At 43.2% G+C, this 144,179-nt stretch overlaps 1 protein-coding gene across 2 annotated transcripts; it reads right to left on the bottom strand.

Moving 5' to 3' along the window:
- Positions 1–67,186: 67,186 nt before the first annotated feature.
- Positions 67,187–128,533, bottom strand: pomgnt1 (protein O-linked mannose N-acetylglucosaminyltransferase 1 (beta 1,2-)). Of its 2 annotated transcripts, XM_041208855.1 has the most exons (21): positions 128,160–128,533; positions 124,771–124,873; positions 118,587–118,702; positions 116,020–116,085; positions 106,290–106,403; positions 102,512–102,629; positions 102,128–102,226; positions 100,680–100,807; positions 99,285–99,355; positions 94,842–94,917; positions 94,183–94,266; positions 93,552–93,593; positions 86,938–86,996; positions 86,515–86,587; positions 81,374–81,502; positions 74,090–74,215; positions 73,375–73,439; positions 73,082–73,126; positions 72,589–72,724; positions 68,105–68,214; positions 67,187–67,822 (listed from the first exon to the last, which is right to left on the bottom strand). In XM_041208855.1, the coding sequence occupies exons 1-21, from the start codon at positions 128,277–128,279 to the stop codon at positions 67,750–67,752; spliced, it is 1,953 nt and encodes a 650-aa protein (XP_041064789.1). In that variant the 5' UTR covers positions 128,280–128,533; the 3' UTR covers positions 67,187–67,749. The 2 variants fall into 2 exon arrangements, with proteins under 2 accessions (XP_041064789.1, XP_041064790.1); XM_041208856.1 differs by lacking the exons at positions 116,020–116,085; positions 118,587–118,702; positions 124,771–124,873; positions 128,160–128,533 and adding an exon at positions 107,475–107,493.
- Between the last annotated feature and the right edge of the window lie 15,646 nt (positions 128,534–144,179).

Genomic DNA, 144,179 nt, shown 5'->3' with positions numbered 1-144,179 from the left:
AACAGCTTCCATTGCAGCAAAAGCAGCTTCCACCAGAACTCTGTGATCTATTGTGGATGCTCAGACTGAAGTCATGTAATCTCAGCTTGTTGCCACACAGGTTCAGACTGTTGGCCTCATGGTCACAAATATCAGTACAAATATCATGGACTACAAATGCAGAATCTCACAGCAGTTTAACGGTCAGATGCCCAATAAATTTCTAGGATTTCTAAGGCATCTCCTGTGAGTGCATAGAGAGGGAAGCTGCTGTCCTCTCTCAGGATAGCAGCATTCATCCTCCCACTACAACCAATCCACCCGTGTCCTTGCTGTTGACGGTCAGTCAGCCAGCCCAAACTGCTGCCATCCATGTCTAGATGGTGCAGTCAGACACCAGGCCTTCAAGAGCCAGAGCTGCTCAACTTCACTCTGCAAGACCGTCTGCAATTTCCCCCGCTGAAAGTCCACAGTCTTCCACCAGCCACGCTGCAGCTATTGGATAACACTGGGTAGAAGCACTAGGATAGGCAAAGGCACATGGAAGACAGGCACTCAGTGGATGTACGAGGATGACTTGTTGACTTTTGTATGCAACACAAATGATTGCATTTATAAATTGGGTTTGGAATGTTTATTTTGTTGTGGCCCTTATGTTTGCATTGTGACCAAGTTGATGATGTGATTGTTAGGGACGGAGGAAAGGTATAAGGTGTAGGATTGTTGGTGAATGGGAATTGGGGTTGCAGTTACTGGTATCACACTCAGATGGGTTCTTCACACACAGTGCAGCCAGAAAGGGGCTGTCTAGGTTGCCTCTTCTATTCTTCCTCTTCCTCCTCATGGTCCTGCTCCTCAGCTTCTCACATTATAACCGATGAGGAGGACTATCACCTCATGATCATGATCATGAGGTTGTGCAACATGCAACAGGTCATCATGAATCATGACTCCTGTTCTGCTGAGTTTCTTCAGAGCAGTCCAGGGAGCAGAAGTGTTGTTTCAGGATGCCGATGATCTGCTCTTTCACATTTTGCGTGGGGACATGAGCAGAATGCATGTACAACATTTCCCTCTGTGGAGCTGGCACTTGTGCTATCGTTGCTCTGGATTTAGGACACTCATGCCCAGTGTCTTTCATTTTACGCGTGATCAACTTGTGTGCATGGGTTGTACAGCAAAGTCATCCATCATGCTGTCAGCAGATAATCCTTGTTGGCCAGTAGCTACCCTTTGGTTTGTGATGGTGTAGTTGGCACAGCGATTGCCGCAGAATGAAGACATCATGACAGCTGCCAAGATATCAGGCATTGATATCTCTACTTATGGTCACCACCAACTGGACTTTGATGGGGTGTAACCCCTTTCAGCTGCATTATCCAGCATGGTTGACAGGTGGTGTTGCAAAGTGGGGCGTATGCAATCAATAGCACCCTGTACCATAGGGAAAATTGCAATTCTAGTGAACACTCATGTTCACACTGCCTGCTTCTCTCCAGCAAGAAAGGATGAAATGTATTTTGCTCTCTTTGACCTCCCTCACACAACAATGACAAACTAAAATGTTGCAAATATCTCTAGCTTTTTAAATTATTCTTTTATGGGATGTGGGCATTGCTGGCAAGGCCAGCATTTTTTGCCCATCACTGGCCTAGCCAGTGTCGCCCACACCTCATTAATGAATAAAAAGAAAAAAAAATTGTTGCTGGACTAGTAACCCAGAGACCCAGGGTAATGCTCTGTGGACCCGGGTTTGAGTCCCGCCATGGCAGGTAGTGGAATTTGAATTCAATAAAAGTCTGGAATCTGGTTTAATGATGACCATGAAACTGTTGTCAATTGTTGTAAAAACCCATCTGGTCCACTAATGTCCTTTAGGGAAGGAAAGCTGTTGTCCTTACCTGGTCTGGCCTACATGTAACTCCAGACCCACAGCAATGTGGTTGACTCTTAACTACGCTCTGAATGAGGGCAATTAGGGATGGACAATAAATGCTGGCCTAGCCAGTGATGCCCAGATCCATTACTGAATTTTTAAAAATGCTACAAACTGAATGACTTGCTAGGCTATTTCAGAGGGCAGTTAAGAGTCAACCACATTGCTGTGGGTCTGGAGTAACATGTAGGCCAGTGAGGCTAAGGATGGCAAATTTCCTTCCCTAAAGGAGACTGGTGGGCCATGTGGGTTTTTACAACAATCGATGATAGTTCATGGTCACTGTTACAGAGCTTTCAATTCTAGTTTTTATTAATTAATTGAACTTATTTATGAATGAATTTAAATTCCACCAGCTGCAGTATTGGGATTTGAACCCCTTTCCCCAAAGCATAAGCCTGGCTTCTGGATTATCATTACGTCACAACCTCCCCTGCCAGCATGGAAGAAGCCATAGGTGCATAAAAGTTCATTACCTTGGCCACCATCAGAGCCACTGGCATTGCCATCCTTGACCTACTCTTAGATTGCAATTTTGGCTGAAGAAGACGGTACGTTTCAGTGAGGATGTTCTTACTGAAAAGCAGGAATCGTACACATTCTTCCTCACTGATGTCAGGGAGGAGAATTCCTCCTTTCAAACTTGGTGAATATATCCTGCTGCTGACAGCCCTTCTCTGTCTCCTCCTCCTCTGTCTTCCAGTAGCTTGTTGTGCTTTGTATGACTTCTATTCATCTCCCAGCCATGCAATTTTCCAAGGGGAATGCCTACTAGTGCATCATGTCTGCAAGCAACTGATTTGTGTAGAAGTCTTGAAGTCAGCAAAATTTCCTTCAGTGCCTGCCCTATCATTCCCTGCAGACTTTGGAACTGTAAACAATGATAGAAGGTAGAATCAAAGCAACAACCAGAATAAATCAACCTGTAATGAACCTGCAAGTGGTTGATGAAACATTTAAATAACACTGATGGCCAGGGATGGGGTTGGATCCTTGCTGTTGCTGAACTCCTCTTCAGATGTGTGAGGCTAAGGGAGGGTGTTAATTGGAGTGCTGGGCTTCAATATGACGCCGCTAGCATTAAATCAATGGGTGGAATTTACCGTGTCCGCTAGCGTCAGGCCTGTTCAGTGGCATGCGTGGACAATATGGTGAGAAGGCCAAAAATCGGTTTCACAACGTCATGGAACCAGTTTGCGGTCATTCACACGTTTCCCGCCATCAGGGAATCTCAGACATCAGGAATCTCATTGTAATGCATCAGCATATCATTATAAGGCCACCCCGCCGGAATCGCTCCTGTCCCCGCCCCCCTGCTGGATCGTCTGTCCACAATCATGCCAACGTGTTTCACAACAGCATATAAAAGGTGTGCACTTGGTGAACTGCACTTTGAGGGAAATTAGGAAGTAAGTGCACAGTAACATTGCAGAGTGCTCATGAGGGACGCCTGTTGGACTTCAGGGTTGAGGCACATTGGGGATGGGGGCAAGGGCTGTCCTGCAGTTGAAGGTAGCACACAAACACATGCAGGGTAGCGTTTGGTGAGCAATAGAAGTGGCCACGTATTAGAGACACCTTGTATAAAGTGACCATTCCTCTCCAGCTGAGACAGTTCAGGCGCAGCCACATTGATATAATTGGAGTCGGGCTTCTAGCTTCTCTGTCCACTCAAGCAACATAGAGGCATCACAGTGCCACCAAGTTTTTCACCCCTTGGGCACAGACTGCAAACTAATGAGCATTTTAGTGGACTGCAGAACACTTAGACGACTGTACACGTTGTACAATCTCCTTGCTCAAGCTGGCCATGGAGTGGTCACTGGTGGAAGTGCTCACAGCCCCTTGTAATGTCATCATCCCAGTATGGACCAGTCTTCCCCAAGGTTCAAGCTAACAGTGCAGCCTTGCAGGGTGGGTTGGGAGAATACCTGTGCCTGAGCTGAGAACACAACTTGCAGTCCAGTGGGCAAAGCCTCCGCCAATCGATCAGCTGGAGTGGAGCGGAGGTGGGTGGGGTTTTGGGCAGCCGTGCAGAACACTAAACTCTGGCCATCCAAGTGGTGGCCAGCACTCTCTTGGATGCATTAAAGGGCCTTCAGACTTAACCAAGAGAGGTTCTTAGTACACCCATGCTAACCCACATGTCTATCTCTTTCATCCTGCAAGAGGAATACATCAAGATCATAGAGCCTGGTGAACTAGCTGTATGCCTCGTGGCATACAGAGAATGAAGACGATGGAGAAGAGAGCGACTGAGGTGCCTGGCTGCACAGAGGAAGGAGCAGAAGCGTCTGGGAGAAGGGGCGGCTCTCCCTTACGTGCCGCCGAAAAGCCACAGTGAGCCGTCAGTGGTTGGTGCCTAGCTAAGCCCAGGATCTATAGATGCCGTCTTTCATTCCTGCAGATGACCAAGAACCAGTGTCGCCGAAGCGTGCGCATGTCTGGGGAACTGGTCGCTCACATCTTCCAGCTACTGCAGGATTTGGCACCAGGTGGACATGGAGAACATCCACAACAATGAAAGTGACAGCAGCGCTCAATTTCTATGCCAGTGCCTCCTTTCAGGGCTCCACTGGTGACCTCTGTGGGATACCACAAGCCTCCACCCTGAAGAGCATCCATGACGTCATGGATGCTATCTTCATGAGGGCACACAACTTTGTGCACTTAGCCTAGGACCAGGACAGCCGGGATGCAACAGCAATATGATTTGCCCAGATCTCGGGTTTCCCAAAGGTGCAGGATGCCAACGACTGCACTCGGATGGCACTCAGATCTCAGTCGCAACACGTGGTCAAACATGTCAACCGCAAGGGATTCCATTCGCTGAATGTGTAGCTGCTGTGCGACCACCGCAAACACATCCTGCAGGTCTGTACACGGTACTCCTACATTCTCAGCTGGTCACAGATCCATGACGTCTTCCAGGGTCCACAGAGGCTGCAGGGATGACTCCTCAGGGACAAGGGCTACCTGCAGAGGACGTGGCTGATGACACCCGTGCGGTGGCCTCAGGCTACAGCAGAGCGAAGGTACAATGAGGCTCATGCTGCAACTCGCAGCTTCGTGGAGCAAACCATCGGGATGATGAAAATGAGGTTCTGGTGCCTGGCACCAACCCCACAAGGGCCATCTTTCACTTGTTCATGTTGTTCTTTTCAGAGTGCTTACTCTTGTCTTGCCATTATTACACCCTGCTTTCTTACCTTAATGCCAGTATCAGTACCTATTTTGGCCCTTACCACCACCATTAACAATCCCTTTGTCTTTTTGTTCATGACATCTTTGTCAACCTGTCCTTTGCCCCCGCCTATTGCTGGCCTTCTATCCAGCTTCACCTGTTCCACCCCACTTAAATAGTATAAATTTCTACTTCTCTGTAGCTCTGAAGAAGAGTCATATGGACTCGAAATGTCAACTCTGTTCCTCTCTCAGCAGATGCTGTCAGACCTGCTGAGTTTTTCCAGCATTTCCTGTTTTTCTTTCAGATTTCTAGCGTCCACGATATTTTGCTTTTATATTCTGGTTCCTGGACCGGTCTGGTGGAGCCCTGCGGTACAGTGCACAGAGGGTGTCACGCATTGTTCTCGTCTGCTGCACCCTTTACAACCTGGCACTGCAATGGGAAGAGGAGCTGGCTGAGGGGGAGATGCTGGAGCTGGATGAGGAGGACATCGATGGGGATGAGGGTGAGGAGATATTCGAAGGTGAGGATGATGGCGGTGAGGCCATTGCACTGGCCAAATGAGGCAGGTGCGCTTGGGAGGCCCTCATAGCTGCTAAATTTGTAGAGGATGATGACAACATGTAGTGAGGAGACATCATAACATCCTTACATTGCATCAAGGAATGTTTGACTCCAGTCTGGCTTATGGCAGCGCACGTACCCTCTGTGATAATTCCCCTGTCATAGAGACGCAGTGGAGGCCCTAATAGTTCCTCGATTGCAGAAGGATGATGCTGACATGCAGTGAGGACACTCCATAGATCTTCACATAGCCCCTGAGAATGTCTGACTCCTGTCTGGCTGAGGGCAGCTTGCTTGCGCTCCATGATCAGGGCCATCTCAGAGATGCAGCCAAGAAAGCTTAAAGGCATCTGATCCTTTGTCTGCCTTCAGCACCTGACCCCTTCAGGAGCACAGCATCACTGGTCACAGATGCTGAAGAGATGGGGGCCAGGCCCACCTTAAAGGTGCTGAGAACACACAGAGAGAATGAGAGAACTCTGTGGCACTTGCCCATTACATTCTGGCAGCAATGGCAAGCACTGTCGAGGTACAGGTATCAGTAATGTTTCCAGGGAGTGTGAGGCCGGACCAGCGCTTTGGTCTGAAGGCTGCATAAAGCACAGGGAAGAGGCCCTGGACTGAGACAACTACCTTTACCTTGTGCAGAAAGTTTCACATCTGAGTGACATGAACACTGCTCATCAGAACAAGGAGCCACAGGCAGGGAGGCATTCTTGGGAATTTATTGACAATAGTGAACAAGTGATTAACACCCATGCCCAGGCTGTGCAAACACATCTTTTTAACCTTACTAATCCTGTCGCTATGTTTTGGTGCTTCCCGGACATCCACAACCTGCTGACAGCGACGCCCTGCTGGTGATGACTTTGGCAAGAGTCCTCTGGAGGGCCCCAGCCTGCTTTCAGGGTCCTGCTGTGTGGCTTTGGCACCCTCGTCAGGCTGTGAAGCTGGAGCTGCTGAGGTCACAGTAAGAGGGAATTCAAATGGGCCAGACACTCCCAGAATCACCTGGATGGATGGCCCCAGGGGTTACACCTGCTGATCCTCTTCCCTATAGGTGCTGAAGGCCTCTGGCTGACTCCTTGAAGAGAAGGGGTAGCAGGAGTGAGATCAAGCTGCTCTGCACCCCTCTTGCCTATATACTGTTGGAAGCCAACTATGGCATCAGTGATGAAGTTCAGCCCATGCAGCAGTGCAGGAGTGATGTCCGGGACTAAGGTCTCCATGGCGGCCACCATCCTACCAGTGTTGACCTTGGTGCGTTGGCATGCCGGCGCTATCACCTCAGCTTGAAGATGGACAGACTCCTCCATAGTGCCTTGTAATCTGTGGAGTGCAGCAGACATCCCTTCCTGATGTTCCCTAGCTTGTCTTTGCAGCTCCAGCAACTGCTACATTACCAAGTCCAGAGGCTCATCATCTGACTTGGACTCAACAAATTTCTGGCCTCTAGCAGTCCTCCAAGTGCTGGACACCTGGGAAGTCTCTTGCACCGCCTGCTGTGGATCAGACAGTGTGATGTGCTCACCAGGTTGTGATCCCAAGGTTACTCTAAAGCTAGGTCCCAATGAGGTGTGCGTCTCTGCACTGGAGGGGGGTGTGGGTTAGCACTGTGACAGGTCTTCAGAGAACATTTCAGCACGTTCCTCTTCTAAGCTTTCCCCGAGGTTTGATTGGAGGCCTGGGTCGTGGACTCCGTCGGCTGTTTCTCACATGTATCTGTGAAAGCAAAGAGAGATAATTAGTGCATAGCAGTGGCCTGTGAAACAGGACACATCACTAACAGCATAGCTGTCTGATGGATGTTGCACTGCTGGATCCTCACTTGGTAAAGCACTGCTAACCTTACCATCAATACTGAGATGGTCCAAATACTAGCTTGCCAGCTGGATAACTCTGTCTTCAAAGCCCATGAGGACCTTGATTTCAAGCATTCCTCCACCAGTCTGTGACCTCTCCCTCTTATTGTGTGCCAGCTTATCCTGGATGAATAGAAATGGAGAGAGTGTAAGCAGGACACCTGCCAGGCCAGACGATAAGTCTGCCGGATGTGTGGATGGTGAGTGGTCCCATGAACAGGATGAGGACAATGAAGGTGTGTGGTGAAGTAGATGAGGACAATGAAGATGATGCATGATGATGTCCCTTGAACTGGAAGTGAGTGAGGGCCTTGTGGATGTGTGATGGATTTGTGAGTGTGTGAGTTAAGAGGAGTGACTTATCACGGCAGAACAGAGGAGATCATCCTCCTGCGGCAATGTGTGGATGTCCCCTTTTGCAGGGTGTTGGACTTTAAATATGGTGCCTGGCATGATGAAGCGGCAAGGTGATGGTGTGGTGGGCGAATAAGAGCCCGCCAACCATCGAAACAGTGTGTTTCCTGGGAAGGCCTAATTAATCCGGCGGGTTCAGGATGATATGGCGTGAAAATCCGCCATTGCGGACAACGGGTAAAACATAGTTTTACATGCCCGTTGCCACACTTAGTGCAAATCTGGGATAATTCTGCCCATTGTTGCATGCGGATTATGTCATCAGGGCCCAGGAAAGGGATGTGTACATGGTGCCAAACACCAGGACCCATCACAAGGTGGGGGCCTGGGCTCACTGCTCTAAACAGAGTTTCTTGTTGCCTCCCAGCCTGAACAGCCACAGCTGAAAGACCAACTTTGTAAAAATCAGAAGCGTCAGCCTGAGAGTTCCAATTTTTTTAATGCCGGTCTGTTGGTGTCACTTTAACTGATTACCTGCGCTGCTGCTTCCGACCTTCAGGCAGCTTCGTGATTCTGAATTTTTTAAAAGCCTGCCAGAAAGCCATGAAGCTGCCCGGAGGCCAGCAGCAGTAGCACAGCATTGAGAGTATTCCAGCTTGAAAAGTGGTAAGTGAAATCACTATTTTAGGGTCAATTGGATGCTGGGGTTGAGGTTGGGGTGGGGTGCTGAATGGGGTGGAAGATGGTCAGAGGCAGTTGGAGGGGTGGGGGATGTTTGGGGGATGCTGGGGTGGTGGGAGCATTGGAGGGGTGGGGGGCTGGAGGCAGTTTGGGAGCTTTTGAGGTGTAAGGGTTTGGAGAGAATTTGGGGGTGTTAGAGGGGTGGGATAGCTTTCCAGGGAATTTGGGGGTTGGGGGAGTTTGTGGTTGTGTTGGAGGGGTGGGAGAGTTCAGGTGTGTTGGAGGGATGTGGAGAATTTGGGGGGTGTTGAAGAGTTGGGGGTGGGGTGGAGAGAGTTTGAGGGGTGTTGGAGGGGTGGCTGGGTGGAGGATGTTGGGGTTGTTGAAGGGATAGGGAGGTTGGGGGGGCTTGGGTAGATGGGTTGGAAGGAGGTTGGAGGCTTGGGAGGGTTTGGGAAGTAGGGTAGCATGGTGGGAGATTGGAGGGGTGTCATGGGTGGGGTGTCACTCTTTTGTTGCTGTTGGAGTTTCTTACTTATATGTTACATTTTTCCATTTTAGGCTCTAAATTCATAATGTACAACAATTAGTATGACAGATTTTGGGGGAAGAGGAGCAATCCGGTTCTTGAGTTAAGGCCGTGCTGAATTTTTGTAGCATGTATCATTCTTCTCTGAAAAATCAGATCGACAATTCAATTTACATTTTTCCTAAGATGCTGGTGAATGCCTGATTGACAAACCCTTGAGAGAAAGTCATTGGCGTAAAAGGAGAAGGTGCTATTTATGATATGTTGTGGGTTGGTAGCAGCGAAGTCAAAATGGTAAGGTTGTATTAGCTACAGAGTTGAATTGTTTTGTAAATGTAGTGATTTATTTGTAGCCACTTTCCTAACATCAGTTGATTGCTCTGTGATTCGTTATCCTTAGAGAATCAGCATTGGGCCTCCAATTTCACCATTGCTACAGTCACTCTGCCTGATGTAATGAAAGAAAGATAAAACCTACATTTAGACAACAATTTTCATAATGCCTCAAATAACTTTTTAGCCAATTAAATACTTTTGAGTTGTAGACAATGTTATCAAATGGTGGAGCAGGCTCGAGGGGCCTAATGGCTTACTCCTGCTCCTAATATATATGTTCATATGTCATTCATGATGGATGAGATGAGCTGAGCTAGGTGACCTTTGTCATCCATAATTACCTTGCAAATAGAGGGTATAAGCAAGGCTGGAGTTCTGTTTATTTTGTTGCTAATGAAAGTTTACTAAGCAGACTTCGTGGGGTGAAATTGCTAGGACAGGGGTATATAATGGGTTCATAGTGAATCAGTGACTTGTCTTATCCTGCATATGATTCGCAAGAGTCTTTTCCACTGACTTCAATCTTGTCTTTTGGTCTACTTACCTATTATCCCACTCTATCTTGGTGCTTTTATGAGGTTTTTTAAAGAATGAAATGTGGTAAAGTTGTGTTGTACAGTAGAATTGAAAATATATTGTAGTGAGAAGCAACAATCAGCAGAGTCTTCAGACTTGCTGATCAAGGAAACACAGATACAATTGCGAACCATTCAGTCTTGGTCCTCTGGCCTCTTAAAAGTTGTGTTGCACAGAAATACCTTAGGACTCCAACGCTTCTCACTGACAGTGAAGATCTATGTTGTTCAATCATTCTACTTTGTTGCTGAGAAGTAATTTGACCTTTCTACCTTTTAAGATTATTGATAAAATAGAATCCAATACACCCCTTCTATGAAATGATTATATTGAACAATATCATATGCCCAGCCAGAAGAAAGTCTTCTAATTCTTCTACAGAATGGGAAATATCCTGTGCAGTTTATCTAAGTTGCAAGTATTGAATCTTTCCTCCAACTATGAATTTACTGTCACCGTATTCATATGGTGTAATGTCAGAATGTGTCAATGAGGACTGAGGCAGTCAGTGCTATTATCTACACAGTGTTATAAATAACTAGCAGGATATTTTCCTATCAAATTAATGATATTGCACATGCTGATCAAGTAAAATTTGCACTCTCTGGTTTAATAGTCATGGTGGGTTCATCTATAGGGATCACACAAATTAACACTGCATTATTTCATTGTGGCTCTTAATATAGTATCTTTCTATGATTGGTGAATCTTGAAAGAGGGAAAAATACCATGAATGATTGAGGGGTGGGTTAAGTGGTGGAGAGATGGGGGGTGGGAATAAGAGTCCCAGAAAGGTCCCACCAGAGTACATAGTTTCTCTCCCTGGCCATGGATGTCATTATCTGTTTACTCTACATAATGCTGGTGGCCATTCACCCTGCACTTACACTAAAGCTCTCACTAATGTGGCATCTAGTGCATTACGATCCAAAAGTGTGCGTGCATGACAGGGATGTCATTTTGGACTCCAAATGGTACCCATAGCACCCAACTACCATTCTAAATTAGACAGCATAAAAATAAGGGAGTTAAGTTAAACCTTCATAAAATACTCCTTAGGCCCCTGTTGGAGAATGATGACCATTTTGGCAAGTACATGAAAGGAAGGATGTCAAGGATCTTAGAGAGGGTGCAAAATAAATATACTCAAATGGTACCAGGATGAACAACTTCAGTTATGCGGACAGATGAGAGAAGCTGTGGTTGTTATCCTTGGAGCAGAGAAGATTAATGGGAGATTTTGGTGTCCAAACTCTTGAAGGGTTTTAGTAGAACAAACAGGGAGAATGTTTCTTTTTCATTGACAGAAGTGTCAGTAACCAGAGGACACAGACTTAAGGTAATTGACAAGAGAACTAGAGTCTACATGAGGACAACAAGTGTTATGCAGTGAATTGTTATAATCAGGAATCCTCTGCCTGAAAGTGTGGTGGAAGTTGATTCAGTAATAACTTTCAAAAGGGAAATGTGTAAATATTTGAAAAAGAAAATTTGCCAGGCCGGGGGAAAAGCAAGGGAGTAGGAATAAGTGGGTAGCTCTTCCAAAAAGCCAGCAAAGTCAAGGGGCCAAATGACCTTCTGTACTGTATCATTTTGTGATTATATCCTGGATTCATCAGTCAGACTGCCTTATTTAAAGGCTGCATTCTAATTTCCATATATCCCAGCAGGCTGATCCCATTTCCATGGGTTTTATACCATTGCTATAGTTTTCAAAATGCAAACAAGCTGATCAAGGAAATTCTTATGTAACTATCTCTCTTCAGTAGGCACAACCTATGCTATTGCATAAAAAACAATGAAACTCACTACTTGAAAATCTTGTTCATTTCTATCAGTGAGCCAGTCATAAAAAAGTGCAGAGAGTCTGTGTTGCAGCAGATGTTCCATTCTCACTGATCAACACAGTGGTATTTGAATAGCTTCCAAAAAAATAGTAGGCCCCTGTCTAAATAAAAAGAAACATAGGTTTGATGCCGAGTGTGTCAATTAAATATTCAGCAATCGTACCATGCATTTCTGCTGCAGTCTTGCTATACTGCAGAGCCTGCACTTCGCTGTAAATTGTTAAATCCCCAGTTATTACCATCCAATCTTTGATAAACTCATAGCTATTTCATAAGAACATCATTGGCTGATGCACATGTTTCCGAAGAAATACTGTATGGAGTCAGAGGTATAAAAACTGCTCATGTGTTTCAGCAGCAAGGAAAACAGAGGCCTGTGTGGTATTTTAAGCTAATGTTTAACGTGCACCATCCATCAATATCATGAAAGTAAGTCAAATATTTACATAAATTATCGTGTGCTTATAATGCTATTTGGAGTTCAATCCTAGCAACATGTTTGTTGTGTGTTACAAACTGCAACTAATGTTTTGATTTCAAAATCCTGTGTGAATAAAAGAAATAGATGTGAACAAAAGTTAATTTTTTACATTGTACAATAAGATTGCTGGAACTACTTTTTCATTTCTAATAATATTAGTAATATGGTTGAGTTCAATAACATTGACAAATGTATATAAATGTGTGCTCTTTATGAAAGACTTGTATTAAGGACTCCCCTACACTTGTTCTGCCATTGCAGCTGAAAATCTCCAGGACTGAAGCTCTGTTGAGAGGCTGAATGAGAAAAATGGTACTTGCCAGCTGGATCAGCCCTGGGAAGGACAGACTAGAACGCATCCCTGCATCACCAAGGCACAGGCATAAATCAATTAACAGTGAGGAGGTTTCATAAGTGGTGGGAACTTTCTTTGGTAATACTTCTGAGCAGTGGTCTTTTGAACGTTGCTTGGTGAAAATGTAGCTAAATCACAGCAGCTCTGGGAATCTGGTACACCACTGCATAACTGTTACAGAGGAAGAGTCATGCCCCAGATATTCTTTCAGGTACAGCAGTGCTGGTCTCTCCAGGTGAGCGCCTCATGTTTAAGGGTTTGTCTATGCTGTGCAATGTTCAGCTATATAAATATTGTATAATCCTGGGGTCAACATTTAAATGTAGTTCTTTTCCAAACTCTGTAGGAAAATTATCAGGAAGTCCTCAAATGTGACATAATTTTGTGAACTGTCATCAACTATATTGGTTTTGCTTCTGGGTGCATCTGATGATGAATGTTGGTGAACATGTTCAACATGGTGGAGTAGCACTGAGAAGCTAGCATACCACTACTCTCACAAAACCAATGTTGTAGCATGAAAGCTCCTGATGAGACAGTTGAATATTGTGATAGAAGATTGGTGTCATGCCCAGTGAAGGTATGCCTTATTCATAACTTCAAACAGGGATTGTGTTCCTGTAGAAGCTTCTGGAACAGTCTTTTTATATTTTAAAATGGACCCCTAAAAGACGATTATGATATCGGTCAAAAGTCAGATGACCATTGCATACTCAACAGGTTATCTCAAGCTTACAGAAAGTTCTAAATGAATCAGTCTGGGTTGAGGCCTCCCCCCTGGAAAGGATATACCAAGACAAATGTTATCTGTGGGATTGACATATGCTATTGTCTGTGATTTACCAAAAGCTTAAAGTCAATAAACCTTTAGACTTCTCGTCTCTAAGATTAATGCTTCATAAGAGAGACCTGAAGGGACCAGTTATCCACAAAATAAATGTGAAAGACTACCATTTATCTTCTATTATCTTCCATTGTATATCAATGCTCTTTTAGATTTAAGCTATTCTGGGTGGACAATGGATGTTGATTATTTGATGGAAACTAGCCTCTGGTACTGAAATTCTTTATTATCCCAAGACCTAGAAAAAAACCTGGGCAGGCTCCAGAAGACACCCAAAACAACAGCAGATGCAGAAAGTGGCTGTGCAATATTTGCCTTTTAAGAACCTGAAAGCAGTAAAGTCTTTTAAAACCTCCCAGACTAATTCCTAAATCTAAATCAACCTTCTGAAATGAAAGCCACATGTACCTAACTGCAAGATCTACTGAACATTCACCTTTTCAAGGAAATCCTACAATAATCCTAAGAGCCAACTCTAGCTATCTGAACTCATCTAAACTATAATTCAAGAGTGGAAAAAACTTACTTCTTCACCAGGCCTACAAAGACTGTTTCCCTTCTATGAGTTAGACACGTGAATATGAAACAATCTTTTGTTTACAACTCATAAAAGTGCTGTATTCTCTTTAACTGTATTTTCCCTCGAGTGTGTGTGTGTGTCTGTGCATGAGTGCTGAGTGATTGACGTAGCATTTAGACTTGGGGTGAGTGTGTGAATAAATAATCTTTATTCTTAAACCCACAAAAGTCTACTGCTGGTTCTTTAAGCTTACCACATGCACTGCAGAGGCGCAGATAGTTTGCAGCCATCTCGATCTCCATCTACCTGAATCCCACCAGAGGTTAAAGCCGACCTCTCATCACCCATAATAATTTCTTGATTTTGTGATATTGTGAAGTTTTCCTCCAAATCATGGCTCAGCTAAATGAAACCTCTTTCCGCTGAATACTCTTGAAACAACTTCTGATGTGGCTAAAATTCTGATTTATTTTATGCTTGATACTTCCTTGTGTTCCACTCCATTGTGATTTGGTTGACTACTCATAAACTTAGGCAGTATATAACGAAATGTAAGGGCTAAATAGTGACTTTTTGGTAATGCGCTCCAAATTACTGGAATATGTCATATGCTGTCAAGAGAACTTGTCATCTCAGTAGGCAAAAGACTGAATATTCTATCTGACCATGGCTCACAATAGAAATCACTAAACAAATTTATTTAGCATTAATGCAAGTAAACCAAGAGAATTAAGTACAAACAGTCCATTTACAGGAATTAGACTTCAATGTTCTGCTTGGATTCAAAGTCAACCAGGATACCTCTACTCTGTGAACTTTCAATATAATTGTTGTCCCAGTTGCATGTTATTTTAAAAGTATTTACATGGCAGTACAGTAAGAAAGAGAAAGTTTATAGAATCCTAGAATCATGATTACAGCATGGAAGAAGGTCATTCAATCCATCATGTTGTGTTGGTTCTCTGCAAGAGCAACTCATCTTGCACCGCTCCCTGCCTTCTCCAGCCCTGCAAATTTTTTCTCCTCAGATGATTATCCAGTTCTTTTTTGAAAGCTTCAATTGAAACTACCTCCACCACACTTTTATGTTGAAAGTTGAAAATAAACAAATCTAAACAAGGTTAACAGCATAAGGGGGACATGGCCAATGGAGGGGTACCAAAGCCAAGAAGTTCCTCTTCCCCAGCCTGAAAATCAATAACAGGCCCTTGTACATTGAGCGATGGCACGTGTACCAGTGCACTGAAGGACATAGTTGGGGCCCATCCATGAAAGCTCAGGCTTAACAACAACAGCTTATTTTTAGATAACACCTTAAACATAATTAAGCATCCCAAGGCTTCGGGTGGACTTCGAACACCAAAAGTTAAAAAAAATTGTTAAAGGATGCTGATGGGAATATTTACTGCGAACAGGCACAGATGCCTTGAGCACCTGCTCTCCACCCTGAGAAGAAACCCCTTGCCAGGTGCCCGAGATACAAAGCTGGTGGCATGACTACCCACATTCTGGAGATTAAGTGCGGTGGCAGGCAGCAGTGTTGGCATGATTCCTGATTCTCTTTCCAACTTATTAATTATTCACCTGCAAGGAACTCATCAAATCTCATGGCGGGACGGGCAGTGATTTGCCCGCCCCACCATTACCTCATGGGGTCAAATGTCCAGTAGCCATATTTAAATGCTACCTACACCACAGGCCAGGTGTTGTGTCTGACAGGCCTACCATGGTGCCTAAAAGATCAAGACCCTCAGCTCCACGGTTCAGTGAGGCCTCCCTGGGGGTTCGCCTGCAGGCCATCCAGGAAAGGCGGGATGTCCTGGTTCCTCAAGATGGGAGTTGGAGCTCTACCCATCTGACCATGCCAGCCTGAGAGGAGGTCGCCAGGGAGGGGGGTTTATATTCAGTTATTGGATGTGGGTATCGCTGGCTAGGCCAACATTTATTGCCTATCCCTAACTGCCCTTGAGGAGGTGATGGTGAGCTGACTTCTTGAACGATGCAGTCCATGTGGTGTAGGTACATCCAGAGTGCTGTTAGGAAGGGAGTTCCTGAATTTTGTCCCAGCAACAGTGAAGGAACAGCGATATATTTCCAAGTCAGGATGGTGAGTGGCTTGGAGGAGAACTTCCAAGTGGTGCTGTTCCCATATATCTGCTAATGCCCTTGCCCTTCTAAATGGTAGTGCTCGTGGGTTTGGAAGGTACTGTCTAAGGAGCCTTGGTGAGTTGCTGCAGTGCATCTTGTAGATGGTACACACTGCTACTACTGTGCGTCAGTGACAGAGGGGGGTGAATGTTTGTGGATGGGGTGCTAATAAAGCGGATTGCTTTGTCCTGGATACTGAAACAATTAGTAGCTTATCACTTTTCACATTCAAGGGATTGAGACTTTTGAATGAATGGCGTTTATACCAAGCAATATACAATAGATCCAGCTGGAGTGCATGTTTAAAACCTTTAGGAAAAAAACTGTAGAACACAAACTGTTGAAAGTTCACGTTACTGCACAACATGTCACTGAAGAAACAAAGGAAGACACCCTTGGAAAAATTTGTGACAACCTGAATGTATTTCAACTAAAGGCTACTTATGCCATTTTCCACTCTGCAAACTATCCCACTCAAAACAACAGACCTTACTTTGACCACTTTAGCTTGCTGGAACTTCAATATGCAAATGATGTTGACACGGGAATTGGGTTGCATTCCCGCTAAAGTACTGCAGAAATTATTGACCATGTAGCTACTCAGCTGAGGAAGAAAACTTGCCAGCATATCAAAGTAATCAAGAGCAAAATTTTGATTCTTATTGAATGTACAAGCCTAAGTACCAAAACCTCTCTAGGACTTTACCTGAAATGTGCAAGTGATAAGAAGCATGATCCAAAATTCATGTTTTTAGATCTGATTGAACTTCCAGATCAAAAAACTGATACAATAGTTAAGTGTTTTCTTAAAGATCTTGTAAAACATGGGGCAGAATTTTACATCCAGTGGGCAGGTGGGTGGGTGGGCACCCAACCCGATCGGGCATAAAATCGCACGAGAATACATTGAGAGAGAGTCCTGATGTCATCGCGCACTCACACGATATTTCACTCGGCGAGCATGCACAGAAGTCAGAAATGTGCCGGCTGACAATTAAGAGGGCAATTAAGCCCATTAATTGACTCCGATTTTTTGTAGCCCATTCAACCTTACAGTTGGTAGATGGGCGAATCAGCCGGGTGGCCTTCACATTTTTCATCAAACCGCATCCAGGGACAGGATGAAATTTCTGTGGTGAAATAAAATAAAAATAAATTTCTTTGGACAGCATTTTGATTAGCTTTATTTTCAGGTGATTGATTATGATGCATGGACACTTTTTTTAGGTTTTAAAATCTTTATTTCAGCTTTTTCAGGTCTCTAGCTCATCAGTGCAAAAGGTAAATTAAGCTGTCTGCCTTCAGGGAGTTTTACTCGCAGTGCTCACCCATGCCCATGGAAACATCATTGCCCGTCCTCTTTCCGCCCCCACCCCAGCAGGGCTGAGTATTTCAGTGTGAGTTTCACGCTGCGGGCCGTTAATTGACCAGCCAGCTTGAAATTGCTGTCAGGGGCTGATCATGGTCGATGATCCATTTCCTGACCGCTCCCAGGCCTGCCGATCAGGCACACCTGCCAAAACCACACCATGGTTTTGATGACTCATACCTGAAGGAGCATCTTGTAGCATTTGCTAGTGATGGAGCGTGTGCTAGGCTGGGCACCAAATCAGGTGTAGCGAACAGACTTATGAGCAAGACCCAGATAGTATTATTTGGTATTGCCTGAACTATAGATGAGAACTTGCTGTTTAGGAGGGAGTTCCAGGAATTTGATCCAGCGACAGTGAAGGCACGGCGATATATTTCCAAGTCAGGATGATGAGTGGCTTGGAGGGAACCTCCAAGTATGGTGCTCCCATGTATCTGCTGCCCTTGATCTCCTGGATGGTAGTGGTCATGGGTTTGGAAGGTGCTGTCTAAGGAGCCTTGGTGAGTTGCTGAAGTGTATCTTATAGGTGGTACGCACTGCTGCTACTGTGCATCAGTGGTGTAGGAATTGAATGTTTGTCGATGGGGTGCCAGTCAAGTGGACTGTTTTGTCCTGGACAGTTTCAAGCTTCTTGAGTGTTGTGGGAACTGCACTAATCCACACTCCTGACTTGCACATTGTAGATGGTGGACAGGCTTTGGAGAGTCAGAATGTGGGTTACTCACCGCAGGATTCCTGCTCTCGTAGCCACAATATTGGTATGGCTTGTCCAGTTCAGTTCCTGGTGAATGGTAACCCTCAGGATTTTGATAATGGGGGATTCAACTATGGTAATGCCATTGAATGGCATCAAGAGGCAATGGTTAGATTCTGTCTTGTTGGAGGTGGTCATTGCCTGCCACTTGTGTGGCATGAATGTTACTTGCCACTTGTCAGCCCAAGCCTGGGCGTTGTCCAGGTCTTGCTGCATTTGGACGTGGAATGCTTCAGTAGCTAATGAATCGAGAATGGTGCTGAACATTGCACAATCATCAGTGAACATCCCCACTTCTGACCATATGATTGAAGGAAAGTCATTGATGAAGCAGCTGAACATGGTTGGGTCTAGGACACTACCCTGAGGAACTCCTGCAGTATGACCTGGAACTGAGATGTTTGACCTCCAACAACCACAACCATCTTCCTTTGTGCTAGCTTTGATTCCAATCAGCAGAGAGGTTTCCTCTTGATTCCCATTGACTCCAGTTTTTGCTCGAACTCCTTGATGCCACACCTGGTTAACTGCGGCCTTGATGTCAAGGGCAGTCACTCTCACCTCACCTCTAGAGTTCAGCTCTTTTGTCCATGTTTGAACCAAGGCCATAATGAAGTCAGGAGCTGAGTGACCCTGGCGGAACCCAAGCTGGGCATCAATGAGCAGGTTATTGCTAAGCAAGTGCTGCTTGATAGTACTGTTGTTTTGACCCCCTCAATCACTTTACTGATGATTTGAAAGTAGATTGTTGTAGATGCTTCGGCCTTATCTTTTGCACTGCTGTGCTGGGCTCCCCCATCATTGGGGATGAGAATATTTGTGAAGCCTCCTCCTCCAGTGAGTTGTTTAATTGTCCATCACCATTCATTACTGGATGAGGCAGGACTGCAGAGCTTAGGTCTGATCCAGCTTAAGCTATTTGGTACGCAAGTAGTCCTGTGTTTTGGCTTCAGCAGGTTGACACCTCATTTTCATGTATTCCTGCTGCTAGCCCTGGCATGCCCTCCTACACTCTTGTTTGAACCAGGGTTGGCCCCCTGGCTTGGTGTTAATGGTAGAATGGGGGATATGCTGGACCATGAGGTTACAGATTGTGGTTGAGTACAATTCTGCCGCTGCTGATGGCCCATACCATTTCATGGTTGCCTAACCTTGAGCTGTTAGATCTGTTTGAAAACTATCCTTTTTAGCAAAGTGGTAGTGCCACATAACACGATGGAGGGTATCCTCAATGTGAAGACGGGAATTCCTCTCCACAAGGATTGTGTGGTAGTCATTCCTACCACTACTGTCATGAACAGATGAATCTGTGGCAGGCAGGTGAGTGAGTATGAGGTCAAGTATTTTTTCCCTTTTGTTGGTTCACTCACCAACTTCCGCAGACCCAGTCTAACAGCTAAGTCTTTTAGGAATCAGCCAGCTCGGCCTATAGTGGTGCTACCGAGCCTCTCTCGGTGATGTCCCCCACCCAAAGTACATTCTGCACCCTTGCCACCCTCAGTGCTTCTTCCAAGTGGTGTTCAACATGGAGGAGCACTGATTCATCAGCTGAGGGAGGGCACTACGTGGTAATCAGCAAGAGGTTTCCTTGCCGACATTTGATCTGATGCCATGAGACTTCATGGGGTCCGGAGTCAATGTTGAGGATTCCCAGGCAACTCCACCCTACTGTATACAACTGTGCTGGCACCTCTGGTGGTCTCTCCTGCCGGTGGAACAGGACATACCCAGGGATGGTGATGGTGGTGTCTGGGACATTATCTGTAAGATATGATTCCATGAGTATGACCATGTCAGGCTGTCGCTTGACTAGTCTGTGAGACAACTCTCCCAATTTGGCACAAGCCCCCAGATGTTAGTTAGAAGTTAGTTTGCGTGGATGACAGCCCTGAGTTTGCCATTGTCATTTCCGGTGCCTTGGTCAATGCCAGCTGGTCTGTGCAGTTCATTCTTTATCCAATTTTCTGTTGTGGTTTGATACAACAGAGTGACTTGCTAGGCCATTTCAGAGGGCATTTACGAGTCAACCACATTGCTGTGAATTTGAGGATTTACCACAAAGGTTTCACGGTCATCATTAGACTTTTAATTCCAGATGTTTATTGAATTCAAATTACCTGTTCTAGCCTCCCATTATGGGATTCGAACCAGGGTCCCCAAAGCATTGCCCTGGGTCCCTGGATTACTGGATGCCTTTACGTCACTGTTGTGATAGTATATTTGTTCATTTGTTAAGATATATTGTATAAAAGAAGTATAATCTTTTGGGGAGATGATTGCATGGTGATAATGTTACTGGACTAATTATCCAGAGGCCCAGGTTAATGCTCTGGGGATAAAAGCAAAATACCCTGGATCCTGGAAATCTAAAATAAAAACAGAAAATGCTGGAAAAGCTCAGCAAGTCTGACAACATCTGTGGAGAGAGAAACAGAGCTAACATTTTGAGTCTGTGTGACTCTTCAGGCTCAAAACGTTAAGTCTGTTCCTCTCTTCACAGATACTGCTAGACCTGCTGCATTTTTCCAGCATTTTCTGTTTTTATTTTATATTATTATCATTGCTCTGGGGATATGGATTCAAATCCCACCAATGGCAGCAGGTGGAATTTGAATTCAATGAATAAATCTGGAATTTGAAAGCTAGTCTCAGTAATTGTGACCATGAAACTGTCATCAATTGTTGTAAAAAGCCAATGGTTCATTAATGTCCTTACCTATTCTGGCCAACATGTGACTCCAGACCCACAGTAATGCCCTTTGAAATGGCCCAGATACCATTCAATTCAAGGGCAGTTAGGGATGAGCAACAAGTGCTGGCCTTGGCAGTGACACCCACATCCCATGAAAGAATGAAGAAGAAAAATTGAATACGTTTTTTTTTAATTCATTCACGGGATGTGGGCTTTGTTGGCTGGGCCAGCATTTATTGCCCATCCCTAGTTGCTTGTGAGAAGGTGGTGGTGAGCTGCCTTCTTGAACCAAGTCCATGTGGTGTAGGTACTCCCACAGTGCTGTTAGGAAGGGAGTTCCAGGATTTTGACCCAGCGACAGTGAAGGAACAGAGATATATTTCCAAGTCAGGATGGTGAGTGACTTGGAGGAGAACTTTATGTATATGTGATCACAGGAAATGATGTTATATCACCTGCCGATTGTCTTGCACAGTCAGTAACATGTGTAAACAGAAGTCGCTCATCCCAGAACCGGTCTCGTAAATAATTTCTGCACCTTCTCCGATACCTTCACATCCTTCCGAATTGGGCATAAGTTGAGGCTGAAACAGTGTTTTGTAAAGCTTCATCATAACTTAAATAAAAACAAAAAAACTGCGGATGCTGGAAATCCAAAACAAAAACAGAATTACCTGGAAAAACTCAGCAGGTCTGGCAGCATCGGCGGAGAAGAAAAGAGTTGACGTTTCGAGTCCTCATGACCCTTCGACAGAACTTGAGTTCGAGTCCAAGAAAGAGCTGAAATATAAGCTGATTTAAGGTATGTGTGTGGGGGGCGGAGAGATAGAGAGACAGAGAGGTGGAGGGGGGCGGTGTGGTTGTAGGGACAAACAAGCTGTGATAGAAGCAGATCATCAAAAGATGTCAACGACAATAGTACAATAGAACACATAGGTGTTAAAGTTAAAGTTGGTGATATTATCTAAACGAATGTGCTAATTAAGAATGGATGGTAGGGCACTCAAGGTGTAGCTCTAGTGGGGTTTTTTTTTATAATGGAAATAGGTGGGAAAAGGAAAATCTTTATAATTTATTGGAAAAAAAAGGAAGGGGGAAACAGAAAGGGGGTGGGGATGGGGGAGGGAGCTCACGACCTAAAGTTGTTGAATTCAATATTCAGTCCGGAAGGCTGTAAAGTCCCTAGTCGGAAGATGAGGTGTTGTTCCTCCAGTTTGCGTTGGGCTTCACTGGAACAATGCAGCAAGCCAAGGACAGACATGTGGGCAAGAGAGCAGGGTGGAGTGTTAAAATGGCGAGCGACAGGGAGGTTTGGGTCATTCTTGCGGACAGACCGCAGGTGTTCTGCAAAGCGGTCGCCCAGTTTACGTTTGGTCTCTCCAATGTAGAGGAGACCACATTGGGAGCAACGAATGCAGTAGACTAAGTTGGGGGAAATGCAAGTGAAATGCTGCTTCACTTGAAAGGAGTGTTTGGGTCCTTGGACGGTGAGGAGAGAGGAAGTGAAGGGGCAGGTGTTGCATCTTTCGCGTGGGCATGGGGTTGTGCCACAGGAGGGGGTTGAGGAGCAGGGGGTGATGGAGGAGTGGACCAGGGTGTCCCGGAGGGAGCGATCCCTACGGAATGCCGATAAGGGGGGTGAAGGGAAGATGTGTTTGGTGGTGGCATCATGCTGGAGTTGGCGGAAATGGCGGAGGATGATCCTTTGAATGCGGAGGCTGGTGGGGTGATAAGTGAGGACAAGGGGGACCCTATCATGTTTCTGGGAGGGAGGAGAAGGCGTGAGGGCGGATGCGCGGGAGATGGGCCGGACACGGTTGAGGGCCCTGTCAACGACCGTGGGTGGAAAACCTCGGTTAAGGAAGAAGGAGGACATGTCAGAGGAACTGTTTTTGAATGTAGCATCATCGGAACAGATGCGACGGAGGCGAAGGAACTGAGAGAATGGGATGGAGTCCTTACAGGAAGCGGGGTGTGAGGAGCTGTAGTCGATATAGCTGTGGGAGTCGGTGGGTTTGTAATGGATATTGGTGGACAGTCTATCACCAGAGATTGAGACAGAGAGGTCAAGGAAGGGAAGGGAAGTGTCAGAGATGGACCACGTGAAAATGATGGAGGGGTGGAGATTGGAAGCAAAATTAATAAATTTTTCCAAGTCCTGACGAGAGCATGAAGCGGCACCGAAGTAATCATCAATGTACCGGAGAAAGAGTTGTGGAAGGGGGCCAGAGTAGGACTGCAGCAAGGAATGTTCCACATACCCCATAAAGAGACAGGCATAGCTGGGGCCCATGCGGGTACCCATAGCCACACCTTTTATTTGGAGGAAGTGAGAGGAGTTGAAGGAGAAATTGTTCAGCGTGAGAACAAGTTCAGCCAGACGGAGGAGAGTAGTGGTGGATGGGGATTGTTCGGGCCTCTGTTCGAGGAAGAAGCTAAGGGCCCTCAGACCATCCTGGTGGGGGATGGAGGTGTAGAGGGATTGGACGTCCATGGTGAAGAGGAAGCGGTAGGGGCCAGGGAACTGGAAATTGTTGATGTGACGTAAGGTGTCAGAGGAATCACGGATGTAGGTGGGAAGGGACTGGACAAGGGGAGAGAGAAGGGAGTCAAGATAACGAGAAATGAGTTCTGTGGGGCAGGAGCAAGCTGAGACGATCGGTCTACCGGGGCAGTTCTGTTTGTGGATTTTGGGTAGGAGATAGAAGCGGGCCGTCCGAGGTTGGGCGACTATCAGGTTGGAAGCTGTGGGAGGGAGATCCCCAGAGGAGATGAGGTCAGTGACAGTCCTGGAAACAGTGGCTTGATGTTCAGTGGTGGGGTCATGGTCCAGGGAGAGGTAGGAGGAAGTGTCTGCGAGTTGACGCTCAGCCTCCACGAGGTAGAGGTCAGTGCGCCAGACAACAACAGCACCACCCTTGTCAGCGGGTTTGATGACAATGTCAGGGTTGGACCTGAGAGAATGGAGTGCAGTAAGTTCAGAGAGAGACAGGTTAGAATGGGTGAGAGGAGCAGAGAAATTGAGACGACTAATGTCGCGCCGACAGTTCTCAATGAAAAGATCGAGAGAAGGTAAGAATCCAGAGGGAGGGGTCCAGGTGGAGGGAGAATATTGGAGATGGGTAAAAGGATCCGTTGAACTGGGAGAGGACTCCTGCCCAAAGAAGTGAGCCCGGAGACGAAGGCGGCGGAAGAAGAGTTCAGTATCATGCCGAGCCCGAAATTCATTGAGGTGAGGGCGTAAGGGTATGAAACTAAGTCCTTTGCTGAGCACTGAACGTTCAGCATCTGAGAGGGGAAGGTCAGGGGGTATAGTGAATACACGGTCGGGGCTGGGATTGGAAGATGGGGTGGGGACGGAGGGACAGGCAGGGGTGGAGGGTCCTAGATGGGTGTTGGTGTCGATGAGTTGTTGGAGCTTGCGTTCCTTAGCACTTGAGAGAAAGAGAAAAAGTTTCTTGTTGAGGCGTCGGATGAGCCGAAGGATAAAATGAAACTGGGGGCACGCGCAGCTTTGAAAAAGGGTATGGCGGTGCTGCTGGAGGGAGAGGTCAAGTGTGTTCATATGGCGGTGCATGGCACTGAGTGTGGATTTCAGAATGTGACAGGAACAGCAGTCCGAGAAATGTTTTATGTCCCGGAGATACCAGTAATCCTGGGTGGTTTCGAAACATGAGGGGTGGAATTTCAGTTGAAATCCACGTGGGGTAAGTCGGAGACGGAGACAGTCACTGAGAAAGGAGATATGGCTGTGAAAGTGGGTTTTAGTAAACACCTTGTCAAACACTAGGAGGGAAATGGAAAGCAATGAAGGTGAACAAGGCAACAGAGAGATACGGAAATCTTTTCGCAGAGAGGAACAGAACTTCTTCAAGGAGGTAGGCATTTCTTGAAGAGCAGTAGCAGTCAATTAAATACAGAGATAAAAACAAAAAAACTGCGGATGCTGGAAATCCAAAACAAAAACAGAATTACCTGGAAAAACTCAGCAGGTCTGGCAGCATCGGCGGAGAAGAAAAGAGTTGACGTTTCGAGTCCTCATGACCCTTCGACAGAACTTGAGTTCGAGTCCAAGAAAGAGCTGAAATATAAGCTGGTTTAAGGTGTGTGTGTGGGGGGGCGGAGAGATAGAGAGACAGAGAGGTGGAGGGGGGCGGTGTGGTTGTAGGGACAAACAAGCTGTGATAGAAGCAGATCATCAAAAGATGTCAACGACAATAGTACAATAGAACACATAGGTGTTAAAGTTAAAGTTGGTGATATTATCTAAACGAATGTGCTAATTAAGAATGGATGGTAGGGCACTCAAGGTATAGCTCTAGTGGGGTTTTTGTTTTATTTTTTTTTATAATGGAAATAGGTGGGAAAAGGAAAATCTTTATAATTTATTGGAAAAAAAAGGAAGGGGGAAACAGAAAGGGGGTGGGGATGGGGGAGGGAGCTCACGACCTAAAGTTGTTGAATTCGATATTCAGTCCGGAAGGCTGTAAAGTCCCTAGTCAGAAGATGAGGTGTTGTTCCTCCAGTTTGCGTTGGGCTTCACTGGAACAATGCAGCAAGCCAAAGACAGACATGTGGGCAAGAGAGCAGGGTGGAGTGTTAAAATGGCAAGTGACAGGGAGGTTTGGGTCATTCTTGCAGACAGACCGCAGGTGTTCTGCAAAGCGGTCGCCCAGTTTACGTTTGGTCTCTCCAATGTAGAGGAGACCACATTGGGAGCAACGAATGCAGTAGACTAAGTTGGGGGAAATGCAAGTGAAATGCTGCTTCACTTGAAAGGAGTGTTTGGGTCCTTGGACGGTGAGGAGAGAGGAAGTGAAGGGGCAGGTGTTGCATCTTTTGTGTGGGCATGGGGTTGTGCCATAGGAGGGGGTTGAGGAGTAGGGGGTGATGGAGGAGTGGACCAGGGTGTCCCGGAGGGAGCGATCCCTACGGAATGCCGATAAGGGGGGTGAAGGGAAGATGTGTTTGGTGGTGGCATCATGCTGGAGTTGGCGGAAATGGCGGAGGATGATCCTTTGAATGCGGAGGCTGGTGGGGTGATAAGTGAGGACAAGGGGGACCCTATCATGTTTCTGGGAGGGAGGATAAGGCGTGAGGGCGGATGCGCAGGAGATGGGCCGGACACGGTTGAGGGCCCTGTCAACGACCGTGGGTGGAAAACCTCGGTTAAGGAAGAAGGAGGACATGTCAGAGGATCTGTTTTTGAATGTAGCATCATCGGAACAGATGAGATGGAGGCGAAGGAACTGAGAGAATGGGATGGAGTCCTTACAGGAAGCGGGGTGTGAGGAGCTGTAGTCGAGATAGCTGTGGGAGTCGGTGGGTTTGTAATGGATATTGGTGGACAGTCTATCACCAGAGATTGAGACAGAGAGGTCAAGGAAGGGAAGGGAAGTGTCAGAGATGGACCACGTGAAAATGATGTAGACCGATCGTCTCAGCTTGCTCCTGCCCCACAGAACTCATTTCTCGTTATCTTGACTCCCTTCTCTCTCCCCTTGTCCAGTCCCTTCCCACCTACATCCGTGATTCCTCTGACACCTTACGTCACATCAACAATTTCCAGTTCCCTGGCCCCTACCGCTTCCTCTTCACCATGGACGTCCAATCCCTCTACACCTCCATCCCCCACCAGGATGGTCTGAGGGCCCTTAGCTTCTTCCTCGAACAGAGGCCCGAACAATCCCCATCCACCACTACTCTCCTCCGTCTGGCTGAACTTGTTCTCACGCTGAACAATTTCTCCTTCAACTCCTCTCACTTCCTCCAAATAAAAGGTGTGGCTATGGGTACCCGCATGGGCCCCAGCTATGCCTGTCTCTTTATGGGATATGTGGAACATTCCTTGTTGCAGTCCTATTCCGGCCCCCCTCCACAACTCTTTCTCCGGTACATCGATGATTACTTCGGTGCCGCTTCATGCTCTCGTCAGGACTTGGAAAAATTTATTAATTTTGCTTCCAATCTCCACCCCTCCATCATTTTCACGTGGTCCATCTCTGACACTTCCCTTCCCTTCCTTGACCTCTCTGTCTCAATCTCTGGTGATAGACTGTCCACCAATATCCATTACAAACCCACCGACTCCCACAGCTATATCGACTACAGCTCCTCACACCCCGCTTCCTGTAAGGACTCCATCCCATTCTCTCAGTTCCTTCGCCTCCGTCGCATCTGTTCCGATGATGCTACATTCAAAAACAGTTCCTCTGACATGTCCTCCTTCTTCCTTAACCGAGGTTTTCCACCCACGGTCGTTGACAGGGCCCTCAACCGTGTCCGGCCCATCTCCCGCGCATCCGCCCTCACGCCTTCTCCTCCCTCCCAGAAACATGATAGGGTCCCCCTTGTCCTCACTTATCACCCCACCAGCCTCCGCATTCAAAGGATCATCCTCCGCCATTTCCGTCAACTCCAGCATGATGCCACCACCAAACACATCTTCCCTTCACCCCCCTTATCGGCATTCCGTAGGGATCGCTCCCTCCGGGACACCCTGGTCCACTCCTCCATCACCCCCTGCTCCTCAACCCCCTCCTGTGGCACAACCCCATGCCCACGCGAAAGATGCAACACCTGCCCCTTCACTTCCTCTCTCCTCACCGTCCAAGGACCCAAACACTCCTTTCAAGTGAAGCAGCATTTCACTTGCATTTCCCCCAACTTAGTCTACTGCATTCGTTGCTCCCAATGTGGTCTCCTCTACATTGGAGAGACCAAACGTAAACTGGGCGACCGCTTTGCAGAACACCTGCGGTCTGTCCGCAAGAATGACCCAAACCTCTCTGTCGCTCGCCATTTTAACACTCCACCCTGCTCTCTTGCCCACATGTCTGTCCTTGGCTTGCTGCATTGTTCCAGTGAAGCCCAACGCAAACTGGAGGAACAACACCTCATCTTCCGACTAGGGACTTTACAGCCTTCCGGACTGAATATTGAATTCAACAACTTTAGGTCGTGAGCTCCCTCCCCCATCCCCACCCCCTTTCTGTTTCCCCCTTTCTTTTTTTTCCAATAAATTATAAAGATTTTCCTTTTCCCACCTATTTCCATTATATAAAAAAAAACCCCACTAGAGCTATACCTTGAGTGCCCTACCATCCATTCTTAATTAGCACATTCGTTTAGATAATATCACCAACTTTTAACTTTAACACCTATGTGTTCTATTGTACTATTGTCGTTGACATCTTTTGATGATCTGCTTCTATCACAGCTTGTTTGTCCCTACAACCACACCCCCTCCCTCCACCTCTCTGTCTCTCTATCTCTCCGCCCCCCCACACACACACCTTAAACCAGCTTATATTTCAGCTCTTTCTTGGACTCGAACTCAAGTTCTGTCGAAGGGTCATGAGGACTCGAAACGTCAATTCTTTTCTTCTCTGCCGATGCTGCCAGACCTGCTGAGTTTTTCCAGGTAATTCTGTTTTTGTTTTTCATCATAACTTCCTTGTTTTTCAATGCCTCTATTTATAATGCTGGTGTACTTTATTGACCGCTCTTTCCACCTGCCTTGTCACCTTCAATGATTGTGCACATATATTCCCAGGTCACTCTCTTCCTGAATCTTCTTTCGAATTGTAACAGCATAAACAGTTTAAACAATCATTAAACAAACATGTTACAGTGGGAGGTTGGGAGAATCATGTGGACGTTCTCCTTAACTTAATTTGGTGCAATGAAGGGTTAAATCTTGTCACTATGCCTATTATTTAATTTTTTTTAAACGCTCTATGTCTTAAATAATCACAGGGTTTTCATTTCCTTGTTCTGTAAAATGATAGTACTAAGATTTTTACATAAACTCTTCCTCAATCTGAAGTACACATGCAATCCCATTCAAATATACAGGTTTTGCAAGGTCTTGTATGGACACGAGTAGTTTAGACTACGTAAGAGGAGTGACTCATGGTGATATTGCTGTCTGATATAATCATTTATTTATACGATTGGACCCAACAAGAACTCAGAAACTGGGGGCTGAATTTCTCCTTATTAATTCATGGGATGTGGGCTGCGCTGGCTGGGCCAGCATTTATTGCCCATCCTTAATTGCCCTTGAGAGGTGGTAGTGAGCTGCCTTCTTGAATCGCTGCAGTACATGAATTTTTAGCCCTTCTGCCCTGTTGAGAAAAAGGGAGATAGAGCCCTGTGAATGGTGGCTAATGACCTATCAATAAGCTCAATTCATCATGCTCTCTGTCCTCTGAATTTATTGCCCTCTTAGCTTCCCTTAATCTTTCCCTCCATTAAACCCCCAATCGATATTCACTGCCATCCGCTTGACCTTAATCTCACCAAGTCTCATTACTCTCATCATATTAATCACAAATAGGACCATCTCTGCACACTTGTATCACTCTCTACTGACATCTCCCTTCCGCATCCCAACCTTACCTCCTTCTAAATCATCCTTGATAATATACCATCCCCAAAATCACATACAATTACACATTTCCAATCCCAACTATCTAGCTGTTGGCCTTCTAGTCACCACAACATTTTTGCAGTAACTGATTTGCTTAACCATACCCTCACCTCCGCCTTTGGTGCCTATAGTTCCCATAAAACCATTGGTCTCTCTTACCCAGCCATACCACTGCTACAGCCCTCATTCCTATACCTTAAGTCCTAGAGGTGCAGACTTGAACAGATATGGTGGATAACTGTTTTAGTGTTCCTCTGCAGATCTGGCTGGACCACATGTGCCTGCTCTTATTTGCTAAAACTGCTTAATATTTCAGGATCATCCTGGAATGCAAAGATAACCCCTGGCTTCTTTAGTCTACTGGAAACCCTTTTCTTAAACCCCCCTCCCCTGTCCCCACCAACCTCTCTTCCAAGGAGTTCATAGACTTCTTTGTCACTGAGAGCAAAATTATCTATTCAACTGTCTCTGCCACTTCCCTCCCTTCAACGAACCCACTGGACCAAACTTCCTCTAAGCTGGCCTCTGTCCTTGACCTAAATTCACATTTTTCTCTAATTTCTCTCTTATCTCCCCTCATACCTCCATGAACTCATCTTGTTTATGACATCCACGTCAATCCTATTCCCACTAAACCCAAATTCTCCTCCTGGCCCCCATGTTGGCTGATATTGTAAATGATTCTCTCTTTTCGGATACTTCCCCTCCCTCTTTTAAACCTGTTGTCTTCGCCTCTCTCCTCAATAGAACAGACCTTGATTTCACTATCCTTGCAATCTACCATTCCATCTCTAACCTCCCTTTTCTCTACAAAGTCCTTGAACATGATGTCATCTCCCAAATAGTTTGCTTTTGTTCCTAGAATTTTATATTTGAATCTCTTCAATCAAGTTTCCATCCCTCCCTCAGTACTGAAACAACTCTTACCAAAGTCACAAATGACATCCTATGTGACTATAAGGAAGCTAAACTTTTCTTCCTTGTCCTTCTTTAACTTTGACACAATTGACCACACCATCCTCCTCCAACACCTCTCCACTATTGTCCAACTGGGTAGGACTGCTCTCAACTGGCTCTGTTCTTATCTGTTGAATCATAACCAGAGTGTCACTTGCAATGGCTGCTATTCCTGCTCCAACACTGAATCCTCTGGTATCTTTCGAGGATCTATATTTGGCCTCCTCCTATTTCTCATCTGCATGCTTCCCCCAGCAACATCGCCTGAAAACACAGTGTTATTTTTCAGACGTACACTGCTGAAACCCAGCTCTACCTCACCAACATCATCTTTCTCTACTTCTCCACTGTCTCTAGATTATCAGACTGCTTATCCAACATGCAGTACTGGATCAGCAGAAATTCCATCTAATTAAGTATTTGGAAGAATGAAGCAATTATCTTCAGTTCTCGATATAAACTCAACTCTCTGACTCCATTCATCCATTCATCTCCCTGGCAAATGTCTGAGGCTGAACCAGACTGTTTACAATATTGGTGTCACATTTGTTCCTGAGATGAGTTCCAACCATATATTCATGTCACCATTAATATCATTTATTTCCACCATTACATTGCCTACTTTAGCTTATTTACCGTAGAAGGCCTCATCTATGTTCACTTTTACCTCTACTTGCCTCCCATATTCTACCTTCTGTAAACTTGATGTTGTCCAGAACTCTGATATGTGTCCTTACTCAGGTCTATCATCCATGTGCTTGTTGACCTATATTGATTTTTGGTTAAGCAAGTCATTGACTTTAAAATTCTCATCCTTGTTTTCAAATCTCTCCATGGCCTTGCCCCTCCCCATCTCTAAAATTTTCTCCAGTCCCACAACCCTCCGAGATATTTATGCTCTATTAATCCTGGCCTCTTGAATATCCCCAATTTTAACTTCTCCACCATTGATGATCATGCTTTTAGTTGCCTAGGCCCTAAGTTGCTAAATTAAACCTCTCCACCTCTCTACCTCACTTTCCTCCTTTAAGACATTCCTTGAAACCGATCTCTTTCACCAGGTTTTGGGCTATCTGTATAATATTGGCTCAGTGTCAAATTTTGCTTTACAACACTCCTGTAAAATGCCTTGGGACATTTTATTATCTTAAAGGTGCTATATAATTACAAGTTACTGTAGTTTTTGTTCTACCATCCAGTTGCTGTCACCCCCGGACTGTGCCTCCTACCGGGATGAAGGTCTCTATGCTGAATCAATCAGCTGCTGGAAACCTGCACCTGTGGTCCCTTAGAAGTTGAAACTAAAGAATTGATCATGGAAAACTTGGAAATGGCAGAGATTTTGAACAAGTATTTTGTATTTAACTTCACAGTAGAAGACACAAAAAACACCCCAAGCATAATAGAAGAGCATTGGCCAAAAGGGAGGGAAGAACTTAAAACAATTCTCTGCTAGAGAAAATGTATTAGGAAAACTAATGGCACTAAAGGTTGCCAAGTCCATGGGCCTGCATTGTAGGATCTTAAAGAAGTGGCGGCAGAGATGATAGCTTTAATTCAAAATTCCCTAGATTCTGGAAAGGGGCCAGTGGATTGGAAAACTGTAAATATAATTCAAGAAAGGAGGGAGGCAGAAAGCAAGAAACTATAGGCCAGTTAATCTAACACATGTCATTGGGAAAATGATAGAATCTATTATTAAGGATGTTATAGCAGGATTCTTACAAAATCATAGTACATTCAAGCAGAGTCAACATAGTTTTGTGAAAAGGAAATTGAATTTTCCAAATTTATTAGAGTTCTTTGAGGATGTAACAAGCAGGGTGGATAAAGGTGAACCAATAGATGTAGTGTATTTGGATTTCCAAAAGGCATTCGATAAGATGCTGCGTAAAAGGCCACTGTACAGGATAAGAGCTCACAGTGTTAGGGAGATATATTAGCATGGATAGAGGATTGGCTAACTAACAGGAAGCAGAGAATAGGGATAAATGGGTAATTTTCAGGTTGAAAAACTGTAATTAGTGGAGTGTCACAGGGATCAGTGCTGTGGTCTCAACTATTTGCTATTTATATTAATGACTTGGATGAAGGGACCAACTGTGGTGTAGCCAAATTTGCTGTTGAAACAAAGATAGGCAGGAAAGCAAGTTGTCAGGAGGATGCAAAGAGTCTGCAATGGGATATATATCTAGATTAAGTGAGTGGGCAAAAATTTGGCAGATGGAGTATAATGTGGGAAAGTATGAGATTCTCCATTTTGACAGGAAGAATAGAAAAGCAGAATATTATTTAAATGGAGAGAGAATGCCAGAATGCTACAGTGTAACGGAATCAAGGTGTCCTCGTACGTGAATCCCAAAAAGCCAGCATGGTGGTACAGCAAGTGATTAGGAAGGCAAATGGAATTTTGGTCTTTATTGCAAGGTGAATGGAATATAAAAGTAGAGAAGTCTTGCTCCAACTGTACAGCACATTATGCAGCATGTTTCCCCCATTGGGGGGGGGTTGTGCAGGAGCAGGTGTGAGCGGGCGTGTTCCCAACCAGCACCCCCTGTTGGGGGCGCGCCGCCATTTTAAATGGGCAGGCCAATTAAGGCCCGCCCAGCTTGATGTCCTCCCGGAAGCGCTGTGCGCTCCCTGTGCAGGCGGGGGGAGAGGAATTCCCTGAGCAGGTCTGTGTGCTTTTTCGTGCATGCATGCAGAAGAGCGCACAGGTCTCCCTGAGGCAAAATGTTGCCTCACGGAGATCAGCTCAAACGTGAAAAACACTGTCACGTGAGCTAGGACATGCCCATAACTTTTATTTGAAGAGTATGTTAAGATTTTAAAACCCTCATGAAACATCATCCCGCCGGTGGATGAGGTTTCATGTTTTTTCTGAAGGCTGCCCGGGCTCTTCACCTGCCTGCCAACCTTAAGGTTGGAGGTTGGATGGGCAGGTCCATTAAGTGTTTTAAGTACCTCACTAATGACCTTAAGTGGCCGTTGACAGATCGGAGGGCGCACAGCTGACTCGGCTGCCGAACCGAAAATGTAAATGACACGGGATGATGTCGGGACACCCGCCCAACGTCACCCCGCACCCACTTGCCGACCTAAAAATTCACCCCATTGGTGAAACACCTAGAGTACTGTGTACTGCAGTTTGGTTCTCCTTTCTTAAGGAGTAATATACTTGCACTGGAAGCAGCTCAGAGAAGGGTCATTATATTGGATTACTAGAATTAAGGTGTTGTCTTATGAGGAATGGTTGAGGTTAGAAGAATTGGAGTTTAGAAGAATGAGGCGTGATTATATTGAAATATATAAAATTCTGATGGGGCTTGGTAGGATAGATGCCGAGGGAATGTTTCCCCTACGGCAGAGGGAGCGGGGATAAACTAGAACTGCAGGCACAGTGTAAAAATTGGGACTCTCCCATTTAAGTTAAAGATGATGAGGAATTTCTTCTCTCAGATGGTCATTAGTCTTTGGAATTTTCATCCACAGAGGGTGGCGGAAGCTGGGTCATTGAACACATTCGAGGCTGAACTGGACAGGTTTTTCATCTACAAAGGAGTCAAGGGTTAAGGAGGCAGGAAAGTGGAGTTAAGGCCACAATCATATCAGCCATGATCTTATTTAATAGTGGAGCAGGACCAATGGGCCAAATGTCCTACCCAGGCTCATATTTCCCATGATCCTGTGATCTTAGTTGTGAGGGGCAGTGATAGGAGCATTGTCCCCTCAATATTTAGTGATCATGTTCCAGACCAGATGTTCAGAAGGTACCAGATGAAGTGTAAGCACTTCCCCTGCAGGCAAAGAGAAAGAAATGCAAGGAGTGAGTCTTGTCGTTGCAAAACAGTGTTAAAATTTTAGGCCAGGTAGCATCTGTGGAGATAAAAAGAGTTAATGTTTCAGATCAAGATGGCCTTTCATCAGAATGGCCTCAACTATTTATGAATTCAGCATCATGGCTGACAATCTATTCACTCTTTTATCCCATGTTGCATATAATTCCTGGGACTGAAATGTGCTCCCAGTGTTAAAATGTTAACACAAAAATAAAATGCAGCATTTGCTGTAATCTGAAATGAAAAAAAAATACTGGAAATATTCAGCAGGTCAGGCATCATCTGTGGGGAGAAACAGAGTTAATTGAATACTTGGATGAAGGAGCTGATTGTTTTGAGTTCTGATGAAAGGTCAGCTTGATTGAAACATTGGGCTGAATTTTACGTGCTCCCAGCAGGTGTGTTTCCCACAAGGGAGGACCCACCCCCAAGCTCACCTCCATAACATGAAATTGGCAGCCTGCAAGCCATAGTTAAATGAATACTCAAGGGTCAAATTGGCTTGTTATCAAACCAATTGACCTTGATAATATGCTGCCTACGTCATAAAACGTTTGGCATGGGCAGCCAGGAAGAATCAGTAAGCCCGATTTTTAAACTTAAAAGTTTAGCTACCGGAACTGATGGAGCTGCCAGCCATTCCGATTGGCCGGCAGCTCCAGGGGGCGGGGCTTCCACCCCAATGAAGGGCAGAAGTCCCACTTGGCCCTCGTTAATCAGCCCTGCAGCATTTTATGGTTGTGGGGGTGGGTCACCATTGAGCATGTTGGCTCCATGCTGATGTGGTTTCCAGGGTAAGGTGGGGACGGGCATGCCATTTGCACCACACCCTCCCCATCACCTGGAGTTCCATTCAGCCAATTATCTCTGCTTCTCTCCACAGATGTTGTCTGACCTGTTGAGTATTTCCAGTATTTTTTTTCATTTCAGATTCCAGCAACCGCTGTATTTCATTTTTGTGTTAACATTTTAACACTGGGAGCACATTTCAGTCCCAGGGACTATATGCAACATGGGACAAAAGGGTGAAGTGATTGTCAGCCATGTTGCTGAATTCATTTGTATCAACTGGAGAGCGTCCAACACCCTCCAAGCTGTAAACCCTTGAAGAACTTAAACCCTAAGTGGGGGTCTTAATGGAGAAGGGGGAGAATTAAATTAGAAATTAAATGACAAGAGAAACAATAAAAAAGGCAATGCTGCTGGCTGCACTTTTACAATTGGCAGATATTAGATGTTCCCTTCCTTGTGACCTTATACACCCAGCTCAAGCATGTTCACATTATTCACGGCACAACTAAGCTTGTTTATTCAACGTTGGCAAACAACAACTAAAATCATACAGAAAGACTGGATATCAGCCAGTTAAATAAACTAATTGTAAATTTGTAGTCTTTAAGCTGATCCACAGATTTTTTAAAAATTACTCACACATCCTTTGACAAAACCACAGATTACTAATTAGCTCCAAAGGTTGAGCGAATGGAAAATAGAGGTATGGAAGAAACACAGGAATTGATTTTAAGTTGTCCAAATTTCCACTCGACAACTGTTCAACTGGAACAGTTGATAAGTGGTTTGGATTCAGTGGGGTGGGTGGGCTGACTTTCCACATCAGGTGTTACCCCATTCTCACCTCCCCAACCAGGTCTTCACCCTGTTAGGGAATAGAGGTAGTTTAAGTAAGTTATTTTGGTATGTGTAGGTGTTAGGAATGAGTTTTAGCTTTAAAGTTTAAGATTGGTTTGTATTTTTGCACCTGTGTGTTAAGAAAGGACAAATTGAGCTTTAGTTTCTCTTTAAAAGATGCTTGCATTTCTAATGAGATTTTTACAACTTAAGAAGTTAAGCAAAAACAAGAGTAGAAAAAAACAGTGCTGTTGCCTAGCAAGGGGTCCAAAGAGGTAGGTCTCTCCCATAGGCACACACAGAAGAAACTGGAAAACAGCAGTTTGATTTTGGAAGCTGTTTGAGTTCAGTTGGTTTTGAAAGTAGCTACCAGGAAAAACTGGAGCAAAGGGAACGGCTAGCTAGTCCCAAGACCCCAAAATCCAGGGGAGTGAAACAGGGGAAAGTCCCCAGCCGACCTTCTAGTCAAAGGAAGGACAGGAACCTGGAAAAGGTCCTTTTAATGAAGTTAAGAGTGAGGGGCAGAAAGGAAGGATCCAAGCTTCAGATTTAAAGAGGCAAAAGCTACAGAAAGCAGATTTAAAGTGAGACCAGCTTGCAAGAGGTAAGAAGGTCCAAAGAGACAACTGAAGGTCTGTAACTCTTTGCCATGGGCATATGAAGCTGTAGTACTCTTGTCAGTTGAGCCAGGGAGAGAAAGAGAGTGCATGGAAGACAACTTGAATGCATGTGGTGATCCAGGGAAGAGAAACATCAGAAAGAGAGTTCGAAACCCTGGAGGTGAACTCCTGCGGAGAGAAGCATCTGTTTGGGAGAAGATTCCAAGGTGAGGTCTTTGAGAGTGGAGTTCGGTGAGACAATGTGACAAGCGTCTTGGGGGAGTTGAGGAGAGATCCATAGCATCTGGTTGAGGTGGCACCTGTCACTTGGTTTCAGAGTGTGGTATGTCTGACCACAGTGTGCCTATTGGTACATGGACTGTATACTTACTGTGAACATTAGAGTGTAAGATAGCTTTTATAACTTGTGTTATCCTTACAAATCTATATATACCTGGACAGGTATAGCTGTGGGTGAAGGAGTATTGTAATATAGTTCATTTTTCTTATTAAATAAATGTTTTATTATTTTGTTAAAAGTTCATCAGCTGACTCCTGTGACTCTGTTCAGTAGTTACTCTCCACGTATTTAAACAAACAAATAAAAGGTAGGATCTATCAAGTTGAGTTCCACTCAGATCAGGTTTGTTCAGGGTAACCTCAGCTGGGACCATAACACCCCCCCTCCCCCCACCCTGCAGGTGCTCCCTTCCCTGTCCTCTCTATCAAGGTCCCAACCACACTCTCCACACTCTCCCTAATCCCTCAGGCCTCACCTCCCCTCCCCACCATGAGATCCCCACCAGTACCCCCCTCCCCCCTGCACCTAGCTGGCCCTGGACTCCAGGACTTCTGGTAGTTCTCTGAGTGAGGGGCAGAAATCCCATCTCCAGTAAATTAACACTCCTCGGAGTTTCCAATGGCGGTGGGGTGAGTGATTGGCAGGGATACAATCACTGCCGATTCTTTAGGTGGTGGGATGGGAAGACCGTCATCCGAAAAATCTTGCCCATTTGATTAAATTTAAAACTGACTTTATTATTAAGGTTGCCAACTGTTGGGCTAGAGACCACTGTAAGAATTATATTTGATTTAATGTAGAAAATATGTTAATTGCAGCTTATAGCATTTTCCTAAACACTTTGTCAATTTAAGACTTTCTGAGCTTTCTAAAAGACTGTGGGAAACATTTTATTAAATCAGGCAGGATCATTGTGGAAAGGGTGGGAAAAGAGGGCAGGCAGGCTTCCTGCCACCTCAACATCCCACCTGCAGGATCTCCCCTGTTGTTCCTGGTGGGATCATTACAGCCTTGGTTCAAACATGGACAAAAGAGCTGAACTCCCGAGGTGAGTGAGAGTGACTGCTCCTGACATCAAGGCAGCATTTGACCAAGTGTGGCATCAAGGAGCCCTAGCAAAACTGTAGTCAATGGGAATCAGGGGGAAACCTCTTGGCTGGTTGGAGTCATACCTAACACAAAGAAAGATGGTTGTGGTTGTTGGATGTCAATCATCTCAGTTCCAGGACTTCACTGCAGGATTTCCTTAGGGTAGTGTCCTAGGACCAACCATCTTCAGCTGCTTCATCAATTCAGCAATTCATTATCAATGGTGACTATTTAAATAGAAACAATATGCAGGGTTATGATGAAAAAGCAGGAAATTGGCACTCAGTTAAAATGCTTAGAGAGCTGGTGCAGACATGATGGGCCGAATGGCCTCCTTCTACACCATAAAAATTCAGTGATTCTGTGACCTTCCTTCCATTATAAGGGCAGAAATGGAGATGTTCACTGATGATTGTACAATGTTCAGCACCACTTGCAACTCCTGACTGAAGCAGTCCTGTCCAAATGCAGCAAGACCTGGATGATTTCCAGACTTGGGCTGACAAGTGGCTGAGAGTCCACTGAGGAACAAGAGCGATGTGAGAGAAGACTTGAAGCCATCACCACCATCTAAAGATGCTAACACTACTGCGACTGAGATGTGGACATGCCGAAGGAAATCCTGCTGTGCACGTCTTGTCTTCTGCCACTACCTCTGAGGAGACACAAATGCCGCTAGAATATCAATGCTGATGAGCTGCCCTCACTCAATAGTGTTCCTTGAAGGTTTAGAAACGCTTACATCACACACTTCAAATACAGATTTAAATACATCTCTCTGATATTACACAAGAATGCGGAAACTCGTTCAACTGAGGTTGTGAATCTCACAGTGGGACACTATCACTGAGTGGGAAGATGGCTAAACCTCAACATAAGAGGATTCCAAAGTACAAATTCACAATACCTTCAGCTGCCCAAAACATTCACATAACCATCAAATGCATTCATAACAGTGTAATTTCTTTGCAGTTATAGCACACCCAAAAGTGACATCAAATTTTTTTAACTTTCCTAATCCTCCCACTATGCCTGGGTGCAGCCCCGATATCTGCAGCAGAGGTGAAGACAGCCTGCTGACTGGTACGTCCTGATGTGTGTCTTGACCTTGGCGGACATCCTCCGGTGGCCTGAGGCCTGGAGGGCCCCGGCCTGATAAGGGTCACCTGCTCAGGGCAGAAGCGCCCTCAGCAGCCTGAGCAGCTGGAGTGGATGGGGGTCACAGACTGAGGGGGCTCTGAGCGGCTACACACCCTTGGAGAGTCCTGAGAGGAGGCCCCGGAGTGTCTTGAATCTCCCTGTGGGTGCCTGATTGTGCACCTGGAGAGAGGTCAATGTACCTAATCCCCATGTCACCTACACCTTGATGATGCCCACCAAGGTGTGTGGACATGGAGTGCAGGGCTGAGCGCAAATCTGGCAAGACCTTTTGGGCCAGGGTCTCCATAGTGGTTGCCAGCCTTCCCGTGGTGACCTTGAGGCGCTCGCATGTCGGATAGTAACTATCGAATCTCTACCCAATATTCTGCAACCTGTCTTTGCATCTGCAGCATTGAGTTGGTGGCCGCGTCCAAAGGCTCATCATCTAACTCGGGTTGAGCAGGTAGTTGGTCTCCAGCTGCCTTCTGAGTGCCGGAGACCTAGGCTGTCCCTGCTTCCAACTGCTGTGGGGATGTGTCAGTGAGGTGTTCCCCAGAAAGTGAGCCTGAGCCTAATCTACAGCTGTGCCCCACCGACATGTGTGACTCTGAACTGGTGGAGGGTGCATGTGAGCGCAGGGATGGTTCTTCCAGAGCTTCCTCTTCAAATGTGGTCTGGGGACTTGGACTGGTGCTCGAATGCCTTGTGGGCCTCGATCTGCTGGTGCCTAGAAAATAGAGTTTCAATTGATGAACATGAGCTATATAAGATTGCATGTGACCCACATGAATGTCAGGATTTGATAAGGTGATGGAGCTGTGATCCGTACTAGGTTGCTGGGAGAGATCGATGTTCCCTTCTCCACAGGAGCGATCCCTTTCCTCCCCAGCCAGCTCGGCTGCAGCCTCCTCAAACTCAGTGAGGGCAATGATGTCAGCCGTCCCTCACCCAGTCTGCACTCCCTCATGTCTGTTGTGTGCCAGCTTGGCCTGTATGAAGAAGAAAGAAAGGCATCTGATGAGAAGGGATCAGCAGATGAGCAGAGATTGGGTGAGATGCATGTCCCCTGTGTGTGGTGAATCCTCCCCAGAAGGTTCCAGAAGATGGAGTGTGAGCAACATGACAGACGGGATGGTGGTGATATGAAAGTCTCAATGTGAGAATGGGTGTCGATATGTATCCCCCACAAATGGTTGTGCGAGATCCCTGAAGAGAGTAGCCGTTACAGTGCATGATGCCATGATGAGAGTTTGGTACTGGAGGGAGTTGATGGATAACTTACCCTGGCGCAGTGGATGGGATTATTCATCCTCTTCCTGCACTGAGCGGCATTTCAGGCGAGGTTGCCAGCCACACTGACCTGCTCTGCAACAGCCTCCCAGGTGGAGACATGAGGCTGCTGTGCTTCCTGGAGCCATTCCTGGGACACATAACATGCCTGTGCGCCCTCCCTCCTCTGATCAAGGCCTGGAGGGCCTTGGTGGGTGAAGCGGGGTGCTGCTTTCTTCTTGAGGTTTTCAACCTTCTTCTTGTGACTTGAAGATACCCCTGCGCTTGTCCTGAAACAGGTGGGCTGGAGAGAGTGAGAGGTACGTGTTGTACTGGCATTTAAGTGTGGTGCCCGGACCTTCGACCCCGCCAGCTGTTGACGGGCAGATGAATCAGCTCCTGACCCACCAGGTCATTCGGCCCGATACTCGCCTTTGGATAATTAATAAGCTACCAAGCATAGAATCAGGCACAAGTTCCCACCATCCCAGCCAATGGGGTGGGCACTGCTAAAACAGCCTGCCACCGCATTTAGCCTCATAAATTCCACCCAAGGATGAGATTTTAAATTCAGGCATTTCTTAACCAGAGCCAATGTAGGTCAGGGAGTATGGTGATGATAGGGGTTAACAGGACTCGGTGCAAGTAAGAACATGGCAGCAGAGCTTTGGACATTCTTAAGTTTATGGTGGGTAGAAGGTGGGAGGCCAACCAGGAATCCATTGGAATAGTCATGTATAAAAGTAATGGGGGCACAGATGAGAGTTGCAGCATTGAATGAACTGAGGCAGGGGACGACTCAGTTGATATACAGAGTTGGAAATAGGTGTGTAAGTGATGGGACAGATAAGAGGTCAGAAGCTCATCTCAAAGTCAAATATATATGGAAATGGTTTCTGATTTAGCCTCAGACAGTTGCCAGGGAGAGGGATGGTGGCTAGAAACGGAGCTTGTGGAAGGAACTAAAGACAATCGGTGCTCCAGATATTTAATTGAAAGAAACCTCTGCTTATAGAGAACTGGATGTCTAACAAGTAAACTCATAATTTACCAACAGAGGAGATGTCAAGAAAGATGGTGGTGAGGTAAAGCCTGGTGTTGTCAGTAAACATGTGTAAACTGCTGCTTTATTTTCAGATGGTGTTGTCAAGGTGCAGCATGTAAACAGGGAACAGGAGAAATAAGAAATATCCAGTTTACATAAGTTCCTACATCAGATTGTCAAGAATGTATTATTATAAAGTAAATAGCAGGGCCAGTGGATGTGGATGAATGAAAGGGAAACTATTTTATGACGGCAAAGTTCGGTAACCCTAAAGAAATTCTAGGTATGCATGCAAATTGCAGGATCATGAGCATTCTCAAGTTAATCTCATTACTGTTTTCCACTGCTATTACTGTATTGCTTAATTTCACAAAATGCATTCCAATGTTTTATTTTAATTTATTCATTTACAGGATGTACATGTCTGTTATGACTGGATGAGGAGAGGTCAAATTGCTCCACACCTTTCCCTCTGGTCATTTGATCACAACAAGTTTTTTGTGTGTAAAGGATGTATTTGCCAATTTAGTGAACACCTCACTGTTTCACCACACTGTGACCAGAAAAGAACCAATTGAACAGGCTTTCTTAAATTTAACAAAACCGAAGTTAGCTTTATTGTACTTAAATCAAACTAAGTAAAATAATAAAATATGCTGTAACTTTCACACACACACATGCTCAAAGTTCTCACACACACACAAATATAGATTGCAGAGTGGTGAAGGATAGTTCTTCAAATTAGAGTCCAGAAAAAGTAAACAGGAATATGCAGTCTATAGTTTAGTGACTCAGCTGGCTTCAGACTTTCGTTCAGTGGCCCTGATGCTTCCAGTTTAAAGGTATAGCTGGTTGATATTGTCATTCTTCTAGAGACTGTAGTGTTGGGCTGAATTTTTGTTAAGAAGTCTCTGTTTGTACCAGAAGTGTCCCTGAACGGTCACAGTCAGCAGACAGGGCTCAAAGCTTGTCAAGGGGGTGGCGGGGGTGGGGTGGGGGCTGGGGGGTGGGGGGGTTGCGGTTGCAAGAAGGATGCCATCTGAATCTTCTCTCTCAGCTTCTCAGATGCTTATCCTCAGTTCTGTTCAGAAAACAATGGGTTGGCTTGTCATGCGATCTTCCTTCTCCAACAGCCAGGGGTATCCAAACAACTTAATTGTCTGTGTATTCCAAGGATAGGTTGATTAAAACGTCTGGAAAGCTATCTTACCATGGTCTCATTGGCAAAGTGATTAGTCATAATAGTCTTTCTCCAACAGTTGAATTCCTCAGGTGATTGTCTTAATGCCTTGTAAATGGGACAGGAGATGTAGGCCATTGTCTTTGGGTTTCGCAGACAACCTGTCTCCATTCCAATTGGATTGGTATGTGGAATGTACAGTAATGTAAATCGGGGTAGCCATCTTGGGATGTGATCTCAAGTTACCTTTAGTCTGTATTTTAAAAAGTTTATTTTTAAAAGTTCAATTAGGTTTGCAGCCAATGGATTAAGAATCATTATTTGACATAAAGCATGTCTTCATGACAACGTCACTGACAAGGCTGATATCATTGCCCACCCTTATTGCCCTTGAGAAGGTGGTGGGCTCCCTTCATGGATTGCTAGATCATTTCACAAGCCAATTAATAGTTAACCACATTGCTGTGGGTCTGGAGTCACATAGAGGCCAGACCAGGTAAAAATGGCAAATTTCCTTCCCTAAAGTATATTAATGAGCTGATTAGGTTTTTACAACAATCCAATAGGTCACAAGATATGTCATTTTTTTAAATTTGAGGTTTATTTAATTAGCTGAATTAAATTCACAGACTGTTATCATAGGATTTGGACTCACATCTGTCAGGTTAATAGCCCAAGCCTCTGGATAACTAGTCTAGTAAGGTAACCACAGTGTTACCATTTCAGTGTTAAAACTAAGTAAATGTAATGCAATAAAATTAAATATACATTGTCTGGAAAATATTCAGTGCACTCTAAGGATAATACTCAGTGTAATTTTCAGAGAGGCACCACATTTAACGCCTAACATATATGTAGTGCATAGTGTAGTGCATTCCTCAGTCTCATCTTCTCCTTCCATGATATTGGCACCACTACCCACAGTTTCAGGATGAAGAATGGCGTGAATGAGACCTTTGACCTAGCCCCCACTTCATTTGCTATCTTTTTCTCCAGGCTCCTGATCTTTGCCTTCGCTGCAAATATGGAATGAGTTTACCTACATACTAGATCAGATGGCAAGCTCCACGATCTATCCCAACTGAAAACGAAGACAAAGGGGAAGATATTCCCCTCATTGGATGAGCACAGTAGGTGGGCCCAGGAATGGCCGCACAACAATCCACCGCCCACAATCAGGCCCTGACCTCGATTTCATGCTGGCTGGCCAATTAACCGCCAGCCAGTGTGATACACATACTGATAACCTCAGCGTTGCCAGAATGGGGGTAGGAGGAGCACGAGTGCTGAAGTCTGTACATGCGCAGGAGTGCACTCAGTGAAAGCTTAATTGCTGGTGGGTACGCTGCTGACTCCTGCACACACCTGCCAACCAAAATATTGTGCAAGTGCGCGATGACATCAGGACACTTGCCCAACCTCATCGCGCGCTATTTCATGCTCAGGCACGTCAGGCACACGCCTGCACGCTGAGCTGAAAATCCAGCGCAAAAATTCAACATATCTTGATCAGAGAACTCCTCTACGCTGCTTGTGCTAGTTGCTCACATGGATACTTAGCTACAGAGACATCTAGATTGTCTCTCCCATCTTGTTCCCCATTATTATAAATGTCAAAAAAAACGTGGTCATGGGACAGGATATCACTTGTGCCTTTGATCACATGAAATAACGCCCTGCTGGAAAAGGTTAGCAGATTCTGTTACCTTGGGTCCATGATGACAGACCGTCTGTCTCTTGATACAGAACTCAATAGGCACATAAGGAAACCTTAATTAGCTGACTCACAAAATATTCATGGAATAATATCAAGCTGATTCTTAGGACCAAGATGCTGATTTATGGTTCTCAATACCTTGTTGTATGACTGTGAAAGAGGAATGGCTTACAGCTTTCAAGAAAGGAAGTTAACAACTTTCAACTTCCCTCTTTGCGGAAAATTCTGGGCATCTTGTGGAAGGACAAAATTATGAGTGTGGTAGTCCTCTCAAAGGCAAATCTCCCAAGCATGTAGGCACTCATCAAGCTGACATGACTTCACTGGTTTGGACACATTTGCAGGAGGGAAGATGGATATACATCAAAGGATTTACAGTATGGTGATGTAGCTGAAGCCAGGAGGTCAATAAGATGTCCTAAACTCCACTTCAAGGCTGGTTGCAAGCATGACATGAAGACCCAGGCATCGATTCTCAGACCTGGGAGTCACTAGCTGATGACAGTAGAAAATGGTGACATCATCTGGCGACAGAGGCTTGGCAACAAGCGCCAATACCGAAAACAACAACCCACAACACCTGACAACCACTTCATGTGTGGCCCTTGTGGCAGAATCTCATGGGTTGGTCTCTTTATTCAGCAATCAGCAAAAGTACACCATAGAAGCTACCCCATCCCCAACTGATTTGCTGCATGTCCATCATCACATGTAAATGGAAGGATGCCGGCAAATGTGGTGCTGCAGAGTAGTGGACTCATTTGTATTTATACCTTATGAATATATTTTGTTTAAGTCAAGTTTTATATATCTTTGTATAAATACAGTTAGTATAGTAGTGTATAATATATTGCCAGGTCTGTTTAGTCTTGTACTGTATGGACCTGTTGGCTATAGTATTCTTTATAATAAAATATATTATATATATTGCATTCAATAGTACAGCATTCTGAGAATGTACAGGTAGTATTCAATATTGTATTTAATTTTTGGTGTGCAAATTGGCTGCCAAGTTGCCTACTTTACAACATTGACTGCACTTCAAAAGTACTTAAAAGGCCATAATTGTGGAAAATCTGTAACTGAGCACTGATGCAGTTCTAGGTGCAGGTTGCTTTATTACCATCTGATATGTGTTCTACAAGACAGAATGGTGCAAGTAATAAAAATACTTATTCCCCATATTTCCTTATTACAGTGTAGACTTTATGGGGGTAATTCTCAAGATTGAATCACAGAATCATAGAGTCACAGAATTCTTACAGTGTAGGAGGAGGTATATGGCCCATCATGTCTGCACTGGCTCTCTGAGCATTTTAGCTTAGTGCCAATCTCCTGTCTTTTTCTTGTAACTCTGCACATTGTTTCTAACTAAATAATCATCCTACATCTTCTTGAATGCCTCAATTAAACCTGCCTCCACCACACTTCCAGGCAGTGCATTCCAGACCCTAACTACTTGCTTTTGTGAAAATTTTTTCTCATCTTGCATTTGCTTCTTTTGCAAAACACTTTAAAACTGTGCCCTCTGGTTCTCAATCCATTTATGAGCAGGAACAGTTTCTCCATATCTACTCAGTCCAGACCCATCATGATTTTGAAAACTTCAATCAATTCTCCACTTGGCCTTCTCCTTTCCAAGGAAAACAATCCCAACTTCTCCGATCTTTCCTCATAACTGAAGTGTCTCATCCCTGGAACCATTCTCATAAACCTCCTCTGCACTCTCTCCAATGCATTCACATCCTTCCTATAGTGTGGCACCTAGAACTGTACATAATGCTCCTGTTGAGATCTAAGCAGTGTCCTATATAAGTTCATCATAACCTCCCTGCTCTTGCTCTCTATGCCCCTATTAATGAAGCATAGAATGTGCTTTAGAAACAGCTCTCTCTACCTGTCTTGCCACCTTTAATGACTTATGTACATATACACCCAGATCTCTGCTCCTGCACACCCTTTAGATTGGTATCCTTTATCTTATACTGTCTCTTTGTACCTAAGTGTATCACCTCACATTTCTCTGCATTGAGCTTCATCTGCCACCTATCTGTCCACTCCACCAATGAGTCAATGTCCTTGTGAAGTTCTACACTGTCCTCCTCAGAGTTTACAATTTTTCCAAGTTTTGTGTAGTCCGCAAACTTGAAATTGTCCCCTGCACACCAATATCTGGATCATTTACATATGTCAGGAAAAGCAAGGGTCCCAATACTGACCCCTGGGGAACTCCACTACAAACATTCTTCCAGCCTGAAAAATACCCATTAACCATTACTCTCTGTTTCCTATCCCTCAGTCAATTTTGTATCCACGTTGCTACTGTCCCTTATATTCCATGACCTATAACTTTCCTCACAAGTCTGTTGTGTGGCCCTGTATCAAATGCCTTCTGGAAGTCCATGTACACAACATCAACAGCATTGCCCTCTTCAACCATTTCTGTTATCTCTTCAAAAAATTCCAGCAAGTTAGTTAGACACATTTTTCCTTTAACAAATCCATGCTGACTCCTCTGAATCAATCCATGTTTTTCCATGTGACCACTAATTCTATCCTGAATAATTGTTTCTAGAAATTCCCCACCGCCCAAGTTAAACTGGCTGGTCTATAATTGCAGGGCAGATCTTTACAACCTTTTTTGAACAAGGGCGTAATGTTTGTGATTCTCCAGTGCTCCGGAATCTCCCCCGAGTCCTGGGAACATTGAAAGATTATTGTCAGTGCCTGTGCAATTTCCACTCACTTTCTTCAATATTCTTGGATGCATCTCATCCAGTTCCAAAGCCTTATCAACTTTAAGTACTGACAGCTTATCCAATACTTCCTCCTTATCAATTTTAAACCCTTCTAGTGACTGAGTTTTCTCCTCTGTCACCATGGCCTGGACAGCATTTGCCTCATAGGTAAAGACAGATGCAAAGTATTCATTTAATACCTCAGCCATGCCTCTTGCCTCTTTTTGTGTAAATCCCCTTTTTGGTCCTGAATTGGCCCTACTCCTCCTTTTACCACCTTTTCATTATTGAGTTTATGGAATACATTGAAATTTATTTTTATGTTAGCTGACAGTCTTTTTCATAATCCCTCTTTGCTTCAAGTATTTACTTTCACATCCCTTCTGAACCTTCTGTATTCAGCTTGGTTCTCAGTTGTATTTGCTACTTGACACCTGTCGTAAGCACACTTTTTCTTCTTTAACTTAATTTCTATCTTCTTTGTCATCCAGGGAGCTCTGGATTTGTTTGTCCTACCCTTCCCTTTTGAAGGAACGTACCTTCACTGTGCCCAAACCATCTCCTCTTTGAAGGTAGCCCATTGTTCAGCTACTGTTTTTCCCACTAACCTTTGGTTCCAGTCTATTCGGCCCAGCTCCATTCTTGCCCCATCGAAGCCCGCTCTCCACCAGTTGATTATTCTTACTCCAGATTGACCAAAGTCATTTTCCACCATCATCCTAAATCTTCTGATACAATGATCACTGTCCCCTAAATGCTCCCCCACTGTCACTTGATCTACTTGACCCACCTCATCCCAAGAACCAGATCTAGCAGTGCTTCCTTTTTGGTTGGTCTGGACACATACTGCTGTAGGAAATTCTCCTGAACACAATCTAGGAATGCTTGTCCCTTGCTGCCCCTTACACTACCACTATCCCAATCCATATATGGGTAATGAAAGTCCCCCATTATAACTACTCTATGACGTTTACACCTCTCTGTAATTTCCTTGCAGATTTGTTCCTCTATAGCTTTCTACTAGCTGGTGGTCTATATATTACACTGGGCAATGTAATTGTACCCTTCTTATTCCTTAGCTCTAGCCAATTGATTATGTCCTTGAATCCTCTGACACATCTTTTTCCAGTACTGCAATGCTTTCCTTAACCAAAAATGCCACCCCTCCTCCCTATCTTTTCTGAATACCTTGTAACCAGGAATATTTGGCACCCAGATCTGCCCTTCCTTAAGCCAGGTCTCCTTTATCACCACAACATCATAACCCCAGAAGGCAATCTGTGCTTGTCCATGACTCCCCACATTCAACAGGATGGGCATTCTGCTTGGCTGAGCTGTCCTGCCATGCCTTAACCTTAAGCTTTTAAATCACTTTATTTACTTTAACTTTAGTCACTTTTACTTACTTTAACCTTATTCTTGTACTATTAACCATAAACTGGAGATTAGTAGAAAATAGAAATTCTTTGCCCTTACAAATCAGCTCCCTCTTCTGCACATTTAAATTCTCACTTTCCTTGGGCTTGTTTAAAAATTTATGTTTTTCAAAATTACTGGGGTTGAAACATGAGTTCCTAGCAGCAGCTACTTAAGAACCAATCAACTCACTGGAATCGCATAGAATCGCAGAAAAGTTAGGTAGTGAGATCTACCATCAACTAATCGCCCAATCAGAATTTCCCTTTTCCATCAGGGCCAGCGCTGCCCATACCTTCCTCGCACTTTCTGGGATAGTTTAAAAGTTAGCAGGGCCCCCTGTGTGAACCAGTAGTAAATTACCAGTTGGATAGAAAAGACTATGTAATGGATTCCTCCCTGTCTAGGTGGTCCCAGATTTACCAGCTGAGACCATTTTTAGGACCTTTCATTCCAATTTGCTGGGTGTTTCTTCCGTCTTAAGGCTTCACCACCACAGGTCTCCAGTGCTGCAGTGGCATCCTTGCTTAGGCACTTCAGGGATTCTCCCTCCTATCCCATTCCCTCTCTCTTGCTGGTGGGACTCCCGCTAGCAGCATCTCTAGTTTGCCTTGACTTAAGACAAAGGGATAGAGTTACCACAGGCAAGAAGGAGCAGATGGAGATTTCATCCTGTCAAATCTGCATCCTGTAGGGGAGAATCCAAGTCCACGCTTCTGATAGCTATTGGTAGCGAGGGAGGTAAGTAAAACCACTTACTGCAACATCCCTTACTAGAAGATCGCAGAATTCCTATCACAAAAGTAGGTATGGTGATATCATGGTTATGTTACTGGACTAGTAATTCAGAGGATTAATGATCTGGTGACATGAGTTTAAATTCCACCATGGCAGCTGAGAGATTTAAATTCAGTTAACTAAATACATCTGGAACAAAAAGCTGGTATCAGTAACAGTGACCATAAAAGTACTGGATTACTGTAAAAACCCTATCTGGTCCTATTCTGAAAAAGCAATGTTTCCTTACTTTGTCTAACGTCCATGTGACTCCAAACCCATAGCAATGCCTTGGGCTCTTAACTGCCCTCTGAAATGGGCCTAATAAGCCACTCAATTGTCTCAAGGGCAAATAGGGATGGAAAATAAGTGCTGGTCTTGCCAGTGACATCCATAGAGAATTATTTTTTTAAAAATATCCAAGTTAAAGATTTCTACAGCAGTCCTTCTCTTCATCTGCTGCCAAAGTTACAATGGGACATGGAGAGAATTTCATGGAAACTCTAGTCCTCCTGATAGTCCATCTGAATGCTTCTCTCTCATTATTGCAGCACAATTGATTGCTTAAAGAATTTACTACAGAAAAAAACAACAAAAACAAGCACATCCATATTAAATATCTGGAACAGTTAGTACCCAGATATTAGGAAGTATGCTGTATTTTTTTAGCCATGTACTGTATTTTCTAAAACCATAAAATAGGATTTTTCATGAATGTAAGTTCCTTTTATGATATTGAAGAACATGTTAAACATTTGAATTCAAGCAGCAGTTCCTTTTTAATTCATTCATCAGAGAAAATCATGTGCTAAGCAATGGTTTCCATAGCAACAATACTCCGATCAATGAAAAGAAGCTCCAATTAATTGTCAGCAGTGACAACTTTATCACAGTAATGATAAAACCAATGATTATCTGCTAATTTAAGAAGGCTTCTGGGATCCCATGGCATCATCATCTTCCATAGCACCTTGAGTCTTCAGTTTTATTCCTTTTTAATGATTCATTATCTTACACAGCGCCGGATTAAATTTTTAGCAGACAAGAGTTCAATAGGTAAAAATGGACTGCCTGGCATGATATTGAGTGAGACAGGAAGGTACCAGATTAATTCCATCCATGTGCTGAGTTAGATATTCTAAATGGTGTTGTGGAAGATATGCTACAAATGGCTTTGATATATCTAGACTGAGGAGAGATAGATCAACTGGGTTCCCACTCTAGACTGCAATTCAGTGACCCCTGCTGAAAATGCATGAGTATTAACATTTAGCCAAAGATAGGAATATTGTCAACTCCCATCAATATTCACTGTCTCAGTTCACACATTGTGATACATCATTTGGGACTGTTGGTACCATGACAAGTACAAGGTAAATTCAGCAATTCCCACCGGAAAGCAGTGCTCAAAGGGAGCACAAATTGGAAAATTGGCAATCTCAGCATATGCTCAACCAACACCCACACCTGCATACTTTCAGCAAATTGCTAGATAGCTGTGGGGAACTGGAGCTGGGTTTTGAGAAGCATGGTTGCTTATTCAAATTTTAGCTCCCCATGGTCGCCTAGGCTGTAATCAACAAACACTAATGAACCATAATTGAACCTGGGATTTTCCTGTTCTGTATTGCTTAACTACTCACTGTGGCCTATCAAAGAAACACTTAGTACTTGCCTTCATTATGCTCAGGTTACAGGAACATTTAATCAAGAGTTCAAATCTCACACTGGTAAACTATGAAACAATGTAACTTCATCTGAAACAGATGGAAACAGGTTTGTACTCAAAAGAGTTACAGGAACATTTAATGTAGAAGTGGATGTGTCATCCCCAAAACTTCAGGTATGCGCGATAACCAGAGCTTGTGTCCATGTCACAACTTGTGAGTTGTTTTCTGGCTATTGGACCATTCTCAATCATTGGAAACCACATCACTAATCTACATTAGAGAAAAAGGATTGGAGAAATTCAAGGGATTAAAATCTGACAAATCCCCAGGACCTGATGGCCTGTGTCCTAGAGTTCTAAAAGAGATAGCTGCAGAGATAGTGGATGTGTTGGCAATGATTTTCCAAAATTCCTTTTATATGGGAATGGTCCCATAAGACTGGAAGTTGGCAAATGTTATACCACTTTTCAAGAAAGGAGGGAGAGAGAAAACAATGAACTAGAGGCCAGTTAGCCTAGCATCAGTTGGGAAAATGCTGGAATCTATTTTAAGGAAATCTTCACAATGCACTTAGAAAAGCATGGTGTGATTAGAACAAGTCAACATGGTTTTTCTAAAGGAAAATCCTGTTTGACAAATTTATTAGAGTTGTATCAGGATGTAACTAGTAGGATAGGTAAAGAGCCAGCAGTAGATGTATTATATCTGGATTTCTAAAGGTATTTGATAAGATGCCACACAAAAGGATAAGGTTTCATGGAGTTGGGGTTATATTATAGCATCGATAGAGGATTGATTAATGAATAGAAAGCAGAGAGTCGGCATAAACAGAGCTTTTTCAAGTTGGCAGGCAGTGAATAGTGGAATGCTGCAAGGATCAGTGCTGGGGCCTCAGCTATTTACAATCTATATTAATGACGTAGATGAAGAGACAGAGTAATGTGTCAAAGTTTGCTGGTGATACCAAGCTAAATGGGAAGGTAAGATGTTGGGAGGTGACAGAGGGGCTGCAAAGAGATACAGACAGGTTGTGCGAGTGGACAACAAGATGGCAAATGGAGTATAATGTAGGGAAATGTGAAGCTATTCACTTTGGTTGTAAGAATAGAAAAGGAGAATATTTTTTAAAAAGTGTGACATTTTTAAGTATTGATGTCAAAGAGACTTGGGTGTGCCTGTACAAGGAATGCAGAAAATTAGCATGCAGGTGCAGCAAGCAATTAGGAAGGCAAATGGCATGTTGACCTTCATTGCAATGGAATTGAAGCACAAGGATAAAGAAATGTTGCTACAGTTGTACAGAGCTTTGGTGAGACCACATCTGGAATACTATGTGCAGTTGGTCTTCACATTTAAGAAAGGATATACTTGCACTGGAGGTGGTAAAGGCAAGGTTCACTAAGTTGGTCCTGGGGATGAGGGGGTTGTCTTATGATCGGGGCTAAGTAAATTGGGCTTATATTATCTGGAGTTTAGAAGAATGTGAGGCGATCTCTTTGAAACCAACGAAGTTCTGAAAGGGCTTGATAGCACTGACGCTGAGATTATTTCCGCTGGTTGGGAATCTAAAACATGGGGGCACAGTCTCAGGGTAAGGGGCTAATCATTTAGGACTGAGATGAGGAGAAATTACTTCACTCAAAGGGTTGTGAACCTTTGGAATTCTCTATCCCAGAGAGTTGTAGATGCTCCATTGCTGAATACATTTAAGGCAGGGATAGACAGGTTTTTGGTCTCATGGAATTAAGGGATATGAGGAGCGGGCGGGAAAATGGAGTTGAAGCCCAAGATCAGCCATGATCATATTGAATGGTGGAGAAGGCTCGACAGCCCATGTAGCCTACTCCTGCTCCTATTTCTTATGTTTCTTGTGTTCTACATGGCCCGACTAAATACTGAGCACATAACCAGAAAAATAGGCAACCTGGCACCAATGGACTCAAATGTTTCTTTTGTTGCTCCAACTTTACATTTTCCAACTGATCTTTCTAGGTGGGTTTCAGAGCTTTCGGAGGCATTAGCACTATTTTACAACAATGCTACAGGATTTTCGGGGATGTTGCCAGTGCTATAGGTAAATGCTGCAATAGAACCAAACAAATGTAAAGCAGGGGTATTTAACCCCAAATTAGGAAGCTATTGCACCTAATAAACTGAATAAAATTAACTAACTTTAAATAAAAACTCATTTTGTAATTGAAGTGCTTTGCACTTTCTCAAGACTAGAGGGTTAAATTCATAAGGGCTTAATCAGTGACAAATGATCAGATCACTAATGACTAAATCATTTTCCTCATGTGACTAACATCTTAATGGACTTATGCAACATTGTCTTTAGGTACTATTTATCTAAGGCTCTCTTTGTAGGACTTGGCATGGTATGTGATACACTCTCTTTATTTGATAGGTTAAAACAATTCAGAAGAAAACATCTTAACCTTTAATGGCTTTGTATAGCAATTCAACTGAATGTGAAACAATAAGCACTTGTGATGTGCTTCTGTGCATAAAAGTAACCAAAACAGTAATAGGGTATTGCAAGTTTATATAATACATCTGAATTTACTGCTGCAGCTGAATACCTCCAGTTTAATGTAAATACTATGACCCCTGCTGGAAAGTGAGTATGTGCAGATATGAGATGACCCATAGAATAAGCAGCTGTAATTTATATAGTATTAATATCAACTGCTTTCCTGTTGTACACATGGACCACTTTGTAAGGGTAATGTATAAATCTTAATGAAGATTAGAAGAATTCATTTGTATCTGTAAGTTTATCATATCTGTTCAGGGAATGCCTTCTTTTATACCAGTGCTTCTGATATGTCTTCCTTTCTCTAGAACCAACGATTCTCCCCTACCATGGTTCTCAGGACCCTCAATCGTTCCATTCCATTTTCTGCACTTCTGTTCTGACCCCTCCCTCTCCCTCCTAGAAACCACTTTAGAGTTCCACTCATTCTCACCTACCACCCCACCAAAATTCACATTCAACAGATCATTCTCCGCCACCTCCAGTGTGATGCCACCAACCCCTTCACCAACGACTTCCGAAGCAGCTGCTCTCTTTATGATAGCCTAGTCTACTCATCAATCACTCTCAACACCCTCCCCAAGACCCTCTCACCTTCCTACTTCATCTTCTCATTCAAACGCAAGAGATGCAGCACTTGCTTTTTACCACCATCCAAGGCCCTAAATGCTCCTTCCAGGTGAAACACCAATTGACTTGTACTTCTCTCAAATTAGTATATTATATTTAGTACTCATGATGCAGTCTCCTCTATATTGGCAATATTAGGTAATCACTTTGTGGAACAGCTCCATTCCGTTTGCAAGCATGACACCGAGATTCCAATTGCCCCACTCCATCCTCTCTGCCCTTAGTCCCCTACATCGCTCCATTGAAACTCACCATTAACGGAGGAACAGCAACTAATCTTTTGATTAGGCACTTAACAGATTTTGGGCTGGACATTAAATTTAACAATTTCAGATTATAATCTCTGACCCCCCCTTTGTTGTTTGTTTATTGGGTAGTAGCTGCTGGTGATGATTTTGCTTTTCCATTTACGTCTCCTCTAGAAATCTTATTTGTTTCTTTACTTATCCTAAACATTTCTTTTTGCCTTGCACACCATCCCTTTTGTCATTTAATCTCTCTTGCCCTCCAGTCAGTACAGACCTTTATTCCATTCTCCCTGCCTTTGTGCTTGCATTAATCTTGTCACATCTCTAAGTTTTTCCAGTTCACATGAAAAGTAATTGGCCTGAAAGTTTAACTCTGTTTTTCTCTCCACAGATGCTGCCATCTGAATGTTTTCAGCATTTGCTGCTTTAATATCCCCTACAGACTTGGCTCGAAGGAGTCCCTGTACCACTGAACAATATTTCAGCTCCAGATTGATAACTCTATAACAACAACAACTTGTAATTATATAGCACCTTTTAACATAATAAGTCTTGGAGTTTTTTACCAAACTGAATTAAACATTCAGTAACAGTAGAAAAGATTTTAAACACATACATAGGTCTACAAATTACTACTTTGAGAACTCCTAGCTCCCCTAATTAATCTGCCTCCAAGTTACACCTCCGTTAAGGGAACAATAAAACAAAATAGATTTCAACAGACCAAGGCAAAGCACACAATACCCTGGACAGTGAGATCCACAATTGGTTTTCTTAGCTTCGGCTCCTGTGGACAGCAATTTAATACCCAGAAGCTGAAAGCTCTTCAGACTTGTTAGATCTTAGAAATCCTTCCACCTTACCATAACCTCAGCTCTTTTAGACGGGTTTCTCCCTTTTCAAGGCAAATTCTATTGTTCCAATATGTCTTTGCAACTTTACTTTTTCCATAATACAAATCTTCCATAGTACTCATAATACCAGTAATCTTTGGGAAAAATAAACACGTTGTTTGGCTTAGCCTCTGTTGACTAGGTGTAATACCTAACCATCTCTTTGAAATTCACGACTCTGGTTTATCTAAAAATGCAAATATTCCTCACAACTCACATTCTAAAACTTCAACCAGGTTTATATATTTAGCGTTTCAAACCTAGCTTCCCTTTTGTTCACTAAAATGCTCCAGACCAGCTGTCTTCAATTCAATTAAATCCCCCACGCACCTATACAGAGCTGAAATAATCCAAATCCCACTATTAACCTACCTTTACAATAAATCCCAATAATATTATGGCTTCAGGTAAGGGAAAAGGCTGCAGGGCGAAGGCTGTACTGCGGAAGGAGGGTATCCCAGGGTGCGTGAGGTGGCACATGTTGATCTGTGCAAGTGGTCTCAAGATGGCGAGGGCTGAGGGGGCAGTCTTCAGAAGAGATGAACCAGATGGAGATGTGAGGGTATGTGAGAGAGTGAGTAGTATGTTCCTTGAGTTGGCAGTGAGATGCCAGTGAATGTGTGATGGCCATGTGAGTGCGAGTTTAGAGTGATGAGATGGTTGCCTGGCAGCAGGGATGAGATCATTCATCCTCTTTCTGCACTGGATAGCCAACTTCTTCTGCCCAGCATTGGCACTGACCACCACCTCCCAAGCCAGGGTGGTGAGATTGCTGGACCTCCTGCACCAGAGAGGGGGTGGGGGACATCACAGCAGACCTCCAATAGGCATTCCAGTGACGGGTCACTGAACTCTCCCTGGCTTTCAGGGCCATGTCTTCACTGGAGCAGTCCCGGGCTGCAAGCATTGAGAACTGAGTGTGCGGCTGCAGTTTAGATATGACACCCGGAATGAGGAAATAGTGAGGTAATGGCGGGGTGGACGATTCAGGGGCTGCCCATCAACGAGACTGCGTCTTTCCGGTGGTTGCATAACTAATGAGGTGAAAGCAATCGATACGCCCTGAAAACCCAGCATTGTGGTCAGCGGGTAAAATGCCTGCTACAGCACTTTGTGCAACCCTGAGACGATTCTGCCATAAAGCATAGAAGGAGGCCATTTGGTCTACTGTGTCTATGTGAGCTGGAAAACAGCTATCTAGCCTAATCCAACTTTATAAATCTTAGTGTATGACCTTGTAGGTTATTGCGCTTCAATGCATATCCATGTATTTCTTAAAATGTCTTGGACATTTCTCTCTCTACTCCCTTTCAGACAGTGAGTTCCAGACTTCCACCACTCTCTGGTTGAAAAAAATTCTATTCCTTCTACCATTTACTTTAAATCTATGACCCCTAGTTGTTGGCCTCCCCACTAAAGGAAATAAACAGATTCTTTCTATTCATGCCCCTCAAAAACTGTAAGGCTTAGCAGAAACCAACTAATGTTGCTTTCAGGGATGTTCATAGATACTACAGTTTTCCCTCCCCCCACCACTCCAACCCTACTGCGCCACCCCCCCACCCCACCCACCCCCAAAGATGCAATAAAGAATGATAGAAATTCTAAAACAGGAGGAAGTCAATCACTCCTGTGCTTGTGCTGCCACTGTCTCCTGTAATCCCAATTTCTCAAGATCCTTTTCTCTCACGACTTTTCAAATAGTCATCTTGTTCCCTTCTAAATAATGTTCCAGGCTCTACTACAATCATCACCTTCTCAGCAGTGGAAACAATCTTTCACTATTTACCCACAGTTAAGTCCGCAAATTTCACTCATCCCTTTACTGGTTGCTCCTCTCTCTGTAATCATCCCCCCTTCCCTTCCAGAATAAGCTTCACAAGTGGAATCAGGTTTACAGGAAGGAGAGAAGGTTCCTTACTTCTGTTCTGCAGGTGTGGCAATTTTAGCTGCCTAGCTACTTTACAGTAGATCAGTCTGGTTTAAATGCCCACCTCAGTCTCTCCCTGGAATGAAGCTTCTCCAAAGTGGTTCTCTGTGGATCTGCCTGCTCCCTATTCTTTTCAATGCTTTTTGCAGATAACCCAGAAGGAAAAAATAGTTCAGACCACTATTCTTATTTCCCAGTTTTTACTGATGTTCCATTTTAAGGTATACAAGACCAGTTTGGACCAATATTCTTGTTTCACAGTTTCTGCTGTTTTTTCCCTTCTGGGAAACCAAGATGGTCACCATGATCATGTGACCTGTACAAGAATGCCATGTCAGTTTCCACATAAGGCAAGTGGTAATTCCATTAGTTATCCAAAGTCTCCTTACCCAGTGTAGTGATCAAAAGGGGTCAAGGTTGTTCACATTTTACAGTAGCTTATCAGTTAGTATCTTTATGTTTTGAGGAAAAGTGATTGTCAGATCACTCTTTTAGAACATTCATTGATTTTTAAATGTAAATGTCTGAAGATGTCTCCTCTTTGTCTGGCTGAAGGGGTTCCAGTCCAAATCGACAAGAAATTCAGGTGACCTTGGGGTCCATTTTGAAACAGTCTTTAAACTTAGTCTAAGGTTTACAAAATGTGACCTATAAATTGGCTTTTCTAAAAATTTGTATTATAACTATGCACCACAACACCTTAATGAAATTCATTTCTGCTGAACTTTGTGATTTTAGTTGTTAGTGAAAATATATGTAAGAACACACTGTGAAAGCCATTGTCTGAGAGGCATTGTAACCGAGAGCATTAAATAAAGACATGAAGCCAAATGTTTACATTCCAGCCATCTCTCATTTGCTCAGTTACTGACTACGTAGCTATTCTGTTTGTAGGCAAAACGAAATCTCTCTATGTTAATATATAACATTGCATTTAACTCATGAGTTGTCCTACATTAAATGCGTCATAATAATATGAATTTTAATCTCCCATAGTGCAGCATTCATTGAAACTGTTTAACTCCTGGTTTACTAATGTTATCCAGAAATGAATGCTGATTGAGCTGAACCATCAGTCCTCCACAAATGTAAAACTAACGATAATCATTACCATTACAATAAATGTATTATGAATATTGCTGAAAATAAATGTTGTTGAAGCTTTTCATCCTGCATTCATCAGGACAAATTCAAGAATGTCAAATTTCAAATGATCACAACAATTTATAGTACAGGAGAAAAGGTTGTAGATTGGTTGGCAAGTTGAATTGATTGGCCGAGGTGTTGCCATGAAGAAAGGCATGGGGAACTATGGGCTCCCCAAGATCCCCGGTAATGCAAAAAAGGATGCAAGGCTTGCACATATTCCTTTTGCTTGCAGATAATGGGTCCCTCCATATGAATGTATATTACTTCTAGCAAGCGTAAATGAGTCACGTTACAAGCTCAATTGATTATCTTAAATTGGTCGTTAATGTAACTGTAAGCGTGCTCAAGATTGTTCAGCAAGTGCTTCCCGATCACAGGAATATATCTAATAGTAGGCATTTTGTCTTGGGTTTTGTATGTATGGGCTGGTTATGTTCTGTACTCTGTCTATTACGGACAACCGAAGGAGCATGCTGTTTGATTCGATTAGCCAATTGCTGGGGCATATGGCCTATGTAACTGGCATCGTACCAACACCGAAATACATACACAACATTGTTCAATTGTGTGCTAGCCAGAACATCTTTTTGGACTGACGGAAATATCTTCTTAGTGGAAAATACCATTTGCGTAACCACTGCGCAGTAGCAGCATAAAACAGCTTGCTTAACATGTTGTTCAGGTTTTTGAGATACCTTGTCTTTCCAGGGTAATTTGAGGCAGACCAGATAACTGAGTTGATTGCAATGCCTTGCCCGTGTGCTTGACATTGCCAGTTTATTTATGAACATGACACTAAAAGAAGTCAGACATTTGCACAATGCCGCTATATAATGGCAATATAGATATACCATTTTCTGAATCAGCATTCATTGAATTTATGAACTTAGCAACTCGTGCAATTGAATTCAGTTTTAAAGATGTCGCGTATGCCCAAAGAGATGGTGTACCCATGGATCCCCTATAGGTCCAGCACGGTCTAACATTTTCATTGGTTTTCATGAGAAACGTGTTTTTGATGAAATGAGCTCTAACCTTCTACCCCATGCATATTTCCAATATGTGGATGATACATTCAAGATCTTTGAATTTGTGTTTAAAAATTTTCTGTAGGACATTCCTGATCAGATCATTGCTCGCTGTGTATCGTGTAAACTTGAAAATGGGCCAAAGATCACCACTTACAGACCTGAAAAGTGCCCGGTCTAGCACAAATTACCCCGGAAAGGCAAAGTGTCATAAAATTTTGAACATGTTAAACAAGCCTTTTCACTGCTGCTATAATTCAGTGGCTATGTGAGCGGCGTTTTTACATCAACAGCATGTTGCCGTCAGTCCAAAGAAGTTCTGCCTACCACAATTGAGCAATGTTGTGTATGAATTTTGGTGGTGGTGCTACGGTTGTATGCTTAGGTTGTATGTCACAGCGATTAGCTGACTGAATCAAACAGCATGTTGCTTATGTTTATAAAAGGCAGAATTCAGAACATTCTCAACCAGCCTACATTTGCAATACCCAAAACAAAATGTCAAGTTAGATGTGATTCTGCGATTAGGCAGCGCTTGTTGAACAATCTTGATTACGCTAATAGCTACACCAACAGCCAATTTACTTAGTCAAGCTTGTGTCATGGCTCATTTACATTTGCTAGAAGCGATATACATTCATACACAGTGACCCGTTCTCTGCAAGCAAGAGGAATATGTTCAAGCCTTGCACCTTTCTTGAATTACCTGCGAGCTTGGGGAGCCTAGATCCTGTTGCTTTCTCCATGGCAGCACCTAGGCCAATCAAAATCAACTTGCCAATCAATCAGCACCCTTGTCTCCTATAGTATAAATTGTTGTGATCGTTTGAAATTTGGCATTCTTGCCTTTATCCTAATGAGTGAAAGACAAAAAGCTTCGGCAACATGTCTCTCTTTTCAACAATATTCAAGTCCTGTACTACCAATGACCATTTGTATTATGGCATAGCAGATATAAATCATTTGACTATTAAAAACTTAGCTGAAATCAATTTAACAACTCAGCATTTAGTTTGAAGGACTATACTAGTGGTGTTTTTTTCAGTTTGTACAATTTATGTACGTTTTACATTAAGAGCATAAGGGCTTGCAACTTCTTTGCTCCAGGTGTAACCATATAATTACGCAAAATTGAATCTCATGCAGCAAACAGGCTGATTTTAAGACAAGGCTAGGCCTCTATGAATTCTCACAATGAATCCTCAGACCTGGTTCAACAAACATCTTCTTGCTTTTTAGCCATTATTCTATATTTAAGAGCACATGTTGCCACGCTAAATATATTTTAAAGTACTTATCCAAACATTCAAATATTCGCAAGGAACTGGATATTTTATTTTAAAAGAATCAATGACATACAAGAAACATTTGTTGTTCATTCTTTAATACTTGTGCATGCATATGCATTTGGCACTGAAAACTTTAAAAATATAATTGGATACTATACAAGAGTTCCTTTTCAGGGCTTGGTTTAATTTCGTACCTGGAAGACAGCATCTCTGGCAATGTAAAAGTCCCTCAATCATACGCTGAGACACCAATTTTAACTCTGGCCAGTTTTCTGCAGGTACGTGTTTAAAACTCAAGCATTGGTTTAAAAATGCATCTCCTGCAGCCTGGTTATTTTAACTCCCAGACCTCATTGGATTCTCATCAGCAGGATTTTCACCCAATTCACTGACTTGCTTGGCAAACCCAACCATTTTCAGGGTTTCTGGAAATTTCTGGCTCATGAGCCAGAAGCCTACTTAAAGTGGGAAAGTAACTCTTAAAAGTGAGGAAACAATACCTTATGTAAGGCTTTGCTACCAAGTGTGGTGCAACATAAACTGAGGTAGGAGGTGTCACAGGCAGGTCCCATCATTCTTGGAGGCCAGCAGATAAGTGCCTCTTTAGGTTGAGCTACTAGTCACCTCACTTAAGGTTTGTGAAGCCAATGCAGTTACACCTTAAGCTGTGGGTTGCCTGCTGAGTGTGCATCCCAGGCATTTAAAATTGTGTCATGATACATATTATTTACTGGACCTGTCTATGGCTGCTTCTTTCTGGCAGATTCGAGTTGACCCTCAACGAACATCGCAATTAAATTCAGAGATAAAAACAAAAAAACTGCAGATACTGGAAATCCAAAACAAAAACAGAAATACCTGGAAAAACTCAGCAGGTCTGGCAGCATCGGCGGAGAAGAAAAGAGTTTACGTTTCAAGTCCTCATGACCCTTCGACAGAACTTGAGTTCGAGTCCAAGAAAGAGTTGAAATATAAGCTGGTTTAATGTGTGTGTGTGTGTGTGTGTGTGTGTGTGTGTGTGTGGGGGTGGGGGGGGGGGTGGGGGCGGTGGGGGAGAGAGAGAGAGAAGTGGAGGGGGTTGGTGTGGTTGTAGGGACAAACAAGCAGTGATAGAAGCAGATCATCAAAAGATGTCACAAACAACAGAACACATAGGTGTTAAAGTTGGTGATATTATCTAAACAAATGTGCTAATTAAGAATGGATGGCAGGGCACTCAAGGTATAGCTCTAGTGGGGGTGGGGAGAGCATAAAAGATTTAAAAATAATTAAAAATAATGGAAATAGATGGGAAAAGAAAAATCTATATAATTTATTGGAAAAAAACAAAAGGAAGGGGGAAACAGAAAGGAGGTGGGGATGGAGGAGGGAGCTCAAGACCTAAAGTTGTTGAATTCAGTATTCATTCCGGAAAGCTGTAAAGTGCCTAGTCGGAAGATGAGGTGCTGTTCCTCCAGTTTGCGTTGGGCTTCACTGGAACAATGCAGCAAGCCAAGGACAGACATGTGGGCAAGAGAGCATGGTGGAGTGTTAAAATGGCAAGCGACAGGGAGGTTTGGGTCATTCTTGCGGACAGACCGCAGGTGTTCTGCAAAGCGGTCACCCAGTTTACGTTTGGTCTCTCCAATGTAGAGACCACATTGGGAGCAACGAATGCAGTAGACTAAGTTGGGGGAAATGCAAGTGAAATGCTGCTTCACTTGAACGGAGTGTTTGGGACCTTGGACGATGAGGAGGGAGGAAGTGAAGGGGCAGGTGTTGCATCTTTTGCGTGGACATGGGGTGGTGCCATAGGAGGGGGTTGAGGAGTAGGGGGAGATGGAGGAGTGGACCAGGGTGTCCTGGAGGGAATGATCCCTACGGAATGCCACCGAGGGGGTGAAGGGAAGATGTGTTTGGTGGTGACATCATGCTGGAGTTGGCGGAAATGGCGGAGGATGATCCTTTGATGATCCTTTCTCCTCCCTCCCAGAAACATGATAGGGTCCCCCTTGTCCTCACTTATCACCCCACCAGCCTCCGCATTCAAAGGATCATCCTCCGCCATTTCCGCCAACTCCAGCATGATGCCACCACCAAACACATCTTCCCTTCACCCCCCCGTCGGCATTCCATAGGGATCGTTCCCTCCGGGGACACCCTGGTCCACTCCTCCATCACCCCCTACTCCTCAACCCCCTCCTATGGCACCACCCCATGCCCACGCAAACGATGCAACACCTGCCCCTTCACTTCCTCTCTCCTCACCGTCCAAGGGCCCAAACACTCCTTTCAAGTGAAGCAGCATTTCACTTGCATTTCCCCCAACTTAGTCTACTGCATTAGTTGCTCCCAATGTGGTCTCCTCTACATTGGAGAGACCAAACGTAAACTGGGCGACCGCTTTGCAGAACACCTGTGGTCTGTCCACAAGAATGACCCAAACCTCCCTGTCGCTTGCCATTTTAACACTCCACCCTGCTCTCTTGCCCACATGTCTGTCCTTGGCTTGCTGCATTCTTGCAGTGAAGCCCAACGCAAACTGGAGGAACAACACCTCATCTTCTGACTAGGCACTTTACAGCCTTCCAGACTGAATACTGAATTCAACAACTTTAGGTCTTGAGCTCCCTCCTCCATCCCCAACCCCTTTCTGTTTCCCCCTTCCTTTTGTTTTTTTCCAATAAATTATATAGATTTTTCTTTTCCCATCTATTTCCATTATTTTTAATTATTTTTAAATCTTTTATGCTCTCCCCACCCCCACTAGAGCTATACCTTGAGTGCCCTACCATCCATTCTTAATTAGCACATTCGTTTAGATAATATCACCAACTTTAACACCTATATGTTCTTTTGTTGTTGTTTGTGACATCTTTTGATGATCTGCTTCTAACACTGCTTGTTTGTCCCTACAACCACACCAACCCCCACAACTTCTCTCTCTCTCTCTCTCTCCCCCTCACCCCCCCCACCCCCCACCCCGACACACCTTAAACCAGCTTATATTTCAACTTTTTCTTGGACTCGAACTCAAGTTCTGTTGAAGGGTCATGAGGACTCGAAACGTCAACTCTTTTCTTCTCCGCCGATGCTGCCAGACCTGCTGAGTTTTTCCAGGTAATTCTGTTTTTGTGTTGCAATTAAACTCACTGTCTAGAATTTAACAGGTTAACAGCTGGGTCGATTGAGCTAAAAACCGAGTCCCAAGTGTCAGCCTAGATTGTCTGCTCAAGTCACCTCCTGACAACAGTTAAACCAACACCAAGTCATCATTTTCCATAGCAGCACAGGCTTATCCAAACCTATTAAAAAACTGGATTTATAAAACATAATTCTCCATTCTTCCAGCAAACAGTATGATTGGAAGTAACCCCTAATCAGAGGCAGTTACAAAACAGTATGCATAAAGAGAAAATGTCAGAAACACTCATCCTCTGTGGAGAGAACTGAGAAAGGGTGTAAACCTAAAACATCAACTTCTCTGTTTGATCACCAATATCTGCAGTTTTATGCTTGTTACAATGCATAAAATCCTTTATTCTGATGTTGATCAAAAGCAATGCAACACGATCATTCAGTCGCATAGTAAGAATGTGATTTACAAAAAATCTTGTCTTTATGTTTAATCCATGCAGTAGCAAGTAATGTAGTTTTCTTTAGGGAAACTGGCCAGAATATTAGAAAAAAATCCACTATGAAGCCACGACTTAGTGCTCCAATTCCTTTTTGAAAGCCACAATTGACCCTGCCTCCATCACACTCTCATGCAGTGCATTCCAGATCTTAACTGCTCATGTGTAAAATAGTGTTCCTTATGTCACCAGTTTCTTTTGCCTTTCACCTTACCTCTGTGTACTCTGGTTCTTGACCCTTCTGACAATGGGGCCAGTTTCTCCCTACCTACTCTGTCCAGCCCCCTTATAATTTTGTTCACCTCTATCATATCTCCTCTCAACTTTCTCCTTTCTAAGCTTCTCCGATCCATTGACGTAATGGAAGTCTCTCATTCCTACAACCATTGACGTAAAACTTTTCTCCACCCTCTTTGTAAACCTTCACATCCTTGCTAGAGAGCAGTGCCTAAAATTGGGCATAATACTTTAATGAGGCTGAACCATAACTTCCTTGCTTTTTTTTAAGCACTCCAAGACTCTATCTATAAAGGTCAGGATCCCGAATGCCTTTTTAACTGCCTTCTCAACTTGCCCTATCACGTTCAATGATTTGTGCACATAAACTTATAAGTCTCTTAGGCCTGGATCTTCGTAAAATGACACGGAATAACGTTGGGCTGAACTCCCGATGTCACCCCGCGTCATTTCAATTTTCAGGTTGGCGGGGGCAGAGCCAAATCAGCCGTGCACCCACCGACCTATCAATGGCCAACAGAGGCCATTTAAAAAGTAATTGACATAATTAATGGACCTGCCCGTCCAACCTTAAGGTTGGCAGGCAGGCCGGGAGCCCTGGCGGGCTTCAGAAAAAGCATGAAACCTCATTCACGGGCAGGATGAGGTTTCATGACTGTTTTAAAAAATTTTATAAATGTTTGATTTAAAGTGATGGACGTCACATGAGGGGACATGTCAAGGAAATTTTGTTTGTGCACCTTTACAATTTTTAAATTTGGCACCGATCTCCGAAGCAGCACTTAGCCTCAGGGAGATGAGTGTGCTCTTTCGTGGACATGTGCGAAAGAGCACACTCTCGGCTGATGGCATCCACCCCACCCCGCCCACACAAGGAGTGCACGTAAAATGGCGGCACAGCCCCAATCGGGGGCACCGATTGGAGCGCCCGCTTCTGCACTTCACCCCCGACAGGGAGAAAATTCCTCCCTTTGTTCCTGCACCCTTTTAGTTTACATTGCCTCTCCTTGTTCTTCCTACTTCACAATTATCTGTATTAAATTCATCTGCCACGTGTTCTCCTATTCCAGCTTATCTATGTCCTCTTGAAGTCGATGTCATCCTCACAGTTCATCTGCAAATTTTTAAATTGTGCCCTTTACATCCAAGTCTAGGTCATCAATATGGACCAAGAAAAGCAGCGGTCCTAATATTGATTTCTGTGGGAATTCTACTGTATACTTTTCTCTAGTCCGAAAAACAAGCATTCACAACTACTGCTTCCTGTCCAACATCATATCCATGCTGCTACTGTCCCTTTTATTCCATGAATTTTTAAATTTTGCTGGCAAACTTATGTGGTGCTTTGGAAGTCCACGTGTAACACCAACTGCACTATCCTCATCAACCCTCTCCATTGCCTCATCAAAAAACTCAGTCAAGTTAACAAAACTGTATTGGCTTTTCTTAATTAATGCACATTCGTTCAAGGGACTCAAAATTTTGTTCTGGATTATTATTTCTAAAAGATTTCCCACCTGCAAAGTTAAACTGACTGGTCTGTAGTTGTTAAGTTTCACCTTCCACCCTTTTTTGAACAAGAGCGCAACATTTATAATTCTCTAGTCTTGTGGTGGCACCCCTGTTCCTAAAGAGGATTGGAAGATTATGGACTGTGCCTCTGCAGTTTCCTCCCTTACTTCCTTTAGGACCCTTCAATACATTCCATTTGCTCATGGTGATGCATCAACTTCAAGTTACTTTTACTTGATTAGAACATATGGGATCCTGAGGGGTCTTGATAGGGTGGATGTGGAAAGGATGTTTCCTCTTGTGGAAGAATCTGGAACTAGGGGTCACTGTTTAAAAATGAAGGGTCGCCCATTTGGGATGGAGATGAGGAAAAATTTTTTCTCAGGGGATGGTGAATCTTTGGAACTCTCTTCTTCAAAAGGCAGAGTCTTTGAACATTTTCAAGGCAGAGCTAGATAGATTTTTGATAAGCAAGGGTGTGAAAGATGATCAGGGGTAAGTGGGAATGTGGAGTTAAGGTTACAATCAGATCAGCCATGATCAAATTGAATGGTAGAGCAGGCATGAGGGGCTGAGTGGCCTACTCCTGCTCCTAATTTGAATGTTCATATGTTAAGTAGAACCAGCCTTTCTAATACAGTGCGACTCATTGGCAAAACAAGTGTCAATAGACTCTCTGATAAAAAATGTTAATTTAAAAAACTTTTTAATAAAACGAGGGCTACAAACACTCCTCTATTCTTGTTAGTTTGAATCAGTGGTTTCATTCATTTTATGAAGCAATAAAGGCCTGAACTACATCATATTACTTAAGACATAGTGGCTGTGCAGGAGTACAAGCTGGCAAATACACAAATTCTAAAAGGGAACTAGCTAACCAATATTTGGAGTACACAATTTAAATCTTCAGAAAACTCTTCAGGAGATTATCCCTTCCCCAAAGGCACTATATTTTCAAAGGTATCAGCATTCTTCTGGTTCCTTCAGCATCTGCCAAGATTGAATGTAAATAGCAAGCATTCATGGGATGGGCCATGTCAGCACAGAGAACATCACAAGTAGGCCCAATCCAAGATGTGCACAGATACATACTTTCCAGCAGGGATTACTGAATGGCAATCAGTCCAAGTTAGGATCAACTAAGAGAACACAAACCTGGGGCCTCCAGTTTATTAGAATAATGCTATATTGGACAATTTCCTTACTTTCTAGATGCAGCATTTTTAGCATTTGTTCAGTAGTAAGATAGCTACATCTCTGTAAAGTTTTTTTTGGCAAAATATGACCACAAAGCAAGTTCAACTTTGATCTCTCAGCTTTATAATCACAGGTTACATAAACTGATGGCTTAGTTATAGTGGTTTATTTATTTCCAGAATTCTATATCATGACAAGGTTCTGTGTTGTAATTCTTGTCATCACCCAAATACACAGTACAAAATACAAACATGTGCAAGAGAGTTATTGTAGAAAAAAACTAATGCATGGTATAAGGAAATAAAACACTGGTTTGAAGGAATCCTTTTTGTCAATTTCTCCACTTATTGGTTATAATATTTTGCTACGATGAATTAGGACTTGATTCATAAATTATGGGATACATTGGTTTCACTTTCTCAAATAATTGATGTTGCCAGTGCTTCAGAAAATGCTCAAGCAAAATAAATACTTGGATCCATAATTTACAAACTATGTCTTTAGTAGTGTTACACGTAATCAAGTATTAGCTGCAGGTAAAAAATTGTTTTCTTTACTTTAAGCAAACCATTATAAACCAACATGTAAACATCATGGTAAACTGTACATTAAATATAGTGGTTTAAAATTGTCATGCTCATCATAGTGGATTTCCTTGCTTGCCCATTCTCAGCTTAATTCCACATCTTCCTTTGGAGGTGGTTCAAGGTAAATGGGGGTAACTGATGCAGGTTTCTTTGACCTAACATAAAGTAAATGGAAAAATATTTAATTTCTCAATTTTCAACAGAACACTTGCTATTATGCTGCTTGCTTTATTCTGTCAAAAGTTTGAATCTTTCCTGAATGATTAAATGCAACAGAATTTATCCTTTCTCCTTGAATGTTGCTTACTTTTCCATTTAGCATTAAAATCTGCCTGATCATAATTTTTTTAAATAAGCAAGATGCCACAGAAAGAGTTGCATAAAGTACTCACTTCATTATGAGTGACTGATGGGGGTGAAGGGAATTCAATACTTACGAATAAGGAGAGGAAGGTGCACCCACAACAAGCAAGTGGTTCTTCTTTCTGAATAGTCGCCACATGCCTTTGTGGTTACCTCGGACATCCAGATCCCAGATATGTAGGCACTTGAAATAAAATAGCAATTTTTTTTAAGAACAATTAAGGACAGAAGTCATTAGATCCAGTAGTCTGACAAAATCATTTAATCACAGAATTTTAATGGCACAGGAGGCCATTTGGCCCATCGTGTTTCCACCGGCTCCTCAAATAAGCATTATGGCCCAGTTCCATTGCCCTGCCTTTTCCCCGTACTCTGCATGTTACTTGAATAGAAATAATCATCCAATGCCCTCTTGAATGCCTCGATTGAACCTGCCTCCACCACACTTCCAGGCAGTGCATTCCAGCCCCGAGCCACTCGTCGTGTGAAAATGTTTTTTCTCTTGACACATTTGCTTCTTTTACAAATCACTTTAAATCTGTGCTTGTTCTTGATCCTTTTACAAGCAGGAACAGCTTCTCCCTATCTACTCTGCCCCCTCATGATTTTGAGCATCTCTATCAAATCTCTTCTTTGCCTTCTTCTCTCCAAGAACAACAGTCCCAACCTCTCCAATCTATCTCTGTAACTGCAATTTCTCATTCCTGGAATCGTTAAAATATCTCTATTTAATATCATGGCTGATTCAATTTTGACATTTAAAGTTTTTTTCTATTGCTTGCTTGTAGAGAGCTAGTGTGTGAGAAAGAGAAGGTGGGAGCTCTGGTATAGCAACTTTCACAACTCGAGCCTTTACAGTACTTTCATCATGCTGATGCACCATCATAATGTAAACAAATGCAGCCAATCTGTGCACAGCAAGATCTCACAAATGGCAATGAGATAGGTAAGCAGCTTTAATAATGTTTGGTGCAGAAAAAATGTCACCATGAGAACATTTCTGCTCTTCAAATAGTGTCGTGGGATCTTTTAGATCAACTGACAGGGCTGCAATTTTATGTTTCATCCAAAAAAAAATGGCACTTTAGTTAGTGCAGCATTCTCTCAGTAGAGTACTGATTGGAGCAAATTTCTTGGGAGGCAGTGAGTCGAGAAAACAACTTGTATCCACAACAGAATCCCTGAATTTGGCCTAACAATCCAATTTCAGGACTTGTTAAGTACAAGAAGCAAACTCCCTGGCATTCACTGGGGAATCAAAGTGGGGTGCAGTTTAGCTGCAAAAAGATACTATAAAGGTGCTTTTTCATGACTGGATTATAGATGATGGGAGATACATGGATCTCATTCCATCAGTTGCATTCTATTATAAAAACATACTTATGATTGAGAACCTGATGGCATCATAAACTCAAAACTACACTTATAAAATGTGCTACCAGATTATAGGGAGCCAGCCACATTTCCACTTATGAAAACATTTGAACTTGGGATAGGGGCAGTGCTGACATTCACTGACCATCCGTAATTGCTCCAAGAAGATGGTGGATCTTTTTACTTGAACGACTGCTGTCTTATGGTGATGATGTTCTTATGATGGTGTTAATTAGGAAATTCAGGGTTTTGACCCAGCAGTAATCCGCATCCAATTCAGCATGATGTATGATTTGCAACGGGAACAGAAAATATATAGTGTTGCCATTCATGTTAGAACTTGCAGGGCTAGGAGGTGCTAGTATAACAAATAAGGTGCCACGTACTATAACATTGAAAATAATGGTTAGCTCTTCCGAAGCAGGAAAATAATATGCACCAGGATTAAACACCCTTCCTGTTCATGTGTTGACGAGAGCGGTATGCTGTGACCCAACTAGTGTCTTATACAGCCCTAGCATAACTTCCCTGCTCTTATATGGTACAATTTTAAAGGGACTACAGGAACAGCGACACCTAAAGATATCATAGAAAATTTACGACACAGAAGTAGGCCATTTGACCCATCATGTCTGTGCTGATCGACGAAGAGCTAAACACTTTAGTCCCACCTTCCTGCACTAGGTCTGTAGTCCTGCAAGTCACTGCTCTTCAAGCAGACATGCAAATACTTTTTAAGTGTGGTGAGAGTTTCTGCCTCTACCACCCTTTCAGGCAGTGAATTCTAGAACCCTATCACCCTCTGGGTGAAAAAATTTCACTTCATCTCCCCTCTAATCCTTTGACCAATTACTTTAAATCTATGCCTCCTGCTTTTTGGCCCCATGCTAAGATAAACAGGTTTATTCCATCTAAGCCCTTCAATTTTATACACCTCAAATAACATCTCCTCTGTTTCAAGGAGAACAACCCCAGACTATCCACCCTTTCTTCAGAGCTAAAATGTTTCAGACTTTCTCTGCACCTTGTTGAATGCAATCACATCTTTCCTGTAATGTGGTGACCAGAGTTGTATGCAATACTCAAGCTGTGGTCTAAATAATATTATTCTAGCATAACCTCCCTGCTCTTATATTCTATGCCTTGGCTAAAAAAGGAAAGTATGCCATACACCTTCTTAACTTGTCCTGTCCTGCTACTTTACGGATCTATGGACATATACTCCAAGGTTCCCCTGTTCCTCCACACTGCTCAGTATCCTCCCAATTGTATTCCCTTACTTTGCTAAACCTCCCAAAATAGATTACCTCACACTTCTGTGGATTGACTTTCATTGTCCCCTTTTCTGCCCAACTGACCAGACCATCTAGAACTTCCTGTAGGCTAAAGATTTCCGCCTCATCGTCAACCACATGGCCAATGTTTGTATCAGCTGTAAATTTCTTAATCATTCAACCCTACATTTGAGTCTAAATCATTAATATAAACTACAAAAAGCAAGGGACTGAATACAGAGCCCTGCAGAACCCCATTGGTCACAGCCTTCCAGTCGCAAAAAAAAAAAAACAATTACCCTTTGCTTCCTGCCACTGAGCAAATTTTGGATCCAATTTGTCATTCTCCCTTGGCTCCCAAGAACTTATATGTTTTTGGCCAGCCTGACATGTGGGACCACAACCACTGTACTGCACTAATCAACCTTGCTTATCACCTCCTGAAAAATTCAATCAAGTTTGTCAGGCATAACATTTCCTTAACAATGCATGCTGACTTTCCGTGATTAAGCTAAACTTGTCTAAATGAAGGTTAATACTGTCCCTCAGAATTGATTCCAATAATTTGCCCTTAACCAAAGTTAAACTAATTGGCCTATAATTACTGGGGATTATCCCTTCCTCCCTTTTACTTTTAAACAGTGGCATTTGCAATCCTCGATTCTAGGAGCACAAGCACACAAATCTTTGAAAGTGGCAGTTCAAAGTGAGAAAGCATAAGGGATCCTTCACTTTATTAATAGTGCAATAGAACATAAGAGCAAGGAAGCTTACTAAAGCTTTATAAAACAGTGGTTAGGCCTCAGCTGAAGTAGTGTGTTTAATTCTGGGCACCAAGCTTTAGGAAGGATGGCAAAGCTTGGATAGGGTGCAGAGGGGATTTACTAGAATGGTAACAACAAGGAGGGATTTCAGTTCTCCTCAGAAAGGAAAAAGCTTAAGAGAAAATTTGATAGGTGTGTTCAATATCATGAATAAGTTTGATAGAGTAAATAAAAGAGAAACTGGTTCCAGTAACCAGAAATTAAAGAACCAGAGGCAACACGAAGAATAATTAATAATGCATTGCCTGAAAGGATGTTGGAAGCAGATTTAACAGTAATTTACAAGAGGGAGTTGAATAAAAACTTGAAGGTAAGATTACATGGCTATGGGGAAAGAGTGGAGGAGTGAGACTAATTGAAAAAAATTTGAAAGAGCTATCCAGAGACACAATGGGCAGAATGGCCCCATTCTGTGTTTTATAATCCTACAATTCAAAAAACATCTTAAACTTGAATAAGAAGCTTCCCTTCATTGCTGAGTAGTAAAAAACAGACTTAGAGTTAGTTTTACTGAATAGAAGCAGGATCAAGCATAGGATGGGTACTGAGCCATTGCAGTATTACCCCATAAAAATCAATGGTATCAATAAAGCCAGTAGAAGTAGCCTGTGACAGAATTAAGCATTGCACTTAGATTAAGGTATGAAGATTTTTTGTCTGGTTGGTTGCTTGAAATCAATAACGCCTCCCCAGAAAAGAGTCAGCTGTCTTGAATTGGTCCATTAGAATATACAGCCTTAACAGAGCTTTGATTCACATTCCAATGAATATGGTGATCAGTAAGATTTAAACCGAAGGTACTTCATAGGTTCATCATTACTTAACCTGCGATATGCCTAACATTCCATCAGCTGCATATCAGGAGATTCTGCCAAGAACTTGGGGCATCTTCCTCAATTTCTTGCAGTGATATTGTGGACTTTTGTTGACAAGCGTCAAAATAAAACTTCTAAATTATTATTAATATTGTTTACTCTTCCACATCACCCACTTCATCCTGTTATTCATGCTGGGACTCCACCCTGATGAAGAAAATTCAGCTGGCAGTCAGCTACATTTTTTCAAAAGTGTACTTTCCATGCTTACCTTAGCTAACTGTGTCCATGTTGTAAAGTCAGCCTCCTGTTCCATTCTAATATACATAATGTAGATTTTTCCTTCAGTGTCTGGAATAAAACTATCTTCACAGGGGTTTTTGCTGTGGTCTAGAACCTTGGCTTCACTGTAGGAATAATAACCAATTATTGCAGTAATCTGGATGGTCTGCAGAAACAGAGAAACATTGTATGCAAGGGTAACTAATTTTATTTAGTTGCCTATTACAGGACAGATTGACCAATACCATCTTCTGGGGTAAGAAGTCTTTTTCTGCTTAATAATGACACTGTTTTCCTCCCTTGGTGCACCATTCATTTTTCCAGCCAGGAATGTTTAAGAAAAAAAAAATCACCACAATACATTAGCTGAAGAACCTGCACTCTTGTTGGCTACAGGGACTCAGCAGAAAACTTGATCAGAAACAAAAGGAAAGATAAGAATCAGGAAGATTGTGGATTCATCAAGTGTAAAACTGCCTTACCTTATCAGTTTGTGAATTTCAGTCTCATAGGCATCCTTTTTCAGACTGCAAAAAGATGTTAAATTTGAGTCCACGAGTACATCAAAGATATTTTACCAAACATTCAAACTGAAAGATTATAGAATCAATATAAAAGCTATGAGCAGTTTGAGAACTAAAACTCAGTTTAAAAGAAAATTAAACACAAAGGTTAGTTAGTAAGATTCATCAAAAATACACACAGAGTACCCATCACATATGGGAAATGAGGGGGAAAACAAAGAGCGAGAGATAGATTAAAGTATTACACATACCTGTCCACATTTTTGAGTTGTACGTTTGGAACAGTGTTAAGCTTGTGCTTCTTAAAGTAGGCTTCCTTCAACAAAAAGTTAGAATTTTTAAGATCAGTATGTTCTATTTGTTACGTTAATTCTGAACTGCCCAAATTTTGTTTCAGGGCTACTGGTCCAAACGAACACAAAACATGGCTTATTTAATCCTTAACCATCCCCAATTTCATCAAGGAATAATTAATTACTCCCATTAAGCATTCCCCTACAGTTATGCCAAGCTAATTTTAAAAACCCTAAACAACGAATGAAGTGGTTACTGATTTTAAAAACTATATTGTTAAGAGTATGCATTTGTGCAAAAGGCAACAGACCAGGAAGCTCGCAGTTTTTAATCAGCTGCTGCATCAATAGCAACAGAATAATTGGCCTGATTGCTTCTCAGGTCTCCTGTCAGAGCAGTTTCACATTAACAACACAAAAACAGAATTACCTGGAAAAACTCAGCAGGTCTGGCAGCGTCGGCGGAGAAGAGTTGACGTTTCGAGTCCTCCTGTTGAAGGGTCATGAGGACTTGAAACGTCAACTCTTTTCTTCTCCGCCGATGCTGCCAGACCTGCTGAGTTTTTCCAGGTAATTCTGTTTTTGTTTTGGATTTCCAGCATCCGCAGTTTTTTGTTTTTAATCTCACTTTCACATTAATCCAATTACAAACAAAAACTTAACTATTACTCACATGAAAATATCCATTCATATTCAGTCCAACAATGCCAAAATGATAAGATCGTGACACATCAGGGATAATACACTCTCGACCTTTTCTTTGTTCAGGCATTCTCACCCACATGTCCCAGTCCCAAAGCTGTAAAGAAGTCATAAATGAAGATTAAAGCTTTTGTTCAATTAAAGTATGAAGACAGCTAGCAATAGTTTTATTTGGTCCTCATTTCCAGGTGTCTCTGTGCCAAATAAAACAGCTGAGTTACAATGGTGTACAGGCAAGCTCCCCTAGCCCTTTTTCAATGCCAATCAAATTTTATTATCCACAATAAGGAAACATTTGCAATTATAAGCTCCTCAGTTATTGTGTTTGGAAAATGAAGAACGTGAATTCACAAGTCATCATAGAGTGGTATGCCTATTACCATAACTGAAGCTCTGAAAAAGTTATGTCTAAAGTTCACCATTTATACTGGCGCTAAATTATTGACAGTCAAGTTGGGTTCCAAACAAAAAAGACACTTATCTGTAATACATGAATAGGGTACAATGGTCAAGGACATTTTAAAAATACAATAAGCACTGGGTAGTTACAAAACTGCAGTTAATTGAGGAAATGTGTAAAATATTACCCATCTAATCATTCAGCCTAGAAAGTACAGTTGGTAATACTTGCAGGTGCATTTTTAATTTGCTCTTGAGATTGGTGACTGTGACAAGACTCTGAAATGGTGCTGGGCCTTTTCCTTATAGGATTGCAGTCCTTGTGGTGATGAAAAATATAGTGTTAGGTGGGAAATTCAGGCTATTCATTCAGCGACAATAAGGAAATGATGATCTGTCCAAATCAGGGCAGTGCATGACTTGAGAGATGAAGAAGTTTCGATAACAATTTTGCTTTGCTCTTAAAATGGCACAAGTTGCATCAAAGTAAGCTTGGTGAATTACTGTAGCACATTTTGTATGTCATATGTACTGCTAATACAGTGTGCAAGAGAACTCCGTTACACACTTCACTTGACCCCCATTGATGGAGCATCTTGGTCTTGGATGGTGATCAGAGTGTTAGATCAGGAAGTAAGCAGTTTATCATACAGTATCCAGTCTCTGCTATGTTCTTGTAGCTACTGTATTGATATGGCTGGCCCAACTAAATTTCTAGTCAATGATGAATCTCCAAGATATTAATGGTGGGGAACTCAGTGGTGAAGAAGTTTGGAACGTGTAATCTAGGAGGAAGTTTGAGATAGGGAGGAGCGAGATTACAACATGGTTTGAACACAAGAATGAGGATTGTTAATTTGAGACACTGGGGAACCAAGTCAACACAGACCTGGGGACATAGGATGAGCAGCAGAGTTTAAGCAGTAAAAAATACTTTCTAATAGTATTGATAATGGTTACGCAAGAAATTTATGTAATTAAAAAATATGTTGATGGAGCTACTGGGGGAAAAAAAAAGTGTTCTTCATTGATTTTCTCCAATTGTAATTAGGTTATTATGCTCTGACACGTGGCATTCATAGTATAACAATGCGCATGGTGTGGTGTCATTAGTGGCAGCTGTCCCCCATTAAAGAATAATGTCTACTCAGAGTCACAAGTTTCTGACATGTGACTGACCAGGCCGATTCTCGACACACAGATCTTTGAGCACATGGGGTAGGATGTCCTGTGAGGTGGTGGGGTTTGGAGTGCTGGATTTAGTTCTTTTTCTTTCCTTCTCTGTGTTATGACCACAGTCGACATTAATGCTGAACAAGCCAGATCTCAGGCTGAAATCTGCCTCGCCTGATTGTAATTTTTTTTTTGTATTGTAGAAACGAGGAGGGAAAGCTACTGAACACAAAAGCACAGGACTCCAGTGAAAAAATTTGAAGAACTAAAATGTTTAAGTTATTAAAAGAAAGAAAAAAGGTAAAACTTAGACACAAACAAGATAAAAGATACACGGTTAGATAAATCTTTCAAAAATAGCCCCCAAAATGCTTCATCAAAGGTACACAATAAAACTATCTTTTTGGCAACAACCCTTATAGATTCTTAACCATAGAATCCAGGAAATATTACCCGAATTGAGAAATTGCTTTCATTTTTAAACAAATTGCAATCTTTCTTCCCAGAACAACTCCATGCTGATGTGGTTTTTCCAAATGGAGATTTAAAACACTTAGGACAAATATTCTCCTGGTCTAAAACTGAGTTGCTTTCTTCAATAAATGATTTTCACAGCTAATCAGCAAACTCCAAAACACAGAAGTTGGCTTTCAGTAGGACTCCCCCCCCCCCCGGCCCCACAGCAACTACTACAGCTGAAGCCCTGTTTTCATGAAAACCTTTCACCCTTTCATCTTAGTTTTCTATTATCTTTAAATATTTCTTTGAACACTCAGGTTCCCAAATATCAAAATCTTTCTTGTTCCTATTTTAACTCTATTTCAGGTCAATAAAATTTGAAATGCCCGCTCCTGTTTACTAATAAATCTCCTGTAAAATGCAAATGTTATTTTATATCTTTGAGACTCCTTTGAAATGCAACAGCTACAAATCAATTCTGAAACTTGCCCCAAAACACTAATTTCAGAGCTATTCTGTCCTTGTAAGCTAGCACTCACCATAAGGCCTCATTACTAAATGCAAGAAGATAACACCTTTAATCTTTCATCCCTTAGATCCTACAAACAAATCTGACTCCAACAACCTTACCTTTGATTAACCCTGGACATATACAGACATGGCTCACCCTTACCTATACAGAATATTTATATAAACACAGAAATATAAAAATGTACACATATCATCACATCTGCACTGTTCTGCTTCATCATTAAGATGTTGTGACTCAAAATGTAAGGCAGCTTGATGGAAAATTTGTCACGAATTTGAGAAATTGGTAATAAACTCCTCCCAGAAATTAATGTCAAAACTGCTGCACTACAAGGAGAACTTCAGAGTCTCTTTGTCCTTTCCTGGAACGTTGGCCATTTGATAGTTGAGAAAACAGTTCCTGGTGGGAGAGACATTTGGCCAACCAGGCCGTGTCCAGTCCATTAAAGCTGGCTTTGCAGGAGTTTTGTCTAAATGCTTGTGGTGCTGGCTTCAAGAAGGACACTAGTGTTTGTTCGACGGTCCTCTCATTGAATCCGGAGGATGCAGTGCAGGCATTGCTGAAGGAATTTCTCTAATGCTTTTGTGTGTTGCTGATGCAGTGTCCAGGTCTCACTGCGATGTAGGAGTGAGACAACTGTTCTGTACACGAGTCTTGTTGACCTGCAGAGGTCTTTGTTGTTAAACACTTATTCCCGTAGTTTGTAGAAGCTTTAGCTGGAGCAGCTGATCCAGTATTAGATCTCGTCCTCGATGGTGGCCTTTGGAGAGAGATGACTGCAAAGGAATGGGAAGTGCTCAACATATTCCAGGTCTCTTCTTCGACATATATGTAAAGATGGAATAATTGGTTGACCAGGTGTGGATTGATATACAAGTTTTGTTTTGGCACGTTCCAGGACAGGCCAAGTTTCTTATATTCAAGAATTCAAGGCATCGAGAGTGGCTTGCAAATCTGGTGCAGAGTGGGTAACAACATCCAAAGATTGTAGAACATGTACGTCTATGGTGGTCAGTTTAGTTGTGGCATGGAGGCGACTGAGATTAAATAGTTTACCATCTATCTGGTATTTAATACTGATATCAGGGCCAGAATCTTATGGAGGCAATCATGATCTCAGCTGCCAGCTAGCGAGCCGGTGAGTGCCCCTTGTCACCACCTTCCAGGAAGGCCCACTGCATCATGTGCCACTCAGGCAGTTGACAGGCTAGTTGCCTGCCTTCCACCGGGGTCAAGGGCTCCACCAGCTGAAAGCTGCTAGGGTGGAGGCAGTGGCTTCTGCTAATATACCTACCCGAGGCCTAGCATTGCCGCTGGATCCTAGGCAGCTGATGGGGAGGGGGTTGTGGGGTGCAGAGGGTGGTCATGCAGTCAGTCGCCTGCAAAGGCAGGGGGATGGCTTTCAGCAGCGCCCTCCTTTCCTGATGCCAGATTCTCCCCTGCTCACCCACCCCAGGAGCCTGCAAGCAACCCCACATGTATCCACTCATCATGCTTCCTGCATGGCAAGGCCCCCACCTGCTGATAGGATAATATCAACAGCGGTGGGATGAGGCCCATAAGTGGGCATTAATTGGCCATTTAAGGGCCTCAATTGGTGTCAGAACGGTAAGGCCGCCAATGGGGTTTCCCGCCATGGACTTATTCGAGGTAAAGGCAGGAAGGTGGCAGGGTCCCCGCCTGCCAACCTCCTACCTTGACATTTTCCTTAGATTATTCTAGCAACAAAGGCCATGTCAGAGGTTCCTCTGTAGGGTCTAATGCCGCATTCTGTCACTGGGAGGATTTCCTCAACCACAGGAAGGAGGTGATTCAGGAGAATGTGAGTCAGGATTTTCCCTGCTATGGTTGTTTCCACAGCTTGATTTATCTTCCTTCTTGAAGGTAGTTACAATTTTCACATTCCTGAAGTCTGAGGGTGGGAGCAGGGGTGGGGCTTCTTTTTCCTCCCAAATCCATAAGATGAGTGTATGGAGTCTTGATAAAACAAAAGCCCACCAACACTGAAGACCTCTGTGGAATACCATCAGGCCTGCAGGCTTTGTTGTTTCTCATCTGTTTGATTGCTTATTGCAAGTCTCCCATCAATGGTGGTTCACCATGGATTGTACTACAGGGTACTGGGATAGGCTGTCCAAGCATGGTGTAATGTACACTGTCATTGAGCGTGTGCATTATTATCACTTTGGATAGCAATTGTTTTGAGTAGTCATCTCAGTGTATACTGCAATGCTTGCCCATGACATCAGTGTCAGGAGCATTCTGACTATGTCACCTTTGAGGGCTACCCTTCAGTCACAGTATAATGTATTGCAAATAGCAGAAAATTGATAATTTAACCCTGTACTTAATATTTATTCAAAACTGGCTGGAGTTATTAGATTCTTAAAAATATTTAAAGTTGTATCTATATTAAAAGCTTTGGGTGTCTGCAAGGCAATATATAACACCTGTTGTTTTTACCGAGGCTTCATATTCATGTTTAGAACACAACTTTATTAGACTGGTATGGCTTCTGATTCACCATGAACACTTCCACTGGAAATTTCAACAATTATACTTGCAACTGCCTTATAAGGCCTTATGAGACAGCACAATCCTTGTAGTCAACCATTCCCGGGTCAACTGTGCTCAATTGGTCAAGTATACAGGCAAAAGCCACAAGATTTGGCTCTGGAGTGCCACATGAAGCTCAAAGCTAATGTCAGCCAGAGCTCTTATGGCAGTGTGTGGCCTGCCTCCATCGTGGGGGCGCTAGCACAAGTGTGCTGGAAGGATGAGAGTGGGCAGATTGGCAATAGCATTTAACGGTGTTTTGAAGCACAAGCTGCGATTTGGGCTTTACAGGTCCTGTTAAAGCCCTCTCTTGATCACCCTCAGCTGAACACTCGTTCAGCTGCATGAGGGATCTCCATCCACCCACATAGCCCCACCGCTAGCACTATCTAAAAGGGGATCACCATGGCATTTCCAGGTGAGGTGCTTTTGACTTTCTTTTGCTGCTACAGAGCAAGTGGAAATGCTGTGTTGAGTTTATTGGAGGAGTTTGGGATTTTTTATGTTGAATTTACAAGGGCTGGACTTTGGCCAGGAGGCCAGAGGAATTACCTCTACCAAGCAGAATCCACTTGCCAAACAATCAGCATTCTTTCTGCATACAGTATAAATTGTTGTTTTCCCCTTTTTTGGTATTCTTGCTAAGTGTCCTGATGAGTGCAAGACAAAAAACTTCAACGTCTCTTTTTTCAGCTATAACCAGAGGCATCTGGGTGCCAAGGGATACTTGTTTGACACCTGGATCATGACTGCCTTCTACCAGCCGATGAAGTGTGGACAGTGCACCTACAATGGAAGCATGCAGCCAACAGCAACTTCGTGGAGCAAATAGTGACATTCTGAAGTACTGGTTCCACTGCCTGGACTGCTCAGGGGTAGTCCTCTAGTTTTTACTATGGAATGTCTCCAAGTTCATGGCGGTCTGCTGCAACCTCCACAACCAGAGTGCCATAAAGGCATCTCAATAGGAGGACAACGGCAGCATTGTGATCCCGGGGCCAGATATCGGCCCTAACTGAACTTTGCTCCCAAAAAGGCTTTAGATTCAATGGCACTAATTTCCCTCTCCCTACTTTCTAGATCACAAACTGGGTATAAACAACAGCCCACCGCTAGTGAGCAAGTTGATTATGTTTTTATTAGGTCATTACGGTTTCTCTTTAACTATTCATAAGCAATTATCTGTGAGATATCAGTTCTGAATTGAACAAAAATTAATCAACAGAGAAGATAATTAATGGTGTGACTGGAAGCTGCAGGAAGATGTCGACCGCTATGAATTTCAGCTCCAGGAGTTTCAGCCTCAGGCGGCTGGACAAGGGCTCCTTCCCTCGGGCCACCTGAGAGAATGTAAAGAATTTAAGGAGAAATTCATGAACTGCCTCCGTGAGAGTAAGCCTGATAATTCTCTGTGCAGAAAGCAATCAAACTAATACCTGGGGTGCAGAATGGAAAGGTAGCTGATGACAAAAGAGCCAATGAAGAAACTGGGATTCAAATGTCTCTTCGGCAGTAATGCAGCAAAAAACATAACAGAGGAAAAGCATGTTGCATCTACAAACTGAACAAGAGGCCATTGATGGACTTATTTTCCTATTGAATCTGTATATATTGTAAAAGAAATTATATTTTTGTGCAATAAAATGTGGAATATATGCTGAAATAAAAGGAAGTGCTGCAGATAAAATTCCAGTGCGTAGATAGTCTTTGATTGAAAACCCATTTAATAGCCCAATCTCTGAGGAGCAGCCTTAATCATAAAACAAGAACTGAACAGAGGAAAAATTCCTTTCAACTGGGCTGGGTTCTATATTCTTTCTGCTCTGTGCCATATCTCATCCCCAAGTCAACAGGATTTGACTTTGTTCTTTGTTGTTTGATCAGTTACACTACTCAACAAATGGTTGCTAGGAAACATGTGTTAGCTTGAAGACAGATGTACTGCAGCTAATATCCCCTTCATTGTTTTTCTTACCTTGAAGATGAGGGATGTGGACAGAACTCTTCCAGTGCTTGTCATTGACATAGGCCAGATAATCATTAAAGAATTATGCAAAATCTCAAATACAACTGTTCATAGAAAACACTTCTAATTTAAGGGCTACAAGGGATTAAACTGCATGTAACACACCTTACCTTCTCTGGTGTTGGCCACTTTGGCTCCAGCTCATCTTTATAAAGGCTCTTCTTTAAAACCCAGCCAAGCCCTGGCATACTCTCCACTCGATAGAGCAGAGTAGTATCTTCTGCTGTGTGCTCATAACCCTAAGGTTTACAAAAAGTGAAACAAAATCATTAGAATACTATTATTCCTCATTTTCAACCATGGAGAGATGAGAGCAACATATAGTCAAGTAAGCAATATTGGCCTGGTACCTGCACAACTATTAAATCATATTTATAATCTGTACAACAACAAACAAAACAATATTTTAGCATGCTATCCAGTATGGGATTGAAATTACATGCATACTGATATGCTTCAAAACTGAGGTGGTTATGACCTTTTCCATTTCCTTTCCCAAAATATCTAAACTATCTTCTCAAACTTAGTTTGGTGTGGTCAGTTTGAAGAGGCGCGTCACCAGAATTGCTGACACGACTTGTAATGTTAGTAAGTGTTAAAATTGTAGGGTCTCCTGACCTTTCATCAATAATTTTCTCCTCCTTCCTCAAGAAGAAAAGTGGAAGCAACAAAGAACTGAAAGATGCTGGTAAGTTGGTTATTTTGGGCTGATCACTTTGCTGGTAAGGGTAACTGGTCAAACACTATTGGAAGCCTTTTCAAAATAGTTATAGGTTCTTAACAGAAACTCAATTAAACCTGTGTTCAGAACATTTGGCTGACCTATTTTGATAAAAAGTAACTGGTCGGTAGAATGTTGGAACAACACATTAAATCAGCAAAGTGCTGGACCATAAACTGACCAGAAGGGGAGTTGCATGGTCTTGATCCTCCACACACTAAGTACTCACCTCAGCCAAAAAAAACGCAGAATAGTATCACCTGGCTGTTCCTACATTATCTTATGATTAGTTCATTACAGCATTGATGTGTGAAAAGAGAGGAAACAGAGCAAATTGTACATTTGTCAGGAACAAGCAATCAAGGTATTCAAAATGTGCTGCCAAAGAGAATATGTGCCAAGGAGCAATCAAAAGCTTGATCAGATCTGGATTTCAAACAGGGTCTTAAAAGGATGAGAGGGAGGCAGAGAGATTTATGGGGGAATTCCAAAGCATGGGGTTAGGCATCCAAAGTCATACGCCCTAACAGTGGGGCAAAGAGGAATGGAAGGGATAAGACACACAAGGTACCAGAGATAGAGAAACTGAACATTTGGAAGGCCAGGGAAAGGGGAAGAGGAGTTATTGCACTGGAAAAAGTTACAGAGATAGAAAGGGGTAAGGGCATAAAGGGATGATTCTGAGAGTGTCAGACGGACGGATTAGGGGCAAAAGCAAGCAACACATAGGCAGTCTTTGGAAGGAGAGGATACGGGGGCAGAAGCTAAACATAAGGTCAAATAGGGAGCTAAGGAAAAGAACAGCATGGTTCCATCCAGGAAGGAGAATGGAGGAGGTGGCAAGGTTACACTTCCAATGTGGGGTGGGGGGTGGTCAAGGATAATGGCTTTGCTTTCCCAAAGCTAGTGGAAATTATCCAAGACCAAACGTTGAACAAGTGATCTGAAACCAGAGAGATAGTGGAGGGGTGAAAATGATAGTTCATGAGGTAGAGCTAAGCGTCAGTCTATTTGTGTTTGCAGATAATGTCACCAGGTGGCATTTAGACTAGGAAGAAGAAAGGGAATGATAATTCAATCCTTAGGGGGGGGGAAGCCTAATATGCAGAAGTGGAAGCATAAGGCATTGCTGGGGGTGCTCTGGCTAAAATTAGATAGGCAGAGTAGAATGAAGCTAGGACAGTCCCACAACAGAGATGAGAGGAGTTGAATGAGAATGGATTTTTCAACAGTGTCAAAGGCTGAAGAACAACTGAGGAGGAATGATGCACCAACTGCAATAGGGAACATCATTTGTAACTTCGATTAGAGCTGTTATGAGAGAGATGAGAATCTGAATGGTGATGTGATCTGAGAGGAGACATTGAAGGACTGGATAAGGGTAGACCAGTTGCAAGGAGAGGGATCGAGGCTGTGCTTTCATTTTTGAGAGAGCTGACGCTAGATGTTTTGGAGGAAAGTGGGAGAAGGGGAATAACTCCCGAGAAGAAGAAACCGTTTACAATTTTAACTAGCACAGAGGCCGAAAAAGGAAATTAGGCGGTCAGGAGATTAGTGGGAATTTGGTCAAAGGAGCAGGAAGAAGCTGTTATGGATGAGATTAGCTTTGAGTACTGCAAGAAGTGGGAGATAAGCTTGATAGGGTTTCAGATCTAGGATACAGTAGAAACTGGGGACCAGTGGGTGGAGTCATACCTAGAACAAAGGAAAAAGGCTGCAGCTGTTGGAAGTCAATCATCTCAGTTTCAGGGCATCACTGAAAGAGTTCCTCAGGGTGGTGTTCTAGGCCCAACCATCAATGCTGCTTCATCAATGACCTTCCTTCCATCAAAAGGTCAGAAGTGTAGATGTTTGCTGATGATTGCACAATGTTCAGCACCATTCGTGACTCCTCAGATACTGGAGCAGTCCATGTCCAAATGCAGCAAGACCTGGACAATATCCAGGCTGAAAAGTGCCAAGTAACATTCATGCCACACAAGTGCCAGGCAATGGCCATCTCCAACAAGAGAGAATCTACCCATCGCCCCATGACATTCAATGGCATTACCATTGCTGAATCCCCCACTATCAACATCCTGAGGGGTTACCATTGACCAGAAACTGAACTGGACTAGCCTTATAAACACTGTGGCTGAATGAGTGCAGCTTCAACAACACCAAGAAGCTTGACATCATCCAGGACAAAGCAGCCCACTTGATTAGCATCCCCATCCATAAACATTCACTCCCTCCACCACTTACGCACAGTGGCGGTAGTGTGTACCATTTATAAGATGCACTGCAGGAACTCACCAAGGTTCCTTAGACAGCACCTTCCAAACCCACAACCACTACCATCTAGAAGGACAGGGGCAGCAGATGCATGGGAACACCACCACCTGGAAGTTCCCCTCCAAGCCACACACCATTCTGACTTGGAAATATATCAGCATTCCTTCACTATTGTTGGGTCAAAATCCTGGAACTCCATCCCTAAACAGCACTGCGGGTGTAACTGCAGCAGTTCAAAAAGACAGCTCACCACCACCTTCACAACAGCAATTATGGATAAGCAATAAATGCTGGCCTAGACAGTGACACACATCCCATGAGTAAATAATAAAATGGGCTCTACCTTGATAACATTAAATAAATGAATTCCTTTCATTTATCAGTAGAGGAAAGGTTGGAGGGATAAGGGGAGGGGTTTAAGGAAGCAGTTAGTAATGGGAATTAATTAAAAAGCCTAAGGTTGAGTTTTGGCACGAGAGACGAGCCAGCTATAGCTTTTTCTTCTAATCAGGTCTCGAGAACACAAATAATTTATGCTAGCAACTGATTTACATATTCTGTCCAGATATTTACTTAATATCAGACTCACATGAAACATGGATGCCAATTCTATAGAGCTTGAAACAAAGCACTTAAACATAAAAAGATGGACTTGGAAACCCTCCGAAGATGTCGCTGCCTAAAGATTGCATGGCAATTGCCTGGTAAGTTCAAACTTCCATCGAGCAATTACTCTGCACTGGGAACCATTCGATAATGTGTTTTAAATGGCAAACTTCAGATGGTTCCGATCGTCTTACACTAACAATTAGCAGAAAAATTAGAAGAATTAAAACCACTTTTTACTTCTGGGTAGTTATAGTACTGACCACCACCCCACACCACCCTCACCCCCACCGTGAGCCCACCATATGACCCCCACCCCCACCAAACCACCACTCCCCTCCTCCCACAGGACTCCCCCAACCACACCCCTCGACACGCCACAGGATCCCCGAACTACACTCTCACTCTCTTGGCTATCCCCCCGAACCCCGGCTGCCCTCCCCAGCCCCCCAAGTATGCCCCACCCCCTCAATTGCTCTCCCCACCCCCTTGAATACACTTCTACCACCCTCACTCCGCAACTGGCAGCCCCCCAAACCCTAACTAAACCACCACCCTCCCAAGTAAATCCTGCCCCCGACTACCGCCCTGACCAACCCCCACCCCCTCCACACTGACCACTCCGGCACTGACAACATAAACCACAACCCCCCTACCACTGGCAACCCAACACCGCCTCCCCTGCAATCTCACCCACTTATTTTACGAACCTATCTTCTCCCTGGCTTCTCAAAGTGGCTGGACATGTAAACCTACCTGCTTTACAGCAGCCAGTGTTATTAAAAAAAAGGCAAGGCTTCCTCACCTCCGACTCAACTGCCCTCAACACAAGGCTTCAGGAACCTGCTGCACTGAGCCTTTCTCACATGGCCTGAGTTGGAAGGTCAGACGAGAAAGGTGCGGCTTCATTTTAGGATAAGTAACTAGGAGTAGAGTGGCAATCCAACTCTGATTGCCATGCCATGGAAGTTACAGCCCTGTTACACAAATGAGGGCCTTGGCAAACAAGAGCTTCATTTATCCTTGAGGAATTTTACATAATTTATACTCTCCTTTCTCTTTAGCACGTCACTTAAAAGCCTAATCTTCAATGGGAGTTAGCAAGAATCCATTGATTAGTCAACTGTGAGGAGCATAACAATCTGGCTTTGTTGCCTCCCAGCAACTACACAGAGAATTAGTTTGACTTTTCACTGGACAGCAATCAAGAGAGGGATAACGCCACTCTTTCCTAAAAGTACTTCATTAGCTGTAAAGCGCTTCCAGATGACTGGTAATTGTGAAAAGCGCTTTATAAGTGCAATTTTTTATTCCTTTTTTTTCCAAAGGTCAAATTGTAGTTTCCCCTGACCATGAAGATCACCCAGCAGGGGTCGAAGAGACCACCTTGGTCTGTATGGCTCAATGCCAGGCTAGATGTCAACCTCTTTGCATCACAAGCATGTTTGGGAATAAATCTGTTCTTCTTTTGATTCAAATGAACTTCACACCAGACAAACAATGTTAAATTTCAAAACTGCTATTAGCATCAAGAATTTGCATGTTAGCATATTAGCTACAAACGCAGAGCAAAAGCCCTTAACATTCCCCAAAATCCATATGTATCCATATGCCAGTTAAATTAAACTTGTCCAAATACAACTGCCCTACCTGATCATTCCAAGCAGATATGCAGTACAGACTTTCATCATCTTCAAGTAAGTGGATCGTCTGGCTGAGAAAACTAGCAAAAGAATATAATAGATTCAATAAGTGGGTACTTGGCTACCGATATAGGCAAGAATTTGACACATTGCAGCAAATATACAAAGTTAGTTACACATATGTAACATTTTCTGCTGCATAATTATTGGCTTGTGCCATGTATTCTGACCAGTTAAGCTCTGGGGTATTAAGCAATAAGAATTTGAAGAAGAGTATTTTGAAGAGAAAAAAATTAAGATCAAAAAGCACCAACTGTTCTACAATATTAATAAGTATAATCCAATTACTATAAATAAAGCAACGTTTTACAACACTTAGTTCAGCTCTCTTTAGCTGAAATAGAAGAAAAAAATGGCACTTTATATTCACCTGAAGAAGTCCACTGAAATATCTAAGTCTTCCTCCAGTACCACAGTAAACTTCGCATCCTAAACAGAAAACATCCCAAAAAAATAAAGATTTTAATTCATACAAAAATAAACTAATTATAAAAATACAAATGTTGAATGATGGAATATTTAAGATACATTTTATATTAATTTAACTATGTTTCAAAAAAAAAGTCAAATCTTGATCAGCATCCAGGAGCAAAAAGAATAATCAATTTGTGTCGTTGAGGGATGAATGTAAGATAAGACATTGGAAACATACCTAGAGATCTTTTATGCACACCTGAGGAGGGCAGACTTGATTCATCTAGGCTGAAGAAATTGGAAGGGAGATGGTACAATTCTTGGTGGAGAAGAGATAGACAGAGAGGTTTGGGGGAAGGGGGAGGGGGTTCTGGATAGTTCAAAAATTGCAAGAATAGGGCAATAATATTGGCAGATATTAACTATCCCATAAAGGTAATGTATGTGGTTAAAGAGGAAAATGTTGTTTTTTAAGAATTCATTCTGGAATACTTCCAAGATTAGTAGGATTCTAGCCAATCAAGGAACAAAGCATTAATATAAAGAAGAAGGGGAGTCAAAAGATAAAAACAAAAAACTGCGGATGCTGGAAATCCAAAACAAAAACAGAATTACCTGGAAAAACTCAGCAGCTCTGGCAGCATCAGCGGAGAAGAAAAGAGTTGACGTTTCAAGTCCTCATGACCCTTCAACAGAACTAGGTGAATCCAAGGAAGGGGTGAAATATAAGCTGGTAAAGGGGTGTGTGTGTGTGTGTGTGTGTGTGTGTGTGTGTGTGTGGGGGGGGGAGGGGGGGAGGGGGGCGAGAAGTGGAGGGGGGTGGTGTGGTTGTAGGGACAATCAAGCAGTGATAGAAGCAGATCATCAAAAGATGTCACAGACAAAAGAACACATAGGTGTTGAAGTTGGTGATGTATATCTAAACGAATGTGCTAATTAAGAATGGATAGTAGGGCACTCAAGGTATAGCTCTAGTGGGGGTGGGGGAAGCAGAAAAGATTTAAAAATATTTAAAAATAATGGAAATAGGAGGGAAAAGAAAAATCTATATAATTTATTGGAAAAAACAAAAAGGGGGAAGAAACAGAAAGGGGGTGGGGATGGAGGATGGAGGTCAGGACCTAAAGTTGCTGAATTCAATATTCAGTCCAGAAGGCTGTAAAGAGCCTGGCGCACTGACCTCTACCTCGCGGAGGCTGAGCGTCAACTCGCAGACACTTCCTCCTACCTCTCCCTGGACCATGACCTCACCACTGAACATCAAACCATTGTTTCCAGGACTGTCACTGACCTCATCTCCTCTGGGGATCTTCCTCCCACAGCTTCCAACCTGATAGTCGCCCAACCTCGGATGGCCCGCTTCTACCTCCTACCCACAATCCACAAACAGAACTGTCCCGGTAGACCGATCGCGTCAGCGTGCTCCTGCCCCACAGAACTCATTTCTCGTTATCTTGACTCCCTTCTCTGTCCCCTTGTCCAGTCCCTTCCTACCTACATCCGTGATTCCTCTCACACCTTACGTCACATCAACAATTTCCAGTTCCCTGGCCCCAACCGCTTCCTCTTCACCATGGATGTCCAATCCCTCTACACCTCCATCCCCCACCAGGATGGTCTGAGGGCTCTTAGCTTCTTCCTCAAACAGAGGCACGAACAATCCCCATCCACCACTACTCTCCTCCGTCTGGCTGAACTTGTTCTCATACTGAACAATTTCTCCTTCAACTCCTCTCACTTCCTCCAAACAAAAGGTGTGGCTATGGGTACGTGCATGGGCCCCAGCTATGCCTGTCTCTTTATGGGGTATGCGGAACATTCCTTGTTCCAGTCCTACTCCAGCCCCCTTCCACACCTCTTTCTCCGGTACATCGATGACTACTTCGGTGCTGCTTCATGCTCTCGTCGGGACTTGGAAAAATTTTATTATTTTGTTCCAATCTCCACCCCTCCATCATTTTCACATGGTCCATCTCTGACACTTCCCTTCCCTTCCTTGACCTGTCTGTCTCAATTTCTAGTGATAGACTGTCCACCAATATCCATTACAAGCCTACCGACTCCCACAGCTACCTCGACTACAGCTCCTCACATCCCGCTTCCTGTAAGGACTCCATCTCATTCTCTCAGTTCCTTCGCCTCCGTTCTGATGATGCTACCTTCAAAAACAGTTCCTCTGACATATCCTCCTTCTTCCTTAACCGAGATTTTCCACCCACAGTCGTTGACAGGGCCCTCACCGTGTCCGTCCCATCTCCCGCGCATCTGCCCTCACGCCTTCTCCTCCCTCCCAGAAACATGATAGGGTCCCCCCTTGTCCTCACTTATCACCCCACCAGCCTCCGCATTCAAAGGATCATCCTCCGCCATTTCCGCCAACTCCAGCATGATGCCACCACCAAACACATCTTCCCTTCACCCCCCCCTGTCGGCATTCCATAGGGATCGTTCCCTCTGGGACACCCTGGTCCACTCCTCCATTACCCCCTACTCCTCAACCCCCACTTATGGCACCACCCCATGCCCACGCAAAAGATGTAACACCTGCCCCTTCACTTCCTCTCTCCTCACCGTCCAAAGGCCCAAACACTCCTTTCAAGTGAAGCAGCATTTCACTTGCATTTCCCCCAACCTAGTCTACTGTATTTGTTGCTCCCAATGTGGTCTCCTCTACACTGGAGAGACCAAACGTAAACTGGGCGACCACTTTGCAGAACACCTGCGGTCTGTCCGCAAGAATGACCCACACCACCCTGTCGCTTGCCATTTTAACACTCCACCCTGCTCTCTTGCCCACATGTCTGTCCTTGGCTTGCTGCATTGTTCCAGTGAAGCCCAACGCAAACTGGAGGAACAACACCTCATCTTCCGACTAGGCACTTTACAGCCTTCCGGACTGAATATTGAATTCAACAACTTTAAGTCCTGACCTCCCTCCTCCATCCCCACCCCCTTTCTGTTTCTTCCCCCTTCCTTTTGTTTTTTCCAATAACTTATATAGATTTTTCTTTTCCCTCCTATTTCCTTTATTTTTAAATATTTTTAAATCTTTTCTGCTCCCCCCACCCCCACTAGAGCTATACCTTGAGTGCCCTACCATCCATTCTTAATTAATACATTCGTTTAGATATATATTACCAACTTCAACACCTATGTGTTCTTTTGTCTGTGACATCTTTTGATGATCTATCAATGCTTGATTGTCCCTACAACTACACCACCCCCCTCCACTTCTCTCTCACACACACACACACACACACATATACACACACACACACACACACACATATACACATATACACACACACACACACACACACACACACACACACACACACACACACACACACACACACACACACACCTTTACCAGCTTATATTTCACCCCTTCCTTGGATTCACCTAGTTCTGTTGAAGGGTCATGAGGACTCAAAACGTCAACTCTTTTCTTCTCCGCCGATGCTGCCAGACCTGCTGAGTTTTTCCAGGTAATTCTGTTTTTGTTTAAGAAGGGGAGTCATATTGATTTGAAACGTTAACTTTGTTTATTTCTTCGCAAATGCTGCCTGATCTACTAAGTATTTCCAGCACTGTCTGTTTTTATTAAGGAACAAAGCATTGCTTAATTTAGTTCTGGAAAATAAGTAGGAAAAACAAAAGATTAGAGCAGGAGAACAATTGAAAAGGTGGCCAACACATAGTTAGGTTCAGTACAAATCATATGAAAAAAGACCGTTAAGGATAAGAACCCAGGACTATAAAATGGAAAATTTCGAGAGACACAATCAAATTAGATGCAGACCTAACAATGGATCAATGTATAGTGCATGAAGAAATGTATTAGCATTGCTAAAGGGGTGGTTGACAAACAGGAAACAAATTTATAGTGATGGGTGTTGCCCAAACTGGAGAAACTCGAAATTCACATCCCAGGAGTCAGTACTGGGTTCTTTTGTTCTCAGTACCTGTATATAATGTTGACCGAATTGGGTAGAAAGAATAAAGTCTCAATTTGCTGATGACTCAGAAGTATGGGTTTGGCAAATAGTGATGAGGGCTAAAATTATCAGAAAGATAAGACAGGTTAGCAGAGCAGGTAATTAGGCAGAAAATATAATTTCATGTGGACAAGTGTGAGATGATCAGTTTAAGAGGAAAAATAAGGAATGGAGTATACACTTGATTGAAAAATACTGAACAGTTTGGATCAGCAGAGCCACCTGATGGCTCAAATATATAATTTGCTGAAAGCTCTTTTGCAGGGAGACAAAACTATTAAAGAGGCTAGAAGAATTTTGGCTCTATAAATAAGGACACAGTTTACGCAGAAAGAAATAATTATAAGTTTGTACTAAACGTTATGCCACAGTTAAGAGTATAGTGTTGACATTTGGGCCACTATTATAGAAAGGCTATCAGAGCATAGAGAGCACACAGCACAGATGGGAAGCTATGGTAATGAGTTGAGCTCGAAAGAGTGTGACTATTTCCACTGGGGCATTGAAAGACAAGAGATATAGTTTTTAAAATTAAGTGTTTTAATAGATTGGATTAAAAAAAGACAGTCTCGGAATTCAGTAATGAAAGGTCATCAATTTAAAAATAGGAAAAGCGAGGACAGGGACTAGGAGATTTTATCTTTATTGCAGTGAGTTGATGGAGCATGGTATGCCTCAGAGTTGAGGCAGCAGCCACTTCATGTTTTAAAGGAAAATTAGATAAATACTTCCTGCAGAAAAATATACAGGACTCTCCAAAGTGAACAGTACAGTGGGATTACTCTCGATAAAAGCAAATACTGCGGATGCTGGAAATCTGAAACAGAAACAAAAATAGCTGGAAAAACTCAGCAGGTCTGACAGCATCTGCAGAGAGGAACAGGTCTGACAGCATCTGCAGAGAGGAACACAGTTAACGTTTCGAGTCCATATGACTCTTCATCAGAACTAAAGAAATATAGAAACGTGGTGAAATATAAGCTGGTTGAGGAGGTGGGACAGGTAGAGCTGGATAGGGGGCCAGTGATAGTTGGAGGCAAAGAAGAGATTGCCAAAGATGTCATAGACAAAAGGACAAAGGGTTGTTGACGGTGGTGATGTTATCTAAGGAATGTGCTAATGGTGACATTAAGGTAGAAAACAGGACAAGTGACAGATGGCCCGAGTGGGGTGGGGGGGGGAAGGAACAAAATGGGCTAAAAGGTGGAGATAAAACGATAGATTGAAATAATTTTAAAAATGGGTGGGGAAAGAAAAATATATTTTAAAAATGATAAATTATTGGAAAAAGGGGGATCGGAAAGGGGGTGGGGATGGAGGAGAGAGTTCATGATCTGAAGTTGTTGAACTCAATGTTAAGTCCGGAAGGCTGGAGAGTGCCTAGTTGGAAGATGAGGTGCTGTTCCTCCAGTTTGCATTGAGCTTCACTGGAACATTGCAGCAGGCCAAGGATGGACATGTGGGCTTGAGAGCAGGGCGGTGTGTTGAAATGGCAAGCGACAGGGAGGTCTAGGTCACGCTTGCAGACAAACCGAAGGTGTTCCGCAAAGCGGTCACCCAGTCTGTGTTTGGTCTCTCCAATGTAGAGGAGACTGCATTGGGAGCAGCGAATGCAGTAGACTAAATTGAGGGAAGTGCAAGTGAAGCGCTCCTTCACTTGAAAGGAGTGTTTGGGCCCTTAGACGGTGAGGAGGGGGGAAGTAAAGGGGCAGGTGTTACACATTTTGCGGTTGCAAAGGAAGGTGGCGTGGGAGAGGGTTGAGGTATAGGGGGTGATGGAGGAGTGGACCAGGGTGTCCCGGAGGGAACAATCCCTGCGGAATGTCGCCGGGGGGGTGAAGGGAAGACAAAAACAGAATTACCTGGAAAAACTCAGCAGGTCTGGCAGCATCAGCGGAGAAGAAAAGAGTTGACGTTTCGAGTCCTCATGACCCTTCAACAGAACTGGTGAAGGGAAGATGTGTTTGTTGGTGGCATCATGCTGGAGTTGGCAGAAATGGCAGAGGATGATCCTTTGAAAACAGAGGCTGGTGGGGTGATAAGTGAGGATAAGGGGGACGCTATCATGGTTCTGGGAGGGAGAGGAAGGAGGGTGGATGCGCAGGAGATGGACTGGACACAATTGAGGGCCCTGTCAACCACCGTGGGTGGAAAACCTCGGTTAAGGAAGAAGGAAGACATATCAGAGGAACTGTTTAGGAAAGTGGCATCATCAGAACAGATGTGACGGAGGCAAAGGAACTGAGAGAATGGAATGGAGTCCTTACAGGAAGCGGGGTGTGAGGAGCTGTAGTCGAGGTAGCTGTGGGAGTCAGATTACTCTCAAATTGCTCAAGAGCCAGCATAGATATGGTGGAGCAAATAGCCTCCTTTTATGATGGACATTTCTATGGTTTTGTCCAACATGACAGGTCAAACTAAAAGCTGAAAACAGATTCCACAAATCAAAATCCAAGTTTTCTATGATTTTTATTATACATATTAATAATATTAGAGCAGTGCTTTTAAAGAGGAACAAAACAGTTATCATTTAAAAGCAAAACTCAACGTCATAAGTGTTTCCATTACTTACCGGGTGTAAATTGAATGTAGCAGTCAAACTGGCTTTGTAGTGCTGTGTATATGAAGAGGGGGAAAAAACAAAATAAATTTTGTGATACAAATTCAATATGTATTCAGACCAAATACGATACCTCAAATCACTGATCCTCAAGGCAATGCAGATGGAGAAGAGAGAAACCCTGCCTGTACAGAGGTGAAGTCAAAAAAAATGTGGCTGGGATTCTCCAGCCCCTCACATCAGTGGGAATCTCTGGTCCCGTTGATGTGAATGGAGATTTCAATGGCTCACCAGCCCTGCCACGATGGAACCTGACACGTGGGGCTGGAAAATTCCAACCTGGGTCTTATTCATGGTTCCCATAGGCATTTTACCACAGTAACCATTTCATCTATTTATTAGCCATTTAGTAAATGATTCTATCTCACAAATAGTTTAAAGCTGAAATATATTTTATTCAAATTCGTCGCACGGAGCTTGAATGCTGACAAATACTAATTTCGATTAACTAGTTCTCTTCACTTTTAAACTATTCATCAGGAAACATTATGGGGAGAAATAATTCTAGCTATACTTTGCTAGCAGAGAATAAAAGCAGTAAAACCCAGAAGGCAACCAGATCACAGAAACTTGAACCTGATACCTGAGAGACTCGAGCATTCTTAATACTAATAGGCGTGTGCTGAACACCCTTCAGGCCAAAAAGCTCCACCACATCCATTGGTTCCTGATCAAGAAAAATATTCAGTAATAAAGTACCTCAGACTTGTAAATGCACATGGTAATATATTTATAAATATACATTTTCTTCTTTTCAAGGCTTAAACATAGAGGTAAGTATTATGCATCACAGGTCATTCTATTTTAAATATTAAAAAAGTTCCATAAACATGAATAATATTTGTGGGGGGGTGTTGCTGCAGGCTGAATACTGAGGGTGGTGGGTCTAGTTTAGAGGAGATACTATGCCTGTTGGCCAGAGAGGAATGAACAAGCATAGCTACTGCTGAAGCATCTTGGGTTATTTATCTTTCCAAAGGTTGGCACCATAAGATTCCAATTGTATCACTGATGTGACAAACTAGATGATGACTTTATTTTTATTTGGATTTTGAACATAACAGTTAAGTCTATTAGTAGTGATCTCCTAAAGCATCACTTGCAGTGCTTCTACTACAGTTAATTTAGTCTTGCCGTATTCAAAAGAAAAATAACTCAAGCTCTGCGTGGTTTTTTCATTTTTCAAAGAGACTTTGATTTTTGCAAAGAATCTCCTAATAATAAACAATATTAACTTCTCACCTCATAGTAGCCATCTATGAAGACAACGATCATCTCCGGGTTCACACCCTGTGCAGACAGTAATGAGCGCAACATTCTGCAAGAAAAGTTTAATTCAAGGCTAGTTAGTCATGCTTGTCATCTCCCCATCAGATCAGTAAATAAACTGGGGACAATATAAACAGATCACAAATGGAAAATATTTCTTCCCATTTACTTTTAGACCCATTGAAATTGTAGCACAAAAGCAACCATCTGGGCCTGGTTTTCTGTTAAAACAGTCCATAAACAGCCCCATTGCCCTGTTCTGTGCCCATGGCCCTGTATCTTCCTCTACTTCTAACACTAATTGAATTTTCCCTTAAAATGCAACGGGGTCTGCCTCAACACTCCATGCCAAACCATTCAAATCTGCAACAATTCTGCATAGAGAAATTTCTCTTAAACCCTCCATGGCAATTTTAAATTGATGACCCTCATCATCGACTCCCATGCGGAGGAAATAGCTTTTCCTAATTCTCTCCATTAAGACCTTCAAAATTATAAATTCTCTTATTGAATCTCCTATTGGTCTTCTCTGCATTCAGATGGCCTTTTTGATTGTTAAAGGCAGATCTTTACCCTCTACTGAGAATTCATTGAATATTGCCTACAACAGGTATCTCTGAAGAAAGACCATGCTGTATCCATCAGTACACTGGGTACCAAAAGGGTACCTAAAAAAAGGGTTCTAATTTCTAATTGATCCGACAAATTAGACTTAGTTTTCATTTGCACTTAGCAATCTGAGTGGACCATTTATGTATTAGTAATGAATTCTAGTTGCTCAGCAGTGTGGTTGACTCTTAAATGCCCTAGCCAGTAGCTCAGTTGTATCAAACCACAACAAGGAATGAAACTGGACGGGCCACCCGGCATCGACCGAGACACCGGAAACAACTATGGGAAACTCAGCCCTGTTGACCCCACAAAGTCCTCCTTATCAATATCTGGGGGCTAGTGCCAAAATTTGGAGAGCTATCTCACAGACTAGTCAAGCAACAGCCTGACATGGTCATCCTCACGGAATCATATCTTACAGATAATGTCCCAGACACCACCATCACCATCCCTGGGTTTGTCCTGTCCCACTGGCAAGACAGACCCAGCAAAGGGGGCAGCACAATGGTTTAGAGTCAGGAGGAAGTTACCCTGGGACTCCTCAACAGACTCCAGGCCCCTTGGAGTCTCATGGCATCAGGTCAAACATGGGCAAGGAAACCTCCTGCTGATTACCACGTATTGTCCTCCCTCAGCTGAAGAATCAGTGCTCCTCCATGTCGAACACCACTTGGAGGAAGCACTGAGGGTGACAAGGGTGCAGAATGTACTCTCAGTGAGGGACTTCAATGTGCATCACCAAGAGTAGCTCAGTAGCACCATTATTGACCACGCTGGCCAAGTCCTAAAGGACATAATGGCTAGACTGCATTTGTGGCAGGTGGTGAAGGAACTAACAAGAGGGAAAAACATACTTGACCTTATCCTCACCAACCTGCCTGCCACAGATGCATCTGTCCATGATAGTATTGGTAGGGGTGACCACCACATAGTCGTTGTGGAGACAAATCCTGCCTTCACATTGAGGATACCCTCAATTGTATTGTGTGGTACTACCACCAAGGTAAATGGGTAGCTTTTGAACAGATCTAGCAGCTCAAGGCCGAGCAACCCTGAGGCCCTGTGAGCCATCAGCAGCAGCTGAACTGTATTCAAACACAATCGGTAACCTCATGGCCCGACATATCCCCCACTCTACCATTACCATCAAGCCAGGGGATCAACTCTGTTCAATGAAGAGTGCAGGAAGGCATGCCAGGAGCAGCACCAGGCAACCTAAAAATGAGGTATCAACCTGAAGCAAAAACACAGAACTACATGCGTGCCAAACAGCATAAACAGCAGGTGATGGACAGGGCTAAGAGATCCCATAACCAATGGATCAGAGCTAAGCTCTGCAGTCCTGCCACATTGTTTTTTTTTTATTTGTCCATAGAACGTGGGAATTGCTGGCTAGGAAGTATTTATTGCCCATCCCCAATTGCCCTTGTTCAGGGGGCATTTAAGAGTCACCCACATCCAGTCGTGAATGGTGGTGGACAATTGCAGCGCCACAAATATCCCCATCCTCAACGATGGGGAAGCCCAGCACATCAGTTCAGAAGATATGGCTGAAGCATTTGCTACAACCCTCAACCAGAAGTGCCAAGTGTGTGATCCATCTCAGCCTCCTCCAAAGGTCCTCAGCATCACAGATGCCAGTCTTCATCCAATTTGATTCACTCTACGTGATATCAAAAAATGGCTGAAGGAACTGGATAATGCAAAGGCTATGGGCCCTGACAATGTTCCAGCAACAGTACTAAAGGCTTGTGCTCCAGAACTTGCCGCACCCCTAACCAAGCTATTCCAGTACAGCTACAACACTGGCATCTACCCGGCAATGTGGAAAATTGCCCAGGCATGCCCTGTACACAAAAAGCAGGACAAATCCAAACCGGACAATTACTGCCCCATCAGTCTACTTTCGATCATCAGTAAAGTAATGGAAGGGGTCATCAACAGTGCTATTAAGCAGCACTTGCTTAGCAATAACCTGCTCACTGTCACCCATTTTGGGTTCTGCCAGGGCCACTCAGCTCCTGACCTCATTACAGCTTTGGTTCAAACATGGACAAAGGAGCTGAACTCTCGAGGTGAGGTGAGAGTGACTGCCCTTGACATCAAGGCACAGCAAAACTGGAGACAATGGGAATTAGGGGGAAAATTCACCACAGAGCACAAAGGAAGATGGTTGTGGTTGTTGGGGGTCAGTCAGCTCAGCGCCAGGACATCACTGCAGGAGTTCCTCAGGGTAGAGTCGTCGGCCTAACCATCTTCAGCTGCTTTTTCAATGAACTTCCATCATGAGATCAGAAGTGGGGATGTTCGCTGATGATTGCACAATGCTCCACACCATTTGCGACTCCTCAGATACTGAAGCAGTCCATGTCCAAATGCAGCAAGACCTGGACAATATCCAGGCTTGGGCTGATAAGTGGCAAGTAACAGTCGTGCCACACAAGTGCCAGGCAATGAGCATCTCCAACATGAGAGAATCTAACCATCGCCCCTTGACATTCAAAGGCATTACCATCACTGAATCCCCCACTATCAACATCCTGGGGGTTACTATTGACCGGAAACTGAACTGGACTAGCCATGTAAATACTGTGACTACAAGAGCAGGTCAGAGGCTGGGAATCCTGCGATTAGTAACTCACCTCCTGACTCCCCAAAGTCTGTCCAACTGACTCCCCAAAGTCTGTCCAACATCGACAAGGCACAAGTCAGGAGTGTGATGGAATACTCCCCACTTGTTTGGATGAGTACAGCTTCCACAACACTCAAGAAGCTTGATACTGTCCAGGGCAAAGCAACCCGCTTGATTGGCACCACATCCACAAACATTCATTCCCTCCACCACCGACAAACAGTAGCAGCTGTGTGTACCATCTACAAGATGCACTGCAGGAATTCACCAAGGAATTAGACAGCACCTGCCAAACCCATGACCACTACCATCTAGAAGGACAAAGCACCAGATAGATGGGGACAACACCACCTGGAAGTTCCCCTCCAAGTCACTCACCATCCTGAATTGGAAATATATTGTTGTTCCTTCACTGTCTCTGGGTCAAAATCCTGGAACTCCCTTCATAACAGCACTGTGGGTGTACCTACACTACATGGACTGCAGCAGTTCAGGAAGGCAGCTCACCAACACCGTCTCAAAGGCAATTTGGAATGGGCAATAAATGCTGGCTCAGCCAGCAAAACCCACATCTCGTGAATGAATTTTTTAAATGTCCAAAATAATCCTATACCAATTCTCTTTAAAGCAGTTATAACATTCCCAGTCATTCTGGACTCTCCCATTGACACAATTTTTTTTTACTTCTTTGTCAGGTACCACTTTTATTACTGACACCAGTTTTAAAAAAAGAACACTTTGGTTTTATTTCACAGCTAATTTGTCTTTTCTGTGTTCCAGTAACTATGACAACTAACTTCACAATGTTTTCTGATAATTGTAATGTATCCACTGTTCAGAGCTGCTCACAGTACATGTCTTGTAAGGAAACCATTTAGGTGAAGATTTATTATCTATTAATTGCAGCATAAAAACAAGTTAATTAATCAAAAGCGATAAAGAAGCAAAAACAGATATTAACAATGTCTGTTTTCCTGAAAAATTGGCTTCCTTTGCAAAAAGCATTAATTGCTAGCTTTGAGCTTACATAGAATATTAAAGAATTGCATAACCCAAAACAAAATATCCAGTAAGCAAACAAAAAGGAGTAATACTTCCTGTTAAGCACTTGATGTAAAGCCAAAACCAACAATGTTATCATTGCAATCGATATGTTGAACCCTAAATCTCACCTGTAAAGGTAGTTGGGCCTGTTACCAGCTATCACTGCCACTGGAACTTCATAAACTTTGTTATTTTTTAGCTGTAAAAATAAAGCATAACACTCAATCTTACTTCAATTACCAAGGGTCCCTTTGGAACTGGAAATTAAATTTCAGCTGATGAAAATTTGCAACAGTTCTGATATTTTGGCTTGTATTAAAATATAAATTCCTCTCTTCATCTACCATTCCTCTTGTCAGTTCTAATAAATCGCTCTTCATCTCTGTCCAATTGTTTGTGTCTCACAGTAAGAGAAAGCAAGCAATAGTTTTTATACCCAGTCTCTTTCCCCACCCATAACAAACACTCCCTCTAGCTGACCTGCTGCTAGGTCAGCTTCAATGTTACTCCGATCCTGTCAGCAGAAATTGCTCAACAATGCCAAATTAATAATTTTCCTGGCAAATTTCACTCCTTCATGGGATAAGCATTTGCCTCCTTTTTATGAAGCCACATGAAAGCATGACTGACATTGGTAATTTAGCAGCATGTAAATCAAACTCTTTTCACTGCTGCTATAACGCACCACCCAAACATCTTATAATTGAAAAGTCTTAGAACTAGTACGGAGTAGCAACTGAAGTCTGAGGCTGTAACTTGCAACAACAGAGCTGCCTGTCAGTGGGGTTTACTTTCTCTTCAGAGGGATCACTAGATGGAGCATTGGGACAGAGCAAGGGAAAAAGTAAGGAATGGTGCTTGCTACTAAATTACTGCAAGCAGGGCAAATTTCTGATAAGAAACTGATAAGAAAATGAGCAGCTTGCAAAGGAATTGGAAAAGTTCTCTAAAACTATGATTTAACGAACTGTAACAGCAGAGTGTGGGAGGACACAGGGTAATGCTCACGAGTTTCCTTTACATTCCCAACCAGAGTTGCTTCATTATGGATGTGCTTCCTTAAAACACAGAGGTAAGGGAAAGGGGGTGGGGAGGAAGCTTGAAAGGCAAAATTGCTCCAAGTCAGTTAGGTGTGTCACCTGCCGATAGCAACAACGCATGAATATTTTCTAGTTCTGTTCTCCACCAGGTCTCTCTTTATATTCACTGTCTCACCAATGGTCACCTACCTCTTCAGACAGACAATCAGATGACACACGTTGTGAGGAATTTCTCAAGAGTATTGAATGTAAGTATCTGCTAAGATGATCACATGCTCACCAGGCTGATAAACAAGTCAAGGTTGCCTGGTCTGTTCAAATTTATTCAGTGAACAACCTGATCAATTCCATTTAGACTACTTGGTGTCAATAGTCATCTTACCAAGCCCATTGCAACCATGATGGTCACATGGAACCAATGATTGATTGATGAATATAGTGAAAGCATCAGTCAATAAGGCAGCTCAAGAAAATTAAACTTACAGGCTCGGGGTTAAATTCAATAGGTGCTGGATCCTTACAGCTGCAGATGCTCCCATATCCTTCCACTTTGCTGCAAAAAGTCTTCCTCCTCCGATTGGCATCTGTGTCTGCCCAATGACACTCGGCATCTTCAAAAAAAATACACAGGAACCTTTAACAGTTCCTTGTTGATCTTCAGTGATGTCTCTCGACAAACAATTGATTCAGAATACATTGCCATTTATTTCCTTCAGCGCCTGCTCATTGCTATTTTTTTTAAAAAGGTACTCCTAATCATTGAGGGACATCTCAGTAGTCTTGATGTAATTACATAATCTATGGAAAAGTCCTTTAAAAAGTAAATGTAGTTAAACGTTTAATATAAAAGTGGTAAAATTATGTTTTACAGTGGTGTAATCCCATTAAACACCACTTGAGTCTTCACAGAATGTTATGGTACAGAAGGAAGCCATTCGGCCCATCGTGTCTCCACCAGCTCTTCGATTAAGCATTATGACTTAGTGCCATTCTCTTGCTTTTTCCCCGCATCCTTGCACAGTGTTTCTATTCAAATAATCATCTAATGCCTCGATTAAACCTGCCTCCACCACACTTCTCGGCAGTGCATTCCAGACTCGCACCACTCGCTGTGTGAAGAAGTTTTTCTCACATCACCTTAAAAATATTCAGTGGCCGTGTACATGAACCCTGTCTTTTTCTTTTCAAAACTGGGAATCTAACTTGTTTCATCTCTTTCAATGACCAGTCAATTTAATCTCAGTGATGGGGAAGCTTCTTGAAACAATTATTCAGGATAGAATTAATAGTCATGTGAATTGATTAGGAAGCACCAACATGGATTTCTAGAGGGGAAATCGTGGAGTTTTTAGAAGAGGTAATAGACAGGGTTAATGAGGGCAATGCTGTTGATGTGGCATACATGGACTTTCAAAAGGCATTCAATAGTGCCACGCAGCAGGCTTATGAGAAAAGTTATATATAGCTCATGGGATAAAAGGGACAGTAGTATAGTGGATACAAAATTGGCTGAGTGATAGGAAACAGACAGTAATGGTCAATGGATATTTTTTGGGCTGGAGGAAGGTGTGTAGTGGAGTTTCCCAGGGGCCAGTATAGGGACCTTTGCTTTTCTTGATACATATTAATGATCGAGATCTTGGTGAAGATTGTGCTCAGCTTGCCATATGCTTCACTTGGGGTATACTACTCTGAATCTTAGCCCTTCAACTTGGTTTCTCAATTTTTAAAAAAAAATACAAAAATCATATTAATGGCTTCACCAAACATTCATCCAAAATTCCCAAAGATTTATTTTTTATCAATTGTCTTTTTTTAAAAATCAGTGACTAATAAGATAATGGGAGCTGCATAAAGAGGATTACAATGGATAACAGTGCAGCTTAGATCATATCCTTGTGAATGTTAAAAAGTGAAATGTAAAAGCTCACCTTCAGCAGAGGTTAGTTGAACCTCAGTCTTCAATAAAACAGGATCTCCCCAAGTGGCCAAAGCTGGGGACTTTGAATGTTTTTCACCATATACTTGACCTAATGATAAAATGTTGAACTTTGTAAAGACATATTCCAAGTAAATTTCAATTGGGCATCGACTGTTACTGCACTTGTTGACTGCATGAATGTTAAGTGCTCCAGCATTACTAATAAGCCATTGAAGACAATGGATCTAAAAAAAAAGCCGTCTACAACCCTGGTTCATTGAAACAATGTTACAAATTTTCATCATTTTATTCTTGGTACAATTTAACATTTGTTTATAGCATAAATCAAAGTTTATTTACATCAGATTTTCATACAAATGTACATATACCGCACCTCCTTTCTTTACCACAAAAGTCCACATGTCTCGCCAACTAAGCGATGAGGCAATCTGACTACCCAGTCCTTTAAGTAGGCTTTTCGCTGTGTCTTTCAGATGGAAGGATCCCTCATCCTGAACCAAAAAAAGTGGGGAGGGGGAAAAAAGATCAGCTCCTTCCCACATTACATCCATCGGCAAGTAAAGAAAACTGAAATGCTGAATAGAACACTGCAATATAAATGATACTTGACCTCAGAGTCACATCCCCAACGGCAATCAAGACCCAAGTGTTCCCTTAAGCACCCTGTGTAATGTCACCTTTCTGTGGATATACACAGTATTTATCCCAACTTATTCATGTATGCTTAAACTGTGAAAGTTCTGTGGGGCCACATTAGGAAAATAAATCTGCTAAACTTATAAAACCATTCTTGATAAAATAAGATTATTATTTGAAAATATTAAGCCACTGCAGGTTGAAAAGAACATCTAAGGTACAAGGTGTAAACATGACATTTTATCTGGTACGAACTGATGGAGAAGGGATAGAGTGTATTGAGTGTAGAGGGATATATTCCATTGGTAGCTTACTTTGACTTTAACCGTTTAGACTTAAATTTCACCTAAACCGATTTGCTACCAAGCTTGAGTTCAATTTAGACAAACATCAAGCCCTTATGAGGGAGTAATCTTCTATCTTCTTCCAATTCAGCACTAACCTGATCTGGAATGTCTGCACCTCAACTGATGTCATTTGTGCACTTACGTCAAGAGTGCGGTAGAAATCAGCACCTAGCGTAGATTTGTCTATGCAAACTAGGCATATCTACAATCAAATAACCTCTGCCTCCTTCCCCCACACCCATGAAATATACTTGATGTAAAGCATAACCAAGGGCAGAGGTTTTCTTGAATAAATTCTTGTCCACAGATATTTGTAAATCTTCCTGACACACACCCCCCCCCCCCCCCAGTTGGAATGACCTGATTGCTTCCATAGTGAATCTGCAGAAAGAATAAGGAGTTTGAGAAACAAGTTTGAGTGCAATTTTCAGTTGCATCCATAACAAGATTGAAGTTTACAATTTAAGAACAGGTGCCCCTTACTACACTGAGACTCTGCTATAACATGCTAAATGGGGATCATATCTTGAAACTGCATTATTTTTGTTTCCTATTCCAATCAGCATTTCCTTCCAGGCCAGGAAGATGTGTATGCATTGGGCCCACTTGTAGCTATGTCTTTTGCTGGTGCCTACCACACAGGCTTGATCTCACCAGTGCTACGGCCAATACTGTGAGCATAGCTCTTCAGTTTCCAGTCCTTGTGCTCCAAAATAAATACATAATGCAAATGCGGTGTAAAATCAACCAAACAATTAAATGTATTCTTTTAATTTTTCTTTTCTAAAGTGGATGATTATGCTCATAGTGGGGGAGGAATGGTTGTGGCTGCATTTGCAGGCAGAAGGAAAGTGGGAAGTGTACTGGCACAGCTGAGAGAGGAAGGGTGTGCAGCTGGATTTTGAGTATGACGTCTAGGGTGAAAACCTCCCTAACTTGCATGATTTAAACGAAAATTCTGGGGTCCAAGGTTGACCTTTGTCATACCAAGTTTCACACTATAGCACACAATGTTATAGTGGGGCCAATGTAGGATGAGGTTAGGTTTAGTTTTCCATAGTACATGCACATTTATTAGTGTGTAGCACCCTCTGCTGGATAATCAAATTTGTATAACTAGAAAATTTTTCTTTTCCCACCTATTTCTTTTCTAGATTTTTCTTTTCCCACCTATTTCCATTATTTTTAAATGTATTTCCATCCATTGTTTTATCTCTACCTTTTAGCCTATTTCAATCCCTTCCCCCCACCCCACCCCACTAGGGCTATCTGTACCTTGCTCATCTTGCTTTCTAGCCTTAATGTCACCTATTAGCACATTCCTTAGATAATAGCACCAGTGTCAACACCCCTTTGTCCTTTTGTCCATGACATCTTTTGGCAATCTCCACCTATCACTGGCCCTCTATCCAGGTCTACTTCTCACCCCCACCGCCCCCACCTCCCCAAACAACCCCAAACCATATTTCACCTCTCCCGCTTTTCCTTAGTTCTGTTGAAGAGTCATATGAACTTGAAACATTAACTGTATTTCTCTCCGCAGATGCTGTCAGACCTGAGTTTTTCCAGGTATTTTTATTTTGGATTTCCGGCATCCACAGTTTTTTTGCTTTTATCTTATTGTATAACTAGAAATTGGCCAGGATTAAAGCAGGGAGAATGAAATGCAAATCTCAAGGTTCTCTGGCAAAATAAAACAATAGCCTGGTGGATAGGAGTAGGGGTTTGAACTCCAACCACTGCTCATCATTGTTACACATCTCATCATTTTAGAATCTCATACATCTGGGTCCAGAAGATTTCTGGAAATTATGGAAAAGACCTATTAGTGACAAAAACTCTGACATTACTGTACAAAATGGAATGGCTCAAGTTACAGTTTAAAACCACAACCTGGTTGAATAGCTTTAAAGGTCAGTTAAAAGACAAAAGTTAGGTAGAATAGAATAGAAGCTACTGTTGTTGGGCATGGGAAAGATATACACCAGATCTGTTCACTGTGCAGAACAAAGTTCCAGTCATAACTTTTCCCTTCACCCAAAATATATGCAAATGAAAGGCATCATTTTAAATTTGTGGCTTCTTTCACGGTAGCAGTCTTATCAGCAATTGATTAATCATGTTGGGGTTTTATAACTAAACCAGGGAGTAACCTAATCCTTATCTAGGGTGTCTGACCATTATTGTTTTCAGAAGCTTGACAAATAAGACAGATCTGGCTTTTCTCAAGAAAATTAAAATTTGCTCATTATTAGTAAATGATACGCGCTCAAGATATTATCACCAAGTAAGAGCAACAAGGTGCAGCATGCAGGTTTGTTAATATTACATCAAAAAAGAGCTAATTGGTGAACCTAACATATAAAATGATGGCATTTTTGCAAGATCAGAGAAGATGGATAAAAGGTGTGAGAATGTAACTGGGCAAGAGAGAGCATGACAGGAGACAGAGTAAGGGGAGCAATTGAGAGTGTGGTGGGGGGGGGAGATTTACAATGAGGAAAGAAACTGTAAATGGAATTCAGAGAAGTCAAAGAATTACTCTAGCCAGAGATAGACCAAAAAACTCTCTGTATTAGTTACATGACCCCCACTCTGGTGAAAAGGCAGGGGAGTGAGACTAGATGGATTGCTCTTGCACTACATGGTCACAATAGGCAAAATAGTCTCCTTCTGCCCTGTAACCATTCTAGGATTCCATTACTGTTATGCAAGAAGTTAAGATGAACAGAAGCAAAGCCGGTGTTGCTGAGGGAAGGCATCTGAAAAAAGTCAAACAACAGATACAGATTCATCACACTGGCATCCTGGGATCAGGCCCATGCATCCCAGAAGTGTTGTCATCAACACAATTTGGAAAAGAAACTGCACTGCACAAGATCCCTAAATCTTTACCAAATCTATTCAGGAGCTGATCCCAGCCCTTTTTTAAAATAACTAATCTCACTTACATACATTTTCAAGGTGGAATATTTGATTGTTCTAACTTATGTCACTTTCTCCAGATGTTCCTGACCTTGAAAATCTCAGGAGACTTGTGTTTTGCTCACTTGCTAAGTTTAAAATGGTCACCCCTCAAAGAAAATTAAAAAGCAAAAAAAAAAGCCAAACATGCTCAGATCTTTAGTATCCTTTCTGTATATCTGGAGGATGTGAGAATACACTGACCTTGATTGTAAAGAGAAGGATTCTTCCTCGAGAGACCATATTTAAGAAAAGAATCATTGCTTCATCTTCATGGGGTGAATACGTGTCAAACACGCGTTTCGCCATCACATGACCCTGTTCAGAATAAAAAATCATGCACTAACATTATTAGTGTCACCAGTAACTGCACAAAGCTATTTGTTTAGATTTCAAAAATATTTATGCTTTAAAAAAGTTTTAAAATCATCTATCATTCTAGGATATACTTTCAAACATACTAGTTTTACACTTGTTAAAAAGGCAAAATGTGTGAAAGTGAAGTGATTAAGGGAAGTTTTCCCTCTATGTGGAGAAAGTGTTCATTTTCATTAAGGCAAGGTATCTCCAGTCCAGACCATTCAGTACAATATTTACTGCAGCCACTTACTTTCCAAATGTTTTACTGATTTTTTTCAGCAAAACCACATTCTTGTGTGAATAGATGACCATTTTGAGACTCCAAAGTTAAATTCAAGAATTCTAATATTGGGATCTGCAACTATATTGACTGATTTGATTGCATGTTAAGCATGTACAGTTTACTCCACAGAGGTGGCACCATAGATTATCAATGCAGTTAGACATAGGATACACGCAACCACAGACTGTAGGGGTATTTAGTATGAACACTGATTGTAGAAGTCTTCTTTCAAATTATTTCAACACCTGCAGTTAATCGCCAACAGTGGTGAATAGATTCAATCAATAATATTGCATAAAGTGCTTATTCTGAACCACATTGTGGACTACTAGGGAAAAAATTCTGGCATTATGGGAAACTCAAGAATATTAGGGCCAAAATTAATATTTTTCAAGACTGTCTTAACAAATTAAGACTGATGGAAAAATACAGATTGTGGGTTCATATCTACAACTTTAAGACACCAAGGTAGATGTCAGAAATATTTCTGATTATGTGCATTCTTTTCCTTGAACTGCCCTTTTGGGTTCCCTTCTATTTTAATTTCTTCTTTCTGCATAAACACTAATGTCATGCGGCCCATTTCAATTCAGCTGTTATCGGTTCTCTCTGCAGATACCAGTGGTTAATCAGCTCCTTTACTGCTTACAGTTTTCACTTATGTTCCAATTGTTTATTTGAAGCTTTCCTCCATGAAATTAATGACAAAACAATGCCAGAAACAAGAGGATTTTCCTTAGACTCACCTTGTGGCACCAAAAATATCATCTTTATGGACACAATAATAACCCCACAAAAAAAAAGTTCTTTCAAAACAAATTACCAGCCCAAATTTGCGTCCTTTTACAAGTTTGCATGCACCTTAGTCTGGCAATCAAGGGGATAATTTTACCAAGCTCCGTCTTTTTCATAGGCAAGCCTTTAATTATAGGGTTTGAACTGAAAGTTCTATTCATAGAACTTAAGTCTTCAGTTTTGATGAGGTAGTCAAATATCCTAGTGTTTACATTGTTGCCAGTGAATGAAAAGGTTGTGGTTTAGGTACTGCTCCAGAATCTCTCTCAGTCACGACACTTCAAGAGGGACCCATTGGCTGTGAAGCATTCTGGGGACATCCCGAGGATGTGAAGGGTACTATATGAAAATGAAAGTTCTACTTTCACAAAAGTATGTTATGGAATCTACCTTTTTACTTCACAGGCAAAATAGTATTTAAATAACTACTATCATTAACTCTGAGAGGAGTTTGGTTATCACAAACTGCCTGTGATTACATACATAGTAATCCAAAAGCTACAACATGGAAACAGGTTCAACCAGTCCCTGTCGGCATTCATCCCCCAGATGAGGAAATAATTCTAAAGAAATGTACCCACCCGTACGTATAATCCCTTTATCCCCCTATCCTTCAAAACCTTTCAAACTTAATCTTGAATGTTGACAGTTTCTGCCTCAACACTAAACCTGGAAGCGAATTCTACAGCCTCACAATTTTCTCCCATTCTCTGTTCTGAATCTTAGAATCATAGAAAAGTCACAGCACAGAGAGGCTATTCAACCCATCTTGTCTGCGCCACCAAAAAAAATATAAAAACTAGCTGCCCATTTTAATCCCACCTTAAAGCACCTGGTCCATAGCCTTGCAGGTTAGGTGCAGATCCAGGTGCCTTTTAAATGAGTTCAGTGTTTCTGCCTCCACCACCAAACCAGGCAGTGAATTCCAGAAACCCATCACCACCTGGGTAAAGAAGTCTTTCCTCATGTCCCCTCTAATCCTTCCACTAATCACCTTAAATCTGTGCCTCCTGGTAATTGACCCCTCTGCTAGGGGAAACAAGGCATCCCTGTCTACTCTATCCAGGCCCCTCATAAACTTCTACCCCTGAATCAAGTCACCCCTCAGCCTCCTCAATTCCAAGGAAAACAACCCCAACATATCCAATCTTCCCTCATGGCTGCAATTTTCAAGCCCTGGCAACATTCCAGTAAATCTCCTCTGTACTCTCTCCACAGCAATTATGTCTTTCCTGTAATGTGACGACCAGAACTGTACACAAAATTCCAGCTGTGGCCTAGCCAGTGTTTTATACAGTTCCATCATTACATCCCTGCTTTTATATTCTATACCTTGTCCAATAAAGGAAAGTGTTTCTTATGCTTTCTTTACCAACCTGTACACCTGTTCTGCATCTTCAGGGACCTGTGGGCATGCACACCAAGGTCTCCTACTTCCTCTACCTCTCCCAATATACTCACATTTATTGTGTACTCCCTAGCTTTGTTTGTCTTCCCCAAATGCATTACCTCACACTTTTCTGGGTTGAATTACATCTGCCACTTTTCTGCCCACTCAGCCAAACATTGATATAATTCTGGAGACAACAGCTATGCTCTTCACAGTAAACTACACGGCCAGTTTTTGTGTCACCTGCAAATTTCCCAATTATGCTACACATATTTTAGTCTAACTCATTAATATATACAACAAACAGCAAGGGTCTCAACACTGAACCCTGTGGATCACCACTGGAAACTGTTTTCTATTCACAAAAACATTCATTAACCATTACCCTTTGTTTCCTGTCACTGAGCCAATTTTGAATCCAACTCGCCACATTCTCCTGTACCCCATGGGCTTTTACTTTTCTGACCAGTTTGCCATGTGGGACCTTGTCAAATGCCTTACTAAAATCCATGTAGACGCATCCACTGCACCACCCTCATCAATCTTCCTTGTTACTTCCTCAAAAAATTCTATTAAGTTGGTAAAATATAACCTTCCCCTAACAAAGCCATGATTAATCAGTTCCTTTCCAAGTGACAGTTTATCCTGTCTCTTGAATTGATTCTAATAATTTGCCCGCCACAGTAGTCAGACTGACTGGCCTATAATTATTTGGTCTATCTCTCACACCTGTTTTAAATAATGGTGCAATGTTCACAAACCTCCAATCCTCTGGCACCTCACCTGTATCTAATGAGGATTGGAAAATGGTCCTCAGAGCATCCGCTATTTCCTCTCTGGCTTCCTTTAACAGCCTGGGATACAATCCATCTGGCCCTGGCGACTTATCCGCTTGCAAAGGCATCAGTCCCTCCACTCTCACTATGCTTACTGTATCTAATATTTCACACTCTTTCTCTTTAACTAGAATATCTGCTTCATCCCTCTGCTTAGTGAAGGCAGAGACAAAGTGCTCACTGAGAACCCTGTCCACATCTTCAGCATCAGAGCACAAGAGCACACCGTGGAACACACTACCTGAAGGGGTGGTAGAGGCAGGAACCCTCAAAACATTTAAGAAGTATTTAGATGAGCACTTGAAACACCATAGCATACAGGACTGCAGGCCAAGTGCTGGAAAATGGGATTAGAATAGATAGGTGCTTGATGGCTGACAAGGACACGATGGGCCAAAGGGCCTGGTTCTTTGCTGTATAACTCTATAACTCTAAATTACCATGTATATCTCTGATCGTCCCAACCCTTTCCTTCATTATTCTCTTGCTCTTAATGTACTGGTAAAACATCTTTGGGTTTTCTTTGATTTTACCTGCCAATATTTTTTCATATCCTCGTTTTGATTTCCTAATTATCTTTTTTATTTCACCCCTGTACTCTCTATAACTCCTTTAGGTTTTCTACAGTATTAAGTTTTTTGTGACTGTCACAAGCTTTCTATTTCTGCTTCATCTTACCTTGCATACTTCTAGATAACTGGAGGTTCTAGGGTTGGCAGTACCACCCTTTTTCTTTGTGGGGACATGTATACACTGCGCCCGTAGAATCTCACTTTTAAATGCCGTCCACGGGTCTGTCACTGATTTCCCTTCAAGTAGCTGTAACCAGTCCACTTTTCCTAGATCACTTCTCGGCTTGATAAAATTTGTCTTTCCCCAATTTATAACTATTTCTCCTGTTCTAACTTTATCCTTTTCCATAATTATATTAAATCTAACTGTATTATGGCCTCTATCTCCAAAATAGTCACCCACTGCTACTTCATCCACTTGCCCAGCTTCATTTCCTAATACTAAATCTAGAATTGCACTCCCTTTCGTTGGGCTTGTTACATGCTGGCTAAAAAAGTTCACTTGAATGCAGTCCTAGAAACTTGTGCCCTCTGTGCCTATTATTCATATCCCAGTTGATATTAGGGTAGTTGAAGTCCCTGACTATTATTGCCCTATTGTTTTTGCAATCAGGAATTTGCCGACATATTTTCTCTTCTACATCCCTCTCACTATTTGGGGGTCTATAGTACACTCCTAGTAGTGTGGCAGCCCCCTTTTTATTCCTGAGATCAATCCATATGGCCTCATTTAAGAAGAAAGTACAGCACAGGAACAGGCCCTTCGGCCCTCCAAGCCTGCACCGATCATATTGCCTGTCAAACTAAAACATTTTGCACTTCCGGGGCCCGTATCCCTCTATTCCCATCCTATTCATGTATTCGTCAAGCTGCCTCTTAAACACCACTATCGTACCTGCTTCCACCACCTCCTCTGGCAGCGAATTCCAGACACTCACTACCCTCTGCATAAAAAACTTGCCCCGCACATCTCCTCTAAAGTTTTCTCCTCTCACCTTAAATCTATGCCCCCTAGTAATTGACTCTTCCACCCTGGGAAAAAGCTTCTGATTATCTACACTGTCCATACCACTCATAATTTTGTAAACTTCTATCAAGTCGCCCCTTTGATGCTTCACTTATTAATTCTTTAATCAATAATGCTACACCACCACCTTTTTTAGCCCCCCCTCTCTAACCTGCCTGAAAACCCAATATCCAGGGATGTTGAGCTGCCATTTTTGCCCCTCTTTAAGCCAAGTTTCCATTATAGCAATGATATCATGCTGTCATGTGTCTATCTGTGCCCTCAGCTCATCAGCCTTGTTTGCTATAGTCCTTGTGTTTAAATAAATATCTTTTAACTTTGCCAAATTCCTGTGCTGTAAACCTTTTAAACTTTGTTTCTTTTGTCTTTCAGAGTCACCTGTTAATTTTCTGTCTCCTGCTCCGAATTCATCCTATCTGAAACTGCCCTCAAGTTCCCATACCCCCAACAAATCTAGTTTAAACCTTCCCCAACAACACTAGCAAATCTCCCTGCAAGGACATTCGCCCTGGCCCTATTCAGGTGTAGACCATCCGACTTGTACATAGAAACTAGGAGCGGGAGTAGGTCATTCGGCCCTTTGAGCCTGCTCTGCCATTCAATATGATCATGGCTGATCCTCTATCTCTACACCATACTCCCATGCCCCTTGATGCCTTTAAGTCCAGAAATCTATTTCCTTCTTAAATATATTCAATGACTTGGCCTCCACACTTCTCTGTGGTAGCGAATTCCACAGGTTCACCATCCTCTGAGTGAAGTAGTTTTTCCTCATTTCAGTCCTAACCCATATCCTGAGATTGTGACCCCTTGTTCTAGAACCCCCAACCAAAGGAAGCATCAAGTCAGTTCAAACCTGTCAGAATTTTATATGTTTCAATGAGATCCCCTCTTATTCTTTTCAACTCCAGTGAATACAGGCCTAGTCGGCCCAATCTCTCCTCATGCAACAACCCTGCCATCTCAGGAATCAGTCTAGTAAATCTTCGCTGCACTCCCTCCATGGCAAGTATATCCTTTCTTAGGTAAGGAGGCCAAAACTGCACACAATACCCCAGATGTGGTCTCACCAAGGCCCTGTACAGCTGCAGTAAGACATCCTTGCACCTGTACTCAAGTCCTCTCACAATGAAGGCAAATATACCATTTGTCTTCTTAACTACTCACTGCACCTGCATGCTTGCTTTCAGTGGTTAGTGTACAAAGACACCCAGGTCCCTTTGTACATAAACGTTTCCCAATCTATCACCATTTAAATAATACTCTGCCATTCTGTTTTTCCTACCAAAGTGGATAACTTCACACTTATCTACATTATACTGCATCTGCCATGTATTTGCCCACTCACTCAACTTGTCTAAATCACCTTCACTTACAGATCCCAACGTTCCCAGAACCAGTTCCAAGGCTCCAGAAATCTGAAGCCCTCCCTCCTGCACCAGTTCTCCAGCCAAACATTCATCTGGTGTATTCTCCTATTTCCATAATCACTAGCATGTGGCCTTGGGGGTAATTGCTATCTTTGAAGGCCTGCTTGCTAATCTCTTTCCTAACTCTCTGAACTCAGCCTGCAGGACCTCATCCTTTTTTCTACCTATATCGTTGGTACCAATGTGAACCATGACCTCTGGCTATGCACCTCACCCTCCAGAGTGCTCTGAAGTCACTTGGTGACATCCATGGGGATCTCATTGAAACATATAATGGATCCATCTTGAACCAGGGAGGCAGTATACCATCTTGGAATCACGTCTGTGACCACAGAAGCGCCCGTCTATTCAACTATCTATAGAATCCCCACGACTGTTCCTCTCCTCTCTTTTCTCCTCCCGCCCTGCATAACTGAGCCACCCATGGTGCTCTGGTCATGACGCTGGCTACTCTCTCAAGAGGAACCCTCTCCCCCATTGGTGCTCTAAAACTGAGTATCTGTTAGAAAGTGGGATGTCCTTAGGGGTCTGCTGCACTACCTGCCTTGCCTTTCTTGTCTGTATGACAGCCAGCCAGCCTCTCTCTGCCTGTTCTTTCATAAGCTGCGGGATGACTACCTACTGAAACATGCTATCTACATAGCTCTCATCCTTGTGAATGGTCCTCAGTGACACCAGCTGCTCCTCAAGCTCCAAGATACGCCGTTCGAGTTCTTCCATTTAGTGGCACTTTCTGCACATGTAGTTGTCTAGGTCATGGGTAGTGTCCTGGGTCCCCACATGGTACAGGATGTGCACTTAACAGATGTGAGCAGCCCTGCCATGCCTCAGAATCACAGATTCATTACAGTGCAGAAGGAGGCCATTCAGCCCATCAAATCTGCACTGGCTCTCTGAAAAAGCATTCCACCTATTCCCACTCCCCTGCCTTATTCCCATAACCTTGCACATTATTTCTTTTTAGGTAGCGATCGAATTCCCTTTTGAATGCCTCAATCTAACCTGCCTTCCCTTTTAGGAAGTTCACTCCAGACTCCAACCAATCTCTGGGTGAAAAAAATTTTCCTCACATCACATTTACTCCTTTTGCCAATTATTTTGAATATGTTCCCGTGAGTTCTTGATGCTCTCTTGAGTGGGAACAGTTTCTCACTCACTATTTACCCTGTCCATACCCTTCAGGATCCTGAATACATCTATTAAGTCTCCTCTCATCCTTCTTTTCTCCAAGGAAAAGAGTCCCAACCTCTATTCTCATGGCTACAGTTCTTAATCCCTGGAATAATTCTTGTGAATCTCCTCTGTACTCCCTCCAATGCATTCACATCCTTCCTCAAGTATGGCACCCAGAACTGGACACAGTACTGCAGATGATGCCTAACTAGTGTCTTTTACAAGTCCAACATGACCTCCCTACTCTTGCACTCAATGCCCCTATTAATAAAGCCTAAGATACTATATGCTTTATTAACTGCTCTCTCAACATGCCCTACCACCTTCAATGACCTATGTACATACACATTAAGGTCCCTCTGTTCCTGTACCTCCTTTAGAGTCTCTCCCTTTATTTTCTCCTGTCTCACCATATTCTTCCTGCCAAAATCGATCACCTCACACTTCTCTGAACTTCATCTGCCACTTGTCTGCCTAATCCACCAACATATCTATGTCCTTTTGAAGTTCAAGGCTATCCTCACCACAGATGATAATATTTCCAATCTTCATATCATCTGCAAATTTTGAAATCATGCCCTGCACACCACAGTCTTGGTCATTAATATATAACAGGAAGAGCAAGGGTCCCAACACTGGCCCCTGGGAAACTTCACCACAAATCTTCCTTCAATCTGAAAAAACAACTGTTATCACTACTCTCTGTTTCCTGTCGCTCACCAAATCTTATCCAAGTGCCTACTTTCCCTTTTATTCCATGACCTAGAATTTTGCTCATAAGTCTGTTGTGTGGCACTGTATCAAATGCCTTTTGAAAGTTCATATACACATCATCAACAGTGTTTCCCTTATCAACATTCTACCTCCTCAAAAAACTCCAGCAAGTTAGTTAAACATGATTTTCCCTTAATAAATCCATGCTGACTTTCTTTAATTATCCTGCACTTGTCTAACTGCCTATTGATTTTATCCCGTACTATAGATTACAGAAGTTTCCCTGCCACTGAGTTCAAATAGACTGGTCTGTAGTTGCCAGCTTTATCCTTGCACACCTTTTTGAACAAGGATGTAACATTAGCAATTCTCCAGTCCTCTGACACCTCCCCTGTGTCTAAGAAAGGCTGGAAGATTATCACTAGTGCCTCTGCATTTTCCACTCTCACTTCCCTCACTACCCTTGGATGCATCTCATCTGGTCCTAGTACCTTATCTATTTTAAGTAGCATGGCCTAACACCTCCTCCTTCTCAACTGTAAACTCTTCTAGTGTACCAGTTACCTCCTCTCACCTCAGCCTGGATAGTACCTTCTTCCTTTGTAAGGACAGATGCAAAATACTCATTTAATGCTTCCGCTATTTCTCTAACCACCACATGCAAGTCCCCTTTTTTTAACCCTAACCGGCCCTACTCTTTCTTTTACCACTCTTTTATTATTTATATACTTATAGAAGACCTTTTTAGTTCCTTAAACCTTGGGATGCTGATTTAAGGTTTCTTTACAAAGCACAGTGGCCCCTCAGCAAATGCAGATCACAGGATAAACTCCCGACCTCCTCCGTCACTGTGTCCCTCTTGTGGGAGAATCTAGTACTAGAGGTCACTGTTTAAAAATAAGGGGTTGCCCATTTAAGACATAGATGAGGAGAAATATTACCTCTCAGAGGATCCTGAGTCACTCGAATTCTCTTAGATCCTAAATCTTAGATTTAACCTTGTATCCATGGCTCCTCATTATTAATTAGACCACTGGAAGCAGTGTGCTCCTCTCTAACCTGTCTGCTCCTAGCCATCCCTTCAAAACTGGACACACTGCTACCATACTGTCCTGTAATTTGCATTGTTCAGCCAAAAAATTCAAGGCTTTTTTCATATTTACATTTTCTTTGATGTGGAGGGTAAAAGGCAAACAGTGTTCTCTTGAACTAGTTAATATGTACTGCCCATTGAACCCAGTCTGACCAATAGTGTCTAAATTGTCTCATATATACTCCAATAGTGTCTGAAACTAGGTGCAAAATTCTTGGATATGTGGATGAAGTTTCAGTCTTCTTATTGCAGTGTACTCACTGTAGCTTGATTCAAAACAATAACGTGTATTCCTCGACCCTGCTCTTTGACTTCATCCTCAAGAACCTATAATGGGAAAATATGAAATTGGTTACATTGATGTACTAAGTAAAGAATGTGATCTGACTTCCATAGAAAGGGACTTCTCCCCCTTTCCCCCCACCCCCTAAGTGACTGTACAAATAGGTTAACAACTCAGGTTGCAAATGAAATGTCTTTTCTGATAGGCTGCCAGGAAGTATGCACGTTGCACCATCTTTTCAATTATTTGCCATTTTACAAAATAGGATTCGTTTTTTTTTAAACATTGATGTAAGTGCAGAATAAGCATACGTCATGATTCTATAATTTGATAAGTGTTTCTTTAAAACAAAAAATAAGCACTTGATTTTATATTATAGTATAAATAGGTATACTACATGGAATGAAAGAAGTGATTCAGTTATTATTTGTAACAGATTTCAGGAATGTCGGCAGCAATATTCAGGCTCCACAACAGAATGAGACAGCAGAGCAACTAAAACACCATCAAACAACTTTCCTCCTCTAATTGTTCAATCCTTCGCACTCAGTTACTGTACTTGTACTTATTTCGATCAGACTAAAACTAGTTTAAAAAGAGTTTTGTGCAATACAATGGGTTAGGTCATTCATTTTAATTCACAGCAGTATGCAATTCCAGTTAAGACTGGGTATACATAACAAACCAACAGACTAGGAGCTGGCTTGGCATTGCAAAACAACTTGCATTTTGGCAATCTTGCTAAAAAAAAAGGGAGCTGGAGAGGACAAAAAAAATTCACAGTATGTAGTATGGGCTTTGGCATTTGATGAAGGCAATCTATCAGATTTCTTCTGTTATGATTCCAGCTGAGGTTACCACTGGACAAGCCTGATCCCAGGGTAGAACCTAGCTTGATAGATCCTAACTTTCATTTGTTTGTTTAGATGAGTAGAGAGTGGCTACTGAACAGAGTCACCAGAGTCAGCTAATGAACTTAACAAAAGAGCAAAACATTTATTAAACAAGGAAGTATGAATTATATTACAATACTCCTTTACCCACAACTATACCTTCACAGATATATACGATTTGTAAGGATAACACAAGTTATAAAAGCTATCTTATATTTTAATGTTCACAGTAAGCACACAGTCCATGTAAACCTATGGCGACCAGTGGTCAGACACACCACACTCTGAAACCAAGTGACAGTTGTCACCCAACACAGATGCTTTGGATCTTTCCTCAACTCCTCACTGGCACTTTTCACACCATGAGCCAACCGTTCTCACCGAACTCCATCTTTCACTTGAGGGTTTCCAATCTCCACTCTCACTTTGGGATCATCTCCGAAACCAATGCTTTCGCACAGACGCTTTCCGCAAGGGTTCACCTCCAGGGTTTTGAACTCTCCTTCTGATGTTCCTCTCCCTGAGTCACCATGTACATTCAAGCTGTCTACCCATGCACTCTCTCTCATTAACTCAGCCGTCAACAGTACACCACTGCTTCACATGTCCATAGCAAAGATTTACAGGCCTTCAGCCATCTCTTTGGACCTTCTGGCCTCTTGCATGCTGTTTTGGCTTTAATACTGCTTTCTGCAGCTTTTGTCTCCTTAAATCTGAATTTTGGAGCCTTTCTCTCTACCCCTCACTCTTGACTTTACTTAATAGGATCTTTTCCAGGTTCCTGTCCTTCCTTTGACTAGAAGGACTTCTTGGGACTTTCTCCTGTTCCACTACTAAAACTCAACTTGACCTCTTAACACACAAATACAGAAATACAAATCAAACTTAAACATTAAAGCTAAAAATAATTCCTAACACCCACAAAAAGCAATATAACTTACTTAAACTATCTCTATTTCCTAATATTTCCAACTTTTATGCTTTTTCTGACCTGGAAGCAATTGGTGGAACCCACAAGTGTTCCATTGTCCAGTACTGATTTACCTCACTTGGCAAGTACAGACATGAAATATTACTCCCAATACTAAATTCTCATCAGTCAGCTCAGCAGTTATGACAAGGCTGAACAAACACAAAATAACTTTTTAAGTTAGCATAAAACAGAGCAAAATACATTCCCTTAACGGTCCAGCAAGGCTATTCCACAAGCTGAGCCGTTTGACCAGGAAGGTCTAAGGTTCGATCGCTGTCATGTTGAGTTAGCTGGTCTTTTGATAGGTACGCCACAGTTGGCAGATCTGAAGAAGAGACATTCGACCGAAACATTATCTCTGCTTCTTTTCACTGATGCTGCCAGATCTGCTGAGTGTTTCCAGCACTTTCTACTTTTATTTCATATCTTTTTCCTATCATGCAAAATAAGTGCTATTTCATAACATTCAGAAGCAAATACAAAGTACAAACACATTACAAACTTCAATACTCCTGATATGCTGGTTTACTATTACTTTAACAGTATCTTCCGCTGACAAAAAATTACTTGACTTTCCATAACTATTCCCTTGTGTTTGGTAAGCTAGTGTTAGGAACAATATTGTAGTTGTGCTGCAATGTATCGATAACATTAAATAAAGGGGTGAAAGGATACTTACTGTGGTTCCATCAACAGCAACATAGACCTTTGACCTGCTGGAGTAGACTTCAATGTCCAGGACCTTTCGGCCATGGGATGGCCTGCGAGCAGTTTCCATATTGGGTATGGCATTATCTACCACAAGAATAGATAATAAGTCCTTTAAATCAAAATTTGTAATAGAAATGCCTGTAGATAAGTAAATTGGTAGAACTGAGTTTTACAGAATAGCTTTGACATTAGTAAACTGTTGTGCAGCATTCATTCTTCGGAAATGAATGTTGCTGCCTAACCCAAACAGCCCTGAGGTAGTGGTGGGCCACCTTCTTGAACTGCTATTCTAGGTAGCTGTTTGATACAACAGAGAGGCTTCTTAAGCCACTTCAGAGGACAGTTAGGAGTCAACTTTGATGTGACATTGTGATGATATAAAGGCTAGACTGCATAAGGATGACAGGCTGCCTTGACTGAAGGACACTGGTGAGCCAGATTTGTTTTTACACTAATCTGACAGCTTCACGGTCATTTTTACTGAGAACAATTTTTTTACTGCCTGATTTTAAAAAAAGCACAGAATTCAAATTTTCAAACTAGTGGGTTTTAAACTCTCAGTCTCTGAACTATTAGTCCAGTCCTCACAATCATTGGTCCTGTAACATAACCACTGCATCTAAGAGAGGATAAAGAGGGTCAAACTGCATGTGGAAAGCTCAAGTAAGTAATTTGAGCTCCCAAGATTGTATTACTGCAGGTTTACTCCACTAAATCAAAACAAACAGCCTTACTTCCTATTATTCAATTGAGGATGATCACTCAAACTAGCATTGCCAGCTTGGATTTTCACGGTATCTACACCGCATGAACTGCAGTGCTGAAGAACATAAGAAATTGGAGCAGGTGCAGGCCACATGATCTCTCAAGCCTGCTCCGCCACTTTGATAAACCATAGCTGAAATTCTATCTCAACTCTATTCTCCCATTCAATCCCCATATTCACTGCTTCCCCTATGTCCAAAATCTATCAATCACAATCTTAAATTTACTCAATGACTGAGCATCCAAGCATCCACAGCTCTCTGGGGTAGAGAATTCCTAAGATTCACAATTATCTGGGTGGAAAAACTTCTCGTCCCAGTCCTAAATGGCTGACCCGATACCCAAATATTATGATATAGCTCTAGACTCGCCAGTCAAGGGGAACAGACTCTTAGCATCTACTCTCGGTCAAGCCCTGTCCGAATTTTATTACATTTCACTGAGATCTCCTTCTAAACTACAGAGAACACAGCTGAATCGACTCCATCTCTCCTTACAGGACAATCCTCTCATTCCAGGGATAAATCCAGTGAACCTTGTTTTTGTATCTCCCCCAACCTCGACCCATCCCTTGACCTCTGAAGGTGTATATCCTTCCTTGGGTAAGGAAATCAAAACAATATACAGTATGTCACATGTGGTCTCATAAAATCATATATAATTGCAGCAAAACTTCCTTATTTTATTTTAAACCCCCGTACCAACAAAGGCTGACATACTATTTGCTTTCCGAATTGTTTGCTGTACCTGCATATTAGCTTTGTGACTTGTGTAGGAGGGCACCCAAATCCCTCTGAATACTAAAAATTTACTTGTATTTTACCTTTTCACTCCATCTACCAACTTTTTGCTCATCATTTAATTTATCTATATCCCTTTTCTGCTTCCTCACACGTTAGTTTCCCACCTAGCTTTGTATTGTCAGCAAACATGGATACATTACACTCAGTCCCCACCCACATGCAAGTCATCAACATGGGTTGTTTAAAAAACAGTTGGTAGGAGACGAGAGAAGGTGAACAGTCAGAAGTGGTAATCGATGTGGGAACCAATAATATTGGAAGAAAAAGAATTGTGATCCTGCAGTCAGAGTTTCAGGAGCTCAGAAAGAAATTGAACAGAAGGACCTCAAAGATACCAATCTCTGGTTACTCACAGTGCCACATGCTAATGAGTATCGAAATAGTAGTTTAGATAGGTTAACGCTTGGCTGGGAAAATGCTGTAAGAGGGTGGGCTTGAGAGTCCTGAGACATTGAGAACAATTCTGGGGCAGGAGGGACATGTTTAAATTGGGTGGATTGTATCGCAACAGAGCTGGGGCCAATGTCCTAGTTGGAAGGTTAACTAGCACTGTATGGGAAGGTTGAAGATAATTTGACAGGGGGATGGGCACCAGGATGAATCATTACCTTTAAAAAAAGCACTGGAGTTCATTTCTAGAGGGATAAAATTGAAAAGCAAAGATGTTAAACTTATAAAGTTTAGATCACACCGGTGATGCTGTGGACAATTCTGATCTCTACATTATGTTACGATCCTTAGCCAGACCTACAAGTCATACGTTTGTTTAAAGTAGACAAAGTTTGAGATTCGAGACATTTGCTCAGTGAATAAAGCCACAAGATTTCACAGGTTTTGAACAAACAAAACTAAACTTTACTCTACAAGGTCATAAAGATAAAACAATTTACAATATCTGCATTATACTCTAAAGGTTCTTATAGTTCCTCGGGGCAGTGTCCTAGATCCAACCATTTTCAGCTGCTTCATCAATGACCTTCCTTCCATCATAAGGTCAGAAGTGGGGATGTTCACTGATGATTGCACAATGATATTCAGCACCATTCATGACCCCTCAGATACTGAAGCAATCCATATCCAAATGCAGCGAGACCTCGACAATATCCAGGCTTTGGCTGACAAGCACCACACAAGTGCCAGGCAATGACCATCTCCAAAAAGAGAGAATCTAACTATCCCCCTTGACATTCAAGGGCATTATCATTACTGAACCCCCGACTATCAACATCCTGGAGAATACTATTGACCAGAAACTGAACTGGACTAGCCATATAAATACTGTAGCTACAAGAACAGGTCGGACGCTAGAAATCCTGCGGCGATTAACTCACCGCCTGACCCCCCAAAGCCTGTCCATCATCTACAAAGCACAAGTCAGGAATACTCTCCACATGCCTGGATGAGTGCAGCTCCAACAATATTCAAGAAGCTTGACACCATCCAGGACAACCAGCCCGTTTGATTAGCACCCCACCATTCACTCGCCCCACCATTGATGCACAGTGGCAGCAGTGTATACCTTCGACAAAATGTACTGCAGGAACTCAACAAGCCTTCTTTGACAGCACCTTCCAAACCCACAACCACTAACATCTAGAAGGACATGGGCAGCACACACATGGGAGCAACATCACCTGGATGTTCCCCTCCAAGCAACTCACCATCCTACCTTGGAAATATATCGCCGTTCTTTCACTGTCGCTGGGAAAAAAAAGGTTATGGCAAATAAGATTCATAACACAGTAGAGAACCATGCTGAATACAGAAAGTACAGAAGAGACCTGGAAAAGGAAATGAGAAGGGCAAAAAGAATGAGAATAGATCAGTAGCTAACATTAAAAGGGAACCTAAAAGTTTTTTTATCATCACGTCAACAGTAACAGAGTAGTCAAAAGAAATTTGGAGCAATTAGGGACCAGAAAGGAGGCAGAGAGCATTGCCGAGGTGCTAAAAGAATACTTTGTTCTATCTGTTCACAAGAGAAGAGGATTCTGCCAATGTAGCAGTGAAGAAAGGAACAGTAGTAATATTGAATAGAATACAATTAGACAAAGAGGAGGTGCTTAAAAGATCATAGATCTCAAAGTAGAAAAGTCACCCAGTCCAAATGAGATGCAGCCTTGGTTACTGACACAAGATTGAAAATTATGGAGGATCTGGCCATAATTTTCCAATCCTCCTTGGATGTGAGATAGTGGCAGAGGACGATAAGATTGCAAATACTACTTGCCTGTTTAAAAAAGACAGATCAACCCAGCAACCACAGGCCCAGTCAATTTATGGTAGGAGACAAGACATTTTTTTTCTTTATTCTTCCATGGGATATGGGTGTCACTGGCAAGGGCAGCATTTGTTGCCCATCTCTAATTGCCCATGAACTGAGTGGCTTGCCAGGCCATTTCAGAGAGCAGTTAAGAATCAACCACATTGCTGTGGCTCTGGAGTCACATGTAGGCCAGACTGGGTAAGGATGGCAGATTCCGTTCCCTAAAGGACATTAGTGAACCAAGATGGGTTTGTACAACAACCAATGATCAATGGTCACCATCACTAAGACTAGCTTTTTTATAGTCCAGATTCATTAATTGAATTTAAATTCCACTAGCTGCCCTGATACTTCTATGCCACCATCTCACCATAATTGCCAAGAGGAAAAGTATGGATTAATAAGTGGAAGTCAGCATGGATTTGTTGAAGGCAAAACAGATGTGACTAACTGAGCCCTTTGATGAAGTAACAGAGAGGGTTGATGAAGGTGGTATAGTTGATGCTGTTTACATGGACTTTCAAAAGGTGCTTCTCAACATACCACTTAACAGATTTGTTAGCAATGCTAAAGCCCATGAGATTAAAGGAGCAATGGCAGCATGGATGCAAAATTGGTTAAGGGATAGAAAGTAGACAGTGGTTGCTTTTCAGACTAGAGGGAAGTGTGCAGTGGTGGCTCCCCCAAGGGTCAGTTTTAAAACCACTGCTCATTTTGATATATATTAATGGGTAAACAAGGCATAATTTTGAATTCTGCCCAAGATATGAAGCTCAAATGTAGTAAACTTTGAGGAGGTTGTTAATTATTTCAGAATGACAGACAGACTGGTGAAGTGGACAAACACATGGCAGGTGAAATGTAACTCAGAGAAGTGTGAAATTATCCATTTTGGTAGGAAAAAATGAGGAGAAGTAATAGAAACCAAATGGTAAATTTTAAAGGGGGTGCAGGAACAGGAATCAGGGGATGTATGTACACAAATCTTCAAAGATGGCAGGCAAGTTGAGAAGTATTTGGGATCCTTAGCTTTATTAATACTGGAACAGTACAAAATCAAGGAAGTTGTACTAAACCTTCATAAAACAATGGTTAGCTTTCATCTACAGTATTGTGTTCAATTCTTGGCATACCACTTGAGGATATTTGTAAGACCTCAGATGGTGCAGAAAATGGGATCGGGGTGAAGGGCTTCAGATATGTGGAGAGACTGGAGAAGCTTAGAAGCTGGCATTGTTCTTATAGCAGAGAAGGTTAAGACCTTAACCTTCTTTGATACAGGCGTTCAAAATCATGAATGGTTAAATAAAGTAAGGAGAAACTGTTTTTAGTGCAGGAAGGTCAATAACCAGAGGACACAGCTTTAAGGTGACTGGCAAAAGAGCACAGTAAGTTGCCATGATCCAGAATGTGCTATATGAAAAAAGTGGTGGAAGCAGATTTAATAGTAACATTCAAAAGAGAATTGAATGAAGGAGAAAAAAAAATTAGAGGGCTACAGGGAGAGAGGAGGAGAGTAGGGCTAATTGGATAGCACTACCCAAAAACTAGCACAGGGACAATGGACCAAATGGCCTCCTTCTGTGCTGTGTCATTCTATGATTCTAAATAGTGTAATCAAAGAAATTTAAGCCAGTTAGTTAGTATGTTTCAACACAAGTGTTCTTTATGAAAGTTAGAAATTCCAGTGTTAATAACCCATAATTACAAAGTAACATTACAAAGCAGAGTCTACTAATTTCCATAAACTTATTTTTATAAATTGTGTATGCACTTGAATTTTAAAAGTTGGCATGTAGTTGGGTAAATAGTTACAGTGAGGTAGGCATGAGTCACTACTAATGAATTACAAATGACATTAAAAGGGCAACTATTTCAAGCTATATTCTCAAACGCAGTTATAAACCCATGGAACAAAGTGTCACTTAATAATCATTCTTTCCATTTGTATTTAGTTAATATTGATTGTGCTGTAAAAATAGCTGAAGAACTGGTTCTAAACTCAAAAGGCTACACTGACCTGTGCTGCTAAAGAAAATGCTTGTCAATTTGGTTGAAAGATCAAGCAAATTTTCAGTGTAAATCATTACTTTCTAACATGCATTGTTACATTAGGAGCCAAAAAACACACTAGTCACACCCCCCTCCCCATTAGTTAATGTGCAACCTTCCTTCAATACATATCAGAGAACTGAACTCTTACCATTCTCTCTCGCACTGCTGTATCCCCCAACATAATCAACAATTTGCATTTAGGTACAGTAGCATCTTCAACATATAGAAAAAAGGTTACAAGGCGGCACTTCACAGAAGCTTACCATAGTCTTGTACTAATTCCTCCTCAGCTGCAGCTCTTCTTGTATCTAAAATAAGCTTGATGTTGACAATTACAGTCACAAGTAAAAACAGCAATGCAGCAGTCTGGAAAAGAGAAAATGCCTGTTCAGAATCAGAAAGAGAAAACAATTCAGCTAGAGAGAAAAACAAACAAAAAATGCTGAAAAAAACTCAGCAGATCTGGCAGCATCTGTGGAGAAAGAAACAGAGTTAACATTTCAAGTCTGCATGACTCTTCTTCAGAGCTAAAGAGAAGCAGAAATGTGATGGTTTTGTACTGTTTAAGAGGGGGTAGAGCAGGTGGAGAAAGATAGAAGGTCAGGGATAGGCAGGAGCTAAGGAGATATTGACAAAGATGTCATGGACACAAGGCAAAGGGAATGTTAATGGTAGTGGTGAAGACTAAAGAATATTGATACTGAATGAAGAATGATACTGCCATAAAAGGTAAGAACAGAAAGTGTTAACAGTAGAACAAGGGTCAGCGCTCTGTGAAAGCACTACATAAAAGCAAGTGACAGATGGCCCTGTGGTGAGGGTTGGGGAAAAAGGGATTAAAAACATGAATATGAATAAATAAAAAATTTTAATTTAAAAATAAAAAAAACAATTGGATTAAAAATAGGGTAAAGATGGTGGAGAGAGTTCATGGTCTGAAGTTGTTGGACTCAATGTTAAGTCCAGAAGGCTGTAAAGTGCCTAATGGGAAGATGAGGTGCTGTTCCTCCAGTTTATGTTGGGCTTCACTGGCACATTGCAGCAGGCCAAGGATGGACACATGTTCCAGTGAGGCCCAATGCAAACCGGAGGAACAGCACCTCAGCTTCCCATTAGGCATGTTACAGCCTTCTGGACTTAACATCGAGTTAACTTCAGGCCATGTACTCTATCCTCCACCTTTACTCTACTTCTAATACAATTGTGTTTTTTTCATTTATTCGTTTTCATTTTTTTAAATCCTTTCCCCCCACCCCCCAACCCCTACCACCCTCCCACCCCCCCACCACACCCCCAACTCCCCCACCACTCACCCAAAAGCCCACCACCACCCCCCCACACCACCCCTCACACCCCCCCAAACCCCCAGCCCCAAAATCCTGCCAAAATCCCCACCAACCCCCCAACCCACAATAGCCCCACCCCCACCACCGCCCCCAACCCACCCCCCCACCCCAACCACCACCGACCCCCACCACAACCACCAGCCCCCACCACCACCTCCCCCCCCAACAACCACTCCCAACACCAAGCCCCCCCCACCACCACCCCCAACCACCACTCCCATCCCCCCCAACCCCCACCCCACCACCACTCCCATCCCCCCCAACCCACCACCCCCCACCCCACCACCCCCAACCACCACTCCCAACACCCCCCACACCACCGCCGCCAACAACCCCCCCAACCCCACCCCCCACCGCCCCCACCACCAGGCCCCCACCCCCACAACACCCCACAACCACCAACCCACCACCCACCACCCACCACCACCCCCTCACCCCCCCCCGCCAACCACCCCCCCCGCCACCCCCACACCAACCAACCACCACCCCCCACCCCCACCCACCACTCCCAACACCCCCCCACCACCACCCCCACCCCCAGACCCCCCCAACACACCCCCATCACCACCCCCCCAACACCACCCCCAACCCCCCCACCACCACCACCCCCCCAGCCCCCCCACCAACCACCCCCAGCCCCCCCACCAACCACCCCCAGCCCCCCACCACCACCACCACCACCAACCCCCCCCCAACCCCCAAACCCCACCCCACCACCAACCCCCCCCAACCCCCACCCACCCCCAACCCCCACCCCACCACCAACCCCAACCCCCACCCCCCCAACCACCATTCCCACCCCCTCCACCACCCCCCCACTCCCACCACCACCCCTCCACCACCACCCCCCCACTCCCACCACCACCCCCTCCACCGCCCCCCCACTCCCACCCCACCACCACCCCCTCCACCACCCCCCCACTCCCACCCCACCACCCCCCCCACTCCCACCACCACCCCCTCCACCACCACCCCACCACCCCCCCCACCACCCCCCCACTCCCACCCCACCACCCCCCCACCCCCACCCCACCACCCCCACCCCACCACCCCCCCACTCCCACCCCACCACCCCCACCCCACCACCCCCCCACTCCCACCCCCACCCCACCACCCCCCCACTCCCACCCCCCTCCACCACCACCCCCCCACTCCCACCACCCCCCCACTCCCACCACCACCACCCCACCACCCCCCCACTCCCACCCCCTCCACCACCCCCCCACCAAACACCACAACCCCCCACCCCCAACACCACAACCCCCCACCCCCACAACCCCCCACCCCCAACCCCCCACCCCCACCACCACAACCCCCCACCCCCAACCCAACCCCCCACCCCCCACCACCACCACCCCCCAACCCAACCCCCCACCCCCAACCCAACCCCCCACCCACCACCCCAACCCAACTCCCCACCCACCACCCCAACCCAACCCCCCCACCCACCACCACCCCAACCCCAACACCCACCCACCCCTCACCACCACCCCAACCCCAACACCCACCCACCCCTCACCACCCCCCACCCACCCCTCACCACCCCCACCTCCCCCACCAATAACATCCAATATTTAATGTTAGACCAGCAGTCTGACAACTTAAGAGACAGTGGAGGAGTCCAAAGATGTGATCAGGTACAGCTGGGTGTCATCTGTGTACCTAGACAGACAACCTTGCATCTATATAGCACCTTTCATTATGCACGATGTTCAAAAGCTTGCAACAGCCAATTAAATACTGTTGAAGTTTAGCTATTGTAATACAGAAAATACAGCACAGCAAAATCCCACAAACAGCATGATAATTACTAGATAAGCTGTTTTTTTTATGATATTGAGGGATAAATATTGGCCACGATAGGAGGGAAATTCCTCCGCTCTTTTTCGAAATAGTGCCCTGGAATCTATTGCAACCATCTGAGCGGGCAAACTTGGCCTCGATTTAACATATCATCTGAAAGGCAGCAGCACGTAAATGAGGAATCAAAGGTGGCCAAGGTTAGATCCTTGGGGGACACCAGAGCTAAAGGTGTAGGAGCAGGGAGAGAAGTCATTGCAAGTGATAGATAAGAATGGAACCAGGTGGGAGCGGTGCCTCCCTGTTAGACAACAGCGGAGAGACGTTCCCTGGAGAAAGACCATGTCAAAGGCTGCAGACAGGTCAAGGAGGAGAGGAAATGTTTGGAAGCCCTGCAGGATGTTAGTACATGTGAGTGATATGCACTAACTGGACAAGCCCCATCCAGTAGTGATTTGCTGCACTGGCCCCAGCCCAATCCCCGCAGGCACCAAGGCCTCCCTCACCTGGCACAGCCTCCTCACTGACCGCTGTCCCGTGAACCTGTACTTCCAGGCGATGAACCAGCTGCGGTGCCGCCGCGGAACGAAGGGTTTGGCCCTGGGGTTCGGCTTCCACTCGTCCATCACCGGGACAGGGGGAAGCAGCGACTCCCAGCCCGGGGCCTCAGCATAGAAACTCCGCCGCCCCGGGGGGGGGGGGGGAGGGGCAAGCCGCAGCCCCGCGACCACCGCCCGCCCTTTACTCAACCCCAGAGACCATTCCGCCCCGCCACCCGTCCTCTACCCAGGGGCCCGTCACTCCCCCGGGGCCTGGCCTCTAATTTGCGGTGCAGATGCTGCGCTCCAGGCCCAGACCGGGACCCCCAGTGCTAACTCAGTCCGGGGGCTTTCACTTCCGGGTCCCGGGCCTAAATAGGCCGTATTCACAAGCGCCATCTTGAATTCAGCGCCCCCTGTCGTTTGAGTCACTGAACAAATCCGATTGTAGTAACCACAAAATCAGTTTATATTCTTGTTACAATTGACAATCCAGAAACATTAGGACAATGTGTCTATGTTTTGTTAAATGAATGTTGTGGCTGTATGTTATTTTTCTCCATGCATTTACCGCATCCAAGAAGCTGTGCCCATCTGTTCGTTTGTCCCGCCACCCCGGTTCTCCTGTATATTTTCTTCTAAAATAATCCAGTTGCGTCTTTTTTTTGGTGAAATCCATACGTTTGCAATTCTGAATTCTAAAAATACATCTCAAGCAGATTGGCATTGTAGATATTCTGTTAGATCATTTTCAGCATGGAGGATACCATTTACATATTCAAATCCGCCCGACCTTATTTCACCAGCTATTCTTAGGGAGATAGGCTCTCTGTGCCATCTTGGATCTAGGAATGATTAACTCAATATCAGAATTTGCAGATGATACCAAACTGGTGGCTGTACAGCTAATACGGAGGAAGAGTGCAACATAATACCAGCAGACAGGGTAGTTAAGAGGCAAACGTACTTTAACATTTAGGTTTCAATAGGAAAAATAGAAACATCATCTACACCTTAGAAATAAGGTAGAAGAACAAAGGAATCCAGGGATACAGGTGAACAAATTATGAAAAGCACTATCAGAGGCTAGCCGAGCAATAAAAATGCTAATAAAACACTAGGATTTACTTCTAGGTGTTCAACAGTAGTGAAATTATAAAGCAAAATACTGTGGATGCTGGAAATCTGAAACAAAAACAGGTAATGCTGGAAATACTCAGCAGATCTAACAGCATCTGTGGAGAAAAAATCAGCATTAACATTTCAAGTCCATATGACTCTTCTTCAGAGCGGTGAAATTATGTTAAGCTTGTATAGGGCCCTGGTCAGGCTGCAGTTAGAGTAATTTTCACAGTCCTGGTCTCCATAATATAGAAGCACTAGAGAAAGTGGAAAAAGGTTTTCAAGGATGGTACCAGAACTGAGAGATTACAGCTATAAGGAGATATTGAACAGGCTGGGGCTGTTTTCTTTTTTAAAAAATGAAGACTTAGAGTTGACCTGAAGGAGGTCTTTAAAATTATGAATGAGTTGGACAGATTAGATGTGGAGAGAATGTTTCCTTTTGCGGGAGAATCCAAAACTAGGGGCCATAAATGCAAAATAGCAACTAATAAATCCAATAGGGAAATAATATGAACATACGAATTAGGAGCAGGAGTATAAGCCTAGCTTGTCCAGCTTTTTCTCATTAATCTAGTAAACCTTCTCTGAACTGCTTCCAAAGCATTAACATCTTTCCTTAAATAAGGAGACCAATACTATACACAGTACTCCAGATGTGGCCTCACCAATGCCCTCTATAACTGAAGCATGACCTCACTACTCTTCAATTCCCCTCTCAATAAATGGTAAGGAGAAACGTCTTTACTTATCAAGTGATTACAATGTGGAGCTCACAACCGCAGGAAGCAGTTAAGGCTTAGGTGGTTTCAAAAAAACATGAGAGAAAAGATATGCTGAGATGAGATAGATGGAATGGGAGAAGACTCAACATCCGCAGAGACTAGTTGGGCCCAATGGCCTGGTTCTGTGTTGTATATTTTATGTGATTACTCCAGAGTATTATCTGGTCATTATCTCATTGCTATTTGTGGGACCTTGCTGTGTGCATATTGCCTACATCTGTTCCTACATAGCATTCAAAAATACTTTATTCACTTTAAATAGTTTTGAGACATCCTGAGGTTGTGGAAGGCACTATTTAAGTCAGAAGCCCCAGAAAAAATTGTGAAGGGTGAATGACCTGGAGAACTTCATCAGAAATTCTAGGTGGTTGCAGGAATACTTATCATGACCATGACCAGGGGCCTTTGGGTAAAAGCATAGTTGTGACATAGAAGCTGCTAAATTCTTCCAACTCAGAAAGTACCTTGGCCCAGAACTTCTGATCTCCAGGTGGTCGTATCCCAGAGGTACACCCCCCTCCAAGATGTGCTGGGGGACCCCCTTGGAAGTTCCCATGCACTGACTACACAGAAATTACCCGGTAAGTTTGGATTTCCGATGGGGAACTGCCCTGAACCTGGAACGTTCCGAAACTCTGAGTTAGAGTTGGAGACTTTGGATGGTTCCCACTTAGCAGAATAGTTACCCAGAAAAAGTTAGAAGGATTAAAATCGATTCTAACTCATTGGTAATTATATGACTGGCCCCCTGACCGCCCCCCGGTCACCTTGACTAACAACCCTGACCTCCAACTACCCTGACGCCCACCCCCCCCGACTATACCTCCTACCCTGCCACCTGTCTGACCCCCAACAACTCTCCCATCCACCTATTCCTAACAACCCCCCTGACTACCTACCTGACACCCTGAAGACCCCCTGATTAACCCCCCACCCAACCATCCCTGTGACCCAACCCAACTACACCCCGACCCAGTACCGCACTGACCTACCCTACCCCCTCACCCACTTACCTTACACACTTACCTTCTCACTTTAGCTTGTCGAAGTGGCTTTGGGAACATTAAACTTGCATGGGTACGTAGCAATGCTTCGCTGACAATCCTGCACTACAAAAGAAGGACCCCCAGAACAGGTACGCTCCACATTTCAAAAGAGACCCAGTTCATAAGTCCGGGCAAGAAATGTGGAGCTCCAGTGTAAGGTAAGTAAGTAGGAGTGGAGTGGCAATCCAACAGTGATTGCTACTCCTCGGAAGATTCAGCTCAATGTGATACTAGGGAAATACATGTCACATGATCAATATAGAAACATACAAATATTGTGCCAAGTGTTTGACTGTAGGTTACCACTAGATGGCAGCAAGTTAATACTGTTGGGAATAACAATATTTTTGTAGTTTATTTTATACTAAACATCCGGTAATATAGTTGCATTTTGTATTAGTATTACCCCTATAATATGCTGTGCATAGATGTAAATTCAGTGTAGGCTACATAGGGGCTTTGTAATAAGATTATAAAATGACTCCCAAACAGCCATGAGACAAACTTGACCTGCAAAATTTGGTTCCTTAGCACTCGTCTTTTTGGTCTTATAAGTGTTGTTTTGTCTCCAAAATAATTTCTGCAGCAGAACATCATTATGATGCTAGCCGCACTTGATGCCATTTTGGTGAGGGCATTAGCATGCGTGTAGGGAACTAATTTGACGCCAGAGCTGCCATTCTGGTGTTCAATGCTCCAGCTAATGCTACCTCTTAACCTCATGCAGTTGAACATGTGTTCAGCAGCAGGATGGATCGAGCCACCAGTGCTATTTAAAGGGATCATCAACTCCTTTCAGGTTAGCTGCTGGTTAATTTCTGCTGGTAGTTGCTGTAATTGTAGAAATATTTGGTGGTTTCTAAAGTTGTTTCAAGTTGCTGAAGTGTGCAGGGAATGGTGTAGCATCTGCTGAAGGACTTTGTCCTGACTTTGAGGATTCTGCACTTGGTCCTAGACATGGGTGCAGTAATTTGCATCCTCTTGGAAAGCATGACAGGGAGAATGAGCAGAGGTGACACAGAGCAGGATAGGTTGCTGAAAGAGGGAGGAGGAGGAGGAAGAGAAGGGCTGTCAGCAGAAGGACCTATCTATCCAGGGTGTTGAGAGAGAAATTCCCCTATCTGAACCTCAACAAGAAACAGTTTGTTAGATGTATCCACTTCAGTAAGGAGGTCCTCACTGAAATCTGACACCTACTGCAACCACAACTGCCTTAGCACAGGTTGAGGACAGCTTTGCCAGTAGCTGTGAAGGTGACTCTGGCTGTGAACTTTTATGCATCAGTCTCCTTTCAGGATGGAGCAGGTGATATTTGCAACATCTCCAAGTTTGCCATCTGTTGTTGCATAAGGAAGGTAACTGAAGCTCTGTGTTCCAACAGAGCTGAACATATTTCATTCTCTCTTGCCAGAGACAAGCAAGCAGAGAAATTACATGGCTTTGTGCGGATTGCAAACTACCCCATGATGCAGGATGCTATTGACTGCACAGACGTCTCTTTGCCAACTCTGAGATATACCACAACTGAAAGGAATTTCACCCTTTCAATGCCTAACTGATGTGCAACCATAGGCAGTGAGTCATGAAGGTCAGTGACCTGTATCCTGGCAGAAGACATGGTGTCTTAATTCTGTAGCAGTCCATTGCACCATCAAAGAAAATCAAAGGATGGGAACGGTGTGACAGAGAATATCCTTTGACAACATGGCTTACCACTCCGATTTGCAATCCATACCTATGGGCTGCATGCATTTAGTGAAAGCCATGCTGCCACAAGAAGTGACATTGAGCAGATCATTAGGATGCTTACATAATGTTTCCACTGCCAGGAGCATTCTGCAGGAGCCCCGCAGTACATGGCAGAGCCTTGCAGTATGCGGCAGAGCCCTACAGTACATGGCAGAGCCCTGCAGTACGTGGCAGAGCCCTGCAATACGCGGTAGAGCCCTGCAGTGGGCGGCAGAGCCCAGCAGTACACGGCAGAGCCCAGCAGTGGGCGGCAGAGCCCTGCAATACGCAGTAGAACCCTGCAGTGGGCGGCAGAGCCCTGTACTACATGGCACAGCACGTGTCAAGATTCATGATGGTCTACAACATTCTGAACAACCTTGCACAGCCCTTACCTTCAGGTAGAAGGCCAGCAGCTGCGAAGGAGGAGGTGGAAGAGGAAGAGGAGGGGTGTGGGGGGAGGATGAAAGGCAGGGGCAAACGACACAGCCCCTTCCATACTGGGATTCATCCAACAGCAATACCAGTAAACGCATCCCAAATCCATATTCCACATTCACCTTACCTTCCCTCTGTCATTAGCCATCACGACAGTCACTCAGCAACAACGCAAATATAAAAGCCAATAGAAAAACAAACATTCCAAGCAAAGTTTATAAATTAAACCATGCATATTGCATACACACATTAACTAATCAGCTTTGTGCATTCCCTTAGTGTCTGTCTTTCCATGTCTCATTCTCCTATGCAGTGTTGTCCCAGAGCCTGCAGCATGGCTAGTGAAGGGTTGTTGAATTTCAGTGGGGGAGACTGCAGATGTTCTTGCAGGATGATGCTCTGACCCTAGAAGACCTAGTTTTGGACTCCACCATCTCTGCATGAACAGCAGCATTCCAGACTTTCTGGCTATCTAGTGATAACAAGAGCATTGGCAGAGTGGCAGTGATGAGATGCTGAATGTTGTCATTCTGAGAGAGGACAGCAGGTTGATACCCAATGGAGACACAGCCACTTACAGGGGGCAACCTCCCAACAATCCCAGTAATATGTTGGAGGACAGATTGCTGGACTTTAGTGACCCTTGCAAGACCCTTTGAACACTCGTGTTCATAACAATGATGCAGCAGGCTGAGATTGAGTAACAGCCAGGTAAGCTTGCATGAGATCAGTTTGAGCTTCTATAGTAGCAAGCTGATCTTGCAATACAGAATTCTAAGCTTTCACTGCAGCATTCAGATTTTGGCTTTGCTGCAATGGGAACTGACTCATCAGCTTTCAAATGCTGTATCAAGCGTGTGTCCACCAATGTGCTAATGATGGGCAGCACTTCCCTGCTGCAAGAGTTAGCTCCGAGCTCTGTGCAAAACCCCGTGTCATGTTGGTGGCAACTCCCCCCTGCTCCTTGACCTTGCACGCAGGCTATCTGGCAGACCAGCCAATGCACCATGCATTTCCCTCTGCATACGCATTAATATTTTTCCATAGTCCATCCCTTCAAAGTGTTCATTTGAGTCCACTGCAGCAGAACTTTTGTGTTACTTCGCAATCCGGTGAGCTGGTATGGGCGCTATCTTTGCCTCCTGCCCTGGCTGTGGGGCATTCATGCCCAGTCTCACCACATGCACATCCTGACTCTATGCTCTCCTGTTAAGTAGGTGCGGTGTCAGTGTCTGTGCTGATGGCTGCAAATGTGAGAGCGAGTAATAGGATTTCTTTTTCATCACTATCTTCCTTCTATTTCTTACTCTTCCATCATTGTCTGGCCAGGTGTCAGTTCTTGGGTATCTGAAAAGAGAAAGGCACAAGAGTAGGGTTGTGGTGAGTGGAGGGGGAGGAAGAAAGAGAAGCATGCTTACACCGTCTGAAGCTTGTCACTCAGAAAAGACTACGGGATGAGGGGGAGCTGAATGTGAGGATGAGGATTAGGTATGAGGATGGTACCACTGAAGATGGTTTTGACCGCACCATTAGCCACAGCCTCAGTCATAGCCACTCCAATAATGTTGACCACTGCCTCTTCTACCAGGATAAGAACATGCAGCCCCCTCACCCATTCGGTGCTGCTGCCTCCGGTTATTTGTCATTTTGTCCTACATGAAAGAGGGTGGTGTATCTGTGAGTGTAGGGCATTGTGTTTGGGTGATGTGGTTGTCATGAATGAATATCTGGTAGTGTGTGACATGTGGATGTGAGACTTGCAACAGTGCTAAGTGTGTGAGATTGCAGTGATGCTTATATATGCCAGGCATGAGTAGTGCTTGATAGTGATTGTTCATAAGTGAGTAATGGTGATGTGATCAATTCAGCAATGTCTGAGGCTAGTGTTCTAGTGGTTCACTAGTGGGATATGGCATTTGAATATGCATTCACTGACCTTGACTGTCATGGCACATCTTGTGGTACAGCATCCAGGTCTTCAGGGCTAGATTCCTGGTGTTGACCTCCACAGTTATCTCGCCCCACTGGCTTTGCCAAGTTTGTCTCTTGAACATCTGTCCCCCTGTGGATATAGGACATCTCTCCTCCTCTGCACCTCCTCCCTAAGGTCCCCAATGCAGTGTCTGAAAACCTTGGAAACTGCTTTCTGTCATGTTGTGCCATTATTGAGTGCTTCCCACTTCAAAATCACTTAGAGAATGACTTCTAGCACCTGCTGCAATGGTAATGCTCCTTCACCTTAAGAGGTGCAGGCTGGCTTTACGTAATGGAGGCTGGCTTTATTTAATGAAGCCTGGCTTTAACTCTTGCTTGTCTCTCACAATTTTGTGCATACACAGCTACTCAACAACATGCTTATCCTGGGCTGCACGCTGCAGTCGCTGAAAATAGCTACTTCAGAATGAATGGACACCTGTTTTTGCACCCCATCCAATTTCACAGTCACTATCTATGTTTTCTGTTTGTTAATTAAATAACTGCAATTCTGCTCCGCTCCTTTGCTGCTTCTGGCTCTTCAGTGTAGCTGTCTCTGACTCTTCATATTGTACCTCTCTGTCTCTCTTTTTCTCTCTCTCCCCCTACTATTCCTTGCCCTCTCCCTCTTCATGCCTCTGTTTATTAGACTGGAATGTAGCATTTTTTTAAGTCACCGACGTTATGCTTAGTAATGCTAATAAGCCACCAAGTATGCCTTGCCCATGCTAGTAGATCATAGCTACCCCTTCAACATGAGTTGGGGACTTCAGTAACTTGGGGATAGGACAACAGTGAAGCCACAGGCAAACAGGTGCTAGAAAGGACATTTTATCCAGCAAAATACCTACTTTTTCGATCCAAACTATTTCTGGCTGGGCGTTATGTATAAGCTTCTGAAAAGGATGTTTCTATAAAGCCTGGTCTCACTCCGTGAGTATTACATTCCAATGGAGCAATATGGGTATAGACCTGGCTGTAACATGTGTGACCAGATAATTGCAACCCACCTCAATGCTGGTTATCAATGAAAACTCAACACAACAACAAAAACAACAACAGCTTATATTTCTATAGCTCTAATGTAGTCAAAGGTTCCAAGGCAATTCACAGGAGCATTATCAAACAAATTTGACATTGAGCCACATAAGGACACATTAGGACAAATGACCAAAAGCTTGCTCAAAGAGATAGGCTTTAAGGTGCATATTAAAAGAGAAGAGCGAGGTAGGAGACAGGGGTCGAGGGAGGAAATTCCAGAACTGGGGACTGAGACAGCTGAAAGCATGGCCACCAATGGTGGAGTGATTAAAATCCAGGAGTGCACAAGAGGCCAGAATTAAAGGAGCACATATATCTCAGAGGGGAGCTGGAGAAGATTATACGATTAAGAAGGGTGAGGCCATAGAGGGATTCAAAACAATGTTTACAATTTTAAAATTCTTAATTAGAAGCCAGCGTAGGCTAGGAGGATGGGTAGACGGCATTTGGTGCGAGCTGGAATGAACAGCAGATTTTGGATGAGCTTAAGTTTATGGAAGGTGGAAGATGGAAGGCCAGGCAGGAGAGCATTGGAATAATCAAGTGTAGAAGTAACAAAGGCACAGATGAGAGTTTCAGATGAGCTGACACTGGGGAATATGGTGATGTTATAAGGCGGAAGTAAGCGGTGCTGGTAATGGAGCTGGTAATGTGGTCAGAAGCTGATCACGGGGTCATATATAACACCAAAGTTGCAAACAGTCTGGCTCAGCCTCAATGGCATCAGTCTTCGTGCATCGGTCTTCCTAATATTTAGTTGGCAGAGAGGATGAGGAGTTGAGAGAGGTGGTGAGGTAGAGCTAAGTGTCATCAGCGTACATGTGGCTTTTGTGGACTTGAATTCAGCATTTGATATGATATGGAGGGATGATCTACTGCTGCAAACCAACATTGCTCCTCCTAACAGCAATGCTCAGCAATCGCAAATTCCATGTATGAAGCAAATTAACAGAACTCAACCATCGAATAAGGGGTTTGTGCAGAGCTCAGTCTTTGCACCATCACTTTTTAATGTTTATATTAACCCCTCTATCCAGTCAAGGAAATTTGGTTGTCAAATTGACCTTGTTATAGTCATTCAGCAACAACTCTTGCCCAAGTGAAAGGCATGTTCACAGGTTTACAGAAAATAACTTGCAGGTTGTTATAAGCTTTGAGGGTTTTGTCTAATTCCTCAGAAAATGCTTGTCTCTGTATTTCATTTGAGCAACAAAATGCTTGTGTGATCCCTTCTGTATTATTGAGTTCAGGCACAAGTACTTCCAAAATGATAAAAACAAAAAACTGCGGATGCTGGAAATCCAAAACAAAAACAGAATTACCTGGAAAAACTCAGCAGGTCTGGCAGCATCGGCGGAGAAAATGAACTTGTTGTTCTGAATAGTAGTCACACATACCATTAACCTTTGATGAAAACTGCAGCCAAGATAAAGATTAGATCAACTTAATCAACCAGCTGGCAAGCAGATGCTCATACTCTGCAAACCACCAGCTTACCCCGTTTCCTCTGGAGCCCACCAGAATTGACAGGAACTGTAAATATAAATCTTATGAATGTACAACTGAATACCATGGTGAGAATCATCACAGAAGTGCTGAAAGCAAAATCAACAGACTGGCTCCCAGTTCTAGTACATTTTTTGTTACCACTTCAGAAGAAAAGCTGCAAGGATCAGTGATTACAAACCAGGTCCCAGAAAACTCAGTTCTGCCCATCAATGAAGATCTCTACATGTCTTACCTTCAGTTCAGCAACCCACCCTAACCCTAACCTTAACCCTAAGCTCCCCTCCCCATCCCCTTCTGGTTAGCAGCCAAAATTCTCAAAACTCAGAATTCCCACCCAAAGGGCAGTGACAGAGGATATAGGAAACCAGCAGGGTCAGGATCGAGACTTGATCATGGACCCCATGGATGAGCCACCCAGCTTCACTATATCATATTTAATAGGGGTCACCGCGTACAGCATCAGGATTTCTTACAGGTGCTACATCCCCTCTCTTTTTAAAGGAAGACGATGAATAGCCCAATGTGTGATTGTGGAGAGGGCATCCTATGAATCATTGGCGTAATCACGTTTGTTCACTCTGTCTCACCAGAGGCCATAGAGTGGGTGATAATCCTGAATGACAACACTTAATGTTAAATTGCAAGCTTTCTTGTAAAAGAGAGGGACAGACAGAAGTTTCTCAGATTTTTGCTCATGTTTTACACGTTACATTTGATGATTGTTTTCCTTTATCCTTAACCAGAAATCAGAAACTTTAAGATCAGATGAACAATAAGGTGGTATCATAATTAATGATCATTCAAGTTCACCACGTTTAAGTCAACCCAAGCATATTTTGGACAAAGCATTCAGTTAACATATAATTCAGAATTCCCAGGTGCTTCCTAAGAAGTTCAACACCAATCCTATATAAAAATTTTAATTCTGTAAAATTTAGCCATTGGAACTAAGGCTACTTAATTTTGTTTTAACTGGAAGCAGAGAGCAAACTTGCAATGAACATAAAAGAGGACTGTAAAAGTTTCTATAAATATGTTAGAAGAAAAAGATTAGCAAAGACAAAGGTAGGTCCCTTACAGTCTGAAAGAGGAGAATTTATAATAGAGAACAAGGAAATAGCAGAGCAATTAAACAACTACTTTAGTTCTGTCTTCACAGAGGAAGACACAAATAACTTCCCAGAAATGCTAGGGAACCAAGGCTCTAGTGAGAAGGAGGAATTGAAGGAAATTAGTATTACTAAAACAACAGTGCTGGAGGAATTAATGGGACCAAAAGCCAATAAATCCCCAGGCCCTGATAATCTACATCCCAGGGTACTAAAGGAGGTGGCCATGGAAATAATGAGTGCATTGGTTGTCATCTTCTAAAATTCCAGAACAGTCCCAGCAGATTGGAGGGTGGCAAATGTAACCCCACTATTTAAAAAAAGAGGGAGGGAGAAAACAATGAATTATAGACCAGTTAGCCTAACATCAATAGTAGGGAAAATGCTGGAGTCTATTATAAAGGATGTGATAACAGGACACTTAGAAAATATCAACAGCATTAGACAAAGTCAACATGGATTTATGAAAGGGAAATCATGTTTGAGAAATCTATTGGAGTTTTTTGAGGACTTAACTAGCAGAATAGGGAAGGGAGAACCAGTGGACGTGGTGTATTTGGATTTTCAGAAAGCTTTTGATAAAGTTTCATATAAGAGGTTAGTGTGTAAAATTAAAGCACATGGAATTGGGGGTAATATATTGGCATGGTTAGAGAATTGGTTAGAAGACAGGAAACAGAGAGTAGGAATAAATGAGTCTCTTTTGGAGTGGCAGGTGGTGACTAGTGGGGTGCGGCAGGGATCAGAGCTTGGGCCCCAAGCTCTATTCATATTGTATATTCACAATATATATCAATGATTTGGATGAGGGAACCAAATGTACTATTTCCAAGTTTGCTGTTGACACGAAACCTGGTGGGAATGTGAGCAGTGAGGAGGGTGTTAAGAGGCATCAGGTTGATTTAGACAAGTTGAGTGAGTGGGAAAATACATAGCAGATGCAGTATAATGTGGATAAGTATGAAGTTATCCACTTCGGTAGGAAAAACAGAATGGCAGAGTATTATTTAAATGGTGGCAGATTGGGAAATGTTGATGTACAAAGAGACCTGGGTGTCCTTGTACACCAGTCACTGAAAGCAAGCATGCAGATGCAGCAAGCAGTTAAGAAGGCAAATGGTATGTTGGGCTTCATTGCAAGAAGCAAGGATGTCTTACTGCATCTGGACAAGGCCTTGGTGAGACCACACCTGGAGCATTGTGTGCAGTTTTGGTCTCCGTAGCTAAGTGTTGTGGCATCGCGGAGTTGTACTATTATTGATAGAGTTGATCAGCAGACACTTCTTGGGTGGAAACATTAAGTTTATTTACAATATACTCAGCAGCAACTACATGCGTGCTTTCAATTCCAACTCCATCTCTGCACTGACTGATAAGTTAGCCTGTGCTACTCTCCTATTGGTTACTACAGATCATGTGATCTTCCTTAACAAGTATTATTCTTAAAGGTACATTCCACACTAAATAAAACCATAATTACTACAGAAAAGATATACTTGCCATTGAGGGAAGGCAGCCAAGGTTCACCAGACTGATTCCTGGGATGGCAGGATTGTCGTATGAGGAGAGATTGGGCCGACTAGGCCTGTATTTACTGGAGTTTAGAAGAATGAGGGGGGATCTTATTGAACGTATAAAATTTTGACAGGGCTGGACAGACTGGATGCAGGAATGATGTTTCCTCTGGCTGCGATGTCTAGAACAAGGATTCACAGTCTCAGAATACAGGGTAGACCATTTAGGACTGTGATGAGGAAAATATTCTTCACTCAGAGGTAGTGAACCTGTAGAATTCTCTACTACAGAAGGCTGTGGAGGCCAAGTCACTGAATATATCTAAGAAGGAAATTGATTAATTTCTGGACTCTAAAGGCATCAAGTGGTATGGGGAGTGCGCGGGAGAACGGTGTTGAGATAGAGGATCAGCCATGATCATATTGAATGGCAGAGCAGGCTTGAAGGGCCAAATGACCTACTCCTGTTCCTATTTTCTATGTTTCTATGTAACAACTTAAAATAATCGGCTTCAAGAAAAGTTCAAAATCACAGTCATTTATTTTAAGAATGTTTGCTGCTCTTTTCTATCTGTGCATGTCGATACTGAGTCACTGAGTTATATTTCCTGGAGAGAGTGGGTTGTAAACAGCATTTCATTTCAGATGATCAGAGGAGACACATTGTTCTTGCTGGGATGTACTACACCTGATTTTTGCAAATTCTATTTGGTGGATAAAAAAAAACTTCCCTGTTGGGTGTAATGACTGGAATCGAATCATTGAAGGCAGGCTGACAGATGGCTGGCAGATGTATTCATCTGTTTCCTAAATTATCCTTTCCAAAATCCAGTGGAAATCACACCAACTAGAACTGTGTCATATTTATAGCTCACTAGAGGTAATTCCGTTAAAATAAAGACATTCCATCTCCTCTTTCACGCAATTGGAGTCCTATCCCCCCCAGTTGAAACAGCTTTGGGAAGGTCCTAGGTTTAGTATCTGATCTGTACTGTGTGGAATTCAATCAAAGTAGCTGCTGCGTGTTCTTGTCTTTTGGTTCCCAGATGTCATTAATAATCACACTTCAACTTGGAAAGATCAGAAACTTTTTATGTTTAATTTTGGCATGCTGTCTGGTACAATAGAAGGACCGGATTTAACTGGTTCTGTTAGATGTCACAGGACTCTTTAGTACAGCCATAAAATCTGGCCCCCGGAACACTTACGCATAACAATTATTTCCTAGCTAATTAGTTCCCAGCACTTTACAGATATTTACAGATAATACAATGTGTAACAGTAGCAATGGGATCTCTAAAATTGGGCTCACATTCACGGGCTAGAAAGAGTAGAAATCAGTTGGGTCTCATAGATACTAACCAATTACACCTTTCAGTGTGGCTATTTAGATATTGAGGGCAATTTACTTCTTAATATTACCATGTTTATATCTAGAAATGGGCCAGCAGCGGGACCAAAATCAGGTGAGACACACCCATGGAAACACTGCCAGTTGTCTGCCTGGAGAAGTCGCTACTACGTTTGTTTTTCCGAACTGGAACTAAGTTTGGCAAAGTTAAAACAGAAGAAGGCTCACAAAGAACAAAGAACAAAGAAAAGTACAGCACAGGAACAGGCCCTTCGGCCCTCTGAGCCTGCGCCGTTCATATTGCCCGTCAACTAAAACATTTTGCACTTCCGGGGTCCATATCCCTCTATTTCCATCCTATTCATGTATTTGTCAAACTGCCTCTTAAACACCACTATCGTACCTGCTTCCACCGCCTCCTCTGGCAGCGAATTCCAGACACTCACTATCCTCTGCGTAAAAAAACTTGCCCCGCACATCTCCTCTATAGTTTTCTCCTCTCACCTTAAATCTATGTCCCCTAGTAATTGACTCTTCCACCCTGGGAAAAAGCTTTGACTATCTACTCTGTCCATGCCACTCATAATTTTGTAAACTCCTATCAAGTCGCCCCCTCAATCTCAGTCGCTCTAGTGAGAACAATCCGAGTTTCTCCAAACTCTCCTCATAGCTAATAATCTCCAGACCAGGCAGCATCCTGGTAAACCTCCTCTGCACCCTCTCCAGTGCCTCCATATCCTTCTGGTAATGTGGTGACCAGAATTGCATGCAATATTTCAAGTGTGGCCTAACCAAGGTACTATACAGCTGCAGCATGACTTCCCAGCTTTTATACTCAATACCCCTGCCAATGAAGGCAAGCATGCCATATGCCTTCCTGACTAGCTTATCCACCTGCATTGCCACTTTCAGTGACCTGTGAACCTGTACACCCAGATCCCTCTGCCCGTCAATGCACTTAAAGGTTCTGCATTTACTGTATAATTCCTGCCTGTATTAGACCTTCCAAAATGCATTACCTCGCATTTGTCCAGACTAAACTCCATCTGCCATTTCTTCACCCAAGTCTCCAACCGATCTATATCCCGTTGTATCCTTTGACAATCCTCTTCACTATCTGCAACTCCTCCAACCTTAGTGTCGTCTGCAAACTTACTAATTAGCCCAGTTACATTTTCCTCCAAATCATTTATGTATACTACAAACAGCAAAGGTCCCAGCACTGATCCCTGCGGAACTCCACTAGTCACAGTTCTCCATTCAGAAAAGCACCCTTCCACTGCTACCCTCTGTCTTCTATGACCAAGCCAATTCTGTATCCATCTGGCCAGCTCACCTCTGATCCCGTGTGACTTTACCTTCTGTACCAGTCTGCCATGAGGGATCCTGTCAAAGGCCTTACTGAAATTCATATATATAACATCTACTGCCCTTCCATCATCAATCATCTTTGTCACTTCCTCGAAAAACTCAATCAAGTTAGTGAGACACGACCTCCCCTTCACAAAACCACTAATACGCTGATTTGCTTCCAAATGGTAGTAGATCCTGTCACAAAGAATCTTCTCCAATAATTTCCCTACCACTGACATAAGGCTCACCGGCCTATAATTTCCTGGATTATCCCTGCTACCCTTCTTAAACAATGGAACAACATTGGCCATTCTCCTGTCCTCTGGGACCTTACCCGTAACCAGTGAGAATACAAAGATTTTTGTCAAGGCCCCAGCATTCTCCTCCCTTGCCTACCTCAATACTCTGGGGTAGATCCCATCTGGCCTTGGGGACTTATCCACCTTAATATTCTTCAAGGCACCTAACACCTCTTTTTTGATCTCAACATGATCCAGGCTATCTACACACTCTTCCCTAGACAAATCGACCGCTAAGTCCTTCTCTTTGGTGAATACTGATGAGAAGTAGTCATTTAGTATCTCTCCCATTTCTTCTGGCTCCACACACAGATTCCCACCTCTGTCCCTGAGTGGGCCTACCCTTTCCCTGGCTACCCTCTTGCTTTTTACATATGTATAAAAGGCCTTGGGATTTTCCTTAATCCTGGTTGCTAGTGACTTTTCAAAAACTCTCACGACCGTGGGGTTCCCGCCAAAACTTGAGAAGCACTTGAAACAGCATGGAAAAGCTGGCAACTGCAGAGACAGCCCGAGTTAAAAAAAATTGTGACTTTTCTTAAAGTTGCAATGCATTTAGAGTTCCTAACCCTGTCCACCAACCATAGGCAGCACAAGTCAGGGGACACCATGTCCCACAATATTTAAAGGGATCACTGGCAAAATACTGGAAAGTTTTGGGAGGCATTTTGCTTAAGATGACCATAAGACATAGGAGCAGAAGTAGGCCATTCAGCTC

Source organism: Carcharodon carcharias, chromosome 16, assembly GCF_017639515.1.
Source record: "Carcharodon carcharias isolate sCarCar2 chromosome 16, sCarCar2.pri, whole genome shotgun sequence".
Taxonomy (NCBI): Eukaryota; Metazoa; Chordata; class Chondrichthyes; order Lamniformes; family Lamnidae; genus Carcharodon; species Carcharodon carcharias.
This window is presented reverse-complemented; position numbering and strand designations above follow the sequence as displayed.

Bases quoted from the DNA above. Each gene is read 5' to 3' on its own strand.
- pomgnt1 (XM_041208855.1), bottom strand. From the start codon at position 128,279: ATGGACGAGTGGAAGCCGAACCCCAGGGCCAAACCCTTCGTTCCGCGG. The intron at 86,997-93,551 runs GTAAGTAATGGA...TTTTCTGTTTAG, and splicing joins CTACATTCAATTTACACCCG to GATGCGAAGTTTACTGTGGT. The intron at 68,215-72,588 runs GTAAGCATGGAA...TTTTATTTCAAG, and splicing joins CATGGACACAGTTAGCTAAG to TGCCTACATATCTGGGATCT.